The sequence below is a fragment of the Cinclus cinclus genome, chromosome 3 (assembly GCF_963662255.1).
Source record: "Cinclus cinclus chromosome 3, bCinCin1.1, whole genome shotgun sequence".
Classification (NCBI taxonomy): Eukaryota; Metazoa; Chordata; class Aves; order Passeriformes; family Cinclidae; genus Cinclus; species Cinclus cinclus.
Genome location: NC_085048.1, coordinates 95,145,298 through 95,289,006, shown reverse-complemented (window position 1 = coordinate 95,289,006; position 143,709 = coordinate 95,145,298). Strand labels below are relative to the sequence as shown.

General features: G+C 39.8%; 2 protein-coding genes across 7 annotated transcripts; one reads left to right on the top strand and one right to left on the bottom strand.

Annotated features, from left to right (window-relative positions):
- The first annotated feature begins 12,037 nt into the window (after positions 1-12,037).
- Positions 12,038-32,733, top strand: LBR (lamin B receptor). 2 transcript variants are annotated; one of them, XM_062490472.1, is made up of 14 exons: positions 12,038-14,622; positions 18,866-19,046; positions 20,542-20,742; positions 22,046-22,132; positions 23,081-23,258; positions 23,833-24,026; positions 24,760-24,814; positions 26,051-26,245; positions 26,827-26,930; positions 27,364-27,489; positions 27,587-27,755; positions 28,963-29,043; positions 29,152-29,274; positions 30,267-32,733. In XM_062490472.1, exons 1-14 carry the CDS (start codon positions 14,417-14,419, stop codon positions 30,425-30,427), a joined length of 2,061 nt encoding a protein of 686 aa, XP_062346456.1. In that variant the 5' UTR covers positions 12,038-14,416; the 3' UTR covers positions 30,428-32,733. The 2 variants fall into 2 exon arrangements, with proteins under 2 accessions (XP_062346456.1, XP_062346455.1); XM_062490471.1 differs by lacking the exon at positions 12,038-14,622 and having other exon boundaries at positions 20,542-20,736.
- Positions 32,734-84,755: 52,022 nt separating this feature from the next.
- On the bottom strand, positions 84,756-138,601 carry CNIH3 (cornichon family AMPA receptor auxiliary protein 3). Of its 5 annotated transcripts, XM_062490469.1 has the most exons (8): positions 138,568-138,601; positions 136,415-136,540; positions 131,781-131,856; positions 108,184-108,252; positions 105,300-105,347; positions 89,733-89,845; positions 87,137-87,280; positions 84,756-85,542 (listed from the first exon to the last, which is right to left on the bottom strand). In XM_062490469.1, exons 3-8 carry the CDS (start codon positions 131,799-131,801, stop codon positions 85,515-85,517), a joined length of 423 nt encoding a protein of 140 aa, XP_062346453.1. In that variant the 5' UTR covers positions 131,802-131,856; positions 136,415-136,540; positions 138,568-138,601; the 3' UTR covers positions 84,756-85,514. The 5 variants fall into 5 exon arrangements, with proteins under 5 accessions (XP_062346453.1, XP_062346449.1, XP_062346450.1 ...); XM_062490465.1 differs by lacking the exon at positions 138,568-138,601 and having other exon boundaries at positions 136,415-136,750; XM_062490466.1 differs by lacking the exons at positions 131,781-131,856; positions 136,415-136,540; positions 138,568-138,601 and adding an exon at positions 128,810-129,693.
- Between the last annotated feature and the right edge of the window lie 5,108 nt (positions 138,602-143,709).

Genomic DNA, 143,709 nt, shown 5'->3' with positions numbered 1-143,709 from the left:
TGGTTGTTGGAATTACAGGAATTTAAATACGTGACAGTGAAGTTCATGCCATTTATTTTGGGGAAGGGGAGGAAAGCAAGCAGTAAATGACCATACTACAGGTGTATCTGCACCCAGAAAATCACAGGAACTAGCCTCGGTTCCTTTTTTTTGAAAGCAGGTTCCTCTACAATTGATGCTGCTCTGTTGCATGTTTGTCTAGAAGGATCCCACTGTAAATGGCATACAATAAAACCTGGCAGGCTTTGGGGCTTAGCATAAAATGCTGCATCTCGCCCTCATATCAAAATATGCACAAGTTGCTACCAAGTGCAGGTGATGGGGCCACAGGTGTAATGTTAAAGGCATGTTACTGCTTTTTCATGTGTAGCTTCCAGGATGTTAAAACCTTTAATTTTCTGAACACTGTCAGTGCTTCAAAAATCTCTTATAAAATATATATTTCAATAATCAAAATTTAAATCATCATTCTGTCCCCAGAGTCGAAGGTTTAATCAGAATGATAACTGCATTTCTGCCTAGCAACACAAAAACCTACTAGAGATAAATTTACTCCTGAATATTTTCAGAGCTTTATATAAATCCACGTTTAAAACTATTTATAGTGCAGCTGAGGTTTGAAGTGATCTAGCTCAATTCGATACATGAAACAGTGGGGTGTGTATGTGTCTGCTGGTAGTCTGAGTTTGAGCTAGCCCTGAATGTATGGATTATAGCTGAGATTGGATTTGAATTAAAAGAAATGCCAGTTTGATTCCCTCCTATCTGAGCTGATCTTTCTGTTCCTTGAAGCACATTTCAATAACCCTCTTGTTATCTTCCTCTGAGCTCCCTTATGCTATTATTGTTCTTATCTATACGTTCCCTTGATTATGGCGTTGCCCTCTGAGCCCATCACCACTGCTTCACAATGCCTGCAATTACTGCTCCGTGGGCTGCCAGACCCACTAATGATGCAGTGTTGGCTCCTGGTTCTGCGAGAGGCCAGGGCTGCGTGTTCGCCCTGCGGAACGCGCTGGGGGCCGGAGCACGGCTGGGAAGAGCAATGTAGGTCACAGCGGTATCGGGATAATTTTGTGGGGGCAGAGATAGTGGTGGGGGGGGTTGCATCGTGTTCACAACAATTGATTCCCTCGGAGTCTCCTGGGCTTTCAAAAGGAGCAGATTCTTGTGTGTTTATGCCGTACTTTTCGATTTGTGTGGCACCCGCAGCTTCTGCTGAGACCTGCTCCCTCGAGGTCCTTGAGGTTGGTGTTTTCATGGACTCTCTCCATATAAAAATTCATCTGCTTGTTCAAAGCATGCTGTTCTGAGCTGGATGCTGTTTCTTGGTGAAAGAGTGTACCCAATTAGTTCCAGTTCCATTTGCCAACCAAACCGGCTTTCCCCGCTTTCGGCACTATGTGGAAGCTGAGGGTGGATCCAGTAAGCACAAGACCAATCCTTTCTGTGCTGCTCAGCATCTTCACATGAGCATTAGACTATGTAAAAACATTTTACAACCTATGCAAAATGCTGAAATCACAGATAAATACTGGTACCTTTTATCACCACAGACTTTAATTACTCTTGTAAAGTGCTAGAGAAATATTTCTGCATTTCAGGTCATTAAAACCATGTTGCAGAAGTACAATACAGTAAATAACACACCAGTGCTTTGGCACTTCAAATGCAGGCTTTGCTCTTGGAGGCCTCTAAGCAGCATCAAGTACAGGTGGGGAAGGAACAGACCATGGAAGAAACATCAGGGCAAGTTTTTATACTCATAGTTATTTCCCACAAACAAGGGTGGGAAGGGAGAAGGAGCAGGGATGAGAAGTGTCTCAGCCTAGATTTTTTTTTCTTTTTTTTTGCACAGCATGTTAAAGACCAACACCTTGTAAATCAGACTCGGTTTTACTCAGCTGAGCAGGGCATAAGCCCAAGAGCAGCATCTAAAGTAGGCCAGGACTAGGTCAAAGCTGTGCGCTGGGGAAGACAGCACAAGCCCTGGCTCCCAAACACACCACACACACACACACACACACACACACACACACACACACACACACACTCTCTTTCACAGGCTTCTGGCTTTGGAATCGAGCCCAGGGGTGCACCGGGAGACCACTGTAGGGAGTACCCCGGGCCATGCATTGGGGACAACCAGGTCAAATTAATTTGTGAGAAAGTGCTGCCATTCTCAGCTGATGAGCCCTCGGTGATCTGCCAGTGACTGAGGAAAACACAGAGGAAAATTAAGAAACCCATGCTTTTTGTTCAGTCCTACCTTTACGAAGTAGTGTCTTCCACTGAAAATAGGAAAAAATATTTGAATCTCGTGAGATACCTTGTGTCTAGCAAGTACTTTCTCCCCTTCCCAGAAGAAGGCAGGGCTGGAGCCCTACAGCAGTTTTCCTTATAAATAATTAGCAGATAATTGCGATGTGTTTAGCACACACCTAGTGTGTCAAACCCTGCACTGATTGCTTGGCTTTTCCTGGTCTAATTACAGTCTGTCAAGCCAGAAACAAGGCAGGGTATGGTAAATGGTCTTTTGTGCTCTGAGAATGTTATCCTCTCTGGTTTTGTGTGTGAGGTTGATGTGGACATGGGCTTTGCTGAGAAAAGTAATTTACCTTGAACTCTCTCAGTACTGTGTGGTCCTCCATCAGAGAGGGCTGCTAATGATGCAAACCCTGCCCACAGCACTGATCTTTACGGGCTGGCTTCGTGCACACACATGTGAACTGCTGATTCAGATGGATTTTTAATGAGGGGAGTGGATCCAAGAACGAAGGGAACTCACTTGCACAGCCTTGGCCAACCTGCTGCTTTGTGAGACCTGGGGGCTGTTGCCGAGTACTGGTGTTGGGTACAAAAGCACTCGGAGAACATCTCTGATCCCCAGGTGGGCATTTGAAAAGAGCAAACCGTGTGGCCATGTTCATACTGAGACCTATCCTTCAGTTAATAATATATTAATAGCACTGGCACAGGGCAACATTTTTCAATTCATACCAGTGCTGTATCCTCAGCTTGTCAGATGTGCACAACCAACAAATCCTATTTTTCAGGTAGAATATGGAAAAATAGCTTTACCTCTGTCTGTCTGCCTCAAGTTGCACTTGAAGTGGCTTTCAGATGGCTTCCTCAAAGAAGAGATAAAAGAAATACATAAAATGAGAGAGAAGTAGATGCAGGTTCAGAAATCATGAGGTCACTCAATTCTGGTTCTGCAGTCACTGAATTGTGTGTTTTTATCCAGTGATAAATATGCCCTGCAAGCTATAGTGATGGAAGCTCTTTGAAGGGAGACTTGCAACAGCCACCGAAGCTGGTGCTTTCTTTTTTTATTTTTTTTATTTTTTTTTGTCCTTGTCCCAACAATTCCTGGGGTTGTCCAGATACCAGGACAAGTAAACTGTGGTGTAAGAGTTGCTATTCTTTCTTCTGTCTTCATGAAAGCTTCTCCAAGGGGCCTCAGAAAGTACAGGAAAGGAAGAGCTGGGTGCAGGGAGCAGCTGAAAGGTGCAACTTTGGATGAAGGAGAGGGAAGAAACCAGGATAACTTGTGTGTGCCTTCTCCTTCCACGTTGTGAGCATTGTATGGGCTGTTCATCCCTAAAACAAGTTTCCAGCCTGCAGCAGCCAGTGTCACCAAGGCAGGCCCTTGGTGTAGGCACATAAAGTGTGCCAAAGGTGAGGCAGCTGTTGGGATCTGCTCAGTGACAATCACACAAAAACTATAGCAGTTGGAATATGTATTCCAAAGGAATATGTAATTATAGTAACACCAGTGAGGCATGGGATAGCCCACAGCCTCGATGTCCTGTTGGATATAGATAATGTTCCCGTGTTTCTTACCAGGATAGTACTCCAGCTTCTACCAATTTAGGTGGAGGTCTTATTCTCATTAGCAAAACCAGATTCTTCCTAATTGATCTGTGTATTTGTTAATTTTACCCCTGCTATTTTAAAATAATTTTATTCTGTATCCTGTATACAAGAGAGCAAATACAGCCTAGATTAGCCTGCCTAGACTAGACTGCAAGAGTCCCACAGCTGTGAATAGAGTAGCTGTGTTTTTTGCAAAAGATATCTAATTCATTGCAGAATTTCTCCTCTCTGCTTGTCCAATTTCCCCCCATCTGTATAGTCCTGTAGGAAACCTCCCCCTGAGACCACGAGGTGCAGCCCAGAGTAGCTCACCATGATCTTGGTGTCTGTGGTTTCTTTGAGAACGTCTCTAAAAGCTATTTCTACTGCGAGGAAACAGCTTGTATTCAATATAAATATATGTATATGTATATGTATATGTATATGTATATGTATATGTATATGTATATGTAATCTCTAACTTGGGGACGGTCCCAAATCTAAGCCCCTCAATACTTCAGGATGGAAACTGGTCTATATGGTTGTGGTGTCACTGCAGTAATGCTGCTCTGGTGAGGGCACAGTGCTGCTTCTTTCCTCTCTGTGCCCTTGCTGTGCCATGCAGCCCAGCACTCACAGCCTGAGCATGAAATTTAGGGAGCAGGAATGCCTGAGGGTTTGTTTTGCTCCTCACATGAAGCTACACATATCCACAGCTCAACATCACAGCTCAGCTCTGCTCCTGTGGCACTAGCATAGATGTTCAGCAAGTTTGGCTGCTTTGTAAGGGGATAATGAGAGGTGGGAAAAAATATGCAAACAAGTAATGAAAGAAACCAAATAGATTAAAACCAGAAGCTTGAAGTACTTTTTTCACCCCCTTTCTCTTTTTCTTTATTTTTTAATTTCTTCTTTTTTCTTTCTTCTTTTTTTTTTCTTTCTTTTTTTTACCCCTTTTCTTTTCATATTTTGCTTCACATTTGCACTGTGCCATGTTCTCAAACAGGGTTATTTGCAGGAATTTATGAGAAATTGCTGTGACAGGCAGCATGGCTGAAGACTGCATCTCAGAATTGCCCTCCCTGGAGCAGCTGCTCAGGATGCCAGGGATACAATACTTTTCCTGTCTGAGAAACAAAACAGTAAGGCTCAAACACATGGCCTCTGGAAAAACTTACAGGCAAACTTCTTACATATTAAATGTGCTGAATTATAAACTAGATTTCAATAGAGTTGAGCAGATTTCAAGTAAAAATTTCAGGAATTTCAGAGAAGGCTCATAGCTGTCTTTACCATACAAATTATGTAATATAAAATTTAGTAAGTGTTTATATTGCATACACACATATATAACACATAGGGGGTTTATATTATAAATCGTGTCATTCTGCATAACTGTAGTTATGAATTCTATAGCAGTAATATATTGTGGATTATTTGCAATACATAACCTATATAATGAGATAAATTTACAGTTACAGATTTCTTATGTATTTATAAACATTTTCTTGCATGTTTATAAGCCTGTAAGCTCTGATTTGTTTTAACTATTCAGTTATGGACAGTTTCTCTCCAGTGTATGACTTCATCCCTCCTAGGCCTCTTGAGAGCTGTGACAGTTTGTCTGTTTGCCTGAACCTGAAAAGCTATGGCAAAGCCAAAACAGCTCTACCACGCTAATAAAAATAAGGCAGAATAAAGAGGATGAGTAGGCATAAGTCATTAAAGACTAGCAGGGCTCTCATTTTGCAAAGGGAAGCTGGTGGAAATCTTTAGTGCTAACTTACGGGCACCTGGGGAGCATGGAGGGAAACAAAGCAGAAACTGGGCTCCCTTTGGTCTTAAAAGTGATGATTTCAACTCCTTATCCACACCCCTGCAGGGAAAGGAGAGTTTAGACAAGTACAATTAATGAGCAAAGCAAATAAATAAATACAAAGTAGACAAACAAGTAGTATTTCACTTTTTTCCAGTTTTCTGAGAGGCTGTATACAGGAGTAGACTGTTGTGGAGAGGGATTTGGTGCTTTGAAAAGAGGAAATTCCCCTCTCCCAGCAAAGGAAACGTGCTGCACCTCAGAAGGCTCAAGGAGCATTTGAATGCCGTGTGCATGAAGAGAAAAGCATTTAATTTTGAACTTGAAAGCAAAACTGGGTTTCAAGTGAACAGCAGAGCAGCAGCATCACTGATATAGTCTGTAGTTTGGGTGACCTGCTGTCTTGGTTTGAAAGACAGATATCTGCTAAAGAAGGCAGGAGCTTCCCTTGAAATGGCAGATGTAAACTTCTTCCCTTTGAATTATTATAATTTTGAAATTAAAGGGCTCTCAGGCAAAGATATGGGAATAGGAATAACAGTTATTTATTAGTATGTGTAAATATAAAACAAACAAACAAATGAACTACAACTTAATAGGAAAATTAAAATAAAATGCAGTAGTACAAAAAAAGACTTCTGACAGAGTCAGAATACAACCTGACACCCCGTCAGTCAGTCAGGGTGTTGGTAGCAGTCCCATTAAATGGTGGCTGCAGCCCTCCTGGAGTGACAGATGTGGCTCTGTTGGAGCAGTGGTCCTGCAGAAGGGTGCAGTTTTCCTCCAAAGGTCCGGTGATGATGTAGAAGGGTCTGGTTTTCCTTTGGAAATTCACTGGAAAAAGGCTGACTGTGGGGTTCCAAATTTCAGTTTTTATCTAGGTAGGAAAGGCTTGGCTCCTCCCCCTGGCTGGAGCATCTCCCAATGGAATGATGTGATTTTATCAGTCATGCAGTGGGACTCAATGGCCCATTAACAGAAGATATCTTCCTGGAGGAAGGATGGGTTGTGGAAAGGATAAAGAGCACTGCTCCACCTGGTTTAACAGATGGTGAGAGAATACATGCTTTTGGTTACATCCTGCTTGGCAAGCCAAGACAACTGCACGGTTCCTTCACTGAAATGTAAATATATAGGCAAGAAAGGATATACAGAAAGGCCTTTCTCTGAGGTTTTCCTTTGAAGGAATGGGAGAAGCCTCCCCAGATCTTGTGCATTTATGAAATAGACCTTTTTGAAGTGAGGGCTTCAGGGGAAAGGGGGAACTCCAGGAGATGCTGGATCTATAGCTGCCTACAAATTGGCTTTAGTGGTCTGAATTGTTATGGTGTTTCTGAAAATCATATTTTCAAGCCAAGTGATGCTGATTTATGCACAGAAAAAAGAGAAAAAACAACCAAAGAACTCTCCTTCAAACTTGTAAATGCTGTAAAAAACCCCAGCTTTGAAGCAAGGCTTGAGGATGCAGTGATATCTCCGGATTTCTGTTTAGCCTTGCCTGCTGCAGCCTGCAAAAGCAGCCCTGGCTTTCTTGGCCATCAGGAGCTGCTCTGCAATTCCACCTGGATTTTATATTTTTCTCCCTCCTTCAGGTGAAAGCTCAAGCAGTGTCTCAGTGCCGAAGTGGCAGGTGAAGATGGGGTAACTGCTGCACCTCCACAGAGCCTGAACTCAGCCAGTCCAGGAAATGGCTTTGCAGCTACCACAGCCTCTCTAAAGGCTGGTGGAATGCCAGCAGAGGTTGTAACTGGGGAACAGGTGTTCTGAGAAATGTCATTATATATAGTAGAGAGGAAGAGAACAGAGAAGTAACCAAGCAAGCCGGGCATCTTTTCAACTGCAGTGTGGTTTTCAGCCCTGCTTGCCCAATCTCCTTTGCACCATGAGGCCCTCCTGCCATGTGCATTCACCAGAGTAAGACAAGTAACACCAGCGCTATACAGGAATAACCTCTGAGCCACGCAACAGTGGATTTTTACTTCATGAAACGAGTGAGGAAAAGGGTAAATAACTCCAGTTCAGCACAGTGTTATATGTACAATTAAGATCTGTGGGTGTTCCAGCAGGTGGACTTGGGCACTACCGTGGGCCTGGCTGCTGTAGCCAGAGGGATCCATCCACACCAGGTCAGCCAGAGCCATTTTGAAAGGAAAGTACAATTTAAAAGTAAAGGGAGTGAGTCATGTTGCCTGTTGGCATAAATGCAAAGTACTTAGGAGCAGGAAGTGTCTTTGTTTTTGTGCAGGGGTGTGTGCTCAGGTGAGGTTATCACTGAGGTGCATTTCTGGCCAGCAAAATAACAGCTTGCTCCAGCAGCATGACCATCCTAACTTGCAGGGGCAAACAATTTCATGCAGCTCAGTATAAGGTATATAAGACTGCTTTTTGTTTTTAACACAGTATTTAACAACACTGACTCTTAAACCAGCATCCTGCCACCTACTGCTCATTAAAATGCCAGATGTGACGTGTGCACAGTAGTCTCATTTTGGCCTCAAAAACCTCATCAATGCTCTCTGGGACTGGAGGACTGGTCAGATATTTTTCTGTTTGGGAAAAATATCCTGCGAGCCATCCGAATTGCCCTACTGGGACTCTCAGTCAGTGTAATGATGTCTGCAGCACCATCAGCTTTCTTGGAGAACAAAGTGAAGTTTCCTCTTGTGTGCTGAACAAACAAACATTGTGTGGGAATTGGTCCTAACAGAAATCCTTTCATTTTTTTAAATATCCAGGTCACTTTTTTTTTCTTTTTTTCTTTTTTTCAGAACCCTGACCCTTAGGAATGCCTGTGACTGGTTTGTGAAACTCAAAAACTATGGAGGTATCCATGGTGGGAATATGGATTGCTTGGGAAACAACCATTGAAGTAACATCAGGGATGGTTCTGCAGTTAAAATTAAGCATAGAAGTGTCTGAAAACTGGCAGTCTGCCTAGTGCCAGAATTCATTATGAATTTGGTGTTTAGCATAGTTTAGGTTAGGAATCATCCTAACTATTCTTTCTCCTTTAATTAAATGATAAGTCTGCCATTAGGCTCTGTTTGCCATACTTCATGTTTTGGGCTGAGCTTGTCCTGCCTGGTAAATGGGAACAGTGGAGAGAAACGGGAAAGAGAGACAAAGAGGAGATTCTGAAGTATCTGTCTTCGCTGCTTATCTGTCTCCAGGCACTAGTTCACTGAAAGTTTTCACGTCTTAGTTTTCACTTTCAGTTTTCACTGAAAGTGTCTTTCAGCAATTCTGGACCCAAATTTGTTGTTGTGCTATAAATGGTCCACATACAAAGCCACGACCAGAGTACACAGACTGTAAAATGTAGGGAATGAAGGTAAGAGAGATTTGTGTAGATGAGGGAGGTGTAGGCTTGTACATGCAAATTCTGCCCTGAAGCATCTTGATTCATTTACTGAAATTGCTTCTAACAAAACTAAATCTACGTGGATGTTTTTTGAAACAAGGATTTTAAATGTTAAGCGATGAACAATGCCTAGGATCACACATATTGAAGCCCTTCTCTAACACTTATTACTAATACTTCTGGAAATGCTGAACAAGATGCATGTATGCTAGTTTGATTTCTAAAAGGTAAACACCACGTCTTGAATCAGTTTAAACACTCCATCTTCATAAATCACAGTGGATATATGAACTATATGAATATATATCTTAATATGTTATTAGAAATATAGATGTTTAAGTTCAAAGAGTTAATTAGTATTTAAATTACTGTGTTTTAAAAAATTATAAACAGGACTAGTTGAGCAGGTTTAATCAGAGAAAACAATTTTACTGAGAGTAGATATGCAGTGATACCAGCTCCTAAAGCCAAAATATGTGAGCTCATAGTTTTCTAGATGCATTGAACTGATTACTTCATTTATCACTTCTGGTTTAGGCCTGCATGTTTGGGGTAATTAGATTTTTTTTTTTTCTAGAATAAGATGAGAGGTGGGAGGATGGCAGTAGCACCAAATACAAGAGACAGAATATGAATACCATGTTGAAAAAAATCCTATCTTTGGTGTCTGTACCCTGGTAAGAATTAGCACCCATTCTATATATCCCAGTGTTACGAATATTTGTTACAAATATGTGTCCAAATTTACCCTAGTTATTTTCTTTAAATATTCCCCTGTACTGTAGTGAATTTTTAACACAGTTTAGAAAAGTGGAGGTGTGTGCAATATCGTGCCTTGATGCAGGGCCTCATTTGCCACTGGCCCAGTCAGCAGCCTCAATTCTGATCCCTGCCTGGCTGTGTCCCACAGCCTGTTCACTCCAGGCCAGCAGCCTCTTCAGCCTGTTTTACAAATAAATAAATTTAAAATGTTTGTTTTATCTTACTTCAGGGAATTGTGCACAGTGCCAGCCATGGGCATAAAAATCATGCATCGCTTACAAAAACAAGGCTGGCAAGTTTATGTTTTTTTCATTCTTTGTCTATATACATGTATATTAATATTTATTAAATACACATACACGTACACTTGCACATGTATATACATGTATACTTGTTTGTGTTGACACTTCAAAGCCTCTGGGCTCTGTTTTGCATTTGCCATGTGTTTAATTTGTTTCTTTTTCCTCAGGTACCAGAGTGCCTTCATGTTTAGGGATGTAACATCGTTCATGTGCCAGAAGTGGGAACTGAGGCCAAGTTTCTCCCCTCATGCAGGGCAGGTTGTCACACAGGAACCAGGAAAAAGTAGGTTCTCTGCCTCCCATCCTGTGGAGACCCCTGCAGAAGTCACTCTGCTCTGTAGCCTCTTTCTGAAGACTAAGAATACAGGTTTAAAAGCCAGAAGACTTCTGGGAAACTGCTTGTGAGTCAGTGAGTACCCAGGGAATTAATGTGGCTTTTCTTTGTATCCAGAATCACCCATTTAAACTTTAAAGTTTTCTCTCTTTCTCTGGAATGAACACCACTTTCTGTTTAAACATTTACAACTCTTTCAAGGACATAATTTTGCTACATAGAAATGGGTCTTTCTTACCAATACTTGGGAATCCTGTAGTCTGTGTTTTCCATAAGCCTTCAGAAACTCGACTGTCCCAAGGGCCTTCTGCTGGAATAATTTAACAGCCATGCTATGCTGCAAAAATGGCAAGGTAAGCAGCCCAGCAGAAGATACAGTAGCCAAGCTCTTATCTCAAGACACATTTCTTGGAGAATTGCATCAACTTCCCTCAGTCAATAATGAGTCTTATTTATAAATTCATGTACAATACAGAAAGGAAACTCGTTGCACTGTTGTGGAGATCAAAGTTTCAATGTGCTTTTTTTCTCCTTCTCCTGTTTAAAAACTGGAGTCAGTTTACATGTATCTGTGTCCGTCTTCTTATTGCTGAGCCCAGCAGGTTTGATAGCTTTGAGTATTTTTTTAAAGCTGTTTCTAAAGATAAACATTTTGCAAAACCTCCCAGAATGCAAGCGTTCAACTTAATTTGCCCAGAGCAGCAGTGTTTGTTAGCAGGCTGCTCCTTTACAGGCGGGCTGAAGTTCCAATTCACAACATCATAAATTAATATATAATGAGAAACTTTTTCCATGGTCAGGGGTGGAATCCCTGCCTTATTGAGGTCTGTGCAAAAAAACAAAACTAACAAACAAAACCCTTTATTGATTTAGTTAAGTAACATTCAGAGGTTAATCTTAAATCTTCTGCTCCTTTAATAAGAAGCATTCTATCACTGAAAAAATAGGAAGGAAATTACATACAACAATGGAATAATCCCTAAAATGCCCGAGCACACTCACACCACCTTTAAGAAGTGGATCATCAGCTTTTCAACGTTTGAGAAGCAGAGAGGATACGGGTTTTGTCCACATGCAGAATTCACTCTGCCTTCCCTTCCAGTTATGTTCTGTGATGCGACACAGTGCATGTGTTCCTCATCACCAGCTTGGCTGCAGCAGGTAAGTGCTTGGCTTCATGTCAGGAACACAGCTGCCAGCCAGGAATTTTCCTCCACTCTTGCAAAAAGTAGATATATTTTCACTGGACAGGCTGGGATGATCAGATTTGATACTAGAGAGAAGGAGAAAGAGAAATATATATCTGTATACACACAAATGTGCATATATGGCATATACACATAGAACATACACACACACACACACGAATATATATGAATACATGGGTTGTTTAACAGATTATAAACCCCACCACATTACTATGAGTCTTATGGGTGTTTTCTTCCACTGAAGCAAAGGCCTAATCAGGAGAGGAAACAGAAGATTATTACCCCACCCACCCCAGTAGCCTCTGCTAAAGCCATTTATCAGAATGTTTCTCAACCTTCTCATGTTGACAACTTTAGGTTTTTGCAACTTTTTAGGGGTTACGGGTTATTATGGTGGTGCTGGGGTGCTGGCCGTACAAGGGTATATTGAAGATCTCTTCCAACCTTGATTCTGGGATTCTCATAAAAATGAAAGCCTAGAGAATTATTTTCATAGTTTTACATTGTGGGATTGAGATGCTTTATTAGATCTTGGCAAATTTCAGACTTGCAGCAGATCATTTTGGTGATGGTGATGCTGACTGGATTTCACATTTACCCCGTTTTATAGTTGTCCCATAAATATTTCTGAAATAATCTCTCAAATGTATACCAATTATCACAGAATTGCAATAAACAGTTCTTAGTGGGCCAAGAGGTTTCTAGTCCAAGTTCAGTAAACAATCCCAAACTCAAACCCTTTCTCTGAAGGCAAGTTCATTCTCTAAATGAGACTTCAATGGAAACCCTTCATATTTAGGCATATTAATTGTAGGCTTCTGCTGCCAACAAAATGAAGCAGGCTCATTCCAAGCAATACCTGCTGTAATTTAGATTGAATTGCTGAAAAGTTTTTAACATTATAGCTGTAAACTTTGCAATAGCAAATAAAGCAGAAATCTTAGCTGGGACCGAAATATTCATTATCTGAAGCCAGAAATCAAGCTTCAGTTGCACTCTTTTATGTAGTAAATTGTCCCTCAGATAAAGCTGATTGCCTTAACACAGCTAAAAACCATATTTATTCTGACTGTATTTGTTAAAATCTGTGCTTACATGCGGCTCTGGTTTGACTGAGTAACTTTTAACCTCCTTTAGACATCTTTTACTGCATCATGTAGTGAAAAATACAATGAATGCTTTACAAACTAAACTGGACCTCTGTGGTACAAAAATAGGGGAGATACAAAATGCAATTTTAAAAAAATTGCTTGCAAAAATCAAAAATATCAAGGATAAGTAGAATGAATGGTAAAATATACATATATTTGCAATTCACCCAGGAAGTCCCATTTTCTGCAATCGCTCAGAGGAAAAAAGCTTGCCATACTCTTAATCCAAAAATTATAGCTAGAAACTTATGCCCCAATACAAACAAACAAACCACCAAACCAACAGCAGCAAAAAACCCAACCCCTCAAATGTAACAATTAAGTCTCAGACAGGTTAAGCTCATGACTACTATGGGGCCTGTTCATGTCAGTTCACTTTGGCTGTGATTTTTTGGTCTTTTTTAATTTTATTTTATGGTGATGTTGTAATTGTTTCAGGGTTCTTTTTTATCTGAGGTTTTTGCTGTGTCTGCATGGTACTGGCAGTTTTCTGTACGTGGTCTTTTCTTTAGATAACTTCCCTTCATTTAGGAAGCTTTATTAGGACAGAGCATCACTTGTTAGCCAAATTTAGAAAATTTGGGAGGTCCCTAAACACGTCTGTACTTCACTCCTACTTAAAGCACTTTTAAGATCCCAACACTGGAAACAACTTGTTTGAACACTAAACCTCAACGTTAAGGTCAATTTGTTAACTTTTTCACCACACGTTTTGTTTCTGCCGCTTCAAGTATTGCTTAGACTTCCTGATTTCAAAATCTGGCCAGGAACTCAAAATGGCCTTTCAGGAAAAGTCATCCCAAAAGCACAGGGGTAACCACGCCACACGCTGCCGTTTTTTAGTCCCTTTTTTATTTTCCTTTTTGGAGAGAGGGGATGTGGTTTCACTGCACTTCTGTTACCGTATTTTTACCACATTTTGGCTTTGTCGAGTGCCTGAGGTGCAGGGCTGGAGGGAGCACAGCCTGTTCTGGCAGTGTAGGAGCACTTGTCGTCTCACTGCTTCGAAAGCCGTCTCTGCTTTTTTTTTTTTTTTTCCTTTCCCGTTTTTATTTTTCTTTTGGAGACAGCCGGGTGTTTTCAGTGCATTTTCACCGCATTTTGAGCACATTTTGGCTTTGTTTAGCGCTGGAGGTAGCACAGCCTGTGGTTCGGTCCGTGTAGGCGCGCTCGCTGCCCCGCCACCTCCGCTTTTTCGCACCTTTTAATCTTTCTTTCCGAGCGAGTGGGGGATATTGTTTACTGCATTTTTACCGCACTTTGTCATTGTTGAGTGCTGGAGGCGCAGGGCTGGAAGAAACACGGGTTGTTCGGACAGCGTAGGACTACCCGTGGTCTCGCCGCCCGCGGCGCCGCGAGTGATCCGTAAACAAAACCCTCGGTTTTGTTTACACGGGCGGCGGGGCCTGGGTTGCGCGGGTGGTCTGAGCCTGCCCCCATCGCCACGACAGCGACCTTCCCGCCCCGCTCTCCCTTCATTCCCCTCCCCTCTCGCCATCACCCCACGGCCAGGGGCGGTGAGGGGGGGGGGCCGAGCTCGCCCCTTCCTCCCCTCACGGCGGGGCGGGGCCGGGCGCGCGCCTCGGGGCGGGGAGGGCGGGCCGCGCCACGGCCCGTGCAGCCAATGGCGCGCGGCCACCCCGCGATTCAAACGGCGCGTCCCGGCCAATGGGCGCGCTTGGCGGGCGGGCGAGGGGGCGGGGCCGTGCGCGCGGCCGTAACCGTCGCTCGGCGGGGCGGTTGTTCCCCTCAGCGGAGAGCGGCGCGCGCTCGGGCCCCGCTCCCGCCGCTCCGCGGAACCGCCTCCGGCCCGGCGCGGGCGGGCTCCAGGTAACGGGAATGGCGGCGCGCGCGCGGGCACGGATACTCCCACCTCCCACCCCCTCCCCTCCCCCCAGCTTTTCCTCGGCGGCTTTCCCGGCGGGAAGCGGTCCGGCCGATCGCCGCGGCCGCGCTCGGGCCTCGCCTCCGGTGGGCGGACCGTGCGGCGCGGGCCCCTCGCTCGGGGCCCCGGAGGTGGCGGGGCCGAGCGCCCCCGCTTTGTTCGGCTCCGCCGCGACGGGCTCCGAGCGGGAACAGGCCGCCGAGGGGCGGTGCGGCCCCTCCCTTCCCCCGCGGCGGAGGCCCCGCGCCAGGCCCCGGCCGCGGGCGGAGCCTGGCGCGGGGCTGGGCCTCCACCGGCACGTGGGGCCCTTCCTGTCAACACCGCCCCGCCGCTCTCGGGCCCTGCCTGGGGAGTGCAGGTTCCTGCCGCGTCCCCTCCGCTCACGGGGTTTCCGGTAGAAAGCCTCTTTGAAGGGAAGGTCCTCGATTCCCGGCCCGGGGGTTGATGGGTTGTTATTTTTGTCTCGAGGCTTATTTTGTTTTTAGTGGTGAAGTTAAGTTGGCTTGGACAGGGATAAGTGCCTCCACCGTTCTGAAGGTGAAGAACTAGAAATGTGGAGAGAGTAATGGTGTTGCTGAAAAGGTCCCGCACAGCTGTCGTTGGTGAATTCAGTAGTAACTTCCCGTGTATTGTTCGCCTTGGCTGTCAGCTGTCAGTTTATTTTCCTTCATTTTTTTCTTGCATTCAACTGGCTCTCTCCTCTAAAATCCAGAACGTTATCTAACAGTGGTGAGATATCAGAATTAGTAAATGGAATCACTGAGTGTGTGTGAGCTTTGCTCTTACAAGAGGGAAGACTTGTTTAGTGTTTATTTATTCTTAAAACTGTGTTTCCAGCTTCTGCTCGTGGGGTGTGATCTCCCTGTGGCTACAAGGTTACAGTCATCACTTTCTCCACACTGAAATATCTTCCCACATATCTAGGGAGAGAGTAATTAAGAAGACCAGAAATGCATGCATGGGGCAATATACTTCTCAGCCAAGTTTCTTTTTAATTATTTCATTCTTGTTTGAGTCAGCAGAAACTTTTATTCTTTATCAACTTCTAAGTTCCAGGGAGATATGCATTAATTGGCTTGGCTTGGTATAGGATACCAAGTCCTTTTGATCCTTTCTTTCTCTTAGACTCTAGATTCCAAAAGGAAAATAGTAATGGTTCAGAAAACACAAATTTCATCTCCTGTGTCAGTGACTAAACTTGCAGTCAGGTGTTTGTACAGTGCAGGGTTCATAGTATGAGAAAATTTTCTTTGGATTCCTGTTTTGAAGCCCTGGGAATTCAAAAGTTTGTGCAGCACTACTGGGAATATTAGCTTGATGCTAGCTGATACCCTGAAAATTATCAGGGTTGTGTAGAGCTTGAGAAAGCAGTAAATTAAAAATGTAATCTTTAAACCGATTTTTTTTTTTAAAGACTTCCCCTCTTTTCTCTTCTTGATGCCAGTAATTGTGTTTGTTATCTGAGCAGATGAAGGCCCTCTTTAAAAGGTGCAGCTTTTTGAAGTGGGATATAAGGAATGAGGATTGCAAACCTGCCTTACAGGGGGCAATTATTTTAGATAGGGTAAGAAGCTGCATTTATTTCTTTCAATGTTTAATGTTTGAGTTTATTCTTAAGCTGTAATATTTAAGGAAAATAATTGAAAAATACTTAAGTTTTCCTATTGATAAGATTGTTCATTACTTTTGAGTCAGAAGATATTTCCACTCGCTTATTTATTATTTTGGAGTCTTATGTTGGTGGTGTCTATCTCAGGCTGAATGATATGACCTTGATTTAGCTGCAGATATTTCAACCACATTTTTCAGTTTTTTTAAACTCACTTCAGCTCCCTTTGAGTACAAGGTTGGAGGAAGGAAAGTTCTTTCTGCCTTTTACAAGAATGAAATCATCAAGTTACATTTTCTTTGGGCTTTGTGTTTGCATCCAGCGTTGCTGGGTTTTGAAATCTGGCAGAGAATGTATTATCCCTATGAAATTGTATCTAAATTCTGAAGTGGTTGCTGTGAGTTGGAAAACCGGTGTACATGTCCTTAGTAACAACTTAATGAAAAAATGTTACCCTTTTTGAAAAGATTCTGTTTTTTACAACTTTGTCTGAGGATCTGCCAGTTTCATCCTGGTCAGGCTTCAGGTTTGCAGCTGGGGCTTGAGGTGCTGCAGGTCAGGAGCAGAAACAGTTGGCTGGGGTGTAGGAAGTGCAGCAAGCAGAGGGGAAATGGAGTCATGGATCAGGGTATGACATCTGGTGACAGCTCTTGAGAGCACTCCTGGGAGCTCTGGTGTTCAGACTATTTTTGGAAGAGCAGGAAGAAGCTGTGGCTGCAAGAGGCTGGGAAAGAGCAGTAGTAGACATAGATCTCCTAAAGAACTGCCTTTGGCGTGAGAAAACTGGGCGGGGGGGGAGGGTGGGGGGGTAGGGAATTGAGATGAGATTGAAGCAAAGGTGGCAAAGAGGAACCGGAACTGGTTTGGTGAACAAGGGCAGGAAAGGCATAAAATCCATAACGACTCTGGCAGGGGTGAGGAGAGAATGGAGAATTTGAAATGAAAATATGCAAGTCATAAGATACAGGGCTATGAATTTGGAGTGTTTAAGCTGATTGGGATAAATGAATGTTGGAGGAGTGGGAATTCAAGAAGAATAAGACACAAATTGGGACAAGAAACACTAGCTAGAAGGCAGAAGAGCCGGAATAGCACATGCCTAACAAGCACAGACTAGAACTCATAATTTTTCTGATTAGCTTGTGTCAGTGAAACCAAATTATAAAACCTTTTTTTCCCCCCTCTTAATATTATACAGCAAAGGAGGTGGCCAGATATTTCTGTTCTGAAGCAGTTTGGAGTACTAGTAATAAAATCCATATGAAGGAATTCTGCTGAGTTTTTTGTCTTTTTGACTTGGAGAGCTACACAGGTATAAAATTTAACAGCAGCAGCATCAGAAAATGACAGAATAAATGTTGATTGTAAAACCTCACTGAGCCCCATGCCCCAATATCTGAAGGTCTGTGATTGAATATTAACAGTATTTTTTTCCCCAAGAATCTTTTCACTGCAGGTTAGTTAATATGTAATTATTATCTAGTTAAAGACTTGTATTTACCTTAGTTTGTGTGGCCTCACTTGTTATAAAGTAAACAAGTTAAAGTGAAATGCTTTGACACTAAGGTTTTGTGCTTTGTGTGTTGCCCTGTCCCTGCCATCCCCTCTGAGCTCCAGTGTTGGTTGTGCACATGGTGCCAGTACAAATGTTAGTGTGTGTTTAACCCTAGACTTTTAAGGTAGTCTCACTTGATACATTGGAATTAAAAATATATTCTGCTTCGGCTCTCTGTTTTCAGAAGGCAGTGACATAACAGAAAGCACTTTACAAACAGTTCCACAGGACTTTATGCTTAAAAATAACTTTCTCTAAATTGTAGCTGTGGTTCTTCCCAGCACCTGGTGAGGTGAACAAAGGGTAGCAGTCACTTACACTGCATTTTGTTAATATCAGGTAAAAAACTGGTGATGCAGATGGGGATAGAATTTAATTTTTCAGATTGCTGTGTGATTCCTCTGATGCTGTGCTTTGTTTTCCCACGGACCACTGGAAAAGGCATTATGCCTTTGTGCTAAAGAAGTGGAAAAGGAAAATATTCAACCCAGACAGGAGCTTAAATCCTGAAGTTTCCCGACTTGTGAGTGTTTGGCATAATAAACTGAAGAAAGTGTGTAATGTGGCTGTAAGGGTTGAAGAGACTGAGGATGTTTAATGTTTAGAAATCATCACTTCTGTCATTTCTGTAGAATCAGAGGAAACGAGGGTTAGAGGACACTTCAGTACCATGTAATTTGCATTTCCCTCTAGATAAGATGAGCTTCATTATGTAATTTTGGTCAAAGATGTCCCTTGCCTGGTGGAGATCGTATATCATAGTTCAGTGCTAGTCTAATACATCTGAATATTTTTCCAGAACATGCAACTTCAACCTTCTTTCTCTCTGTTTTAAGACTATTTCTTCTGTCTACTGATGATTTGGAAAAGAGATCACTGCTATTTTCTTATCACACAGCTTTTTCCCTATTTAAATGGGGACTTGCTGTTAGTGTCCCCTTTTCAGTTACACGATACAGAGAGAGTAGGGGAAAATGAAGCCTAATATTGAGCAGTCATGTGGACTGACTGATTTATTTTCTAGGGATTCTCTTTGGAAAATGCCAAGCCGGAAGTTTGCTGATGGCGAGGTGGTGATGGGCCGTTGGCCAGGAAGTGTCCTGTACTATGAAGTACAAGTGACCAGTTATGATGATGTTGCTCATCTTTATACTGTCAAGTACAAAGATGGAACTGAACTTGCACTGAAAGAAAGTGATATAAGGGTGAGTAAGCATGTATTTAATTATCAGTACTTCTACTTATGACTGGGGGGTTATTTTGCAAGTTTTTGTTAACTTTGTCTTCAAGGAATTGGTGCTAATTAAGTTTCTTCCTATGTGGCATGTCAAGTAGAAGTTCAGAATGACCCCATCCTGAAAGTATCATGGTTGTTTTATTTATGTCAAAAAAATGTGTTTTTTGAGGAAAACCCAAGTCTGGTCCTTTGGGAACTCTGTAGCATGATTTCTCATGAAAGATTGGTTTGGGTGCTTTACAAAGGTAGCAGTCAGTGGGTTGATCTTAATTTTGTGGTTTTCCATCTCTAAGAAAATCAGGTAACAAATGGGAAGATGCAGTTAAATGTCACTGTATGTATAAACAGTGCATGCTTTTCAGGCACATACTTAAAACATTTGCAAATAGCTTTTGCTGGTTTAGGTCCTTAAAGGCTTCAATGAGCTATTTTGTTGTATTTTTGACAATTAAAAACCCTTGAGAAAGGTTCATACCATATGAGCACATTCCTTCCTCGTTGCATATCTTCATTATTTCATTTTTTGTTACTAAGACCTTTAAAACTTTATGGAAACTTCAGATGAGAATGAACAATGCAGGAGGAAAAAGCCCTATTTGAATGTTCACTGTAGTTAATTTCTGTGGCCTGTTCTGAAACCAGCATAGGTTCAAAGCTAGTTTGTGTGTCTTTATGTGGACTGTAGTGTCACTTCTTGTGACAGTGGCAGTGTCCATGCCCAGTAACTAGCCTTCTTTTTTGGGACCAAAACGTTTCTGCCTTGAGGTAGGCAACTGTTTTCACTGTTTCAAGACTTTCTGACTTGCTGCTTCTGCATGCAGGTCAGCAGGCTCAAGCTGGGAAAATGCTTTTCTTTGTCATGAAACATTTATGCATTATATAAGTTGCATTGTGGAAATTTTACATGGGGAAATCAGCTTTGTAGACTTCACAGAGAAATCAAACAGTGCTTTTGGCGTAAACTGTTTATGAAATTAGTTACCAGATATAATGAAATTATTAGGCTGACTTGGGGTTTATTAATGTTGGTTTGCTCTGTGTTGCCTCACACAGGTGGTGAACCTTGCTATGCCAAATGCATTAATAAAGCTGAGTAGTGGAAGTGAGAGCAGCCTCTGAGGGCTTAAGAGAGAGCTCTCAATTCCTTTCCCTATGCACAGGATTGAGAGGGTGGTGTGCTTAACAGCTTGGTGCTCACTTTGGTAGCTTACATCCATAGCCCCATTTCTGTAGCTTCAACAGGAATTGCCAGCAGCAGTTGGACTTGGAACAGGCTTGTTTGGGAATTGCCAGCAAAATGAGTATTCTGCAGTTGCTCTTTCTTAACAGCCTTTGTAGAGCATCAGTAGAGGAAATACAACTACAAAACTGTGTGCTAGCGTCCTCATCACAAAACCCCCCGTGTTTCTAAAATTGTGTTTTGAGATACACAAGATTCTGCTTTCTTTCCATCTTTGTTTTAGTCACAGTCATCATTCAAGCACAGGAAGAGCCAGTCTTCTTCAAGTTCTCCCTCCAGAAGAAGTAACACCAGATCCCGCTCTCGCTCTCGGTCTCCAGGTCGGCCAGCAAAGGGCAGGCGTCGTTCTGCTTCCCAAAGCAGGGAACACAAAGATGACAAAAAGAAAACCATTCAGGAGGCCAGCTTGGCTCTACCGGTATTAGTTTTGTTTGCTGGGTTTTTGTGTGTGGGTTTGCTGGATTTTTATTTTAAAGAAGCTTTTGCTATTTGTGAAAGATTGGTTTTATACAGACTGGGTTTGTCATTGTAAAAGCCAGCTGCAGTTTATGTTCCCTGGACAGCATAATTACCTGCAAAAGTGTATCTTTTTTTTCTTTAGAAATTGGATTTCTAGATTGCAGTGTTTGAAGAAATTCTTGAGAGGTGAACCAAGGTTACAAAGTTCCACTTGAATTTGGTAATACTGCAAACTTCTTGGTATCTAAACAAACACAATCTTTTTTTATATTTAGTATTGAAGTCATTGTTAGCCATGTGCTTCTGCTTGTGAAATGGGGCAAAGGGAAGTTAGGTTCCTTTTAGATGTTAATTGATATATAGCAGGTAGGTATTAGGATTTAAAATGAGTTCTGTTACCATATACAGTTTCTTACAATAGCAGTGGAAAATAGCCAGCATGGAATATTTAAACATGGCCTCACTGATGGATAATATTGCAAAATGGGTTTCATTATAAAAACTAACCTGTAGGGATTTCTAAGTCTACCAATATCTGATTTTTAGCTGAAATTTATTAGGTTTGTTCTTAGCATTTTTGTGAAGATTGACTTCTAAAAATAATTCTGGTGATCTTTAAGTGAAGAGGAGTAGAGGTGATGTTTCTCTGTGGAGAGACAAACAGCATTTCTTCTGCCTCTTGTGCCCTTGAGATGGCTTCTCACTTGTCTGAGACAGTCCCTTGAACTGAAAATACATTCTGCTGTTCTACTGAACAGGTTTTAGTTAGGTTTCAGCTAAACTAAACCAGATTAACATAAACCAGCTAGATAGGTTTAGTAAATTGCTGCTCCTGGGCACTTAGTTGTGGGGTTTGTTTTGCAGTGAGCTCCTTTGAGTTGTGTGATCCAGTGCCTGTGCATCACAAGCTGGTTTATAGTAGTTTTTTAGCCAGCAGCTACTGTTTGCTTTTTGTACTTTTAACCTTTTGGGATTAAAGGGATAAAAAAAATCTTGGGTGATTTTGTCCTGGCTTCTATCTGAGGAGTAGAATTGATCCATTGGCTCCTGTATGACTGGAAAGACTGGGTTCTCTTCAACAAAACTTTAGTTGAAATAAACATATGAGTCATGTCTTCCCAGAACTGCTTAAGATAGACTCATGAGAAGAATTTTTATGAGGGAATTTATGTCTTCAAAGGTATTTTATGGAAAACCAAACCTTCAGTTCTGCAGAACAGTGCCATATATAGGACACTGAAAGCTTAAATTATGTTTCTTCTTTTAAGCTGAAGCCGAGTGAGAATAACACCAAAAGGTACAATGGTGAACCTGAAAGTACAGAAAAAAATGACACATCCTGCATCATCTTGGAGGTAGGAACACAGAATTTGCTCTTAGCTTTTGGTTACATTTCTAGGTAGGCTCTCTCTGAAATTCCTAGAAAAAGAACAATATGATAATCAAGTGTTGCAGCAGACCTTTCGTTAGAGGTAGAAATGAGCCAAGACACAGACTCTCATTTAACAATGTGAAAAGGGTCCCAGTTTATTATTCTTCACAGCTTTACTATCCTGACTCTGCTACAGGAAGCTCCTACTGTAGGGTCCAACTGCAGCCTCTGACTGCTGGTTATTTCCTGCTGGACTGTGACTGCAAGTATTGGTTTGCAGACTCTGAATGCAGGTTTTACCGAACTCCATCAGGCCCAGACTGACCTCATAGGAGAGCTTTTACTACTGCAACTCTCTCCCTGGTTTCATTGTTCTTTGTGTCTCTCCGGATTGTTCCTTCTTCCTCAGGGCTCCTCTTCCTCCAAGATCCTCCTGGCCAGCCAACCCGCCCCTTTTATCACACTTGTCTTTATTAGTCACAGCTGTACCCCATTAAGGGCAAGGTTGGTCCTCTTCTTTGGCAATTAGTACAGTTGTGACTTTTCAGGGGTGAGGTCACCCTTAATCCTTTCTTCTACACTTATAACCAAGCAGAAATAGAAGGGAACATAAAACTTAGAGGTTAAGTAAGTTTCCTGCAGAGAAAGTGATTGTTTTTTCGTTAGTCCTGATTATTACCTAATGCCCAGGCATCTGGCAGAAGGGAAAGGGGTAGGATGGCAGTGTATGATCTGTATTGGAACTGCTGCTTTTCTGTAGTCGTGGCCTAATAGGTTACAGTGCCTGATTTCAGCAGTTTCTTTATATGAATGGATAATTGTGTATTGATGTTGTATAGTGAGTAATGTCCTCTGAAATATAAAATACTGGAGTAAAATAAAGTAAAATCACTAGAAAACCTTTTAGTAAGTTATTTTTATTCATTCACAGCAAAAGTTAAAACCGGACCTGGAAATCAAGCGTGTGCTTGAGCAGTACAGCTTGCGTTCAAGGAAAGATGACAAGAAAAAAGAAGAGATCTATTCAGAGAAAAAGACTTTTGTGGCTGTAAAACCAGTTGAGAAAGTACCAACAAAAACAAAGGAGCTAGAGTTTGGGGGAAGAATTGGTATGTGTGCAAATTGTCTTAATAGCTGAAAATTAGTACCATTTTGTGGGTGTTTACTTACTGACCATACTGTCATGTCAAGAACTGCTTTTTGGACCTTGGCTCCAGAATTCAGAGTAAAATGGTTGTGTTTCACTTGATTTGGTGGCAGTCAAAGAACCTTTTTTGCACTTGGTTCTTGTGTGAAATGTAGCCAAGATCTCGTGCCATCCCTTGCACAGTGAGATTTAAATATTTCTGGATTAAATTTAAGAATAACCAGCAAAGCTTTTACATTTTCAAGACTTGGCAGTTTGAATCTTGGCAGTAAAGTATTTTTTAGACAGTTTTTGGTTATTTTTGAAGGGATGCAATGAGTGTGATCCTGCAGTAGATGACCTTGCATGGGAGCAAGAGGAATGTCTCAGTGTCTTGCTGCATGGCTATGAGGCTGCTGCTGTCTTCTTCAGTAGAAGATAATGACAGCCTCTTCTTTGTTACTGAAGTTAATATTGAGGTTTTTTTCGTGGGGGGTTGAAACCTTTTTTTTATTTTCTGTGCTTACCTTCTAACATGCCATGATGTCTGTTTACAGGAACTTTCATGCTGATACTTTTCCTGCCTGCTACTGTACTGTACTTGCTGTTGATGTGCAAACAAGATGATCCAAGTCTACTGAACTTCCCTCCTCTGCCAGCACTTGAGAGTCTTTGGGAGTGGAGGGTGTTCGGTATCTTTCTTCTGTGGTTTTTCATTCAAGCTGTGTTTTACTTGCTACCAATTGGAAAGGTAGGCTGTTGGAAGCAACTGGGTCTTTTTGGGCAGCTGAACTGTGTGTTAGGCTGGAAGGTGGGGTATGTTCTAAATGCAGTGGGTTTGAAAGCAATTTAATGAGTTTTTCATAATGAACTGGAATAAAGCTGCTGCAGATTTCTTAAGGCTTAAAAACAGCACAGCTGGTAAAGAATTTTTGCATTTCAGAGCCTTTCTTTAGAGAAGGCAGAAGGCATTTTGTAGGCATTCAGATCGAAGTGTGGATCAACTTTGCTTGATAGAATTCTAGTAGCTTTTAAATTCACAAACTATTTCGATACTTGGTTTCTTATGGATATCCAGCATTTTGGAATGTAGTCTTCATTTACAGGAAGCTATAAACCATTCTAGCCATATGCATATCAGGCAAAGGCTCTCCTTCCCAGCTGTGACTTGAGGGTTACTGGAAGTTTCTCAAAGGATACTCTGCAGTAGATTAATCATGTTTTACAGCTGTACATGTCCACAGTGATTGGAGCAGTTCTGCTTCCTTAAAGCTCGTTAGGAAGTTTATATTTAAAAACATTTTTATTTGAAACTGTTAATATTTTTCATTTGCTATCCAGAACAATGCATGAACTTCAGGTTTGAGTGTGTCCAGCTGGTTGCTTTCACTGAATGTCTTTCTGACAGAGTTGAGCTTGGTTTTCTTCCCTTGAAGGGCCCACAGAAAATATTTTGTTGAACATTAATATTTTATTCTTCTTAGGTTGTAGAAGGCCTGCCCCTTTCCAATGGAAGGAAACTAGAGTACCGGATAAACGGTAAGCATGTTGCAGTTGGTTATTTTAAAACTGATTCCATTGTGTGATTTGCAGTGCTCAGCATCATAAAATACAAATGTTGAAAGGTACAGTTTGACCAGAGAGCATATCTGTTGTAAATCTTGGATAAAACAGGATGAGCCTTTTCTTGGAAAAAGGTGGTAAGTAATCATCAGGAAATAAGTGTTCCAAGAGCAAGACATTACAATGTACAGGGATGGTAATGGAATCCAAATACTACATTAAAAAGCTGAATTTTGTCATAGTCTGGCAAGATTCACCATTTAAAAGTTGGAATAGGGCTGTAAGTATTAGAAACAAAGGGAATTACCTCCTGCAAAAGTGAGTCTCTATTGGGGCTGTCTCATACCTGTCTTGGTTTTGGACTTTTGTCATGCCATAGTGCTGCAATTCTTTCTGCATACTGACAAAAGGAGGAAATAAGCTACATGATTTGGATTATTAAAAAAAACAAACAACAACAACAAAAGAAAAAAAAAACCCAAAACATTGTCTTGGTGCTTCAAAGGCAAATTTTGAAAGCAAATTTAAAAGCCTTTTTGAGGAAAGGTAAGGACAGGAGGTGCTGGGCACAAAGTGGAGTACAGAAGGTTCCATCTGAACTAGAGCAGATGAACTCTGGAGGTTCCTTCTAACCTCAACCCCTATGACCCTATGAAGGGATCCATAGGAAGTCCTTAGCTGAGAGCAGCAGAGAACTGCCTGCTCCTATTTGGACATCAATCCATTCTGCATAATTTTATACTCTCAAAGTATGCAAAACTTTGTGTGTTCAAATTTTGACTTGGTAAGTCGTTTTAATGCTTCAATTACAGCTGTCTGTACCAAGGTACATATGAAGAAAATTCAAAGATGAGAATATGGCAGTCTCAGCTGTCCCACAGATAAGATTTTGTGACCTGCTCTCAGTAGTGTCAGTGTCCATTTTTCCACTAAAATCTGAAATTGGATCCTTAAGGCATAAGAAATGGAGAAGTATTCGTAATGTTCCTGCCTCTTGTCCTCTTGATGAGCACAGTTTCAGGGCTTTGAGTCTCTTAGTTTATATTGCTGTGCCCCAGAAGTTTGAGCCATAGGATGTCCAAGATATTATTGGAATATGGACAAATATTGGAAGAAGTAAAAGTACAAGAAGGTTGGATTAGGTAGGTCCTACTAGAATGATAATTTTTTTTTTTAATTTGGACTAATATGTCTGTCTTCTACATCCTCTAGGGTTTTATGCTTTTATTTTGACTGCTGCAGCTATTGGAGTTTTATTATACTTTCAGTTTGAGCTTCATTATTTGTACGATCACTTCATGCAGTTTGCAGTGTCAGCTGCAGCTTTTTCTTTGGCATTGAGCATTTATCTGTACGTTCGATCGCTGAAAGCACCTGAGGAAGAACTAGCACCAGGTGGAAATTCTGGTGAGTTAGAACATTCTGGATAATTTCTTTTAAATTGTTAGTTTCATTTTTACAAATTAAAGGCTAGATTTAGGCTGGTTATTATAAGACTGCGTCTTTTACTTTGCTCTCTGGAGTGCTTTCCCCCCCCCTCCCCCCCCCCCCCCGATATCGTGAAGTATTTTCCTTCTTGTCTACCTTTTTTGATGGATGGGTAATTGTCACAGCTAAAGGGAATTGTTTTTCCCAGACAAAAGCAGTTAAGTAGGAGAAAATGTAAAATTAATTAATGCTGTATGATCATGTTCGTAGACACAGTGATGTGAGATTCAAGATAAGGCTGAAAATAAAGAAGGAACAAGTGTCAGGGAGAACTTCTAAAGTGGTTAGTCCTCCTAATAAATAAAATAGTAGGGCATCTTAAAATACAAACTATGTATATTATGTGTTTTGTGCATACTGTTCAATTTTTTTTTTTTTTGCCAGTCTGAGGGCTTTTAATGAGAGAACATTAGTGGAAAATGGGATTTTATTTATGGGGAGGAGTGTAGTGGCAGATAAAAGGAAGAGTATTGCTAACAGAGGTTGTGTCTTACCTGCAGGATACTTTATTTATGATTTTTTTACTGGACATGAATTAAACCCTCGTATTGGCAGTTTTGACCTTAAATACTTCTGTGAGTTGCGTCCAGGATTAATTGGCTGGGTGAGTCAGTAATCTGAGTTATTGTATTTGCTTAAATATTACACAAGGGATTTTTAAATACTACAGAGGGATTTTTACACACACATACACACACATATAATTGATATTAAGGAGATCTATGTATTTGTAAATACTACATTATATACTTAAAAATGACTACTGAGAAACAGTTTGTCATTGCTTGTCTTTTAATGACAAATTTTGTTCTAGCTTCTCTGTTTTGTGGCAAATGAAAACCCTTTTTAAAGTATTCATGTGTTGAGGTTATACAGTTTCAGAAATGTGGTTAGTTACAAACTGACTTGTGAAATAGTTTGGTTTTTTAAACTAAAACATTGGTTAAAAATACCTGTGTTAAAATGTTGCGTAGTATAATAGAAGAGATCACTTTCTTTTGCAAGTAAATTCTAAAATAAAAATTTTTCTAACTTAGGTTGTTATAAACTTGGCAATGCTCTTGGCTGAGATGAAGATCCACAATCTCAGTGTGCCATCCCTGTCCATGGTTCTTGTGAACAGCTTCCAGTTTCTCTATGTGGTGGATGCTCTTTGGAATGAGGTAAATGCCAATCCTCTTCAACTGTTTCTATTCCTAATTACAATGTTAAGAGAAGGAGGCATTGGAGATGCTAAAATTCCTTCCTCCTTATTTCTAGGAAGCTGTTTTGACTACAATGGACATTACCCATGATGGGTTTGGATTCATGCTGGCATTTGGAGATTTGGTGTGGGTTCCCTTTGTCTACAGCCTGCAGGCCTTCTACTTAGTGGGTCATCCCACCACAATTACTTGGCCTGTTGCTGCTGCAATTACTGTCCTGAACTGTAAGTTACAGTAAATGTTTTTCTTGCTGTTGGTTACAACATAGTTCTGATTTTGTTTCCTCAAGATGGGAGGTGAAGCTTTTGCTCAGATGCAGCAGTGATTGTCTGGCTACTGTGCAGTGCAAAGAATATAATAAATCCTCATTTTAACAAATGAAGGATAGGTGAGACTTTGAACACCTAATTGTTCTGTTGAGAAGCAGCAGTAGGTGGGTACAGTCTGGAGCTGAAGAAATCTCTTAACATATTTTGAATTTAATAGATGCCTTTTTAAGTCAATCTGAGTGACTGATAAAAAAAAAGTCAGTACCTTGTTGGCTACACTCTGCTGAACCCAGGGAAAAAGTAACTATTTGCATCTCCTTCCCTGATGACCATAGTTACAAACACATGTCAGTAGAAAACATCTGTTTTCATCAAAGCTAAGTGCTTTGAGAAAAGATCTCACATCTTTAGACAGCCTTAAAATTGCACCAATAGAGCCTTGCAGTCCCTGTTATCTGAATAGGAAACCCAGAAAAACCCACTCGTATTTTGTAGACATGACAAAGAATTGGAAATAACGAGAGGACATCCAATTTAATAGGTGCAATACTGAAAAACAAAATAATTTTTTTCATCTTCATCTAGCATTTTTTCTTGGGTTTCTATTTATTTTTTAATAATATTTATTCAAAGTATGTTGTGATCATATTTTTTCAATGCAGCTTTGGAAAAAGTAAGTTTAAGCTGCTGCGCAAAAATTATGGGGGGGTATTAATTTCAAATCCAGATACTTCATTGCTTTGTTCTTTATTCACATGGTCTTGTAAGAATGGGTGGTCAGTTTATGGAATAGGTGCTGTAACAAAGTGCTAGGCTGCTAAATAGAGCTGTAATCATACAAAGTGCAGTACGTCACCTTATGTGAATTTCAAACTCAGTGCTACATTAAAAAACCTCAGATACAGATGTAAGAGTAGACGTGAACATAAATGTTCTTCAGAATCTCTTCACAATTAGTCAGTAAAGAGAAGGAGCACATGTAATTCAGGTTTGCATTGGAATTTCTGTCTTGTTAGAGCTCTGAGAACTAGAAAATATCAGTTGATTCTCTGGGGGTAAGACTTTGATGGATAAGTGTGGCAAAGGGCATGCGAGTGCTTTTGCTGAAGCTGAGAAAACTGGAAAATACTGAAAATGCAAAATCCATCATGTTTATTTTCAGGTATTGGGTATTACATATTCCGTAGTGCAAACTCTCAGAAAAACAATTTCCGTCGGAATCCGGCAGATCCCAAGTTGGCCAGTGAGTACATTTTTTTTATTCCATTGGCTGTGATTTTATTCAATGGCTCTTTGTAGTATTCAAATACTTATTTCAATCACTGGATTGACCACAATACTCTGTTTGCAGATCTGAAATTTATACCCACTGCAACTGGAAAAGGGCTTCTGGTCACGGGCTGGTGGGGTTTTGTTCGTCACCCTAATTACCTCGGTGACATCATAATGGCTCTGGCATGGTCCCTACCCTGTGGTAAGTTTCAGAGACTAAAGTGGATTTTAGCAAAAATGCTTTTATGTTTTGCATCTGACTGGGTTTGAAAGCCAAGTAATTATTTGAGACAGTAAACTCTGTTGAGCAGCAGATTTCTGTGTCCCAAGTCTAATGCAACACATTTTCTCTTCCATTTTACCCTTTCTAACTTGCTGCAGATTTGACACATGCTTAAGTTTTTACTCATCTTTCTGACACTTTATCATTCAATAACCGTGGGGCTTTCTTTGCTAATTAGCTGTTCTTGAAATTTTTTAGGCTAGTGAGTGTGTTTTCAGCTGAAGTTCCCCACGTGGGAATTTGCTTGGAGAGAAGGGTTACCAAATACAGGGATGACTTGAAGTGAAATACATTTTGAAGAAAGGTCATGAAACACAGTGAAATTATCTTGCAAAACATTTGTTAATAATACACAGTGTTCCTCGTACTGGGGACCCCAGAGCTGGACAGAACACTCAGGTGGGGTCTCAGGAGAGCAGAGTAGTGGGTTAGAATCAGAACCTGCTGCCAATGCTCCTCCTGATGCACCCCAGAATACAGTTGGCTTTTTGGGCTGCAGCCTCACATTTCTGGATCATTTCCAGTTCTTTTCATCCACAAGTCTTGTGCTCTAAGCAAAGCTGGACTCAGGTCTGCAGCCAAAGTAAATAAAACCTGGTGTGGGGCAGTTCAGTGGTGCAGAGATTGACCGGAAATCTGGTTTTGATAACTGAAGAACTTTAAATATATGCCAGCTTTGCATGCATTGAGAGTGAAATTGGTAGACTTTGTGACTCTAAATTTTAAAAATTATTTTCTGTGGGTTTGTGGGTCTTTTTCTGTCTCCATGTGAACATGTCTCACAATTTTTGCACTGTCCTGTTGCATATTTGATGCATCAGCCTTGAACAAGTGTGTGTCCCCAGCTTTGAGCATGTCAATAGCTATTATCTCTGGATTTTTGTCCTGTATTTAACTTTCTCCCTTTGCAGGTTTTAATCACATTTTACCCTATTTCTACGTGATCTATTTCATCTGCTTGCTTGTTCACCGAGAGGCTCGTGATGAACACCACTGTAAGCAAAAGTATGGCTTGGCCTGGGAGAGGTATTGCCAGCGCGTCCCGTACCGCATATTCCCTTACATCTACTAGAGCACTCCTGGGGTTGATGGGCAAATTATTGCTACACTTAGTTTCCCTGCAGAGAAGAAGATACCTCTTACCTTTGCACTTGGTCATTTGTTATTTAGGCTTTTAAAGAAAACAGAACAAACAAAACCCGATCAAACGCTGGAGTGCATCAAAGGTGTTACTTAAAAGTAAACTTCAAGATGTGAGTTATGTGAACTGACTGTCTGTGACTTCAATTTTTAAAGAATTGTGAATTTTCATAACTCTTTGAGCCCTAATTTTTCAAGCTAAATTTTATCTAGAATTCTGAGTTTACATTTTTTTATTGCATTTAATTAAGCACTGTGATGTAAAGTATATTATTTTCTTAATACAATAAATGCTGAAATTCCATCCAGTTAATTTTTTGGTGTTACTTGTACCATCTAACTTCAGATGTCCAATTTAGTTGCCTGAATTGGAGGAGCAGCAGGGTCTTTTTGGTCAGTGGAGCTGGAAGGAGAGGATTTGATCCACGTGAGGGGCCTGCAAGCTCCAGGGCCAGACCTGGCACAGCTCAGCTGGATGGTTGTTCCCCTCCTGGCTTTTCATTGAATGGCATTTTTTGGTCAGAGAGGCTCAGCTGGCCCCTCCTGCCCTGCACCTGCAGGAGGACAAAGAGATGAAATTGGGAGAAGGGGCACAGCTGTTTCCTTCTCCCACCCCACATTGTTGAGGCAGTTCCAGCACAGCCCAGGGCATCTCTGAGCTGCTGCCTGGCAGCAGCCCTGGCTCTAGGGATGGAAGCCACACTGGTGGCTCACACTCCTGGAGGGAGATGAAGCACTTCAAACAACTGCTGTGGCTGTGGAAGGGAATTGTTTACCCTCAGCTTGCCTCTGTCATTGAACACGGGGTAAAAAGTGTGCAGTGTCTGCCTGTGAGGCACAAAAGGAGAAAATGACCACAGTTGGCTTCTTCTGATCTTTGTAAATTAAGTCTTAATGTACCATAGTGTTTACCAAGTGTGTATAATAAAGCCTCCACATTTTTGCTGTACAGTGTTTGGGTTTGAAAAACGCAACAGCTTTTTTTTTAGAAACAGGAGAAATCAGTTACTAAACCAATTTCCAGTAATTTTTAAAAAGTTAATTGAATAAAGATTTTTGTAAATTAATGTAGTTAATTCATTAAACAATTGAAGTATTCATTTAAATATTTGTATTGACAGATATGCTATGAAAATATAGGAAATGCTCCTCAATCCAAAGTTGTTTTTTTGGTTTCTTTTTGTTTTTAATTTGGCATTGCTACCTCATATGTAGGTGTTGCCTTTTGTACTGTTGCAGATAGAGAAATAGCTATTTTTTTGCTATTGCTATTTAAAACAACATTTTTTTACATGAGCCTGTGGTTAAACTCAACCACTTTCTAATATATTTTTGTATATATTTGACTTTTAACTAATGTCTGTGTTCTGGTCACTAGCTGTGTTCTTCGTCTAACTGGCTGTAAATGAGATGCCCTTGTGGTATTTACTTCATAAGTAGAATAATTTTACTGAAATACTCTTGCTTAATTAATTAGCTTTTATTCTGGTGTCACAAGTAAGAGCCTTTCACACACTTTGTACATGAGGTTTATAGCACAAGTTGCCCTGAAAAGCTTATTAGAATATTAAATATAGTGCAGATACTTCTGCACTTGCTTGCAGGAGTGTTCCTAATAAATTGGAATGTTATTTATCAATTTTTTCAGTTATTTTAAAATGCTGATGTAATTGAAATCTAGCATGTGATTTTTTTAAAATAAAATAACCTATTTTGTACACGGGCATTTTTTAAAGATAATTGTACAATTGAAGTGTATATAATGTGGCTTGATTGTTGGTGTTGTAAGGAAATTGTTTTAAGACAAGTACTTTGATTGCTGGCAGAAAATAGCAGTGCCTCTAACAAGACTCGAGAGAATTCACTCCTGTGAAGCAGCAGATTAAACTGGGATATTGCTGTTTTCAATCCTTGTTATGTGAATTTCTGGGAAATGGAGAAATCATTAAATGGCCCTGGTGTGCAGCTGGTGTTTTAAAGTCTGCTGAAGGAAAGGGCACTTTAATTCCTCAGCCTGTAAAGCAGGAGCTGCTCCTGCTGCTCTTCCCAGTTTTATCTGTTGCCACCCGAGATTGTTCAAATGTCATTCAGAGCCCTTGTCTTTCAGAATCTGATCCTGACCAATGACAACTTCAGTTCATTTACATTCTGAATTTTATGCGAATTTGATTTTGAAGTTAACTGTTTTTAATACAAAGCAAACCCATGAGCTAAAATAAAGGTTTTGTTTAAGACTGAGTAGTGCATTTTTTTTTTTCTAAATCATGGGGGTGCCTGATAAAAATTGCACTGATTTTCCTTATTTAGTACAGGTGAGAGTTTGAAGTTCCTGTTGTACCTGTGTTTGTGGGCTGAGTGTTACGGGCTCACGTGTGGTGCTTCTCTCAGTCTGCCTGGGTGTTTTTTCTTCTTCCCTTCTGCTACTCCAAAAAAAACCCCTTAATTTCAGCTGTAAAAGTAGAATTGACACTCACTTTGTCTATAGGACACTTTATTTTCCCCCATAGCTCCTATTAGAAGTCAAAACCAAATCCAATTAGATTGTATCCTCAGGTTATCCAAAGTGTTACTGCACAGGAAATAAATGCGAGTTTGACCTATGAGACTGTAGTGGAAATATGATACAGAAACAGGAATTGTAGTTTTGCTTACAGAAGGATATTTACCCACAGGTAATAAATATGTTTGTTTAAATTATGTTTACCAGAGCTGATGAAAACCTTAGCAGAAGCACAGTTCTTCCCTCTTGGGGAGTGGAAGCTGTTTGGGGGAGGGGGTGGAAGACCTTTCCTCGTGTGTGGATGGAGAACATATTGCACTGTCTGTACAGATCTGTTTGCTGCTGGGGAAGTTCCCTTCAATTCGAAGGAAATACCTTGATAGAGCTTTTACCCTTTTAATACTTAAAAAAAAGAAATCTTAACCAATGAACATTTTAACAAGTATTTTTCAAACATCTTCTCTACTTTTGTATACATGTGTCAGCAATAACAGTGTTACCACATGTGACAGTTTGTCTCCCAGCGTGAGAGTGGGGAAACCTTTTGAAGGGAAAACTGGAAGTTGGACAACCTGAACTGGTGCTCTTTTTTTGGTTGGTTGGTTCTTTTTTTGGTGAGAGAGAGTGTGTGTGTGTGTGTGTGTGTGTGTGTGTGTGTGTGTGTGTGTGTGTGTGCGGCGCATTCCCATCATGTCAACATCCCATCCATCTTCCTCCTCTGAACACGGTTCGGTGCTGCAGCCAAATGTTCCCAGTAATTTTCCTTCCGTACCTCGAGGCAGTTTTTTCCCCTGCCCTCTGAGTAGTGATAGGGAATGCCAGGGCCAGGGATTACAGCAAAACCGTTTCCTGTCTGGCCAAGTGCTGCATCTCAAACTGCAGACGCTGGGTGGAGCAGGTTATTTACTTGTTGCTGCACAGAGCCGTGAGCTCTGTGTTCCCAAGGAACAGGACCCGCCTTGCTGGGGGAAGAACACATTTTTCCACGGCAGCCATCGGTTTCCCTGCCCTCTGCATAAAGAATTGGAAGAGGGCAGCAGTTCCCTGTGTCCTTGTGCTCTTCAGTTCCCTCGTGACCCTTGGCTGAAGAAGGGAAAGATGCTCGTGCATAAATTGGAGACAGCGCCCTCCTGAGGGACCTGTGAAATGAAAATGGAAGTGATTTGGACTGTGCACACCACTCAAGCTTTTCTGCACTTACTCTTAAGGCTCCCAGGAGCTTCTGTGCTTCTTATGCTGCCTTTATTCCCTTTTGGAGCTGGGTGTCATTAGGCTTAGTCAGCCTGACTTAGGCCTTTCTTGCTTCTGTGTTTCAAACTGCAGAAACTTTAATATTAATGAACTGGCCAGACAGAGGATCCACCTAAAGCTTAAAATTAAATGAAGTGAATTCCTGTGCAAAGAGTTGTAATAAGTGGTAGATCCTGAGGGATAGAAGCAGAAATTAATGTCCAGAGGAAGGTAAAAATGTTGAACTCAAAGCCACGTTCAAATCCAAACCATTTGCTTTTGGTAACGCAGCTCCAAAAAACCCCCTCCTCTTGTAACTATTAATGGAAATCCTTTCTACTGGCAAAGCAGATGATGCTCATGCAAAGCTGCTCAAATGATGATGTAAAAAAACCAAAGCAGAACCATTTAATGCACTTTTCTATGTGTAATTTTATAATTTTGTCAGGACTAAAAGCTAACTGATCCTGCAGACAAAAGGTGAACACTGGAATCATACAGCAATTTCTGCATATATTTATATCTGCCTATCACAGCCTGCAGGGAATGGAACCTTGCCAGGCTGAGAATTCTCAATTCCCACCAAAATAAACCTTTGAGAAGTTTCCTGTGAGGAGCTGAGAGCTCATGGAAGTGCACAGTACAAAATTAAAGGCTTGTTAGCCACCACTTGTGGAAGTCCATGGTACAAATTTAGGGGCTCCTTAGCAACACCTCGTGGGTCTCAATAGTGGGCTGGCTGCTGGAGTTGAATGACTACACAGTAAAGAACATGAATTCCTGACCCATGGCCTGGTGGTTTTGCTCAGCTGGTGAGAATTCATAACAAAAAAAATCACAGCCCGACTGACTGGTTGTGACACATCCCCCTCCCCTCACCCCCTTCCTAAATTAAACTAAAACAAAATGAAACCAAAATACTGTTGTACAGTTCCCACAGGATATTCCTGAAATTTTCAAGGATTCTGTGGTGGGTTTGCTTGTTTTAATTTAAGTTTGGTAAAAAACTTTAATGTCTCCTAAGCTTTGGACAAAATGTCGGTCTTACACTTCTGAACCTCAGGTAAAAACATTGTTATAATGAGGTAACATTGTTATAATCACATAAAACCATTGTTATAAAGGTATGTTCCCACACTGACCTAAAGAAATAGAGATATTTTTCTTAAACATCAACACAAAAATTATAGGTTTTATTTTTATTTTAATAGCAAACCCACACATTTCCAATCTCACTCCTTATCTCCCTGCTTAGCCTTGTGCTCAGTTTGTTTGGTGAAGTTGGTATTTTACAGAGCCCGGGAAAACAAAAATTGCTCAACATCCTCTTAATTTTTGTCAGCAATCCAAGGTGTAGTTTACTGCAAACCTCATTAACTTTGGAAGAAAGGGCCTGGTTATATCATTTGAGCCACATTAGCTGTACCTAATGAAGCCCTACACGTTTTGGCTGCACGTTTGTTCTTCTCCAATTGATATTTCATGGTCCAGACAATTTACAGCAATTTTTGCCTATAATGAGCCATTATCTGAGCTGTAAAAATCTGCTAACCAAGCATCCTCTCTGAAATGGTCAACTGTAATGCAGAGTTCTCATTTATCTACATGGCTCCTACAGCTTATATATGTGTGAAGTATATATTCTGTTGCATTGTTAGTATTTTTGATAATATATCTGTATTCAGACATGTAATTAGAGAAAAAAAAAAGTAATACATGTACCTGGTGTTGATTTATGCCATTAAAAAAAAGGAACCAGATGAAACAAAAATAAGTATTTCCTCATGACATTATGAATACTCATTAATATTGAAATGATAATTATGCTATAGATAACATGAGTTACTGAATTACAGCAGTGTGGAATTTTCTATACTGTGTTTAAGACTGCATCAGGTCTCTCTATGATACATTTCTATTTTGAGAAACTACAGAATATTCAGTGAAGGACTGATTCATAAGCTCCTCCATGAATATACTTGCCTGAAATTTCTTCCACCAAATTACTCGTGTGTTGTGCCTGTGTGTGCTATTATAGAAATACACAATTTTCACAGCTTCTTCTAAGTGAAATAAGTGAGAAAATAAGAAAACACCATTTAAAAAAAGTCCCACCAACAAAACCAGCTTCTAAGTAGTAAGAGATTAAAATAGCATCAGGCAGAAAACCTGTGAAATAGATGCTGAAATCTTATATCTGCCTGGTTCTCCCAGCCTGCCTCTTCTCATAAAGGTTTTTGTGCTTCACACCTGATTAATGTACTTGGCTTATTCTCAGCTGCTGTGCCAGGGAGTGTCCTGCAGCCTTCCTCCTGCATCAGGGAAGTATCAGCACAGGTCAGGAATGTGATTTATGGTCATGAAAAATGAATTTAATTTGATGTCTCTTCAGTCTGACAGGATACATGTTCGTCACTGGATTTGGATAACTGTAGTAGTTACAGACCTCATCATGCTGGGACAATTCACATTAATAGCAAAATCAAAGTCTACAAGATTTTGTAATCCAAAATAATAAAAGGATGACCAAAATATTCATATTTTACAGAAAATTGACATAAGGATGAGAACAATTGTTGTCAGTAGCTGGATGAGGAAGAGGCATTGTACATATAGACACCTACATTCAAATATCTTTTCTGTGGAAAAAGAGCAGCAACAGTTCCTCCTGAAAGATTTTTAATTCCTAAACAGAACTATTAGGTGTGCATGGAATTTAAGAAATTAAATTAAGCTGGAATTGTCCAGGAAAAGCCAACAGCAAATTCATTCCTGACTAAGATAAAATTCAGAGTCCACCATAAGGAAAAATTGAGAATGCATTCTGAGAATACTCTTATCCCAAACGAGCAGATTAGCTACAGGAGAATGAATTTTTGTTGCTGCTTTGAAAGAGGCAGCATCAAGAAAGGACGCTGGCAACTGAAGTAAGAATGAAGATCTTACCCATGCTGGCCAGAAGAAGTGAATTTGAACTTCCTGAGAAGAGATCCTAAACCAATTTGCCTTGGCTGAGGACACCCCCAGGGGATCTCACTGTGGTCAGCTCAGAAATGTCTCTTTCCATCTTCAGGAAGTTTCTGAGCAATGTGGCTGGAGATGAACCTTAGCACAGCTAATGGATAATTGCCCCAATTTTAAACTGCCCAAAGAGAACTCAAGAAGTTAAAGGACCTCCCTGAGCATCCCAAAACCCCCCTGTGTGGTCATTTAACTGCACTTCTAAAACTACACTTCTGGGCTTCTTTCCAGGAGTTCTATGATACTTTAAATCACAAAAGGGAGTGGTTTAACACCGAGGACAAGCCAGCATCCTGACAGGACCAAAGCACTGGGTAAAACTAGTTCTGACTCCTGTGAATTCAGGTTTCGCTTGTTAGAGCTCAGTGGGAGCACACTGCAAATTAACAAATAAGTGGAATTTCAAATGGCTTCTTTCCAGTTTCCACCTGCAGCCACACTCCACTAAAAAAAAGTATCATTCCCATTTTTGCCTATGCTCTTCTGAATGAGCCTTGACTTGTGCACAGGGCTCCTTTTAGTGATCTTGTAACGTGTTTGCACAAGCCACTTATACCAGGGATAAATTGTCTTTAATGAAATATGTGAATCTTAGCACTTCCCAGCATCTGACACTAAAAGATATGGAATGCTTTTAAAGGATTTTGTCCTGTTGCTATAAAAAGATAAAGCAAGGCTGGTACTCAATATATGACAGCAGTGGATTCACAAAGGTTTGGAAGAAATCACAGGCAAATTAATTTTGTGGCTCACTTGAAATACAGACAAATGCAAGGTGCTTGGAAGAGTCCTGAGAGTTATTTCAGCCTGGAGAAAAAAAAAAACAAACAAAAAAAAAAACAGTGTAAAGACAATCAGTATCAGGGATTTGATTTTTTTCCTTCTCTAGGAAATATAATTGCTCTCAAAAAGACTGATGAAGATCGGTCATGAGGTGCAAAGTTCAAGCCAGCTAATGATGTTATGTAACAACTTCACTTGTCAAAACATCCATTAGGCAGCTTTATGGTGACTTCTGTGCCACATGCAAAGTTAAAATAGAGCTGATAAATCACCACTCTTACTTTCTTTATTATTTTATTATATCGGCAACGTTCCACCACCATCATTGACCTAACTGGCAAAAAATTCTACATGCCAAAGATTGTTTTCTTGACTCTGTGAGGATTCTTTTATGGTTTCCCAAATGACAAGAACTTTTATCACTGCTTTTAACAGAAAACATTTTCAATGTATTCCTTATCAAAACTACAGCTAGGCAAGAAAAAAGAGATTTTTAAATAATAGCTTGCACTGCCATTTGCATTGTCACCTACATTAATTTACCTTAGCAGACCATAAAATAATATTTCTTATTATTTCCTGCTGATACGCTGTTGAGGGTTAGTTCTCTCCCTTTTTTCCCTCTGTGGAATTTTCCCCACTGTCATGCTAAGATACCTGTTGACTGGGCCCTGGTGACAAGGGGGAGGGGACGGGAGGGAAGAGGGAAGCCCCGCGAGATTCAAACAGCCAGAAGAGGAAGCGGAAGGCTGGGTCTCGGCCCATTTCCCCTGCGGAGTTCGGATGAGAAGGACGATCACCGCCTGTGTCCCATCCCTGCCATCCCAGCGTCGGAAAACCACCATCGGACCCTGCCCGGCTGTCTTCTCGCTGTGAACTACCACCATCCAACACTCTGCTGAGCACCAGGACCCACACCGTGAGCGGAGGGCTCTCTCTCCATCTCTCTCTCTCCCCCTGGGACAGCGCTGCCACCACCCCCAGCCCTCCTGCAGCTCTGCGGGACCCGCCCGCCCCCAGCACCGGGAACTGCAGCTCAGGGAAAAGGTGCCTGCAGCCAAAAAACACTGGGACTGAGTTACTGTTCTGTTTGTGGGTAATTTCATAGCTGTTGTTGTTCTTGTTTGTCGTGTTAGATATACTAGTAAAGAACTGTTATTCCTACCCCCATATCTTTGCCTGAGAGCTCTCTTAATTCCAAAATTATAATAATCGGAAGAATCACGTTTTTTTTCAGTCCAAAGGGAAGCTTCTGCTTTCCTTGGCAAACACCTGTCTTTCAAACCAGGACATACGCTGTTCTCTGATAAAATACAAGATATTGTAGAATCAGCTGGCTGCAGAGTGACATTTTAGTGATTCTGAGTCTCCTTTTAAACAATTGTGGTTTTCTCTATGTAGTAAGAATTAGTCCATGTCAACCTGTCATATTTATTCATTGCTTGTATTTATTTAAGCTCTGCCAAAAATGAGAGAAACAGAACTCACAAATCCCAAAAAGCCATTGTTTCTGCTATTTTTTTCTCTAGTGGTGAACAGAAGCAGAAGATCTGGCAGAATCTTTCAGAGGCCTTTGGAATTCAAGGTCAGAACATTGTTGGTTTGTCTGATGTTAGGTCAAAGAAAGAACCTTGGTGCCTTTGCCCTCTCTCATGTCTCAGAGAGCAGGAGGAGAAGGACCTGAGTTGAGTTCCCAGCTAACCCTGGATTTCTCCAACACACGTGTCCAGGAGGCTCTGGGGGCTCACATGAACAAACATGGAAAGCTGCTTATGATGAGGCATCAGCAGAACAAAGATGATTTCTGCTTTATCCTTTCAACTAACTTTGACCATGGTGCCATTGCAGTGACCCTTTGACACAGATCATTTTTGGATTTAACACCCAAAGAAGTGAACTAATTTGTAACCCCATAATTTTACATACAAGTCTAGATGCAAATGTGAAAGCAAAAATTTGAGAATCTTGTTTAGAATCCAAGCGTTTTACACAGCTTCTAGCACCAGTATTTTTTATTTGGACATATTGGACTGCATAAGCTGTTAAGCACAACTTGGGGAAAAGTTCTTAGTATTTAATAATCTACTGCTTTGTGAAGGATGTTCATCAAGCATAAAAAAAAATCCATCAAAGTAGAAGCCATGGCTGATCTAACCCAATTCTCTACCTATTCTCAATCATGCTATTAATTTGAATATGACTGTGTCTAATCCTTTTTATGATGGATGTGGTTTGTGGAAGATGATCTGACACTGGATTTGAAAATAGAGAATTACTTACTGGATTTTTTTCTTAAATGTACAAAATCATACTCAGATAGAAGGCTTTAAGAACCAGTCGTGCATATTAATTGAAGGCTTTGGTCTTGGAAAAATTGAATAGCATAGCAGAAACACAATAATACTGATGACTGACATGTAGCATGTTTCGTATATAAAAATATGAAGGGGTAATTCTTCAAATATATCATGCACAAGATTATTAAAACTAAAAGCGATTCTTGGGTTTTTTTGGCCAGAGTTTCTTACAGAGTGTTTATGGAAAACAGAAAATCATCTTCACACTCATCTCTGATCCCAAAACTCCTCTAGTTGCCAAAGTAAATGCAAATAGATATGAAACTTTCCTGATAATGAGTACAAGTCATCAGGACACTTTTTGAGATTCACCCCCCCTTCACCCCAAATTAATAAAACAGGAAAAAATAAGTCAGTAATCTTCAACTATTTCTCTGCAATTGCAACTTTTCAGTACATTTCATGTGGTTTTATAAAAATACACAGTAATTGGCTGGTAATTTTTGAATATTGGAAGCCAAATGGAGTATGAAACATTAAATCACTGATAAGAGCAACAGGGTAAATAATTTTGCAGTTGTGCTACTGAAACTCAAAATGCATAGGTTATGATATTAATTAGCCTTCAGGTCAAACAGGATCAGTTTCCTGGGTGCAGAATCCAATTTTGAAACTTCTGTAAAGTTGTCATTCATCAGAAAATACAAGCAGAGATCCAGGAGCTCCAGAGATGTCCTTGAGAATCCATGTGTGACTCAGGGTCTTACAGAAAATAGTTCAGCTGCATCTGGGCTTCACCTGGGTTATCTCCCAGCACACTTTGCAATCTTTAAGTAACAAGGCTACCTAGAAGATGAATCTGGAATGAAAACTAGATTGACTCAGCTGAAATTACTAGAGGACACTTAAATGTTTGCTGCTTGCTTAGTCTGTCCAATACCATCAGAGACTTCACAATCTCCTTCCAAGACATAAAAATGTCTGCAATTTTTTTTTTGTAGTTATATAAAAGTTTTGTCACTTTCCAAACTTCTTTGAAGCAAACTGTTAAGTCTGTGTAACAATTCTTTGGAGATTTTAACAGGCTTTTAACACTAAAGAGCTTCCATCCTTCACTGTTTGGTGCTGTTAGTGAAAAAGACTGAATATTTTTCATTGTATCTTCGAATGTATTTACAATCTGTGTAAAAATATACATAAAAAAGACCATGATCAAATACAGGTAAACAGTTAGACACCAGCTACTCAAAGTTACTGCATTAATATTTACTCTGTAGTTTCAGCCAGTAAATGGAAGAAAAAAATGGAACAAGGCTAATCATGCTTCCCCTTTGCTACACATTTAATTGTTCCTCAGGGCATATTGATTATTTTTTATAGAGGGTAAACAGTAAAATTGCTGCATCATTACACAGTAAAGAAAAAGCAGGACAAGAGCTGCAACATTGAAATATGTCCTAGAGTGACCATGCTGTCCAGTGATATTTCTGGGATGACAGTTTTGTCTTTTTTCTTCATGAATTTGGTGATGTTTTGCTCAACCCAGCAATGTAATCACAGAAAGCTGCAAGTGTAAAATTGTGGTGGAAAAAGACATTATTAGATTATAAAACCCCCCTGCATGTATTTGCCAGAGCAAAATGGGAAAGCACAAAAACCTGAAAATCCCATTAAGTCACAAAATTTACTTGACATGAACATTTTGGTGATTCTCAGTTTCAGTGTTTTGTCTGCCCTTTACCTTTAAAATAATAACCTATGGTTAAAATGCATTTACATTTACCACAAACATATGTGATAGACACACAGAGCTCACAAGCAGCAGCATCTGTCTATAATTTAACAGTCTTATTGGTATTGCAAGTAAATGATAAATCATTCTTTGTTAATAAAGATGACTGCTCTACCAATCATTTTTGCTAGCTTGAAGAATGCATAGAAAAGCAGAGTTTTGCAGAGCAAAGAATGCCTTTAGTGTGCTTCTTTTACAGAAAACCATTTTTTCCTAATGCTGTTTTTAATTGAATGTCATGCCCTAGGAGAGATGAGACACATCATAAAATGAAGATGTCGTATTTGTCTCTGTCAAAATAAAAAACCCTGCATTTTAACAGTTTCAGAATTTTAATTTAAAAATGCACTTGTCAGAAAAAGCTTTTTAAAACCAAATGAAATCCTTCTGCTGGGTTTCCTGCTTGACAAGAGACTTCAAGCTTTAAATTTAGTACACAAACAGACTTTTTTGGCTTTGCTTCATTATTGTCTATAAAAGTTTGCTGTTGGACCCAGACAGAGCCCATTAACATATTTGCTGAAATAATATTTGTTTCTTTCTAACTTCGTTAGTTGTACTAGAAGTAAGTTTTATAACACACTTTATAATAAATTTTCTCAGTTTGGGACACAGTATCTGAATAAAGCTGAAAAAATGAAAGAGAAAAAGGGAGATATTGAACCACTAAATCACGTCTGTCCTGGACTTGGAAATGAGTAATTTTAATACCATAATCACTGACAGGAAGGACATAACCATTCTCAAAAACTGTAGTATGTGGAAGGGGCCTTAGAAGATTGTATGATCTGTTCTTCAGGTTGAAGCACACTGACCTATAATTAAAGAAATATCTTATTTTCTCAAAAATACTCTCTCTAAGTAGGCATGCAGTGTAATTGTATATTGAAGAACTCCAGCTATTGGTAACAACATTCTCTACTCCAAGTATTACTCCTCATAATACTACTTGTCATATTTCATATACTCATTCTACATTTAGGTGATACCAAATGCCATAAAGGCACAATAAAGCAGAGGGAGGTCTTGGAACTCTTTATGCAAAAACAAACCTTGACACCCTTTTGCCCAACACAGCCTTGACCCTGGCTGACATATTGATTGTTCAAGGGGAGCTGAAATCCAGATGGTTTCTCTGGATATAATTAGGAAGGAATGAAGCCCCAAGACACAAGAGACTGTAATCAGCATTTATCACAGCCTGAAAGGAGGCTGAGCAGGAAGCTAGAAGAGCTGTCTCTGGAGCTCAATGATATAACCTTAAAATGTCATGACATTAAATTCAGATCTGGCAAAAAGCTTTTGATAACGTGAGAGCCTGAGCTTAAGAAATCAAAGGAATAAACCCAGTGTGTTTGGTTGCCTGAATCATTCTCGTGTGACTGTGACCTTTCCCTCCCTGCAATTATTAATCACAGTGAGGGGAAAGCACAAGAAACAGGAAAATATCAGTAATTTCCACGTAGATCCAGTATCTGCCATCCTGTTATTTGGCACAGAGCTCAGTAGGTAACCTGTCAAATTTGGGGCACAATTTATGAGACAGACAGCTTTATGCTTCCCAGAAGTGCTAAAATCAACCTCTTCTGGAGGAGGGATGCTATTTCCAAAGCCAGAGCATACCAGCAGGCAGCCTCCTGCCAGATGGTTGTGAGCATGAAAGGAGGGACCAAGGCATGGATGCCTTGGCATCAGGAGCTCTGTTGTCCTTTTTGCTGCTGGGTAGTCCAGATTTGGAGCAAACATTCTGCCAAGGGTGCTCTCAGGTGCTGCCAGAGCTGCTCCACACTGCAGAAATTTGAGAAAACTCGTTTTCCTGCCATTCTCAATCACCACTAAGCCACTTGCAGTCACAATGAACATAACCCCAGAACCTGAAAACAGAAAGGTTTTGTTCTGTCCCACTTAAACCTGTTGTTATTGAGCACCCTATCTACAGTTCAGAATATGCAAATATTATTTAGAAGAACCAGTTCAAAGTCTAACTTTTCTGAATGACCAATTTCAGCATTTCTGCCAGAAGTATTTCCCATCATCTTGTGGGCTACAGCTGTCAAATGGCAAAAAAATTCCCCCAAGTGTTGGAGGTAGAAAATGTTATATCATATAGTTAGGACTGCTAGTTCTGACCTGCCCACAGAACCTATAGGAAAAAAAACAACCAAACCAAAATGTAACAAAGTAAATTCTATTAATCTTTGCATTTGAGTTGCTAATTATAGTTAGACAATGTTTCCTCTTCATATACATCTTGAGTGAGCTGATTTCTGTCAAGTCATCAGACATGCAAAACTGCACAGCCAAAGAATCATTCTGCAAATGGGCAGGATGCAAAGAATGGTTTCTCTGCATCCTTTAGTAATAGTTTGAATATCCTTTCTTCCATACACGTCACCTCAACAATTTGATTTTCAAAAAATAAACATGAGAATTAGTAATTCTGAGCCACATCTGAGTGTTTGAGTTCCAGTGATGAGCATCATAACTAAAGATCATCATCAGGAAAAGTCATGGCAGATGTGCACACTGCTCATGGTCACACATATCAAGGATTTCTTTCTACTATGCAAGCTACTAGCTCAGAATTCTGCACCCTTTCTAGTGGCTTCCTTGAACACAGTAGTAAGCTGGAAAGCACTGCCTAGTGCTGAAGTTTCCAAGGGAAAAGACAAGAGGAGCATCTTATTCTCATTCCAGTCCTTTACAGCAGACTGGATGGCTGGAGCAAGCAAAGGATTTAAATTCCTGACCTCACCTGAAGCTGGGAAATTCCCCAGTGGTTGAAGTAGTGCAACCTTTTCTTTGAATTTTGTTTCTACAAGTTTTGAAAAGGTGATCTGCTGGGAAAGAATAGGATTATCAGGATCATGAGTACAGATCCTGGAATTCTGGGGTCCCAAAAGATACAGCCAACTTTGGGGAGGCTGATAATTAAATTATTAGGGACCATAATGAAAATCAGCTCTCAGATCTGTCCAAGTAACACTGAGATCCAGCAAGAAAACAAAATAAAACCTTACAGGCAGTCTTAGCACTCCTCATAGAAAGTAGAAATATTTCTACATCCATTTTGTGTAAGAAAGAAGCTGTCAAGGTACTTGCACTGCCTTCATCAATGCCTAAAAGCAAAAAACATGACAAATACCTGCAGCTTTCTGAAGATGAAATATTGATTCCACTCTAATGAATAACAGAAATTCAATAGATCTTTGGTGGCACAACAGGCTAATTTATGCGATAAACTTTTTATTTGGAAGAGCAACCTCCAAAATCATCTAATGTGATAGTTGAAAATAGATTTGAATTGATCAGTCTGTGGAATTTCCACAGCTAATCCAGTTAGCAAGTCAACATTAAGTTATGCAGGACTCAAACACTGAACAGCTCACTTGGGAAATTGTTCTCATTCCATTACAGGACTATGTCAAGCAGAATCTCTACATTGGAGAAACTTGTGATTTATACATTTATATATTTATACACACAAACACAAAAACCTTTTTGATTCAATTTTGGCAAGTGCTTGCAGGTTCTCCCCACAAGGTCACTTCCAGGATGTCACACACTGCTCATTCCTCTTCCATTCACTCTTGTGCAGCTCCTTTCCTAATCACAGCCATCACAGGGAGTGAAGTTGATGGATATTTATATGGCAATGCATGCATGGGCAACCAAACAAAAAAGAAACTATAATGCATTTCTAGCACTGTTTTTAATGTAAAATTTAAATAAATATGTTACTTTATTTACTTTGAAAACTCTGTTTCATAATTCTGCATAAACCTGGGATTTGTTTTTGTTTCTGCAAAGCCGCCTTATTAAAAGTATAAGCAGCAAATATCCCAAAATTTTATGTGCAAAGCAAACTCAGCATCTGATTTTTTTACAAAAATCTCTGTAAAAGTAGCAAAGATTTTTCTTAAAATCACTCAATTTGCAGTCTTCCCTCCACCTGTAAGGCCAAAGCAATGTGACACCAACAGAAGTCTGGAAACAGATTGCCAGTACTAACTAAGGAGGTATTGAAAGAACATTCAACATGAGCTTTTCCTTCTGTTTTATTGAAATCAGTGTCTTGAAACAAATCTGAAATTAATCAGGTAAGAGTATCTACAACTCCTTTCCAGTTCTGTTTTGGGGAAAAAACTAAAACCCAACCAAGAGAAAAAAAAAATTAAAAAAAAAGATCAAATGCTTTGCATCTTACTAACTCAAATCTTGGATTTGACAATCCCATATCTGTAGCCAAAAGACAGGTAGATTTAGCAAAAAAAAAACCACCAAATCTTTCTAATTATAGACAGACATGGATTAGGTTTAAAATGCAAAACAATGATTTCAACACACACACACACACACATACACACACAGGTCTCAAATAACATATAAATGCCTTAAGCCTGCAGACCTACACAGTAGTCTGGAGTCTCCTCTATGCCTACATTGTCAGGAAAAAAAATCCTTATGCACATTTTTCTGAAAAAAACCCCAGCAATCCCAACCCCCCAAAAAAACCATGAACTTTTCTCCTCTTTTAAGGAAAATATATTCAAAAAAGGCATCACAGAAAAAATATTAGTTTTTAATCATGGTTTTTCTGATCTCATGCCTCTAATGCACAGCATTGCCTTTGTTAATAAGTCTTAATATACCTTAATGGCAGAAATTTAAGTTCAAAAATATTGGTGCTGGCAGTAAGCTGTGTCTATGTAAACTAATAAAGCAAAGATAGGCCAAATTTTGATGTTAACGTGCATTGGATTCTACTGAGAAGATACTAAAATCTGAAATTTATATCTGTGAATAGTTATTTGCTAAGCCCAGTATGTGCTTTCAAAGAAGCACTGCTAAGAATGTAATGAGTTATTGATTTGATATGGACACAGGCTCCAAAATTGGATTGCAAAACTCCATTAGCTTCCCTGCCTGGGCTGGCCAACAACAGACAGCAGTAATTGCTCTCCTTGCAGTCCTGTATGTGCCAATTTCTAAGATTAAAGAAAATGTATGCAGTTAATTATACAGTGACATTTCAAAACCCACCCACGACTGCAAAGCAACATGTTATGTTTTACTCAGATTTCATTAAAAAGTCTTTATAAAGAGGCAAAAATTTGAAAGCATAGGTCAAATTTGAAAAGGTGTAGTGTTTTTCTTGAAGAACTCATTCTCTCTACAATGTAGTAAGCTATCATTAGAAAGTTACAGTATACCCTTGAATAATTTTTTTTCTTTTGCAAATTTGAAGTTTGCCACAAGGAGAAGAATAACATCTAATTTCACAGAATATGCTGAGTTGGAAGGGACTCACAGTGATCATCCAGTCCAACTCCTGGCCCTGCACAGGACACCCCAAGAATCACACCATGTGCCTGAAAGCATTGTCCATACAACTCTCATCCCTAGAGTTTCCTGCCCAGTATCAGCCAGGGCAGAAATAAAGTTTCTACAGTGTTTAAATCTTTATGTATATTTGCTATGAAATGAGCAAAAAAAATGCTATGTAAAACCCAAACATGGAGGGGCTGCTGAAAATAAGCAAGCAAGCAGAAATCCCAGGCAAAGACAGGGTGTGATATTCTGAAAGGTAATTTATGGAACACTGTAGGAATTTGTGATGATAATGAAAGTGGGAAATGGAATGCAGTGCTTTTATCACTTGCAATTCCTCACTCTTCCTGAGATTTCTCCTTGAAGTGTCATACAACAGGGATCCATAGGCCATCCTCTCTTGTGGAAAGCACAGGAATACAAATAGGACACATACAATGTCGTTTTAGTCTTCACACATTCAGAACCACAAATAAATCAGGTATTTGGTGATTACATGAGGTGGAGAAGAGCAGGAAATGCATATGTACCAGCTTAAAAAATGAATTTACTGGCCATAATTGCCTTGAGTGATGTGCCTTGGCATGGTGGATGATTCCAAAAGGAAGCCTTTAGACAGATGTGCTAGGCAGCTTCTCCTGGAATCCTTCACAGAAATAATGGTGTAAGCACTCTAGGGAGTTCTGTATCTGTGCCAGGTTGCTCGGAAATGATGCAGTATTAAAAAAGGTTTTTAGTCACATGTGCTGAAAAACCTAGATCTATGAAATGATAGGTCAGGACTCAGTGACTGAAAGGATCTGGAATGACTCTGTCTTATTTCTCATGTATTAAAGAGAAAAGAAAGTGTAGCACCAGTGTGCCCATCGCAGACAATAAGAAGTGTTGACAGATTAGACACTTTGCATGTTCACATTCTGAATTTGACACAGGCCATCATACAAACCTCTTCGAGACAGAACCTTTCACAGCACACAGTTCAGAATGCCAGGCACACATTAAAAATGTCTAATGACATCACTGTCAAGAAGCAGCATTTCACTTCAAAGTACCACTGAATTTAAAATACAAAATATGATCACATAACATATTCTCATTTATCTCCATCAGTGTTCGTATCTTACCAGATATAAATCTACTCAGCTGAAAGAGATGTGAAATAATTTCTTCAACTTTAGTATTCACAGACAAAAAGAAGACTGCCAAAACACAGAAGGCAGCCTTCTGATAGTTAAAGATTTTGGCTTTGATCATGTGGATGTGCTCTTCAGTAACCATTCCTACAACTTACAGGAGAGCATTTATATACTTACCTGCAATGTTCTTGAAATCTTCTGAAGTCATCTCCTTTTGTAGTGTTGATTTTGATGCCCGCAATTATTCACCATGCTGAGATAATAATATAAACTCTGTGCTGAAGGATTTTGCTTGTGCCATTCAACTACGAAGAGACAGGAGTTGCCACCTGCACATTTAACATTGCAAGTAGAAAAGGCTGTAAGTTTGATTCTGTACTTTAAAAATGTCTAACTGTTAACTGCAACCAATTGTCTGCTAAGGATTTTTAGGACTTTTTTGGGGTAAGGACCACGTTAATATATTCTACGTGCAATTGCAGTGTCCTTGAAGGGTGCATGGTCAATTGTAAGATGAGCTACAGTAAACAACTCAGTTTCCAGTAAATACTTAAACACACTCTGAACTACTTCACCTCTGAGAAGCAGAGTTTTCAGAGAGGCAAAATGCTATAAAGAACACAGGAATGTGTTTTCTTACATTTTTCCCACTTGTTATTCTGTGCAATCATTTAAAACTATTTCAAAATCTGCCTGAGAATTTTTGGTTTATGATACCAACATTTTCAGTACTGCTTCCCTCTTGGGGTCTCCCTTGATGTTCTATTATTATAATGTAAACTTTTCAGGACTGATATTGCTTCACTTTCTTGCAGCAGCACACAGACTTCTGGGACTTAAATAGAAACTTTCTGAAATTAACTTCTGCGGCTCAAGCACCATCACCACTTGAGATGCATTTCCCAAACTTGTGACACATGCAATGTCTTGGTAGAATAAGACTGTCCCTACAAGTAGCTCCCAGTCTGGTCATGGGTCCAGACACTGTTTTCACCCTTTTCCATTACAGCCTCCATAGCAAAAAACTGTGACATGGGCTCCTGTAGAGCTCCTCAAACCAGAGGGAGAAGGTTCACACAACAAAAACTCCAGCCTGGCCTCTTTGGAAATTTTGTCAAGGAATTGCAGTTACTCTGCAGTAAATATATTTTCTCTTACATAACCTCCTATTCTCTTTTTGAGCATCTTCTCCATATAAAAAGAACGTTTTAGTCTGGAGCAACACTGAAGGTACTGGCTGTGCTATGAATGTTGCTGAACCTTCAGCAAACCATATGAAAATCAGGTTTTCTTCCTTTCCTGATCAGTTCCTTCACCATGGAATAAGGGTGGTTGACATGGGTTGCACATAGGTCTGTGGCTGCAGCTGTATCACAAGATCACTGTGATTACACAAGGGATTCAAAATAATTCAGATATTTCACTGTAGGTGGAATGAGTTTAAAATAAACAAAACAAAACTAAACAAAACAAAACAAACAACAACAACAACAACAACAACAACAAAAAGAAACCAAAAAACAAACCAGTCTAGAAAGTCATAGTAAGCAGGGGAAGCACATACCTAATTCCCACATCTTAATAAACCACCCCTAGGAACAACTCACCACTTTGAAATTCAAAATAACCGAGAGTGTTACACTTGAGACAGAGGATGTTCTAAACAAGAACAAAGAATGACGATGGAAGTGGAGGAGGCAGAGCAGGTTAATGACTGTTCCTGAAATGTTGTGTTATAAATGTTACACCCAGAAAACAAGTGACACAGGAAAATCCATGCCATTCATCAACCTCAATGGCCAAATTAACTGCACTGAAGTTGTTACAAGAATGTTGACATAATGGAGCAGTAAACAGAGAAGGAGAAAACTTGTAAAACCTTGTATTTCTCTCCTGTTCTGATTCTTGTTAGAGGGGTAAAAGAATTGCCTCTAGCAAGGCTGCAGGTGGTGTTATTTTATTTTAGACTAAGTAGAAATATTCAGAGGTCTTAAATTCTATTTAAAAGTACCTAACATTCCTAAAAGTAATAAAGCTCTATTTAGAAGTGCACATTCTCTCCTATGAATTTCAAAATGGAGGAACTTCAGCTATTTAATTTTTGCCAGGTTTTCAGAAAAATGCTGTCAGAAAGATCTGAACAACAGAAATGACAGAAGATCTTATTTTTCACATGCAGGGCTTCCTCCAGTACTATTTTTGCCAGAAGTTACCTTCCTCTGTAATAAAAAATCTTAACTTCACCTTCAATATAATTTCAATATTATGGAAAATTTTAAAGTGAAAACTTAGGAGAATCCAAATTGATAAAATCCTATCTTGCTTGGAATGAAAATAATTTGATATTTCTATTTGTACTGATTTTTTTTTTTTATTAGCTGGTGTTTTTTTCTCCCTAAAGAACTCACTTAACTCTTTCAGTTTTCATTTTTGCTTGTAGGACTTTGTTCCATTTGTCAAGCTCTTTCTGAAATCTGGAAGCAGCTGTCTTCTATTTCTGAAAAAGGGGTCTTGTCATAGTAATGTGAGTTTTTCTGGTTAAGTTCCCATTAACAGAGGACCTGGTAACCTAGGCCAGAAGTGAGAATAGTAACCACTGGTTAAAGATTTTTTCATCAGATGTTCTGACAGTAGCCTTGCAAGTAGGCAGATTGCTATGAAACACTATTTAATAGAAATACAGTTTTCTTGTGTTTATTCATCTGAATTATGTTCCTTGTAGAGTAATCCCTCTTGGTTTACGAGGGAGGAAAAAACATGGTCAGCAAAACAGAGCTTAGCACCAATTCCAAAAAAGAGAACAAATGCTGATGCTCACAAGCAAGTCCTGAGATGGAGCAGAATGTGGCTGATTGTGCCACTACAGGGGCACAGTGACCAATTAGGGGCTGGAAAAGACCAATTATGAACTGGAGCAGTCGCTATAAATAACAGCGCTCTGGCAGTCACCAGTGGAATTATCAAGGCTGGAACCACTGTCCCCACATTTTCTAAGAAGAACAGTCAGAGGCAAGAGAGCTCTGAGACACCAAAGGATGTCCTGGTGGCTTTTATCATCAGCTGCTAACGGGTCCTTGGTGAGCTGCCCTTCACATCAGTCAGGCCAGAGAAGATTTACAGACCTTGAACATAAAAGGCAGCAAGGGAGATGGCTGGAACACCAGTGCTGCTTTGCTTTTGACATCCCTGATTTGCTTTGTTGTCTAAAGGTTTTAATTAAAAAAAAAAAAAAGTGAAGGATGGTTTCTTAGTGCTTATGAAAATCCTTAGGCAGTTAAATATAGAAATTTTTCCTAGAGGCATGGTCTTGTGTTCTACCCTAGCAAGTCCAGTCAGCTGCTAAGTGTTTGGTCTTTCCTGGAATATTTGTTTTCTGTTTAATTTACGTAAGATTCCTTTAAACTCTACTCTTTGAAAATAATTTATGTAAATCTCAGACAGTTTTGTCTGTATTAATATAACCACTTGTTCAATGGCATAAATAACTGGAACGATGAGTAATCCAAAAGCTGAGAATTTAGGACAACTGAAACAATACCAGAAATTCCTGTGTTTTACAGATAATTCCTTTAAAATAACAACATTAAAATGTGTCACACTAAGTAGCAGGAGGGACTAAGAAGATGAGGAGCAGCACTGGGTTTTGTGCCTTTGACAGTGGCACTGGGGTATCCAGAGGGAGATTTTCCCCTCAGGAGATGCTCTGGTCACAAAATGCTCATCTCAGGCTCTATGGGGGAATGCATAAAAATAGAAGTGGGGTAAGACCACAACCTCTTTTTATTTTTATAACAAAGCCATTACATGGTCTCCAAATCAAAACACTCTTTTTGGGGTTGTGATTTGTGTGTGCACCTTGGTGTAGGAGAGAGAAGACAGAAAACAGCCAACATCCAATTCAAATGTATTTGCCTTTCATTACCTGTGTTTGAAGTGTTCTTGTTAATGACTTTAAAATGAGGATTAGCACAACCAAATGTTATTTATTGCATAAATTAACTTCAAAGAGCCTACCTCAACACGACATTTAAGAAAATAAAGAATTTGAACAAGTCCAATGAAAAAAAAAACTTTAAAATTGCTTTCCTTAACATTGCTTTCCTTAGAGATAGTTTATAGAAGGGTTAATATCCAAGGTCATATGATTTCTGGGCATTAAAACATTTCAAAAGACAAGTCTGGTTTTGACTGAACCTACTAAAAATATTCAGCAGTCAGATCATTTAAAGTGCCCCAACTAAATTTTGATGAACTTGTCACTTACAAAAAAATCTGTTATTAGGGAAAACACTTTGTACCTGCTAAGCATTAATGCATGAATTAATAAAACTGGCTCTGACTAATGCCAAGCAAAGACAAAAAATTATTTTTTTTTAGAAGCTGATGCATCATCTATTACTTTTAATGATACTTTCCATAAATGTCAGGTTTTCAGACTTTATACAATTAAAAACTCTGTTTACTCAAATACTTTTCCTATTTTGGTAACTTTAAAATCAGGCAGACAGAGTCTGACAGTTTATGCCTTTTCCTCTTGTCTGTTCAAGTGGAAGAAAACACCCAGCAGCCTTTCCCAGTCCCCTACCCCTAGATACAAGTGGAAGATCTAACCCATATTCTTTCAGCACAGCCCAAACCCACAGAAAGGAATCTCTTCCTAACACACCAACTAATCAAAAACCCACCGGAATGGTCTCAACTACAGGACACATTTCCACTAAAGGGGAAAGCAATCTCTTGTGAAAAGTTAGCAATGCCTTTTTCATCATCAAACCTACACAATGCAAATGTTATTTACATGCTAACAAAGGATGGTCCTAAGGAGAATGAATAGCTCAAGCGTGATGGGATTTTGTTAACTCATCTCAAGATATAAATTTCATCCCATCTTCTCGTTCCACCCATATTCGTCCTGGATTTAGTGCAAACACTCTCATTTTTACAGTGGAACACTGTGTTAATTATTATTTTCATCTTATTTACAGCAAAAATCCATAGTCACAAAGCAGAATTTACGTGTTTGGCACTGGACAAACATCAAAATAAAGCTCAGGTTTCCCCAGATTAAAATTCTAGGCTCCTACACAGCGAGATGACAGGTCCCTAAAAGTTTATTGTGTAAGTTCCATGCTGTTATCAACAGGTATCACTCTGGCATTTGTATGATGGTCTTTGTTGGTTTATAAAGGAAAATAAGACAAAAATTGGTAAAGTGTACAGCAGAAGATCAAACACTCTTTCATTATTTTCCCAGGAAAAAGCTACATTCAAAGTGATTTAGTCTTGTTCATTTTGCTTCCCCTAACTTCAGTTTTCCAGACTGGAAAGTATATTTTCATCCCAGGAGTAGCATAAACAATTATTTATGCTTGTGGGTGTTGCAGACTGTCACCCCTGCTGTCCAAAGAGTTCAACAGCAGCACTTGGGCTATTGGGAGAAAAATGCAGCTCTATGTGGCCAGTTCCTGCTTTTTAAACCTGCACCCAACCATTCCCTCCACAGGACAGATGTATGAAAAATGCATCTTAGCAGAGACATAGCCACAAATACCCCTGTGCTGGCCACATCAGTGGACAAGGGAAAGACTGTGAATTCATCTCTTTGGACTTCTTTAAGGCCTTCGACTCGGTCCCCCACAACATCCTTTTCTTTAAATTGCAGGGAGATGGCTTTGATGGGTGGACAAGATATTTCTTGGACAGTCACATCCAGAGGGCAGTGGTTTGACTGAGGTGGGTATGAGTTAATCATCAGCATAAAGTGTGTAATTAAAGAATGAGAGTCATAATTCTGTTTAAAAGTTTAAAATTGGCTTATCTGCCTTCTAAACATTCCCATCACAGCAATCATTAATTCTCTAATTGACACATATACACACATATTCAGTGACAACAAATGTTCTCAGAACTTTGTGGAGCAATGTGGTGAAACAAGTTCATGACTTCTTCCATTAATTTTTGTAATGTGGAGCGTGGAACTGGTAAGCATAAAGTACAGTTTCAAATATGTGTGAAATTCAAACCAGATTGAACCAGAAAGAAGCATCTCCCTCTAAAAAGTAATGAAAACACATTGAAATGAATGTGTAGGAGAATAATGGTGTATATTTATCTAAGCAAGAGGTCAAACTTCAGCTAACAAGTTGTTACTAATGTTTCCAAAACAGCAGAAGAACGTGATAAATTCACCACTAAATATTTCTTTCTGTTTATCACTACATAATTTTCTAGAATTCATTCTATATAATTTGAGCTGTAATAGCTATTTCATGCAGCCTTTGTAGCAAGAAAGAGAAAAAATTGAAGAATTAACTTGCCTCCTAAAATTTGCTGCATGGGAAGATAGTAGGAAGATAGAACAAGAAATAGCTTTACTTTTCCTAAGGTTAAAGAAATGAGAAGAAACAAAAAATTTCAAAAGAAAAAAAGAAGATTTTTAGTTCCTTTAGTAATTTACACATAAGAACAGAAAACTTTTATGCTATCTTTACGTTCTGTAATTCTCTAAATTCTTGAATACCTGTGCAGGAGTCAACAGAGTATTAAGATGGCGTTTTATCATATAGAGGTATTGAAAAATTATTACTGTAATTGGTTTATTTCAATTAATTTTTCATTTCCTTACAAGAAATTGGAAAATAAATTAAAATTGAGTAACTTATAATGCAGCTGTCTTTCACACAGCCATTTTGGCACCAGTGTTAATTCAATTTCTCCTAAATTATGGCCTACAGAAAACTAGTGAAAGAATTAAGAAAAAAATAGTAGTCACTTTCAAAAAGAATTTGTCAAGCATTTCCAAACCTTCATTACTGAGGACTAAAAGTATGAATACTGATGGCCTCAGTGGTGGCATAAAAAAATCACTGTTTTATTTTGTCTACCAAAGCAGTTTTTGTTTAATTTTGAACAAGCTTACAGCTGCTACACCCAGAGGGTGGTCACCTTAACACTTTCTGGCAGCAAACTCCAAAATACCTTTTCTTGAACCTCTGCCCGATCTTGCAAGGTAGGCAAACAGCATCTGAGAACAAAAACAATGGGGTAAACAAATCGAGTTCATTTATCCAAAGGGAATGTTCACCCCTGTGTGAAAGGAGATTAAAATGACAAATTAAAATATCATAATTTTCAAATTTGGGACTGGAGACTGACTGGCAAGAATACAGTAAAGCAGCAATGGGTAGATGTACTTTTGAAAAAAATCTTTCTTATATTTCACGGCAGAATAAGAGAAGACCAGATACTAAGCACTAATTAATTATTTTGTTTGGCCAAAAGAAATAGTAGATATTTCATTGCAGACACTTTGGAACACACACTTTTGTACTTAAATTAAGGCTGTACCTAAAATTCCTGTACTACAGGAAGCATTCTCAAGGCAAAGGAACACTACTGTAGCCTTTCTCCCCCCCCGTTCAGATCCTGAACTTTTATTCTTTTCTACCCATTTAGTTTTATAAAAGCTTAGTATCTCCACTGGTGGAAAATAAGCTTTCCCCTTTCTAAGAATAATAATTGCAGCGATTTCTAAGATATACCTGTGATTTTCTGACTCTCAAATCAAGTATTTTTTATATACAACAAGAAGTTTAACATCCAGCAACAATACAGTTGTGTAAATGATGGAATTATCACTTAATCCATGCAAGTTTAGTGTCATACTAATTCCAAAATGTATTGATGCTAAAGACTAAAAGGACTTCAAAGTTGACTTGTCTTCAAAGACATTTAAGATCTGATGAAACATCATGGAATGTGGTGCTCATATTCTTGACAGGCATTACTTTTAGTGCTTCTTTTAGGATAATCACAACTCTGAGCTTCTGGTGAGATGTTTTAGCTCTCTAATCTGACTGAAAATTGACCTGGCAAGGAGATAAATACATACATAAAGTATTTTAATTAATTTTCAGCTAAATTAGTGTGATGGTCTAACATGCTTGACATGAAATCACCAGTATGACAGAGAGGGTGTCTTACAGCCTGTTGTGTTCAGGGTATAGAAATTTGTCAGACCTTAAACCCCCCTGTGCTCCAGCTGGTTTTCAGAGATCAGTGAGCTGTGATTTCTGATCACAGCCAGTTCAACACTACAACCCAGCTCAGTAAGGACCTGCACAATCCAGATTCACAAACAGTACAGACTATTGAAGGAACAGAAAAGCATGCTCAGAATTGCTGGTGGTAAATGCACTGACTACAGAGATTGCCACAGAAAGTATAGTAACAGAGATCTACTAACAATATAAATATAAAAATGAGTATTTCCACCTCTGCTTCAAATGCAGTTGGAAGGGCAAAGTTCACCTAAAAGTGTAAGTGTCCCTTCAGGACAGGAAGAAGGACACAGTCTGTCAGCTGATCCTGAGCCAAGGTGTTTTCCCACTTTGTCCTTTTGGCTCCAGATTCCCTCTTTTATACTATAGGTTTTGACTCTTGCCAGTGGGGTGGAACAATCACATCTGACAGCTGGAGTTTTGGGGACTTTGCTCACACAAGTGTTACATGCCCTTTATTTTCACTTGCATTCTTAGGGGTGTGAATCTTAGTATGGAAATGGAGCTTAAGGAGGATCTTAGTTACTTTCTGTCAGAGTTGATACTTGACACAGAAGGTAGAATGAACACTTTGGTCCTCTTCCATATGCTGAGGTGGCAGTAAAGGCTGTTTGAGTTTCACCAGAGAGCCTTGATGCTCATCCTTCTCTCCTTACCAGATCAGATTTACAACAAGGTTTGTTACACACAGTGAAGGGGCTGGTACAGATGTGCAGGTGCTTTTCTGTGCCTCCTATTCCAGACATCCTGCAGTCCTCAGCCTTTGCTCAAGCCCTGCCACGATAAGGAAGGGGGTCAGCTCAAGTTTCCCTCAACCACTCTCCTCAATTCTTCACCAACTGAAAGTAGACTGTAGAATTCTGACCATTTACCACACCAGGAAAGGCTGAAGGTCCTTATGCAGCCACTGTCCCCTGCAGCCATCCGTCCATCCATCCATCCATCCATCCATCATCCATCCATCCATCCATCCATCCATCCATCCATCCATCCATCCTCCTTGCACACTGCTTTTGGGCAGTTTCTTCAGAGCCCCCTAACTCACAGCAGTGGAAGTGATTAACTTCCACTCAGAGCAGTGGAAATGTGTCAGCTCACTTAAAAAGCTTTTGAAACAGCTCCAACAGCAGCCAGACTGCTCAGGCTTTTGTGCCTGCCAGTGGGATGCAGGGGATGCCCACAGTCTGATGGAGGAGAGAGGAAGGATGAGCACTCTCACAGCTGTAGGTAACTGCTTTGCTCAGTGGTGCATGAGTTACAGAACGTGGGCTGAGAGCTATGAATTAGAGAACTTGTCACTTAGAGAGAGGACAAACTAAGTGGTGAATTCACGTGCAAAGAGAGTATATTTATTGTGTTCTTCTTTCCCAGCGAGCTGATGTGGGAAGTTTAATTTACAGAGTATCTTCTGCCGCATATTTGAGAACTCCAAACAGATCATGACATATGGATCTTTAATCTTTTCTGGTGGAAGAGGAGACTTCATTTTGCTGTGTAACAGAGGATCTGATGGAGGACAACCTCTATGTCACATCCATGAAGCATTTAAATAAATGCCACCTGAGCAGTGTCACTGTCATTAATGTGAAAGCACTCCAGCATGCTGTACCAGGCTGTACTCCTGACAGGAAAAGAACCACCTGGAAAAAAGCAAAGACAGAGAACATGGCACAGGTTTGGCATGTGAAGATCCAGCAAGATTTGAAGATATAGAGGAGCATCCCAGGTAGCAAAGCCAAGGGGTGATTGGGCTGGGAGACCCTCAGAGGCTGCAGGAAAACACTGTTGTCCATCATTTTTGTCCTGAAAATCAGTGTATTTGTTATTGCCAGCACCTCTGCAGCAACCACTCACAAAGGCTTCTTCAAAAAATCCCTTCACTGGAGAAGAGAGGCACTGGAGCATGAGTTTTGCAATGCTTTGGCCCCAGGAAGTCAGGCCTACACTTACACAGCCTTTGCTGTTCAGGGTCATACTTTGGTACTTCATCACCACTACTGGTTTTGCTGTAAACATACCTTGGATTTTAGAAATGTCATCATTTTGTAACAGTGAGGAAAACGTTGCTCCACCAGTTCCTGTAGTAGCTGGTTCACAACTCACATAAATCCATAGATATTTATCTGTGTTATTCTTGGGATTATCAACACAGTGGGACGTTCATGAATTACAGATATTCTTTCACATGAGCACAATACAACAAATTCAGTGAAAATCTGTAGGATTCAGGTGGATCTAACAGCTTTGCTGCTAAGTGTGTTCTAGTGGCTTTTTTTTCTTTTTGGTTGCATACACTGAATGCATTATCTAAAATTTTTAAGACTTTTATTTAAATATATTTGAACTTACATGTCATACCGGAAAACTGCCATTCCTCTTGACATTCCCCAGTCAGTCCAGAGTGCCCCAAGATTAGATTTGCAATGTTCTAGGGTCAAAATTCTTTTAGAGACATTACTTCGTGCCCCATAACACAATACATTACTTTGGCAAACTGTGCATGTGTTCATTGGGAGTTTGTTGGTTTAACTTGATTAGGAGTATGTGATTTGTATTCATTTGCAGAAATGTGATTTACCTCAGCATAAATTTCCCACACAGAGGGAAATTACCCTGCATAAATCTACAGAACATTGTGTCAATACAGCCACATGTAACAAAAAGAGGCAAAACATTGGAAGACCATTTCAAAGCCACATGGAATGCTCCTGATTACAGGTTTTAAACAGATTCATTTAACTATTCAAGCAAAAAACTTTATCAAAACTGCTTCTCAAATTGATTGCATTCGGATTCATATTAGCACTTACCATAGGATTTTTTATTCTTGGATTAAAGTGGTGCATTTTTAGTTGAATCTGTCCTAGGATGATAGGATAATACTGAAATACGTACATGTTTCATAAACCTAAAACATCTATAAGTATAAAAATCTGCATGTCTAATTTAAAACATAGATCTTAATGGCTGGAAAATACTGCTTTTTTCCACCCTAGCATTTAAATTTTCTATATTCTTGTAAGTGCTTAATGTTAATTACTAATAGCTTCTATACAAGCTTTGTGTGTATATTTTCTCTGGGTGAGTGGGAAAATAGATGAGTTTCCTGCAAGGACTTAATTATTTGTTATGTTGCTTGAGATTCCATTTTCTTAGTATGGCACTTGCAACTGATTCACCAAGCCAGATTTATTCATATTAATGTGTTTGAAGAAATAAATATAAGAATGAGTGTAAGAATTTCAGATCAACAAATAAAGGCTTAGTCACCATTTGCATCTCCAGGGAAAGCCATGCATGGTCAAACCAAGTATGGGTGACTTAGTCCTGAGCTAAGTTTTATTTTCTTTTTCAGATTTCTGACAGTCTGGCAGTTCTGATAATATAGCCTTACATTTCTTAAAGTATATTTTGTTCTTTTAATGAGGAAAAAAATATGATGATCAATAAGAAACAAGTTGAAGGCTATAAACTGTATGCACCATGGACTCAAGAAAACTTACTAACAGATTTACTTGAAGATAGCAAAGTACCAAATAGTTTCACCGTGAAAAAAATCCACTTTGGCCCATCACCACTTAGGTGAGGGGTAGTAGCATCTGATTATTTCAACTAAGTTTTTGCTTTATTAATGGCACCTTGAACTTCCTGTGCCTTGAAGTGTCTTCCCACAAGGGAGAGACATGCTACAGAGATTTTTGAAAGAAGTTAATGAACGCATTTACTGTTGGCTTGGCTCAGCATTGCCATGGAACAGTTTTCACCAAAAGTTAACATTCACCTCTCAACTGCAAGGTTACAATGCTGCATTGATCACCCTCCAGTCATGAACCCAGAAGATAACAAGAATTTGGTGTCTTTGATGTCACATCCTGCTTCATTACAGCGCCAAACGTACATGTTTCTATTATGCTTATTTTTTAAGTTTTTGATGTGCACGAACCAAGGTATTTACAGTGCAGGTAGAGACTAACAAATAATGCATTTTTCAAGCAGACATGCATTTTATCAGTTTCTCCATATTTTTTGCTGGCAATTGAAAAATAAAGTGCTTTGATTGACCATCAGTTGGACCTATAGTGATTCCTTGTAGCATTTGGTCAGTTAAGTCCTTAATAAATTTTTATGATTATTTTTTTAGACTTTGACTAGTCAGTTTTGATCCTTGTGCCTAAACAATAGGCAGTTTTTAATAATGTTTCTAGTCAAGAAAAATGAATGGTGTCTTCAGTCTTCTTCAGTTTTCCTTCCTATTTTAGCTCTCCCATCTTTCTATGCTCTAAATGTTAATGAAATGAGTGAGTCAGGGTCATCCCCACTGTATTTCCCAACAATGTTACAGCTCAGGCTTTAGCAGAATGAGCTTGGGGTGTAGCTGGAAGAAGACTGTTCAGATATGTAATAGTTGATCCTTAGCAGAGATGTGAGATATTAATAATTAAAGGTACTAATTACTTCTGCATGGCTACTGCCACTAGAGCTGCTTCTGTATCAAGAAAATGTTTTATATATATATATATAAAATTATTAGTGGTTTTGCCCCCTCTTATCATGATTGAAGTATTTTTGGATCTGGCTGGTGTGGGAAAAGAATTCATTACTTCTCATTTAGAGTTTGACACCCCCACAGATAAGCTAACTCTGCCCTGATCAGTTCTGGGGCACAGCTGGTTGTTGGATTGGTTTGAACCATTTGTTGTGTACTAAACAGAGTGAAGAACGTGCAGGTGATGTCTGAAACAGTGTTGACTGTGGGAATATAACTCCTGTTCAAATGGCAAGAAGTGATGAGGAAAGCGCAGCACATTGGTCTCTCAGGATGTAAATGGATCAAGAAGGAGAGGTTTGAAGGGTCAGAATTGCTGTCAGCTCTCTCAACAGCCAATCCTCACAGCACTTCCCTGCAGAAACTGCTTCAGACTGTTAGAAACTTAGTTTATGAAGTAATACTACAACAGGAAGGGAATATGCCACTTCTCAAAACAGGATGTCCTCATGGGTGTAAAAAAAAAAGTAATGTTACCAACCCTTCAGAAACAGGCTAAACTTTCACATCAATGCTAGATCAGGATTCAGCAAAACTAAACTTCCACACTAATGCTACATCAGGATTTAGCAAACCTCTTCAGCACAGGGTGAAATTTAAGGTATGGGTGTGCTTACATATCTTACACTTCATCTTTAATCCAGTGAGCACAGGGACCTGCTGCCACTGTGGGTACATACAGATCTAAAGAAGACTCTGGGGGTTTGGAAGATACCCCAGCCACTGGGAGAAGACAAGTCCTTTCTCCTTCCATTTGCTAATTTCTAGTGCCCTAATTGTGGGTCCTAGAGAAATAGGATAAGGAAACTGAGCTCAAGGGATCTGCTAAGTTTGCAGCCTTATAAAATTATATTCAACTGTTGTTTCCTTAACTCCCACAGGAACGAGGAAACCTGTCTCATTGACTTAGTACACTGAATTTAAATCCCAGACAAATCCTGCTGTAGCCAATGATTAAGCCTTTTGCAATTTGAATGTGACGCAAGACAAGATCTCCACATCTATTTTCTCTACATTACACTTTATTTTTACATAATATACAATAGCAACTAACACTTCAAATGGCATTTATTCTTTTATATACTTTGTTAACATCACTGAAAAAGTAATGTGCAACACAATTTCAGTGGTCCACTCTGAATTTAAGTTTGTCTTAGTTTGAAAGACAGGTATTTGTTAAGGAAGGCTGGAGCTTCTCTTGAAATGGAGAATGTAAACCCCCTCCCTCCAAATTATTATAACTTTGAAATTAAGGAGCTCTCATGCACAGATGTGGGAATAGGAACAAAAATTCTTTGCTAGGAAAACAAAAATAAAAATGCAGTAATACAAAAAAAGAAAAACCAAAACACTGACAGAGTCAGAATACAAGCTGACACCCCGTCAGTCAGTCAGGGTGTTGGTAGCAGTCCCATTAAATGGTGGCTGCAGCCCTCCTGGAGTGACAGATGTGGCTCTGTTGGAGCAGTGCTCCTGTAGAAGGGTGCAGTTTTCCTCCAAAGGTCCAGTGATGATACAGAAGGGCCTGGTTTTCCTTTGGAGATCCAGTGGAAAAAGGCTGCCTTGGTGTTCCAAATCTCAATTTTTATCTAAGTAGGAAAGGCTTGGCTCCTCCCCCTGGCTGGAGCATCTCCCAAAGGGATGATGTGATTTTATCAGTCATGCAGTGGGACTCAATGGCCCATTAACAGAAGATATCTTCCTGGAGGAAGGATGGGTTGTGGAAAGGATAAAGAGCACTGCTCCACCTGGTTTAACAGACGGTGATAGAATACATGCTTTTGGTTACATCCTGCTTGACAAACCAAGACAAAGTTTTTGCCTTCAATAGCTCCTAATATTTAGAATGGAATGCAAATGAACTTTTTTTTCTTTTTTCCCCTATAGAGGAGCTATTGGGGCATCAGTCAATTTTTTAGTGGGAAGTGGGAATATTTAATTTTGTGAGACGTGGGCTGGAAGCTGGTGACATGTGAAATGAAGATGACGGAGCTGGAAATCCTGTCAGACCACTTTCTCCTATTGCACATCTGTCTCTTGTCCACCATGAAGGCCAAATCAGAGGAAGGAGAGAGAAGCTGTTCCTTGACACTTTTAACTAGATGTCAGCAGAGAGCAGCATTTGCAAGTGGTGGATACAGAACAGGCTGGGTTTTGCACTGAGGTAGCACATACTGAGCCAGGTCCTACCCCTACTTTTGCAGATGCTGATTTGCAGCAATCTATTTTGAGCTATTTAAAATATATATATATATATATTTGCATTTCATAATGAAGTACATAACACTTGACAGTTTTACCAGGTTATCCATTATCATGGCTGAGTGGGCTTAGATGATGCTGTTATTTTGAAGCATGTTAAGGAAATGGAAAAGGGGAACTTAAACTGGGAAACGAAGGAAATCTGATATCTCAGTGATGCTTGCAAGTCAGGATTTAAAACTTCTGTTCTTTCTTGGTTTTCAATGCTTTTTTCCCTCCATATTCATATTTTGGTGGTTAAATATACAGTGGTCTTGCTGAACTGGATTTTTTAGATGACTATTTTTGTCTGGATTTAGGATTTTAAAAAATCCTCAAAATACCTTTTCAGACTCCTTTATACTTTCCATAGGTAGTGTATATAAAATATAAGGATTAAAATACTCAGAAATTCTTGTTTCATGTTGTTGACCTCCTTACAAAAATGTGGTTTTTTAATCTAAATTGTGCTTATTGCAGTAAATGCACTCGCCTTTATAGTTTCCCACTATTAATTTTTTCAAAGCAGATAAATGCTTAATTTGCCACTTAGTGCACAATTAACTGTTTTTAATTTTTCAACTACTTTTAATTTGCAGTGCTGCAGAAGCAAATACCCACACCCCCCCTGATTTCTAATGAGGCACGCTGATCTCAAGGATGCAGCTCACACTGGGTGCATAGTGGGGGAGACATTGCTGCAGATTTAATTCAATAATTACTTTTTTACTGTTAGGATGAAGGATATCATAAATTAAAGAAAGTGATGCTGCAGTTCAGGACAGATCTGTGGGCCTGGGCAGCTGTGGCTGTTGGAAATGTAGCACCTCTGAGAGGTTAGAGGCAATGCAGGAGCTGTCCAAACTCAAAATATTGCAGTAGAGTATAGGAGCCTTTAGAAACTCTATTCAAGTGTTAATGTAAAAGTAGTTTTTGCATAACTTCATTTGTCAGCGAGGCTTAGTGGAAATTGGGATGTTTTGTAAGACTGAAAAGTTCCTGTTAGCCTTGCATGAAGATAGACAAAGTTTGGTTGGATGACCTTGGTATACATAGGAAAATCCTAGAATTACAGTATTTTTATGTAGGGTATTTTATTTTTTTTTAGGCTGGCTTCTGCCTGGAGAAGTGTTATATGTGTACATTCTGATTGCATATTTAATGCCTGCACAGTTGTGGGAGTGAAAGGCTTCCTCCTAGGAATCTTGTAAGGAAAATTTCAAAGGCTGCCTTTTATTGTGAGGCCTTTTCCTGCGGGAAGTATTTGATACTCAATAACAAAACATGGGAATTTTGAAGAAATTTTTGAAGTTTCTACTTAATGAATTTTGAACTAATTGATCCCTTGCATCTAAACTTATATGAAAGCTGTAGATGTGAACTCCTCAGCTTGTGAAAAATTAGGTTTAGTGTAATGGAAGTTCAATTTCTATCTGTTCTGAGCCATGAGAATGGTCTGCAATCCATACACCGTAAAGTATTTCACCAGTGAGGACCTGCATTCTGGCTTAAATCACAATACTTGCTGCTAATAGTCTTGTTTAATTAATAGGTGACTTGAGAGGAAGCTGAGAGGAGGAATCCAAGCATGGAAATTGAAGATGGAAGCATTTCTGGGGAGTAATTAGGGAGTATTTAAGCACAGTTTAGAAAGCTGACAGTCTTCATTAGTTTCAGTACAACTCAGTTTGTATTTGTGTATTTTGCTCTCTTGCTTCTTTTCAGAAAGCAAAGCTCTATTTATCACAGAACTGTACCATCCACTTTTACAGTCTCATTTTCCACTCCTTTTTTAGATTTTTCTGACAAGTTTCTGTGAGAACTCTTAACTGTGAGACTGTGAAGAAAGGGTTTATGGAACAGTTAGCTCCTACTCCCAAAACCAACCTACATCTTTGAAGATAAAGTCTTCATTCATAGACTCAAATACAAGATGATTGTTAAATACCACAGTCCTTCTTTCCAGGTTTTCAGCTGTATTGTATTTTGGAATAACTTTTCATGCTGAATTACATGTTCTCACACAGAAAATATAATTCATAATGAATGAGGAAGATTCTACTGTTCTACTGGCTAAGTAAGATGACAGCAGAGCAGTTGTGCAGTGTCTGAGGTCAATAATAGATTAGTTAAAAAAATAAGGAAAAAAAAGTAGTCTAGTCTTGACCCAGGGAGGCCAAACATGCAAACATCAAGCTTTATTCTTGTGCAAAAAGTTGTGATTTATTCAACTGTGTTAACATTTGGCCAATTTATACTTCCTCCAAGAATTCCAGATTTGAGTTTCTCAATGTGGCAGTCTCATCATGGAGATGAGGACTTGCTTGTCTGTTCTGGGCCATGTTGTTTCCTGCATCTATGAACTGCTGTGGGACAAATTTGTCCCAGAGATGTGCAGGGAAGTTGCTGTGGTCTCTGCCAGATAATCAGTGGACTTATTAATATCTAGATAATAATAGTACACTGTTATCTAGGCACTGCTCTGTTATCAGCTCCTCTCTCTCTTTCTCCAATCTTCCTGAAAAGTGGCTGCTGTTCCTGTTCTTTCTGATTAGACCCTGAATAAAAGCATGGAACATTCATGGACAGCTTTGAGGCTGAAGGTCTCTGAAAGAGCCATACTGAAAATGCTGAGGTAGCTGTGACATCAGGCTCAGACTGCTGGCATGTCAGGAAAACTGCTTTTGTTTTGGTCAAAGACCTGAAATCACCCTTCAAAAGAACAGGCTGATAAATGTGTATGTAACAGGAGAAGGAAATTATGGCAAATAAATACCAGGAGAAGAAAGAAGATAAGGAATAGAGTGATTTTTTTGCTAATTTTTATATTGTAATTTTTTATATTGTAATTTTTTATATTGTATTTTTTATATAACTGGGGCTCCCCCTGTCCTTACTTTTTGCAAAGGAATTCTGGCCTGGAAGAGAAATTTCATGAATTATGTGTTGATCTTTCCTGCTCCTGTAGGAAGTTCATTTATACCCTCTGTCTGCTGCTAGAGCAAAAAGAGTGTGGCAGAGATACAGAGACTTGTGAACAAAACTCTAAACCTGCTGCATCAGAATTCACAAGACAGCAGATCAGACTGTACCCTGATCAAAATATTTGCCCTTATGGAAGTTTGGCAGTACTCTTCTGCATTCTTTTTCATTTTAACTAAATGCCATTATCGTTATTTATTATGGCTTTAGTCAAATTTCAGTACGTCAGTGTGAAATTCATAGAAATTAATTTCTTTCTCAGTTTGCAGGTACCAGCATCACAGAAAATGCCCTCAGAACTGGGCAACCTTGTCAATCTTGTGGTCTTCTGGCAGATCATTTCCTGCTGGGAATTGGAAGGCTGCCTAAACATTATACAGAAATTAGCAAGAATTAGAACATAATATGGTAACTTACTTAAAAAAAAAAAAAAAGAAAACGGGGTGGGGGGTAAGCCATGCAGACTGTGATTTTCAAATAAGCATCACTTAGCGATGTTAAAAATTTATATTACAATTTTCCATTTTATGAGAGCAGAGCTTTTACCCTAAAAGGCAGAAAATCCCAATTATTTTAAAATAAAAGAATTTAATAAAAACTGAAATTTACTGATCTGCAGGGCTAATCTAGAACACACAAAGGGCAGCCCTAGGGTATGCTTCAAACAGTATAAATAAACGAAGATAGATGAGTTTTATTTTCTTTAAAAGCATGGATTTCACATACTTTTCTAGACAAGTTACTAATACTGGACTCCATTAGAATGTTCTGTGTTGGAATTTTTGAAAAAGCCAGAAGAAGCACATACTGGCAACAAATCTTCAGTTGGGTCCCTGGTCCAGCTCTTGGGATTTCTTGTTTCAGAAAATGAATGTGTTCCATGTAACACGCTGAAATTCTTCACGGGAAAGTGTTTTGCCAGCATATTGGGAAAATGTGGTTGATCCACAGCTGACTATAGCTTTCTTTATTACTGAAACATGTTTAAAACAGCAAATAAAAGCAGACAGCTTTCATTCCACAGAACTTCAAGAGGTTCTGAAAGAGCAAAACTAGGAAAAATAATCAGGGGAAGAGGAAAATTTAATAAGCTGTTATCCCAGGATTTTATTTTGAGAAGACAATATTGTAATCCTTCCGGGGATGGTTATAGAGCTATTTGCCTCTATCTCTCAGCAACTCGAGGGAAATCAATAGCTGTCAGAAAATGCCCTTTGCCATCTGTCATCACAGGTTATTCATAAACCTGATGCAATGCTGAAGAAGAGTCTGGGCAATCAGATGACTAAATGCCTGGTGCCTTGAATAGAAATATGAAAGAATAATTAAAACTGTCAGCCATTAATGCATAAATACAAACATGCTCATAGAAATTCTTTTTCTCATTTTCATTTCCAGATCGCTGAAAAAATATTGAGCTGACAAAGATATATACCACTGATTGATTATTCATGTCCATCAATGTACTCATTTCTCTGGGCTGGAAGACTTGAGCTGAAGGCAATATCATGAATAATTTTTATATTCATAGAGCAAACTGTGTATTTGTAATCCAGTAAAAGGTTGCTGCTGTTGGCATAGATCATCCATAGGAAAAGGGAAGGACCCAAGGCTATCTTGCTTTTATTATCCACACATTTGCCTCAGCTCTGGTCCCTCTCCCCCACAGTCCTCAGTGGAGCTGATGGACAGGAAAGTTCACCTTAAGAGTAACTAGGAGATAGTAGCAACTTCCCTCATGCAGGGTGATGATAAATAAACACCCACATAGGTTCCCTCTCTGGACAGTCAGGAGGAAAGTCCATCAGTGGAAAATACAAACATGCACGTACATGGTCCCAGCAGCTGGCCCTTGGATCCTCCCAGTCCCCTTTTCCCCCCACACAGAGAAGCAGACCTACAAACTGGTGTCAGCCAGCCCCAGACCCCAGGGTCTCACTAGGAGCTGGCTTGGACCTCCTGGTCCCTACAGCAGCCACCTTGTGATGCTGATCTCAGACTCACAGCCACCACAATGCCTGGCTACCAAGCCCCTTGTCTTGCTCGCCACTGGTCCTGCTTGATAGTTGCTGGTGATCACACCTGGCACAGGCACCCAGGCTGTAGCTATGGATCCCTGTCCATCGTGTCCATCATGTCCATCGTGTCCATCGTGTCCATCGTGGACACAAACACAGCTGTTTGTGTCCTGTCACCTGTTGTGACCCACGGTCCCCACCTCAGCTGCTGGCACTGAAATACACACACACAAACACAGAACAGAGTGCCCTCCCTCAGGACAACAGTCAGAAATGGAGTTTAGTGTCTGCAACGTGTCACATACTCCCAGGCAATAACCCCTGAGATATTTGGGCTCCCCAAATCTGCCATGGTGCTTCTGTGCTTCGTTGTGCCATAGAGATGAGCCTTGGATCGCATAACCGAAGACAACCTGGTTTAAAAACCCCAACAATTAATTATGATTAATGTATTGAGTAGACCCTTATTAGATAGTAAATTATTTATAGCTGCTTCCTCTAGAAGATGCATGTAAAGGTCACTGTCTGAGATACAGTTATTTTATGTAGAAATCTGACAGGTTCTCACTAATATTACAGGTATATTCTTAAAGGATTTCACCATTTGAAACCATATAGAGGATAAGGAAAGGGGGGATTTAATATCAGGAAATAATCCTTGAAATAGCATGACAGACCAGTTCTGCATAAAATCACCCACTGAGAGAGTGATCAGAGACTCACTTTTCTCCCAGGAACACTGAGTGGCTATTTAATTTCTTTTGCCTCTTTTCCAGTCTTGATAATTACTATGGGCATTTCTAATATAAATTGCATCCTAAATTGTTGAATGCAATGTCAAAATGTTGCTAATTAAGGAGGTTCAGACTCACAAAACATTAATTAATCATTAAGTATCTGGGCAGTGTGTGTGTGTATGCTCATGCTCACAATAAAGCAGCTAGAAAATCTTCCCTTGGTAGCTGTGCATTTTAGACAATTCATTATAACTATCACAAGTTCCTGAGTGCAAGAGTTATTTTTTTCCTGGCAAGTTTCCCTGGAAAAAAAAAAAAAGAAAAAAGAAAAAGAAAAAAAAGAAATACACCCAAGTGTTCTGCAGCATCTCATTCACGTTGCCAAGAGCCAGGAGGAGAGCAGCTTTGTTAGGTGGGAGTGCTTTGTTCCTCACCCACTGCATGGCTTCACACACACACACACACACACACACACACACATGTGATGTCAAACACAGCAGGACGTGCTGCGCCTGCCCTCTTCCCCTCCTTCAGCAGAATAACAACTCTCATCTCCCTGCAGTCCTGGGAATATGGGAATTCTTTGCTCTCACTGCATCACAGCACCCTGCAAGCACGAATTGCTCCAATAAAGAGCTGTCTTGTCAGTAACGTACACCAGAAAAAGCAAAATATACAAGAAAAATGGCGAACTATAATGCTGGGGGAAAATAGATTGGGTATGAAAAACTGCCTCTAGGCTAAGTCAAGCAGAAAAGTATGAGGGTTTTTTGGGCATTAGAAATATAAAAGTAAATTTTCTAGGCTTGACCTGGACACGTTTAACAAAGCCACAGTGCTAATTGGAGAAGAGTACAGGAGATGTGGCCAAGCTGAAAGTGAAGTTAGAGATAAAATTGAAGTTGTGCCTAATTTTGTCATTTAGTGTTGTTATTCATTGAAAATTATAGGTTTCTCATCCAAAATCTCACCCTTATTTTATTGTGGTTTTGCTCGCGAAGAGCTCATATATTACTGCAATTATGCAATTAGTCTTCATTATAAGATGATTAAAGGGGTTCAATAGCATGTCTTTCTTTAAAAAACCAAGAAAGTTGAGTGCAAGCTACAACAAATAATTTGTTTTATGAAGACTAGTTGAATGGAGACTACATTAATTAAAACAATGCAGGGTCCTGTACTCACATCTCATATATAAATTGGTTTTAGCCAACGGAAATTGATATCTCACTGCAGTTAAATTACTATTATTAATTATTATTATTACTGTTATTATTATTAATAATAATAATATATCCCAGTGCCAATTAAAATATGAACCTGAACATGTGGTGCAGTAGGAGGGGTGTGACAGCCTCTGTGTTGCCATGTCTTAAGGATTTCTAGAACAAAGGTTATTTTTACTTGAAGGACCCTTTATAGTTAGGAGAGAATGTATCATACGAAATCAGTAAAATATGCCAGACCACTGTGAAACCACTTCATTTCTCACGGACCATCACAAATTCTTATCAGCCCTTTTCCAATCAAAAAGCTTTTGATAACAAACAGATAACAAATTAAGGTTAAGGAATTGCAGACCTGGACTTAGGAACAGGACGAGGGGGAATGTTTTTAAACTGGAAGAAGGTGGATTTAGGTGAGATATTAGGATGAAATTCTTTGCTGTGAGGGTGGTGAGGCACTGGAACAGGTTTCCGAGAGAAGCTGTGGATGTCCCATTCCTGGAAGTGTTCAAGGCCAGGCTGGATGGGGCTTTGAGTGAACTGGTCTGGGAAGAAATGGGATCCCCCCATGGGAGGGGGATTGGAACTGGATGATCTTAAAGGTCCATTCCAATACAAACCATTCTATGATTAATATTAGAAACAGTTTTTACCACGAACGACCATTATATAAAAATAATTTCAATCAGTTGATGTGTCAGGATATATTTTGCTGGTAAAAGAAAAAAAAGGGAGTTTTATGAAGCCATGTAGACATCATCAGTTGATAGTTTGCATTTCATGTTAGATGTCAAAACTGCAAGAAAAATAAAACAATTCTAAGTCAGTCTGGGCAAAAGAACAATAATATACAAAAGGTAAATTCATTATTTTAAAGAGAAATGTTGGCTCAACATTGCCTCTAGGGACATAATTTTGGATTTTTATGAAAGGGATATCTGGGATGTTAAGGCTTCTCCTCAAGAAGGCAAGAAGCCCAAACTCCTCAAACAAGTGGCCATTTTCACTGCTGAGTCTCTTCTATTCTCTATGTAAAATTCAGGCCATGTTGAAGTTAATGAACACGAAAACAAAGGGAGGAAAAAGGAAATACAAAAAAAACCCCAGAGGCCCAAGTCCAAGCAGTGGCAGAGCTGAGCCTAATTCAGTTCTCTGAACTGTTCTTCTGCCCCAAATTTCCATCTAGAGATCTTTCTCAAGCAGGGAAAGAATTTGTGAGGTGCTTGTATGTGCATGAATTCTGTACAGCCTCTGAGCTGTTAAATCTGAAATCAGAAATACAATCCCCTAGGGCTGGAAATCCTGATAATTTTGGTACTGTTGCAGGTATTCAGATGCTCTGCACCAGTGGCTGTATGATTGCCTCCATAAATAGCTAATCAGACTCATTACACTTAATAAAAACAAGTCAAAGTTTAAGTCACCGTGGAATACTCAGCCTTTGACTCCAGTGCATGAATGAGTTTAAAAGGAGCAGGCTGTTACAATAAAAATAACAGGTTTATCTACTAGATGGTTTTTTCCAGTGAAGAGAGCATGATGGAGCAGTTTGGACCTAGAAGTTTGGATGGATTAAAAGAACAATTTTGGGTCTAATCTTCAATGTCACATATTGTGGAATTTATAAGCAAATTTAATTAAATAACAGATACGGAATGATCAGACTTCAGTCATGACAGCAACAAGCTCAGGCAGTGCTTATAATTAATATTTATTCTGTGCCATGCACAGGTCTGATTAGAAATTGAAATGAGCAAGCTCCAATTCAGGATTATACATGTAACGATCATTTCACTCCTGTACTCTGAATAATTGCAATTTTCCCAGTCTCCACACTTGGAATTGTGCTTTCCTGGAACTCAGATGAGCAATGAGAAACATGTAATGGACAGTCAGGACAGATTTATTAATAATTTCAAATTCCCCTTGCTATCTGTCCGTCCTTCTCCATTGTCAAGTGGATTTTTACCTCTCTTCTATCAATTAATTGTGCCTGATTACCTGCCTGCTTCTCTCACCACCTTTATTCTTTCCTCCTGATCCCAGAGTACAGACTCTGAATAAATGCCTTTATCACCAGGTCCTTGTAGTTCAGTGAGATAATATAAAGACCCACCAAATATTTATGAGCTCTACTCAGCTATGGTGGTAATACATAAGTGCGACAGCAGCTCTTGGAAGCAGCAACTGCTGACCCTTGCCAGGCAATTCCAAATTCCACTTATGCAGTTTTACATGCCAAGAAACAAGCCACAGTCTGGTGCACACGTTGGTTAGTGAACAGATTTTGCCATTCTCACAAGTGCTCCATCTAACAATTAACTCCCTGTATACATCACTGTACAGCTGCATTAAGGTACCCACTTAATATAGATCACAAACTTAAATTCCATTTCATCAGTGGTGTTTCCCAAATAGCAAAAAAAATCCCGACAAACTCTGATGTTTTGTTAAACACGTTTCCTCTTATTTGATTTACATTTTAATAAAGCTGTCAGTGTTAGTGCAGCACTTAAAAGGTTTCCTGATCCCTCCTCCTCCTGGAGGCCTCAGTCAGGAATATGAAGCACAGCATCTGCATTAGTATTCACTGCATGCATGGCAACACTGACCTTGTGCCTCAAGTGGTTTTAATATTTTAGAGACACGAGCATTAAACTCCGTGGGAACACAGAATGGAATAGTGGCAGGGCAAGAAGCGATGAATTAAAAGAGGTTAAAAAAAAAACCCAAAAACCAAACATGTCCTATGTGATCAGACATCTAAATGAAAGTAATTTTACTGTCAAAACAATCAGTTAACTACGTAACAAGTAATTAGGCAGATAGTGTCATTATTCTTTAAGTGTCTCTGAGAATGTTTGATGTGCTTAGTGGATAGCTGATAGTGACAGGGTGACAGTGATAGCTCAGGGGATAGCTGATGGCTTTGCTTAGTTCCTGCACTACCTGCTGTTTAATGCACAGTGTGCCAAATGTCAGCACTTCAAGGGATGAGGCACCTGGATCATCACAGTCCTCAAGCAGGCAGCAAATACCTAATCAGTAAGGTGTAACTTTTAAAGAAGTTGGAGGGACATATTTTGAAATCCAGGGTCTTTCCTTCACCCCTCTGATTTCTTGAATCTCCACCCTGAAACAGAGATAAGACTCAACGTGTGGTGTGGCAGGGACCAGCACTGCTCCTGCGTGTCACATCTCTGGTACAACACCAACACGAGCTGGAAGGCCCCGAGATTCTATGAAGTCATGTACAGAGCATGGTGTGTTCTGGTGTTTTAGGCAATTTTTGATGTTTTAGTGGGTTTTAGCATGTTTTATCAGGTTTATCAGAGCATCTATAGCTTTTTTGTGTTTGGGGGTTCTTTTGCGCACATGTGGTTTTTTACATTTCTTCCCATTTTTCAGTGGTTTTTGCAGTACAGCTTCTTCCTTTTGCCTTTTCCAAGCTTCTAAGAAGCAACAAAAACAGCAGGGAAGTTAAACTGTCCTCTGGCTGCATCAGGCAAATCATCAATTAATTCCTATGTGAAAATGAGACAGTGTATTTTCCCCAAGATACTACCAAAACAGCAGAAAGCGTTGTCAAGAACAGCATATCTTTTAAATTTATAAACAGAAATTAACACTTCTTTCTTATTTTTCACCTCTCGTCTCTAGCAAGTGTTAATAAACCTTTCCCTCTTCAAATGACTGGAAGGAACTTGGAAACAAGAAAACCAAAAATTAGGACCTAGGCAGAATATCCTCAAATTACAAATAACACAGTGAAGAGTTTGATCTCCTTGTGAAACCAAAATTGTTTTCTCTGAGAACAGAGATATAAAATTGAGTTGTTTGGGATACATCACAGCTTGGGCTCAGACAGTAAATTTAATGTAGAAAATTAAGAGTAATTCTACACTTACAGCTGTGTCAGAGAACAAGATAAGTTAAAGTTTATAGATATTGCCATCAAAATTTTTGCTGCTATGGAGATAGGGACTTGCATTTCCTACAATAAATGAAATCCAAACCAAATCAGCTTTAACTAAATTATGTTCTTTACTCCAGGATTTTAAAGAGCTCTGGAGATTCATGCTTCAGCACATCACTGGTGAGACTCACCCAGTCCCACCCTGCAAGCTGTGGTTCAAAATTCAGAGAACAGAACTAGAACATCTCTCCTTGAACTTGTCAAGAGTTAAGCCAAACTTTCTGACAGCATAATAAATAGCCAGTATGTCATGGGTTTTTTGTTTTTAACTGCAACTTTTTTTTTAGCCAGAAATAAAATCTAATTGCTATACCACTGTGCGAGCCCAACTTGTCTAATGAATTAAATACCCCAAATGAAAATTAATAGATTTTTGATCCACTATAAACATCGTTTCTGTAAGTCAAAACTCAACCTGCTGTGCTGCTGAGACCAAAAAATGCACTTTGGTAATTGAGATGAGTGATCACTTGTCAGGCACCAATATTGGTTACATGAGTTTTCATTCTCAGATTCTCCAGGCAATTGATTTCACCAACCTGGATTACAGGAATACATGAGCACTATTTTAAAGAGGGTCTTTGTCTGCCCCTTCACTTGATGAACATGAATAAAATCAGGTTACTCTGAGGACAGCCACGTACTATAACCCTGGGAGCCATCCTACAGTCAGACCTGGAAAACTTCTACACCCTGTGTCACAACCCACGTGTCTGTGGACTGCTCAGAGCATCAACAAAACACATTGGTTTTCTTGCAAGCAGGATCTGAACAGATGAACTTGCTGGGCTATTATGCAAATAAGGACTTACAATTTCTTAAAAACAATGCCATCATTTTCACAGTGTCATTTTTAAGATTTCTGCTGCCAAGGCAGTTTTCATAAGAAGACATGTAATTTGTTAACCATTCAAAATCCTTTGAAGGGTACACAGCACTTGTGAGCTGTGATAATGTGCTTTCCTCTCTGGTATTATCCATCTGGAAATTTCCTTATGCATTACAAAACAGGATGTCTGAACATTCAACCAAATCCGGAGAGAGGGGAAAATCAGTGCTCTTAAAAATGAAGTGATGCCTCATTGACAATAAATCATTAGGTTAATCAGAAATAAACTGAGCATGCCTTGTCAAGTGTTTGAAATATTAAAATATGCTGCCTCTCTTCATTAGAAAAGGACTTATTGTATTAGTGAAATGTGTCAGACCTGGTGCATTCAAATTCTTTGACAAGCTATAGATAAACCTCACAATGCAGTGTCGAGAGACAGTATTTTAATCTCCATGGCAGAGATGAAATTACAGCAGTGTAGAAATTTTAGGCCAGTTGGCCATGATCACACACTGAGCCTGTGTCAGAGTACAGTAGTTCATCTGCTTCTCACGTTTGCAGCAATGGCACAAAAAATCTATCCCAAAAAAGGTCTGGTGGGCCTGTTCAGATGACCACCTACCCATAACATTGATCATTAAAACAAAGCAGCCTCCTCAGACTGAAGGAACAGAACTGGCTGTTTGAGAAGAACAGATGTTTTGGTTTTTGTCATATTTCAAGGCTAATTTTCTTCATCCACTTCTGTGATCCCTCTTTACCTCTTACAAATCTGCACCTCTTGGCTTGAGAAATTGGGATGAACAATACTTCCATGTGGGGGTGTACTTTTCTGCTTCTGCAGAATCACAGGCCAGGGCAGAAGTTGCAAGGTATTTCAGTTTTAAAAGTAGCTGTTTTGGGTTCCATATCCAAGCAAGGAATTGGTCCAACTGGACATGTCAATCCAATCTGCCCAACTGGATATCTGCCCAGCTGGCAATCAGAGTTGAAGAGCTCAGGGAACACTCCTGCATGACAGCTGCAATTTAAACATGAAAAAGAGAGAACCACGCACAGTTGCATGTGAAGCAGAACAATGAATAACACAGAGAATACATAAAATGTTGTTGATACCACCCCAGCTAAAAATATATGCAGCTGTGGCATCACAGAAAGGAAGATGAGGCATAGAAAAATAGGTGTATAAGCACACAGAATTCTGGTATTACTCACTAAGAAAAGATGTTGTTGTTCATCACAGAATTTGATAATGAATACTGTAAAGGTGATACATCAGGATCTGTTGTCTTGCCAATCTCATAGCCAGATTACAAAGACAGACGCTGTGAGAGTTTTCTGAACATTCTGGAGAAACTGCAGACTCAAAGTCAGGCTTAAAAGAGAGCAAAACACTTCCAGTATCATTTGGTCACTTCTTCCACCCACTGTTGATGAGGAAGGTTCCCCGATGTATTCACCTCTGCCCATACAGCCTTGTTAAGTCATCAGTGACTGAAACTGAAATATTCTTATTTGTGTAGAATGGATAAATACCTGTGTGCCCTGAGAGGATTTAAGGAGTCTGTAGGCTTCCCACCAACCAGCAGAAACCCACTGAACAACCTGTATATTTTTGCTGCACCTCTCCAGTGTTACTCTATCCCTTTGAAACCCTGGAGAAACACAGCCAGAACTGGCAGAGTAGCCCATCATTTAGCACAGTAAGAGAGCTGATCCCAGCCTGGGCCAGCAGCTGCCCCTTGGGAACCACTCCAGCAGTCAGAATCAGCAAGGCAGGATGGAGTCCTACCAAGAGCACATTGCCCTCAGCCATTGGCAAGGACGTGGCAAAGCAGCTCTGCTCCATTTGGGCTTTGCAGAGCGCCAGGAATTTTTTGGACGTCAGCAGCTCTGTCTTTCTGGAAGGCTTGAAACACGGCAGCCATGCAGGTGTGCCTTACTTCACGAGAGAAACTACATCCAGAGTTTCTGCAAGTCAAAAAGTTCCAGGGCAAACTTCTTTTAAAAGGACAAGTTATTTTTGTAGCCAACAATACTAGTGACTGCAAAGGTTGTGTTAACAGTAAACAAATTTCCAGGTCTTTGAGTGCTCAGTAGTTCTGACTCTTGCCTCTAGCACAGCAAGGCACAAAAACAGGATGACAAAACAAGAAATGACAAAAGTAATGTCCTCATTTGAGAACACACTGTTTATCTCTGATAAAATCTGTACCCTTATCTGCTGGAGATAGATGTGTGTTTCATGGGTGTCAAAACATGCTGCAGAGAGAAAACAGAGCCCTACAACCAAATGAAAAGAAGCATCATCAATTCATAATTGCTTCCAGTGCTCCAAGATAAGAGATTGTCTCAAGATACTGTCAATAGGTTTACTATATATATATATATATATATATATATATATATATATATATATATATATATTTATTTATTTATTTAAAAGGATCTCTGTGGTCTGGCAGCTTTTATTGGGATTTCTCTAGAAAATATACTTGTAATATATGGTACATTGGTTTTCATTTACACCAGAAACACAGGGACAAGACTTTCTAATCTGGTGATGCATCAGTGCTGGGCTGAGTGCTCACAGGTTAAAAAAAAGTAGATACAGTCATAGCAAACTACTTCTGAACTTCTCTGAAGCTTATAAAACTGCTATTACAATCTAAAGGAAGCATGACAAGGTTCATCAAAGATTCATTGCTTGTTGTTGTAGACTTCAAATGATGAATGAGAGAGGGTACATTAAAATTCTGCTGCTGCCACTACCACTTCAGGAAGCTTTTGGAGGATAAATACTACTTCTACTTAAAGGCAACAGGTTTTGAAAGAATGAATCGCATTTTCCAATACAGCTTAACAATCTTATTTAATAATTAACATAAAGGGGTAGTGGCTGCTCTCATAAGGCAAACACATGCTAGAAAATACAAGAGATTCCTCCACAGATACTCAAAGCCAAAGCACTGCATGCTGCTGGGATTATGGCAATGCTCTGGGTGACAGGCAGGACTGATAAGCTTTTGTTTTCTCCTGCAGACCTTGCTAACTGCATCTTGGCTTTCAAGGCCAAGAGAAGGAGCACATTCAGGGAATATCTTTGACATCCTTTGAAAAAAGGCTCTCAAATGACCTGAGGTGGCATGGCTTACAATGACCCCACAGCAGCAACTCTGAACCTGCCAGCAGCACTTGTCAAAAATGTATTCTAAATTAACATGCCAGAAATACGGCTTCCTTTTCTTGTTTGGTATAACCCCATAAGTAATGTTATTGTTTGAACCTACTTTATGTGGCAGATAAGACACAAAGATAACAGAAGAGCACTTCCTTTGTTCATTATATTAACAGACAAGAATTTATTTAGCTTTTAGATGGCCTGTGTGGGTATGTGCATATCAAGGAGCACGTAATTAAATACTGAAGTATTAAAAGCCTATAAACAGACAATAAAGGGGATATAAAACCCACTTTATATTTCTTTAGAGTTCATCTCATGCAATGTCTTAGGCAATATAAATATGTATCAATATGTATTAAAAAAAAAGTCTGCTTCAGGGCTGAACTCGAGGATCTAGAACCAAAATGTTAGGGGGCAAAATTCAAGGGCGATATAATCTGTAGTGGATGAAACAAGGGTTAAAGCAGGCCAAATGCCCCCCAGCAATCTGCATGACTCCACACCATGAAAGTTTTCACCAGTGCCTGTAAATGGGACATGCTCCCCTCTGTGAGCACAGCTCTGCTGTTCTGCAGCTGGGTTATGCCTATAAAAATGTATCATCCCTCTCCAGACTGAGGCAACTTCCATGCTGTTGATCTAGGCTAATAACAAATTTGTGATAATGCACATTTAAACATCAAACTCCTGTATGAATGCAGCTTTATTCACTTTCCAGGATGAAAAGGATGTCTATCAAAATAGCTAATTTCCATTTGCACCTAGATACAACCAAACTAGGATAATTTTATTCTCAAATAAATGTCCACAAGTAGATGAAGGATTTGGACTAGAACCAGTGCCACTGTTTTAGTCTGAGCTTGCATTGGGTTTGGTTCAAATGCAGCACTGAAAGATGAGTGAAATAGAATCCACTGAGTGATAATGGAAGAGGATAAATGGGTAAAGCCAAAACGAATTAGAAGGGTGCAAAATAGTGAAATGGGGAGCAGTTTTGATCACTATTCTTTAAATTTTAGTGCTTTCTGGTAGCATCAAATTACAGCACATATGTCTTCAGAGGCTGAAGCACACTTCAGTTTGTCAGTAGGCCCTGAGGCACAGCAATAGCCCAGGTCAGGTACCCACCTTGGTGGCAAAGGAGAAAATGCATTTTGACCAATCCCACTAATTTCCCATGAGAAAAAGTATGCATTATTTAGGATTATAATACCATCTAGATATGTAATTCCCAATTTCAGCTGTGTAGTGCCAGGCACTACTCAGAGAGAAAAATGCCTCCATCTCACAAGAGCTCACAGAAAGCAGAGAGAAATCCTGCTTTGCTTGTTCTACAAGACTTGTACTATGTATTACTTTTACTATTAAGTGCTTGGTACTTTATATTACTATAAAACTAATATAACAATATAAGTAATAAAAGTAATAGCTCACAGGTGAGAGGTATTCCATAAGACTGGATGAATTCTGTGTTATTTAAGATGTTTCCATAAATCTTGGGGTGGTCTGTAAAAGCTGTTCTTCCCAGTCAGTGTTTCCCACTGTTGATCAGTGGCTGCAAATCTGTTTAAAAAGACTGAAACTGGAAAAACAGTGGGACAGGCAGATTTCTTAAGGTCTGTTAGAAGACTGGTGACATTAGGGATAATTAATGGGAAAAAAAGGAGCAACATCTCTTTGAGATTGAGACTAAACAGGATATTTTGGCTTTTAATGCTTTATTCCATTGCTATAAGACATAACTCAAATATGGGGTCTCATAATTTGAAAAAAAAAAAACACTTTACATTCCTCAGTGTTTTACTGAGAGCTTGACTATGCAGAAAGTAATTGAGTTGGGCCACAGAAGAGTATTTTCTCTTACATGAGAAGTTGGCCAGCAAGTAGAGGTAGTAAAATAACTACTTCAAGTGTGCAGGTACTAAAAAGTACTTCTAGACCTGTGGTTTATTAAATTGCATTGTCTGCAGCAAAGAACTTCATTCTTTGGTTAAGGTGTACCACCAAAACACGTCAAAATTTTGTTACAGCACATTCACATGTTTTCTGGGAGAAAAGAGAGGGAATATGGTATTTCATGGGAAAATTCTCCCTCATTCCCACCTACAACTGTGTTTCTGAGCAGAACAAAAATAAATCAGAACAATGTGTTCATGAGCAATGGATAATCAAAAAACCCACCAGAGCAGGAATCCAGACTGAGATCACCAACGTAAAGTTCAGTGCAGCATGGATGGCAGCCCAGTATTTGTTGCTTCCCGAAGAATAAAAAACCCAGTTCTTGGTTTATTTTGACCTTTTCATCTCCTGTTCTATTTGTACCAATCCAAGCTTTATCTAACATCCAAAACATTTTTGATGAACTAAACTTGCCGCTTTTGTTTGGGTTTTTTTTTTTCTATTTTTAATTTTCCACCAACCTCTTGGTAGAAATTGTGCATCATTACATGGGGCTCACATGAAACAAAAGGTATGATTTCCATCAACTTCCATGTAGCCAGATTTTTACCAAGTTGGTATAACTTTCTGTGGTAGTTTGATACGAGCATTGAAATGCTACCCTTATCTCTTAAAAATGCAGGTTCCCTTCCCATTAACATAATTGAGTTAAATGGATGTGGTATCAAGATCTAAAGGATGAAATCCCTACCAACAGAAGCCTAGAGGCTTTCCAGTGTGAACCTGTTCCACATGCAGGGGGAATGGGCATTCAGTAGAAACATTTTGTTTGTTTCCTATTGGAAACAACAAATAACATCCAGCAAATTCAAGGATTTTGGATCATGCGCTGTGATTTTTATTTTTTTTTTTTTGTCAAAAATGTATGTGTGGAGATGGAATGGAGAAAGGAAAAGCAATAGATTGCTAATATCCTTGTTAATAATGTAGGATTACTCATGACCCCAACAGCAGTGCCAGATCATAACAACCTCAGAGCAGTTTCTGTAAGGTGTAGGTTGAAGAACTTTTTCTTTCTCTTTCAGGGGCTTAATGCAAAAGGAATAGTATGGCTCAAGGAAGCAGATGGAAAAACACTTCTGACAGCTTAAGTACAGTTAATTATTTGTAGGCGAAGCATTCTGCTATCAGCAATGATTTGCTGTACTTGAAACTGAAACAGTCAGAGCAGCAACAATTTTATTCAGCATCACTGCAATTACCTGACTATAAATAGGAGACCCTGCCTTTCATCCCTTCCAGGAACAAGCAGCTAAAGGTCAGCACACTGTGTAGATGCCTCTTTGGTAAGCAGCTCATGCTCTTCTCATCCTCTCCCATTTTTTTCCACCTCTTACCTTTTTCCTTTAAGTAGATTCAACAGTTACAGAAAAAAAAATAAAAATAATGAAAAAAGCACGTGTATAGGAAGAGTTCGCAAGGTAAGCATCAACTCTTTCACTTCACAGAAGGGGCAGTTGAGGAAAATGAATATTTATTTAAGAATGTGCTCATTTCACACCTGCTTCTGAAGGAGCAAAGGGTGATGATGTGTTTTCTTATGCCTTCTGGGATTTATCTGTACCATCAGATGTGTGAGAGAAGAGAACTCTGCTCTTAAATGACATTCACCCTTCCAGGAAAAGAGACAGGTAGAGAGAAGGAAATTGCAGAGGAAATCTCCTGTCTCCACTAACCAACAAGGAGGAACTGGAGACAAAAAGAATAGCATAGATTATTTCTACCTCAAAAGTGTAACATGAGGAGGACACTTCCTTGTGGCCAAAGATCACAGTATTCTTTTCTGTTCTTTGGCAACAACTACACAGTTTACTTCCCTTGCTTTGGTTAATGCAGAATCTCCTGAGCTGGAAGGGACCCACAAGGATCATCGAGTCCAACTCCTGGCCCTGCAGTCTAAATTCAATGAAAGGGAAAGTATCCTAATTGTAATCAGTTTTTCCATCAGCTTTAAGATTTATTTCGAAGAGAAACAAAATGCTATTCAGAGCTATAGCAGGTATCATTGGACAGAACTGAGACTGTTAGCTTTCATTGTCCATTCACAGCAAAGGACTAATTAGAGCAAGATACTCTACAGAATACTCTGAACAGCTGTGATTATCCATTCCTAAGAAAGATTAATTTGACTGGAAAGACAACAGAGAAATGCTCTAAAGAAGATATGGAGAATAGGGTTTTTTATGGGAGGACATGAGACAGCTCACTTTTAACAGAATGGAGGGCGAACTCCTTTCTCTATATATTGAAACCTTAAGTGGTGTAAGAGAAAGTGTACTTGGGCTAATGTTGGCTTAAAAGCAAGCTGAATAAATTATCTAAGAATAAATTTACTCTGGAAATGCAAAAAAAAAAAAAAATTTCTAGTACCAGAGCAGTGAAACCCTGGAAACACTTGCTCAAAGCATCAGTAGGATCAAATGAAGTATTCTGCTTTCCAGTGGAGTCTGGGAAGTGTATTGATAAAGTTGCCTAAAATAGAGAACTTCTTTCAAATGACCAAGCATATCCACTCCAGTCCTTGAAGTCCCCTGAGGCTGCATTCAGAAGACCCACATGCACAATTGCTTTTTGTGCAAAGTCAAGAATTACAGGCCAGTGCCAGTTACAAAAAACCCACAGAGCTTCTACTCAGCCCTGCAGGCAAACAATTGACCTGCTATCAGTCCAGCTCACCCCTTAACCTTAGCATTTGAAAACTGTGTGTTTTCAGGCAAGAAGTGATCATACTTTCACCCATCCAACCTCACAAAATTCCAAGCCTTTCAATGAAACAGACTTTAAAGCATGTATTTTGAATATAGGGAACCTGAATTAATTTCTTTTCATCTCCTATGAAATCGTGGAAGATGCATGGAAAGATTCAGTCACCTGCACAGAGATGTAAGTTTTATGAGGTAGCAAGACATCTAGAAGTCATTCACTGTGATTTGTTCCTGTGAATCTAGCTCCTACACTGTTGTAGGACTAGATGCTTTAGTTAGGATGGAGAGAAGAAATTCAGTTACAATCATCAGCTTTTCATGGGTTGTGCATTAATTATTCCACTGTAGCAGAGCTTTATCAGTTAGGTCTGTAATGATCCAGTGAAGTTTCTTAGCTCAGGCTCGCTCCAAGAGAACACATCTGCATTGCCTGCAGGGTCACTGTGACTTCAAGAGCACTTCAGCCACCTCTGTAGTGTGTGCAATCAAAACCTATGAACGGTCAGAGTCCAAATCAGCTTCCCCACATCTGATTTGGCAGCCTTGGATGCTTCTAGAACTGGGTATACCACACTGTATGAAGATTAAATGTATCAATAAAAACTACCGAAAATTAATGAATGAAACTATTGTAAATTAAAGAATGCCAACCCTTAGGACAACTTCATATAAATGTTGTTAGAATGATCCAGTATTAGGCTTGCACAGGCCAGCTAGCTCCATTCCAAGCAATGCCCAGGCAGGATTTGGGAGCTCAGGCATGGTCCAGGAGCAGTGTTAACATGCAGCCACCATACTTGGCGGTTAACAGGATTTAATTTTGTTAACGTAGCCAGACCAAAGCACAGTGAGTCCTGGCACTGCAGGCACACAGTAACTCCAGCTCCATATGGAACACATAAGGGATGGGATGACCCAGCAGCCATTGTGAGACTGCATCTCTCCTGTTGAAGTGCTGTGCCCAGCCTAACAACACCTCAGAGCCTGGTCTGGGGTCAGTCTGTGGCTCTCACTCGTGCTAACAGGACCAGCTGTGAACAAGGCAGGGGACAGATGGGTCTCTCCACACTGTTCTCTGCCAGTCTCTGGTAGAAACCCACCTTATTAGCTCATTCCCAATGCAAGAGCCAAGCAGTGCCTGTGAAAGCTCTGGTGTTAGTCTCGAGTTGATAGCCTTGCTACTACCCACAGCACCAGTGACTTTGGGGGAATGAGTCTGGGTTCACCTGGATCAGCACTGAAATATATTTATTTCAGAAGCAGCAGTTCTGGACACTTGATTCTTTTGCCCTGTCAAACAGATTAACCTGAAATGTAAACAGATTGTGAGTATTTATGTAGATGTGTATTTGTATATACATATACATGTATAAAGATATGCAGCCCATATAAATGAATTTGAATGAGAATTCTATGTCAAAATTTTAAAATCTTTAAGTTGTAAAAAACTGAACATCTTTCAAGAGGAACCTCATACAAGACAAAGACATTTTGTGTATTTGTTCCAGCTTAAATTTTACAGCAGAAGTAAAACTGCAAAGCAGAATTACAGACCACAATTATCTGGTCCAGTATTCGCTATCCAGCACGTGATTAATATAATAGCTACGCTAAAATCCTCTTTTAAATATATGCAAGCTTTTTCCTGGTTTGGGTTTTTTTTTTCAGTCAGAGGAAAACTATTCTGGTAAGTGCTTGGCCTGATTAGGTTAAACCAAATGTATTTCTACATCTCACTGTATGGCGATATTTGGTGCATCACAAATGAAGTACAGAAATATACTGGATGTTCACCTGCAGGAAGAGTATATAGTTAGAATACAGAGCACTGAAACTGAAAATTCTTTTGTTATTGTTGTTTTGGTTGGATTAAAAAAACACCCCAACAAACCAAAACCACTGAAGCAGTTTCATGAGATTTGACATCCCTGTTTGACTAGTGTCATGAGAATAGCCCTGCAGGACAGTCACACATCTTATCTGAAGTCCTCATCAGTGCTCATTTGCAGAATGTGTTGTACAGCTCTTCTTTCAGTGTAAGATCATCTTGTCCTGTGTTTCCTCAGTCCAGAATAGTCCTTAAGAAAAAAAATGTTGCTTCCTGGAAGACAGCAGGGACTATAGGGATTACAGTTTTAATGAATCCACTAAACCAAGCAGCGTTATCCCTTGAGAGGTGAATAGTTGTATAATTTGGCCCATGTTTTTGCAATTATTTTTGTTTGCTTGGGTTTTGAAAATCATTTGCTGCAATACATTGAGAAACAGGAGACAAACGCAATTAACTCAGTCATTCTCCCATGGTATTCTTCTTCTCTTTGCTGGATCTCTCTTTCATGTACCGTATTTACTGCTTGGGTTCAAAGTTTTCCTCTTTACTTTTTTTAATCATGCATCCCTTGGTTCACTCGTCCTTGCACCTCCAGCCTTTGTTGTTTTCAGTCTTTAGCGATGATCTTTCAGTTAAGAGCTCACCAGAGTGTAGATCATGCTGAATGTAAAAGAAAGACATAATATGAAAGTATCCCTTTGAAGCATGCAGAGCACTTTGATTTTTATAACCCTTTGCTGCCTGTATGGCCTGTGCTTTCCTTTGCATTCTTTCCATCTCTCTAAAGCATCTTAATTATGGTGTATTCAAGATGGGTATCAAAAGGCTCTCAAGAAATAACAAATTCATTACTGACATCCTACTGCACCACAAGCTGTGTTTGAGATTTTTAAAGCTCAGTCTGATGTCTGGATTTGAACAGAAAAAAAACAAAACCATTTTACTTTAGTGTGTTTGATCTTTAAAACTTCAACCAGCAACTCTCGGCAGGGCAGGCAAGGTTTTTTCCATGAAATTGCATTGTTTTAATTCCTTTACAAAAAACTCTGCGCACTAGAAGAAACATAAAATGTAGCCACCAGCTGGACTGAATGCATACATATTAAATGCAACTCTGAAAAGTGGAGAAAACAGAGTATATTGCCACAGCTCCATTTTGCTGCAATTCTAATTCTGCCAATACCCAGGAAAGCATTGAAAAAGCATCTGTAATTTATACTATTTTATCTAGCACCAGGCAGTGGATTTTGGATAGTGGCCATGTTTCAGAATGAAGAGCTCAGAGGAAGCTGCACAGCAGTAAAGTCTCAGGAGAAATGCTACACCACACTACAGACCTGACTTTGATCCCAGCACAAAAATGTGCGGTTAAAAAATGCTTTTCTCCACAAACCTCAATAGCATTTAAAAGGAATATTGAGAAACAACAACATGGCAGCAGTGACTCCTCAAGATGTGGGGAACAGCGGAACAGGTAAGATACTAGTAATCAGAGGAGAAAAACACACTTTTCTTCCACCAGCACACAAAACTGCCTTGCAGAGGGATGACTACATGTAAGACTGGCTTGAAGAGGCAACTCTATGCAAATACATCATGGAGGAAAAAGTAGAAGAAAGACAGCTAAAGCATCACTTCCATTTAAAGGATGTTAAAGTTTGTTGTTCATTGTTTTTTATGGTGTGATTACAGGGGGGACTAAAAGCATTAGGATCCTGGCAAGGCCTTACCTTAAATGATCCTGACATATTTTTGCACTGGACATTTGTGCCTGGCTTTCCCCTGCTATGAAAGGGAGCCTGTAGGAATGACTACAGGCATGGTGCATCCCATGTTCCCACCCCACACCTACCCACCCATTTATTTACCATCTTGGTTATTACTACACCAGAGGTGTAGTATTTTTTCCTTATGATTCTCTTGAATCGTAAGGAATTACAGTTTTTTATTTGATGTAATGTCATTAGCCTAACTGCTATTTCACCCATCCTAAGAGACCAATACAGAGAAGCAAAAGTTATTTCCTTTGGTTGGTGCTGGGGCCTGGCTCAGGCCTTAGGTAAACACTAAATATTCTGTACTGAAGTGCCAGCAGTCAGTGGGAGTGCTCCCCTGAATCAACATCAACAACAGAAGAAGCAACATTTTATGAGACTAAGGAAATTGTCCAACTGGTTCCAATCATTCCTAAATGCAATTTGACAAGTGAAATGAAAAGCAGCTACTATTCTCTTAGTGAAATGGCCAGACTTACCAGTAGAGATAGTAGAAGAAGGAAAGGAGGTAGAAGGCCAGCTTACACCAGGCCTCTTTTTGGCAGTAACTCAAGGTATCTGCATTCATGACTGCAGGTGGATCATATGCCAGCTCTGAGCTATCTGCTGGGCAACGAAAATACCTGAAAGAGCAGGAGAAGACACCTGGAATGACATAATCTGTATTAAGTATGTGCAGATACACACCTGACTACCACCTTCCATGATATAGGAGGAATTCCCCTTTCTTTCTCAAGCCTCTTTTTCCAGACATTGTAAAAATCAGGATGCTAGTCTAAGCACTTCTTCCTTACAGAACCAAGCAATTAATGAATGTGGATTTTCTGTTTTCTATTAATTATTCACCTCAAAACATCTCCCCTTCCTACAGAGTCATTTGTGGCTTATCCACTAATAACTTGCATGTTCTGAGTGACAATATATGGTGGTTTGTGATCACAGACTGGAGGAAGGATTACTGGGCTTTTACTGCACCTACTCAACTGATTTCAGACATGATGAAAGGTGACAGTCCCGACCAACTGGTAGCTAAGTTCCTCCAACTCTGAAAAGGAAAAATGCCAATATGTAGTAAGGTAAGAAGTGGCTGACTAATTTTTTCTACAAGTGACACTGCTCAAGAATTTATCATCCCAATAATTTTCTTCAGAAAATAATTTTCATCTTACATAGGAGAAATTTCTAATTATTCTCAGCAAATGACTGAATGTTTAAGAAAATCATGACAAAAGAACTTCTTTGGCAAAGGAGCTCTTGTCTCAGTTAGTTTGCAGTAAAAAGCAAAAGAAAAAAAAAAGAAATCCTCAACGAAGTTAATAAACACTCTAAGATCACCACAAATCAGAGGAAATATTATTTCTGCTGCTTTGACAAAGTAAGCAGAAGATTGCTCATTGCTTACAGATGGATAGACAGATCTATAGGAAGATATAAAAACACCAAGCAAGTGACCAGCAGCAAACTTTGAAAGGAGATATTCTCAAAATTACTCTGCCTTTCTCCCTTCCAGCGTTAGTCACAGCCACTTACAATCTCTAATAAGATCTCAAGTTTTTACGGAGAACCACAGGTGAAATCTTGCTTAGTTATCTTGGATGCAGACATTACACAGTGTCTTCCCATGGTTCTGTGCAGAACTTTACACAATGAACTCAAAACTGCATGTGGTTAAAACACAGGAGTAATTATGGAGTACTTATAGCTAAGCATATGAAGAACCATAGAAAAAAATTAATCAAAAGTTGTCTCCAAAGGTTGATATCATTACTTAGAATCTGACCATTTTCCTCTTGGATATATTTGTTTTTAGAAATTTTGAAATGGGTCTCATTGTCACACTAAGGGTTATTAACCCTTAGCAAAAGAGCGGCATAAAGCATTATCATTTTTATTGCAGCAGAACAGTAGGGAGAAAAGCACTTGTAGCTTCATTTCATTTAGCTTCCTGAAAACTATACTGGCATTCTAATTTCTGAATAATACACTTTATCATACGACTCTATGTTACTACCAAGCTTTTGCAGAAAAAATGTGTAAGAAAGCTACTGCTTTTTAGTTCCTGGTTGAGATGATGATTTTGACTTCTTTACAGAATTATTCTTCTGCTACCATATGTACCTTTGTAACACAAAGAGACCCTGACAGACAAAAATCATCTGTGCTTTTACAAACATTGTGAAAATGCAAAACTAGGGAAGTCTCCAGACTGACAGCCACTGATGTCTCTTGGTTATTTTCAGAAGCAACAGAAGGCTGATCCTCCACTAGAATGCAGAGGAAGATGCAGCAGCAGCAGCTGCACTGCCTGCCTGGGAAACAACAGCAGATCTTACGTGATCAATTCTGGAAGCCCCTCAATGAATATAAACACAGTTCAGTGATCCAGAGTGGGAACACATCCACTTCTTCATATGGGCAGTGTGCAGAAACAGTTCTTCACCTACTCCAATCCCTATTCCATGAGTCTCTGAAAGAGAATTCCCTCACAGAACAGAAACTCCCTACTGTAGTACTGTAAAGAAACAAGTTCCTTTACACTGCAAAAAAAAAAAAAAAAAAAAAAAAAAAAAAAAAAGCCAGCAAAATGCTGCCAAAGAAGTTGAGACACAAAAACCCGTCAACCTTCCCAGTCTCTATTTCACAACAACACTGGAAACATTTACTTGTTAGAACTGAATGAAGAGGTCCAAGCTCTTTCAGATATGAACTGTCTTACAATTCCCCATCTGAAATATTTAGACCCCCACCAAGTTCCACATTCAGATTCCAGCCTAATTCACTTCCATGTTTTCACTTATTTGCAGTGAGTGCATCCTGACACCCTTCAGAACGTTCATCCAAGGAACTGAAAGCCACAGTTGTATTATCACATGTTTTCCTTAGCCATCCTAAATAATGAAAAAAAAATCATTTTTCTCTGGAAATGTAAGTTTCAACTACTTATAGGCAAGAGCCTGGAGGCATCTACTCTCATCTACACTCCTGTCACTGTCCTTCATTCTTCACACAGTCTGCATGAGTGCTGATCTGGCAAGCAAGGCTAACAAGCAGTCAGCATATAAAAGAAGGGCTTACCTCCATAAGTGGTAAAAAAGCAAAGGAACATTTAACCCCAGTGTGAGCCACTCCTGAGCACATAAAAACATTATGCAGAAAAGACTGTGGATGGAGTACTCCGGCAGCACCAGCTAAAAGGAAAGGAACAGAAATAACAGAAGTCAGTAAAAGAAACACCTCTTTGATTTTAGTCACCTAGGTAGTTTTTCAGAGAACAAATCAATTCTGTAAGTCATGCAAGTCTCCTGTGTGTCTGTCCCTAGACACACCTCAGCTGGCAGAGCAAGAAGCACAAGACCCAGGGCCAGGTTTGTTAAGGCTCTACCCAAGTTTGTACTCCAAGGGCTTGTTGAGAGACATGGGACAAATCACAAACTGTCTTATCTGGTGTTCCAGATTTATGTCTACAAAACACACATTATATTAATGCCTCCCTCACAAAAACATTTTGAGAGTAAATGAATGCCAGTAGAAGAGCTTTCAAAGAGTGAAGTTTTATTACTGGAGCATTCAGAAAGGAAACAAAGCTATTCCTGAAGATTTGCTTCTGTACTGGAGGAGTGGCTTTGGAAAAACAAAGCACTGTTTCTACCATTTTGGTATGTTATATGCACCATAAAGAGATCAAGTCCATTACCAAGTCAGTCTTGCAAGCACAAACCCACTAAGACAGGAAACTGACTTCCTAAGAAAATCCATGGCTCCCTACACTACTTGTTTCAGAACCATGACGATTCTTTCTATTAAAAGAGAAAATGAGTGGGCAGCTGGCAGAAGCAGAAATGTATGTGCTGTTGATTCAGAGCAGTTATTTCAAAAGGCACTTTGCTTTCTTCACTGCTTTCCCATTTCTTAGCTGTCTTTCTTCTCTTGTTTTCTTCCCATGTCTTTTCTCAGAAATCCCTGCTTTGTTTCTTCAAGTCATAGAAAAGACTAATTTCCAGCAGTACATATTTCTCAAAGCTAGACAAACTCATACACAACTAATATGCATCCACTGCTTCATCTTGGAGATACATCAACCAAAACTGAATCACAAAAGGCATTTGGGGGCTTTTTTTTGTTAATGACAATTCATTATCATCTATCCGATAATTAAAGTGAGCCCTATTTTTTTAAAACAAGGTAAAATTTACTATACAGCTTCTCGAAATACCTACTCCCATACAGCTATGCTGCAAGGAATTCCATCATCTTGGTTCTAGGAGTCTTTCCACCTCACATGGAACATACTGTTTTAATTCATTTCACTTCAGTACATGAAAAAGTTAACAGATTTGGGGATCTCTGTGACAGTGCGTTCAACTTAAACATTCTCAAGGGTTTATCTTATGTGGATGACAAACCATAATACAATTATATAGTTCAGATTCCAGATGGTACTTATTTATCACTGCTGGATTTTTTTTTTTCAGTTTTAGAATGTGATTTACAATATTACTATAACCTTTTCTCAGAAAATGATTCATCTTCATAACAAATTGTAGACAAGAAAGGTCTTCATAATGTATGTCTGCCCACTAAACGTCACAACACTTAAAAGCATATTACATTCATTTTCACATATTTGATTTCTGATTCCAACACAATACACAAACTTAGTGAGACTGCAGCCCTGGTGCCTGATCAGTGGGCTGGCTGGTAATAACAGGGAAGGAAACCCACAGTGAATATTTATGCAGAGCTTGAAAAACAACACAAAAATGTGCAGTGAAACTAGAAAGGAAACAAAGAAAGCAGAGGACTCTCAGAAGCAGGTTCACTTTCCAGTCACAATTTCTGGTGTAAATTAAATCTATCTCCACTTTTGGTAGAACAGTAAATGGGTAATTTATGTCTCTTCACCCTTTTTGTGGAGTGGCATTTTCCTGTAGACATAAATAAAGAAAGGAGCATTGCCAATCACTGTTTCTGGATGGAATTCATGCAAAGAAGCAAACAAAGCCCAGCCTGCAAAGCCAGTTACATTCAGCTGATGCACTTCATTGACCAAATCTAAAAGGAGGTGAGAGACTTTGAAGCATAAAGTATAGAAAGGCACTTACTAACAGCAAGGCTTATGAGGTCAAGGAAATAGCTAAAATAAAACACTGCCTCAGTTCTTGGCTGTAAGAATCATCCTGCAATTTGACACTGTATCCTCTGAAAACAATGGAAACTTGAAATCAACTTCAGCAGACATGGGATTCAGCTCCTGGAGAGAAGAAAACTGGCTGAGAAACAAACAGCACTCAATCCTTATTGTTCCTGCTGAGGTACTCAACTGAGGAGCAACTTCAGTGATACAGATAACTGCAATAGGAATTAAAACAACGTCTTTAATTCATTCCTGTGAGAGTATAGGAAGCTGTCAGATGGTAAACATGTTAGGATATAAATAGTACACTGCTATTTTGAACCAGGAACATCCTGATTCAAATAACGACCTCTGCTTTTCTGACACAGCTCAAGATAAAGCTTGTGATGATTATGAAACATGGAGAAGGAGAAACTGGCATAGCAGCACAATTCTTAAGGGACGCAACTTGGTGACTTTGAGTCCCAAACTCAAATGGCACTACAAATTTACCACCAGAAATTCGGCAGGCTCGTATGGAAAACCACAGGAAAGCCTGAAAAGGAAGTCAGCTTCTAGACAAAAAAACCTGATGCTAAATCAAAAATGCCTTTTGCTGCAACATAAGCAAGGGAAAAAGAAACCACTGTAACTTTCTTAGTTTTGCTCTGATATAACTGTGTAGTTAATTAAATGTCCACATCAGTAAACCCTTATTCACAATTCATCATTTACTTTTAAAATGTAAAACTTTAGGTGGGTGTCATACTCATTACTGTCTCACCACAAGAATTCATTCTGATACAAAGTAGTACACATGCACTGCACACGTAGATTGATCCTTCTCTAATTCCAAAGAAAATAAGCCAGTCTTTGCTATGGATAGACATCTAGGTCTGGCTGAACTAAAGAGCAGGAAAACAAGCACTGAATTTAAGCACCTATCTGCAGTTTCTTTCCATTTATAAGAATATGAAGACCTCTTCAGAGAAGCTCAGTTGTAAATAATGTTGTTTCCTATTTCCTAAATTTGTTCTGTTGTTCTTATACAAAAGACAAATCTGTCTTTTTCTGTCTGTATCTTTCCTCCTTATTCTGTTTATTACATATGGATTCCTCCTTCTCAAATATAATTTTGATTTTACAGGACACTGTATCATTTCTACATGGAATGACTCTTACAGTTTCTCTCAGCAGGGAACAGGGCCCATAAAATACCTCACAGAAAACAGAACTGGGAAAATATTATAGCAGGAATAATTATATCCCTTCATCAGTGCTATTAAATCTCACAGTTAGAAAATCAATTGCAACAAGTGAATCAGTTTTTCTACTCTTAAGCCACTGGAATGTCAAGATGCTTCTTTCCAGTGCTTTGCTTAGACCAGTGCTTCTGGGTGCTACACAATAATAATAATTCTCGGAGAATTGCTGTTCCTTCCCCCAAAACACTCAAGAGTCTACATCAGTCTCCATCTGTGCATGTCAACCTCCACAGTGCAACTGCAGATTTTACACTGTACCCAGAAACTGCCAGCCATTACACACTCTACGCTACCAGAGCTTCTGAGAGTCTTCATTACACTGCTAGAGGCTGAAACAACTACCCTTCTTAATGTCTGCCTTCTCCTCCTGCAGATGGGCAGGAAAATCCTGGAGGGAAGTGGGGGTTGAATCTCCTTCATGTAACGTGAAGAACTCTGGTGATTACCCCAGAGGAAACAAGTTATTCACCTTAAAAACACACAAAGCCCTTTCCATCCACCTGAAAGCAACAAAAGAACTGGAAGCATCACGCATGTGTGGAATCACTCCCAGGTTCCAGATTAGGTCTGATCTAAGTGCACGCTGCTTTATTGCAGTGGTTATTGCTACTGCATCTGCTTTCGCTAGAGGATGACTGCAGCTTGTCACTACAGTGCTCATTTGCTGCTTTTTCCACCACATCCCTCAAAAAAGCTGACAGAAACGGTCCTCCTCAGTAGCAGGGAATGAGGGGGTTGAGGTGTACCCAAGGTTTTCAGGACACAGGAGTTATTTCAAAAACACTTTAAAGTCCATCCCTACAGAGCCTGCCAGAACTACCCTGGGTTACTGGGGAGTGTCAGCTGAGTTAAAGACATTGTGAGATCAAAGGGAGATTATTTAATTACTCCAAAATTCCCTCAACTGAACAGCACAGACCAGAAAGATCAGAAGTGTGGTACAAGAAAGTGAAAAAAAGGAAAGCAAAACCACACAATAAACAGTAGTAGCATGTGCCTTAGCCCAGACTGTGTGTGTATGCGGAATCTACATACTCTGAAACAAATAATCTGTTTTCTCCTGCTGGTGCACAAACCAAAGAAGGGTCAACTGTGTGTAATTTAAGTACACAGACTACATATCTTAATAATTCCAACAGTTGTTAACTTACTGATCAAACACATGAAACACTAAATTTACTCTTGAAATCCAGTAAGTCTTTTCACTTTTCTAGTGTATCTTTCTAATCTACTTTAAATTATTTTGGTCACTTGACTTCCAAAACCTCTTCTGAAAGGCTGCCCTAGAGCCCAATACAATGCTGTCACAATAAATATACTAAGGTTTTCTGTCCAAATATTCAGGTCAAATTTATTTCAATTCTCCTGTTAAAATCCACACTTGCTTGTGTCTCTACAGACTGCTACTTGCTAATTCAGAAGCATCAAATTGTTATAACACAAACATGTAACAAAACAATTTTAAGTAATTCAAAACCATGTTATGCAAACTTCAAGGTATATAGCAGTTTGGTAGGTAGTTTTGTGCAGTTCAAAAGAAACTGCCTGGGAAATGGATTCCAGATCATCAAAAGGACAACGTGCAGTTGAACCTACTAAGTTCATACATACAGCTTTACATTTTACCTGGGGGAGAGCAGCAGTACACACATGCAAGACTTAATGCCACAAACCAAATGCAGGACACAATTTTTAAAAACAAGGGATATAACATCTGTGTTTTCACCCCTTCACCCACTGCTCGGGATCTACAATGAAATCAGCAAAAAGCTTTGTGAAGGTAATTTAATTATTCTAAAGAGCCACTGGAATTTCTTTAAATACTTCTTTTAAGTGAATGTGAATGTAAATCACTCCACAGCACAAATACAAGATAATTAAATGAATAACAAAAAGAGCCTAATTACTATTCTCACTCCATATCCATCTGTGACACAGTAGCAGATCTAATATAAAATATAGGATTTCTGGACGCTCTTTCCATCTCAGCTACTAAACACATTTATATTTAGGCCTATCATTTCACTTCTCATTGTCTCTTTCTCTCTTCTGCAACATGGGGATAATTACATTCCATTCTATATATTCCACTGGAGCTAGTTTATGACTAGAATATTTAAGCTTTTTCTTAAGATCAGTAATAACTTCAACAGGAGTGACAGACGAGAATCAGGTCTTTACAGGACACTCATCAGGAGTATCTATAAATACTTTGGTATTGCAGAGCCCATGGGAGGTCATAGGAGTCAACAGGTAAAAAGGTTATGAAACAGGCTTTAAAAAAAGACTGAAAGGTCTGCAGGGCACCGGCACAATTCAAGAATTGCCCCATCCTTGGAAGGCACTTCATTAGGGCAGATGTGCTGTGATCTTACAAGTGTATCTCCTCTGCAAACTGTTCTTTTCCACTCAGCAGGGTTCAGGAGACATCTTTATGACCTTCCTTTTCCTAACGCTAATTCTGAACCAGTAACAGAAGCTGGGTTAGCAACCCTGGAGTGCCAACTCCTCTAATTTCCACAGCACTGGCAGAAAACAGGGTAATAAACCCCTTCTTGCCCTGCTTCATTTTGGTATTTCAGGCACAACCAGCCAGGGCACCCCACAGCTGAGCTGTTCCAAGAGCTCCTGCTGCCTCTGTCTGCTCACCCCAAACTGGGGAGAAGGGCAATTAGCGCAGCAGCTGTTCATTAGGAGCTACAAAACCAGCCCCCAGTTCACAGGCAGGGCTATGAATGCAGAAACCTTAGGGATGATCAAAATGCAGTTCAGCCATCTGCACGGCTCAGGAAGGGCCCTCAGGCCTTCTCCTGGGGGCCTGCCCAAGACTGACATTTCCATAAATGCTGCAAATCAAGTGTTCACTACTGGGCTGTTTCCGTATCTTTATACACTGGCAGTCTGAGGAATCAGATTTGGTGCAGTGCAGATGTGGCAAAGACATTTCCTTCCCTGGCACTACAACAGCTTTATAGAAAACATCAGCAATGAGATGCAAGGTAGGACATTTAACTCACAGCAGAAAAAAATTGCATCCATAAACAGACACGGTGTAAAATCATTGTGCTCTACATTAAGGAATTATATTGCTTTTTGTAATTGCATGGTAGCTTTATAGGGTGTGATCCCAACTTAAACGCACGCTGAACATTCTGTCAAACATAACAGTGACCTTTGGTTTAACTTCCTTAGTTTTATTAAAATGCAAGTACTTACTTTATTGCATACTGAATTAGGCAAATATAGGCCATTAGCAAGTAAAATTCTGTCAATATTTCAACACAGCTCTGAGGATGCATGAATCGCATCATCCCAAGAGGCTGGGAAGTACACTGCTCTCAGGAACACAGTACAGGCAACATTACTCATCTACATTTTTCCTGATGCATCTTCAGCGTATTCTGCTGTTACTTGTGTGATTCTCCCACTGCAAGGACTTATGTTTACAAATCCTCCAGGACAGGACTGGGAGAAGCTGAATTACAGAGCAAGAGGTCATCAGTTACAGAGTGACACTTTGTTTGGCACTTTGATTATTGACTAAACACTCAGAGACGAGATGAGCAGCAAAATACAGTCAGTTAATCTGAAATAGTTTTATACATAAATATTTTCTTGAGTAATAACACTATGAATATCTCCCTTCAAAGGATATTCCAGTTTTCATCAGGCATCACTCTAGCAAATCCTAGTTCCCCCCTTCAGAGAAGAGGGATAAGGACCAAACTGTGGCTGAGTCACAAGCCTGAACTCTTCACTTTTGCAATAGTTTTCATAACTTCTCCCCTTATGAGCTCCCCCTGCTATGAGCACCTGGCAGACACAGCAGGATCTATCTTCTCATTATCCCATGGTAAGCACACAGACATCCTTAGGCAATTATTGCTAAAAATAACAATTGTTATGTTCTAACTTTTCAAAAGTTTCAGGAACCTGTAAAATTGACTAAAAATAGCGGTGGCACAATTCACTTAATCAGTGAGTGTCAGTAGTGAATGAATTGCCTGCCAGACATACTACACTTCCTCTCAGTTCTTTAGTCCTATTTCAAGTACTTTCTTTCCAGATATGATACTGTACCCAAAGAAAGGACAAAAGGGATTATATTCATTATTTTTACTGCAATAGTAATACATTTTAGTAAATATGAATCCAATCTCTTTAAAATAAAAGAGAAAGTGTGAAGAAGAGATGCACTACCTCTAGTCAAGCAGCATTTATGGGATAATCTGTGTACAAAGTATAAAGACTGCCAGCTTTTTGATCCCAGTTCTATTATTAGCTCTGCAAAACAGCTCCTGTCCCAAGTTCCACTCTTTCTGATGAAATTCAAACTATGTGGGTGCCCAAAAGACTAACTGAACAGGGAATGCCCAATTTTATCCCATTCCACACTTCATAGATAACAAATGTAACAAAGAAGTCGGCAGAAAATAATTAAGAGAGGGAAGGAGAGAAGCTTTTAGATGATCTGTACTGAATTTCCTGTCAGAGTGCAGAATTGAAAAAGGCAGCTGAGTAGCAAAGGTACTGAAGGCCCAGGTTTTGTCTGTACTGGAAATCTATTACAAGATTCAGGGAAAATCATTATGTCCTTCATCCTACTGGCGCAAATAAAACCTCTACCAAGTGTGAATCACTGTGAATATATTAACTCCCTCCTCATTTAGGCAAGCTGCAGAAAACAATTAAACCAACACAGAGCTAGTGAAAGTGTGTCATATTTCAGTGACAAATATTTTACTTCCCTTTCTTGTATCTCCACTTCTCCTGTCATCATTCTTCTTTCTTCCCCTTGTCCAACCTAAGGGTAGCCCCACTATTTACATGAGCAGGAGATTTAGAATTTATCTCCTGCCTCTTTTGACTAGAGATGCTGTGTGAAACTTGTCTAAAAAGAACTCCACCATAAGTAATGATTTTCATAAACTTAAAATTGTATACTAATATATTTTTAGCTGACTTCAAATTTTATCCCTGCAGTGTAAAAATACTCTTTCCTAACATAAAAAATATCTTGTCAGAGCCACACTGAAGACTAGTATAAAGTTGTCATTATCATGCAATAGAAGTTTAGCATTACCTTTCACTTAAGGGTGGAGTACTGAAATACAGACCAGTTTTGGGTTTCTCACACGTGCCCAAAGTCAAATGCATTTTTAAAAGTTTTGGGGTGCTTCAAACCAAGGGGCACTTCAATGAATTTAGTTTTATGAAGCTTGATGCAATCACAGTCCAAATCCTAACTGACAGAATACACACAGCATGGCAATCTTACATCCTCCAAAATTTGCAGGTATAATTAATGCCTCAGAAACAGCAATATCCTTTATTCCAGTGGCTACATGCAAACTCTGGAATTTCTTTTGAGGCAGTTTGGAAGCTAATTTTGCGTGTGTATGTATAGCAAAAGGGTGCAGCTTGTACTCAGTGTGATGCTGACAGTGATCTATCTCATCTTATTGCCTGTGTTTATCAGTATTTCTGTAGAGCAAACATTCCAAACCTCTAAGCATACAATACCAGATAATTTCACTCCCTGCAGTCATCAATGTGACCACAGTAGTTTGAGTCTGACTCCAAACTAGGCTTGATTTGAACAGCTGCTGTAGAGATTCAAGGTCCCGTGCAATTATTGACAGAACAAAACACCAGACCCCTCAAAAACAGCAAACCATTTTTTACCTTCAGTTAAAAATAAAAGATTCAGGTTCTGCCTGCTAACAAGACAACTAAGTAGTTCTCCAAAAACAAGATTTCTCTCATCAAAACAACTGTGCAACCTTTCCTTTCCTGATGTGTACATGTCTCATTAGTGTTAACAAATGTTCTTCATATTTATTACCAAGTGCTTTTTGCAACATTTGGAACAACAAGGCTTTATTTTTACCTGAGACCAAAAGGGCTGCTGTAACACATACACCAAAGCAAACATTATGGAGAAGGAGTAAAAGTCTTGCTGAAAGTCATCTCTGGCTGAAGCACAGCACAACCTTTAAAAGACCAAAGTATCCAACTAAGAGAACAGAATGCAAAATTCAAAAAGTGGCAAAATGTAAGACAACAGAACATCCACCTAAAGACAACAAAAGCAGAGCTGGTCCTCTATTATATTTTCTTCCAGAAAGACAAATGAAACAGCCTAAAGCTACCCTTTTCACTTGATAGTTTTAAAATGTGAAGTTTTCATGTGATAATATTAACTCGGAATATCACTGTAGTCCCAATAACAGATCATATGTTTAAACCTCTAAAAAAAGGATTAATGAACACCTGTTTCAGATTCACCTTGCTTATCATGCAAAGTTAATAGCAAGTTCAGATCTTGACAAAACTATCTAATGTGATCCAATCAAAAGGATTCAACTCTGTTCTGAAATTGCAGTGCAAAGATTGAGGGGGAAAAAAAAAGAAAGCATTTGAGATGATAAAAGTAATCTTTAAAACACATAGGATTTACTTAAATAGTTTTACACACTGCCTGGGTATAACCTTCTGTATTGTACTGAGTCACAGGGAGACACTGAATAGCAACCTTGGTATCTGCAGTATTTTTTCTACACACAGAATTTTATATTCACTCTTTAGAAGAAATCCACACTGCCTCTTGACTGGGGTTTATGCTCCCAGTCACTCTGTGGGAAAGGTCTCCTGACAGTTTTCCTACTGCCCAGAAGATTACTCAAAGCTCAGCAGTTTCATCACACTGATGAGGGGTGAAAAAGAGAGAGATTAGATACATCAAGAAACATGACATGTACTGAGAAGCCAGTAACAATGATGAACTCTTTGGTCTCTAATGAGAGTAGACAAGGTTCATGTGCTCCATCATTCCAACAATCACTATTAACAGGAAAAATGTCACATGCTGCCATTTTTTGTTCCCTTTTGTGATCTTTGTTTGAGCAGCAGTTTATCAGAACTCTGGAAACATCAGCCTCTTTCTCCTGCAAGGCAGAATACCACTGCCATTACTACAGCCCAAAAATGCCTTATGATTAGACTGAAAATTCTGTTTTCCTCTTAGATAACACAAGCACCTAAGCTTCAAAGACTAAATGCCCACCACCAGTTAAGAAGAAACCTGGGATATATTAACCCTGCAGACTTAACCCTCTACGTGTGGCTATGCAGCAACATTATCTTTTTCTGTTAAGTCCAACTTAATGAGGAATTAAAACATTTTTATTGAGGTTGTAAAAACTGTGTAGCACTACCAAGGTAAAACCATTGCTGCTATTCTCATCTTTCACAACAAAGTAATTGTCTTACTGCTGTAGCTTCCACCTGGGAGAATTCTCAGCCCCAGGGAGAAAGTATGATTCCTTCTTACAGTATGGATGGTTGTACACCACTTTCAAAATTCCTTGTGATTATGCATCACATTTGCTAAATTTGCTTATATAACCTCACATTAAGCATTTTAATGAGCCATGCTATAGGCTTACAGAAGTGCTCTGCTAATGACTATCAGCCTGCAGACTGAATAAAATAATGTCACACATCCATAAATCCCTAAATGCCCAATGAAGCAATCAACAGAGAGACCCAAAACCACACTCTTAAAATTCATCACATCTCTCAGTCTTGCCAGTCTTGACTATGGAGCAGAACAACAGAGAGAGTGATCCTCGCAATAACCAGCAAATTTATCAAGAAGTAAAGAATATGATCACTCAGTTGAAATGAGCTACTGGGACACCTGACACTCCTCAAAGGAGAATGGCCACTGTAGCTGCTGCAAGCACTGAATGGTAGGAGCCACTGGAAGGTGAAGGTCTGGGGCCTATCAAGGTCCAAGTAAAAAAATTATTTCATATGGCAATTACTCTAGTGCATGTTGGTCAGTCTCCTTCAGCCAAAATATGGGAAGAAAAAAAAGTCAGCTGGATAAGGGTAAACAAGGAAAGATAGGGCTTTTTAACAAGGTTGATTTCACATAATATTTAGATACAAATAAAGAAGAACCTCCATACTCAAACAATCATGTTCTGCTATTAAGGAAAAGCCTAAAAGCTAACTTGTTCCCTGTTAGCTGATCCAATGAGCTCACTCGTGTTTCACTGAATATATTGTGGGGTTAGAAACTTTGAGAGTTTCTATTCACTGCTGACAAACAGGCATGACACAGACACAGGATCAAGCCTTATCTTCATCGTCAGAATGCTCTGTCCACAGCTGAACCTGTTGTTAGCCCATAACCATTCAAGCTCCTGTTTGCTCATGTCTCTGGATTGCTGTTACTTGCACACATGTGAGTAATTTTAACTTTTTTTACAGAGTACATAAATGTTGAAATGTACCAAATAAAAACTGTATAGACACTCTGTGTCTGGCATTCTGTATTACATTCATTAGGTTTTGCATTTTATTTACACTATCTCAGTCTGAATGGAATGGCTTCTACAATCGCTCTTTGAGCTAATATTAGATTTGGTTATTTACCAAAACCTCTAAATACAGTAAAACATAACTGTCACAGGTATTAGGGCATATACAATGAAATGTAAATTTAAAATAGACACTTATTTTACTTCTGCAAAGTGGTAGAAAGCAGAATTGAACCTTGTAAACACCAGGACTACTGAATACAGAATAAATTTCCACCATTACTACAGCAGATCCAGCTCCCCTGGAAACCACAGTGACAGAGGTACAAGACCAGACCAAGCACTGGCACTGCCCAACCACCTAACTAAAACTTTAAAACTTGCTTCAAAAAGTATTAGGTGAAGAGGTTTTTAGGTTTGTTTTGTTTTGTTTTGAGCACTCCAGCTCCCGATTCACTATCTACTACACTACTACTAGTACTGGAGTGCTGAACTGGCTGAGTTTGGTTACTCAAATACAGCCCCTGCAGGGGTTTTCATCTGCATATTTGTTTGTATTTTTCAAGACAGTTCAAGTTCATCTGGAACATCTTTGAGATTAATGTCACCTTGCCTGCAGTTAGAATTCTTGCTGAATGTACTCTCTTCCCATCATCCCCTCGGGAGTTGTTTAAAAAAAAAAATCCAAAAAAACCCAAACAAAATCAAGAAAAAGGATTGAGCTCTGGTACAGTGTTTTCTTACATTTGCAGTTTTTCGGAATTTTAGGCATAACTTCACTGAAATGCTGCGCTACATTAGAAAAATAAGTAAAAGCCTACCTTTTATCTGCCTCAACTCCTTCCCAGTTAAGTTCCAGTTCTGATGTTCAGAAATCACTCTTACTTCAGCTTAATGAACTTTATAAACAAATATTTGCTGATAATTGGAGAAGGGTTACTTAAATTGTTGAGCAGTGTCTGCCATGAGAGAACTGAAATCTGAAATGTGTTCACTGAGCAAGAAGTTCAATCAACTCTCCTCCTTAGTTAGGATTTATTGAATTAATTCAAAAATTATGACGAATAATCTAATCAAAATTTAATTTAAATTTGCTCCAAGGTAAAGTAATAATATTACAGTGCTTGATTAATGAATTTGACTGTATTTTAATCTAGGAAATTCCTAATTGTCCTTAGTGTTAACTAGGTATTAAAAAATAAGGAATCAATCGTTTAGATAGATTTCTTGAAATACAACTGCAATTGCAATTAAATAATATTGCTGTCATCAGTAATGGAATATATTTTAACAACCTCACCAAAATATTTGACTGTAAAAATCATGGTGGACCTCAGAGGCACATCTTGCCTACGGCACCCCTCGGCAGGGCTGATAAGCCTGAGCTGCTCTATATACTTCTCTGCTCCCACCACCACTAGTTTGTGTCCCCTGGACAGCTCTGCAGTGAGCCATGGACTCACATCCTCAGGGAAACAAAGGAAATTTATAGCAAAAAAGCCTCCACAGCATTTGCTCACACTGGTGTGTCCTGTGTGAAGCACATGGCACTTGCATGGCAGCCAATGTCTGCACGATGGGATACGCAGCAGGACATGAACACAAATCTATCCTGGAAAGCCCCACAGCACTGGATGAAATTAAATGAGGCATCTGTAGCCTGAGAGGACCTCACATGATGCTGGGTTCAGAAAAGAAGCCTTCTTCTCATTTACTTCAGGGCAGGAGAGATCTGATTGTGGCTATAAAATGTTCATAACTTCTTTATGCCAAATTGATCATTCTCCAGTAATGAGAAAATTTGGGCTTATCTAATCCTACAGCTCCATAGAAACAAGGACCCATGTGTTCCTGCATGCCAGTGTCATATATATCAGCTTCCCACAAACCCTGCTTGTTTTAATGATATAGAAACATTTTCCCCCAAACCAAACCCCAGAAAATGCCTGGCTGCAGAACAGTTGCATCCTCCATTCTGTTTTGGAAATAAGTTAGATAAGTTATATAACATCTGGTGAAATATCACACACCCGGTCACAGCTTCTCAATAAACTTCTCCAAGTATTTTGGAGATAAATCCAAAACCACTTTAAACATCCTTAACAACATCTTAACATCCTTAAAAAGTCTTTGCTCACTGGGATCAGATTCATATGACATATTTAACAATTTAACAATTCCCAAGAACACCTTCTAAGACCAGCATATAATGAAATTGAACATATTTTTATAGCCTGCCTATAACCTCTTTAAAACAACAAATTTACATCAGCTCTTAAGCATTAAGTTCTAATGCCATAAGTAGCAAGATACCTCTGTTTTCAAAGCCCCATAAAAGAACTTCCTGACTTCAAAACAGGTATGCTGTTGCTTCAGAGAAATAGAAACATACTCTAAAGCCACACAATATTGAAGGACATATTTAGTACTTACTGGAAGAATCCTAACAGCTATTTTCCTGTATCAATATAGCTGGCACTCAGTTCTTCACTGTTTTTCCTCTATTTTCCTCCATACTGCATAAAACACAGCTATTTTTAGTGGCTGTCAGATTTGAAGGTTACAAATCTCTGTAGTTATTGCACCCTCCTCTTCTTGCATATAATCTCTCAATTAAAACAAATGTGTCCCCAAAGAACTTGGAAGAAGAGGCTGAATTAACAAACCATTTAAGTGAACCAGAAGCAAGCCAATCCCTTATGAATACAGAGTCTGCAATTAGCCAAACCGCTCCATTTTGCCATTCACAACAAGGCTGAGGAGCAATAAAAATTAAACATTGATGCAGGCAAGGCATTCCCATGGGGCTCACACATATTAAACCATTACCACTCAAGAGTTGCTTTATGTCCAAGAAACTGGGACACAGCTTGAGACTGGCTGGCTGCCTATTTGATAAACTGGAAAGCTACTGGTGGTCAGTACTTCCCCTTATTTTCATATCCCAAGTGGCATAAGCAGGTTCAGGAAGTACTTAAATGTGGCTCCTAGCAGTCACATGCTCACAGTGGTGCCACACAGATATGACTCAGGTTCTGACTGAGCAGAGGATGGCAGCCTATCGGTTCTGCACAGGGTCACAGTCATGCCTTTGGATCAGCCCAAAGTGATAATCCCCAGCACTGGCTTTCCCAAAACCTCTGAGGATGATGCCACCAGCTTCTTAAAACCCTATCTGAATTTAGGTCTTGGCTTGATTAGGGTGAATTCAGCAGTACACGCTACAGTGATGACCTTTTTAAGGAAAAATGCAGGAATTAGGTGGCTGTGTTGCCACCCTGCAGAACATAATGTATAGAAACTTGAACACAGAATAAAATAGTTTGGAACCATGATTATTTTCACTTCAATGAGACACAGTCAGGAAAAACAAAGATTGCTTATGAAAATCCTATTTGAAGGCACAAATAAGTAACCCACAATCTATCAGCTCCTTTGAATCTCTCAGAAGCTGAGGCACTCAGCATCTCACCTGTGTCAAGCTAAAATGCATACTGTTATCAACTTTTCTATTGAATCAACCTTGAACATTAGATATGTAACTAATAAAAATGTTCAGCATGTCAAGTAGTAAGTCACCACTCAAAAGAAAGGGTATTTTTAAAGCCTGTACTACAACAATAACAGCAGTTTTATAGGACTATAAAAGCCAGCTGCAACTGTAAAAAGATTCATCACCTTGGAAAAGCTTGTTCCAAAATAAATGGGCTGATGTTCTGAAGTTCACTTTTTATCCAGACACCCTCTATTATGTCAACCTTTTATAATTTGTCTTACTCTGTCCTTACAAGGTCATCCTGACTTTCACTTCTCAGTAGAATCCAGCTTTCCATCAATAGAGTACATGGTGATCACAGAGAAAATAAATGCACGTTGCCACTGGATGGCTTCAATTCTCATAAACTTCACAAATCCTTGGCTGGTTCACGCTCACCTTTCGCAGCAGGAAGCAAATCCTCTCAATATTCCTCAGCCGCTCCCTCTGTCAAGAGAAAGTGGGGGAAAGGCAGGAGATTAGCTAGTGTTACAAATGAAGAAAATATATTACAATTACAAGGCGTCAATGTTTTAATTAAAGGCTGAAGTGAAGCAGCCCATGTTATTAATCTGAATCAACTTACTGCTTGAAAACCCAAGGATTTTCCCATTTCTTATTTCCCAATAAGTTATTTTTCATTTGTTACTGGGCGCAACAATATCAGCTGGGGACTCTAGTCTATGTTAACCTTCAGCCAGAGGCTGCAACTCTTTTTTAAGTCAACATTTGTGGCTCTATCCAGTTGTGCCAATTTATACCACAGAGACTTGGTCTTACATTTTCAGGTACCCAGCCTGAAAATCAAGATGAACCTGAATGGGAAAACAACAATGAAGTTTGCATGGCAGCTCTTCCTCTATCACTGAGATGGTGCCTGAACATGTGATTTAGCACATTAGTGAAAAATATCTGAGATGGCCTAGAAATGCTGCTTTAAACAACAGATGCATTCATAAACCCTGGAAATCACTGCAATTAAGCATTGTGACTCAAAAAATGTTGTAAACTCAACTCAGAGAAAGAAGTCAAATCAAAGCCAGGCTTTCTTTTCAATGGCTCATAATGAGAAGCTCACCAGCAAAACCAAATTTCACTGCATAACCCCATGGCTGGAGTTACTGTGAAAGATTCTACTGTTAGTTACATTGCAGAAGGCAGAGTGGGTTTGCTGTCCTCAGAAGACTACCCGATATTTTCATTTAGATATGGCAAAAATATTCCAAACAATTAACTTTTTTAAACAGGTGATGTACTATAACGATGTGAGAAGCAAACCTCCCCTAAGATTTTTGCTTTTCAAATGTTTTAAAACTCAAGCTTGTGGCAAATTTAATTCTACTTTCCAAATAAATGTCTTTTTTGCTTTCCTGTCCCTAGGTTAAAGCCATTAGAAAAAAAAAAAAGTACCACCTTGGAAAGACATTAAGGCGGTGGCAGCCTGACAGACACTTGGAGAAAAACTCTTTTTGGAGTCTCTGAGCTAAAAGAGAGTCAGAAATTTCAGAGTCACAGTTGTGAACATGAGAATGGATGTGTGTGGATGTGCCTGAGAAGCTGCAGAAAGATCCCCTGCCTTTCAAAGTGGAGAGGGAAAGACAGATGCCAGCTGCAGCTGGCCTTGGACAAGCAGGAAATCTATGTCTGAACTGAGGGTAATAGAGAGCAAACCTGGAAATCTGAATTAATTTCACAGTACTGACATTGTTTTGCCTCTCATTTGTCTTTAATTCAGCCTCCTCTTGTCAAAAAGTCTCTACCCTCTGTCATGAAATCATTGTGGAGGACACATGGGTAAACTTCAGACACTTTTACAGCGCAATAGAGAAAACTACCCCACCAAAGAAATGGAATATGGGCACAAGCAACAGTGCAGAGGGAAAAAAGAAAATACACTTGACCAAAGATATAAGAAATCCCTTCTAAAAATCTTCCTTTTACGACAATATAAAAGGGATCAACACGTATACTGTGCAGAAAAAAAAGCAATCTGACAATATTGCTTGAATTATCACAGAAGGTTTCATGGAAGTCAAGTATGTGAACCAGACACAGAATACTCTGCTGTGCTTTACTTTATGAATGACTTTTTGATTCCTCGACTAATAAAACTTAAAAAAGGGACTTGTTAACTTTTTTTTTATGGAGACCAATTCCATCACCATTTTCAAATAAGATGAGATTATCTCCATAGAGCATCTCAAGTTTAAGGAAGTGAACAATTTGCTGGAATTTGGTACCTATAAATTCAGTGTGCAGTTCTCAGATAGGAAGTAAAAACAGATAAAGTGAATTGGAAATCAGATTACTTCCAGTAAATTTAAAACCAGATTACTTCCACTGATGTCCTCGACAGGATTTTTTCATATAATTTCTTTCTTTTCATCTCATTCTTTGCTTATGTGCTAGTGAACAGTAAAAAAAATATTTTTATTCTAGGATTTTAAAGTTTATGCTTAAAATCATCGGTGGTCTAAGCAGTACAAGTCCTCAGCTGAGTTATGAAACAAGGTTAAATGGCAAAGTACGAGCTACTGAATCTGGTTATCAATTGTAGGCAATTAAAAAACTTGATACTCTGCAGAGATCAAATTCAGCACCTGTCATAATCATTGTCATTGTGAGGGAGCCAAGTTCTGCTCTCAGTTCTGGTGGTACAAACTGGCACGTGTAGCTGTAGTCAGCTAAATCACCCTAGATTACAGCTTTAATTAGCAGAGACATTTGGATAGGCTTAAATCTAGTCTACCTTTCTGATTCATTAATTAAAACTGAGTTTACAGTCCCAGGTATTTAATGCTCTCCTAGACCAGGTGCAGCAGAAAATAATATTTACTCCTAAAGCATCGGGGAATCTGACATGGCACAGAGAGGAAAAGCCATGCACCTCTTAACAAATTCTTTCAAGTTTTTGGCTCATTGATACAGACAGTATGGGAGAAGGTGGTCATCCCACGCTTGAACACAGCAAAAGCAAAGTATTTCAAAAAGGAAAACTTGCGCCACAGAATGATAAAGTAAAAAAGAAAGCATTAGCATTGCATGACATCCTTCGGTTTTTGAATTTCCAAATTACTTTCCTGCCTCCTTCAGCAAAGAGGAAAGCCATTAACATAAAAACCACCATCTGGCTTCCTAAGACTGGCCCAATAGATCAGTTTTCCAAACCACAGCTGACTTCACAAGAGACTCCCTGCTCATTTCCACACTCCTTCTCCACTGGCAGCTGGGTGTCCCCCATTTCTGCCGCCGCCCCAGCCCCGCAGGCGCTGGCTGTACTCACTGCGTGCGCCGGGTTGCACTGGTCGATGGGGCTCTTGAAGTCTGTGCGAAGCTCATCGAAGGCAATTATCTGAAAAACAATTTTTTTCAAGTCCCATCATGAATGCTCCTTCAAATATTTATTTTCCTTAAGGGACTAATTAGATGCATTGCCTGCCTTCCTCACTCTACAGGGAAAATATGGAAAAATAGCTTCCCTGACAAAGTCATTTTAGAACTAAGTAGTTAAAACAAAACATGGGATACTCCTACGTATGACACCTAGAACTCATTAACCTGTCACTCTGCAAAATCATATCTATAGCCTTTTCAGTGTTGCCACTTTCCATATTTCTTCCCTCATATCAGCAAGATCTCTTTTCTAAGATTTCCACATGACTCAAAACTACTTCACAAACGAATACATCTCCAAATTTTATGGAAAAAGTCATTAGCTGCCTAAAACACAGACACACATCTAACGATTTAGTACATAAACAGTCCATTTTTATTAGTCATTAAACCTACCTCAATTACTAATTCTGAATTAGTATCAGCTTCACCATTAAGCTGCTATTCATTAATAAGCACATTCCTCAAGAGGTAAAGCACTCTAGAGCAAATATGCCCTTCTTAAATTCTGGCAGGTTTTAGAACTTTAAACCCCATTAATGAAGAGATGTCTCTTGCTCACGTCCTTCAGTTTCCTCCATTAACAGATAGATTGAGACACCCTGGTAATTTCTGGTGCTTTTAAATTAGAGCAGATAAATTGTTTATAAAAATAATAGTGTTTGATAGCACTTTCTCGGAAGATGTGTTGGATCAAGTGAAGAGGTAGCGTTTTCTTGGAAGGCTGCTCTCTTGGAAAGAAAACAGCTGTAATAATCCTCAGCATACTTCATTCAAAGATCTCAAAGTACATTCTTAACTTTGTGTTTGCATTCTAGTAATACCTTTTCTGCTGTTTTTGTCTTGCTTCACCCAAGGAAGGAAAGCTCACTGACAGGTACCACAATAAACAGATGTTAAAACAATGATTCCTTTTTAGACACTTTACAAACCAGTGTGTCTGTTCTCAATAAAAGATGATGGAAGTACAAGGCAGCAGTCTGGTAATCAGCAGATGAGTGCAACAGCCATTCCTTGATGTCTAACAGTGTGCCTGCAGCTTGGCTGTTTAGAAAAGAACAAACTGGGTGTCAGCACAGACTTGCTGCATAGCCAAAATACATCCATTTAACAGAGATGGAAGGCAGGAGCAGAAAACCTGAAAATGACCTGGTCCTGAATCATAATAATCCAGTGAGAGGCTCAAGAACAAAACCCAGAGCTACAGTCCATGAATTTCAGCACCACTCCTCACCCCGTTCTAATGTTGCATTCATGCCACCAAAATACATTTAAAAATCAAAAGTGTGGCATTTTACAGGAGCACTCCACAGAACTCAATTTATTCAACTATGACAAGCCAAAGTGGCAGAATAAACCACAAAGGGAGCTATAAAATGTGATTACAAGTGAAGCATTTCTCCCTATGGATGCAGTATCTCTCCAAGTTAGGAATTAGAATTGCAATGGTAAAAGAGCAACTAACAGAAGCTGTGAGGGGCTTGCAGTACATTTGTGAAGAATAAGGCTCATGACACCTCTGTATTTAATAATTCTTGGACAGGTCTTCATATCCTCCAGCTGAACTGCTAAGAGGGTTACACGTGAGACACACATAGAATTGAGTATCTCTTTGCAACTGGATATCAGCATCAGCACTAACAGAAATGGGGAAGGATGGAAAAGAGGTTAGCCTCAAATATACTGCACATTTATGTTTACTTGCATTTTTCTTTTTTCGTTTTCCTTTTTTTTTTTTTTTTAACTTCACGAACATTCCCAGCTCTGTACCTAAATCTCTACTCTTTATTTGCTGGCACATAATTTATATTATGCTTGCATTTTATGTAAGTGCATTAAAACACATCTGACAGGTGTTTAAGCACATGGTTTTCACAGAACCAGTAAGTGTAAATGCAACTGTCTCACAGACACACCACTTGAGATGCCTGCAAGTTATGACAATGTTAAGAGACATTCCTGCTACACCTGGAAGAGACTGAGTTCTGGTTTCAAGCACACATGACTGGAGGAAAGTTTCTTCAATAAAAGTTTCAGTGTCTCTCTGGAAGGAGGCTGACAAAAATAAATCATCCTCAGTTTATTTCAATAAGAGTCCCATAATAGTTCATATTTTGTTAAATCTTCAGAAATAAAAGTCTAGTGATGACATGAAAATACCTATTTTAATTTATGAAAAAGCACAGACCTATTTCCAATTCCTCAGTTACAGTGAAAAAATGTAAAGCATAGGCAGGCTCAGAATTAGAGGGATATAAAGAAACTCCCAAAGCATTTTGGTTTTCTTCTTCTTTGTTGTTGGGAGTAGGGTGTATTGAGGGTTTTTGTTGTTGTTTTTAAATCTTACAATGTTGTTTGTGCTAAATCTAAAGCCACAGCTGAGTAAAACTGTAGCTTCTTAAGATTAGCTGTTGCTCACAACACACTGAGTAATTGTGCAATAAATGATATTATTGAAAATACAGCTGGGCTGTGCTGCAGCAGGGTTTACATACTTAATTGGGAAACATTACCTCTTTCTATTATAACTCGCCTTCTGTAGCAGTTAATGCCCTGGGGTGTTGAGTGGCTGGAGCTGCCATTTTTCCATCCAGATCCCAAATAACCAAGTGCTTGTCTTCGTGAAGTATTTCACAGAGCTCCCAGGAGAGCTGCAGTGCTCTGACCACGTCCAGAGGAACAACCTCCTGCCTGTTCCCTTTTCAGCTGGATGCAGTTCAGCTGCCTGACCCCCACACGTCTGCTGAGCAGAGCTGCTGAGTGCCCTGGGACAGCACCTGGACATGCTCAAGGGCTGTTTCACATCAGAAACTGAGCTGAGCATCTCATCTCACCTTGTCTTGAGACAACATAATAGATCCCAGTCAGGGCACTTCCTAAAAAATGATACGTTTCACCTTTGTAAATGAATGCATTTTATAAAGCATTCCTTATCTTTTAGTTAACCACTCTAATTTGGTGGGGGGTGGCAATCAAGACTACAAATCATGCACGTGCACGGACATCAGCAACCCAGTCTTTCTGAAGGCCACACAACAAACACACCATTCCAAAGTAAAACGACCAGCCCCTGGTCACAAACCTGAACAGAATTTGGAAACATGTGCTAGGGACGGGACAAAAAGGAGAAATTTATTTCTATTAGTAAATATTGATGTCACAGTTTCATAGACAGAGAATAAGGACCATCTGACATTTATTTAGGAACTTGAAGGGAAAAAAAACCCAAAACACCAAGTTATCTGTTGACTTGCAAAGTCCTATGAGGAAAAGAAAAAGTGCATCATGCTTAGCAATATTTTTTGTAACTACTGCAGAAACAGGCCAGGGATGAAATGGACAATGGATATTGCACTACCTTCTGTCCTGGGCCATTTCCCCTGTGAATCCATACTGCAAATCACTGCAGGAAGTTTGTTCTGACTCTGCACTAGCCATGCTTTTTTCTGGTGAGAGAAGTGTACTTGTGTGTGTTTTCCACCTAATAAAACTGAAGTTCTATAAAAACACTGCTTGCAGTTTCTGGTGAGTCACACCATCTGCAAATCTCAAAACTCCCAGTACAGTACAAGTCAGCGAGAAGTTTGCCCCAATTTATACTCATAGTGTATCAATGAGATTGTGATGACAATACATCTTTCAACTGCAAGTATATTTATAAAATTTGTTTTAATTACCTTCAGTCTCTCTGCTTATCAGACAGACCATAACAGCTTTGAATAAAGAAGTAGTCATGTAAGATTGAACATGAATTTTGCTTTCTTTCTATGCTTATGTACCCATCAAAATGAAAATTTCACTTGATGCTAGAAATTAGCTATGATACCTCATTTTCAGGGAAGATACTATTTTTTTAATCACTGAGCTCTTACAGAAACATATTTTAATTGAGAATGTGGTGGTTTAAGGTGGCAGTGAAGTTGGTGTAGGTGTGAATGCAGTGACAGCAAAGAAGTTGGATATTATTGCCTACTGGCATCTCAGGAAAGTTAAGATAAAACAGAACTTGATGACAACCACACCAACCACAGAACAGAACAGTAACACCTAACATATGCTTCCTCGCCACCACCCTGTCAATGCACTGCCATCCCATATTGGAGGAACAATCTTTAATGGTTCATTTAGACAATTTGTCTCCCCCTCCACTCTCCCAGGCAGCCTTCACAGCACCCAGGGCTGCAGCTCACAGGCTGGGCTGTGACTGCAAGCAAGCACATGGACAGAAGGCAGGAGAAGGCTGTGCTCCTAAAGGCTACGTCTGCCCAGCAACTGAGACACAGACATATTAACTGTGTCTGGAAAATGTGCTTGAACCATGAGCTGATCCATTTTGATGCAAACTGGCTGAGGTACTTCGTCGGATTTTTTTGGGAAGAAGCAGCAACTGAAAAAATGTCAGTCAGGTAAGAGTCAATCAGGTAGGAATGAAAAAGGACCTGGAAGGGAAGATAAGTCACTGCCTTGACATGAGGGAGTGAGGGAGCCCATAAAGAGCTACAGAGAACAGGGACAACAACAAAGTGACAGATAGAATTTTTTTTTTATTGCTACCCAATTCTTATCATTATATGAAATGAACCTGAACAAGAAATTTACCTATGAGGTGTTCTTCATCCCTCTTTGTTTGCTGGTTGAATTGATCTGCTTAACGCTACCAAGCATGAAAGATAATTCAAAATTGTATGAACGGACGGGCAACCTGCCTCAAATTCCAGTGAACTTTATGCTTTTTATCATGTTATATTTCCTGTCTATATCCATTTGTTAAGCACCTCCTATTGAAAAAGGAAAGAAGTCTCAAGTCTTGGTTTTCATCACACCTCTGTAATGCAACACAGTAGCTTCCCAGACCAGTGGATCTGAAATGCTGGTGATAAGAACCTTAGCAGTAGAGCCAAATCAAGGGCAAAGAAAAAAGTGAGATGGAAAGTATTCCTTTCTTCTCCTTTCTCTCCCCAAAGTATTCCATTTTCTGAGTATTTCAGTTATTAATTCACCATATATTAATACAAGTAAACAACAATAATAACAATGCTTTGCAGTTAAAAATCTGCCTCCAAAACAATGAAGGTCTTAACAAGGAAAATATATATTCTATTTTTTATACAAGGGAAAAAATGAAGCTCAAAGAAATTAAATTATTTACAGAATCAGTGGCAGAAGAACCAAAGCCTCTGGATTGTTGCACCCTATAAAGTTTAGGGAAAACAGAGAATACTGTCAGTACACTAACAACACGGGAAGTGAAACCATGCACTTCTGTCTAGATTATTTTGCTGTTGTTCATCTCTAGAGCAGAACACTGCTTTAAGCAGAGCCTTTTTGGATTAAGGTTGCAAATGGTTTTAAGTCACTCAAGGGTAGAAAATTGTTCTATTTGTCAGATTTCACACTAACAATTGTATGGCATTTCCTTGCTCTACTTATCTTGAACTTCACATGCTGCCACCATCAAGCAACCCTCCACACAGAAATCCAAAATGTGGCTCCATCCAGGGCTGCACAAACAAACACCTGAGCACCCAGTCTATGTCTCTTTACTGAAATTCTTTTGTCTACACAAGGATGCTGCATTTAGGACAACATGATTTAAACTTTTTAGGCTCTAACTGGAAGCTTAAACTAACTTAATTTAGTGTAATTTCTCATGTATTTAAACCAGATGCTAAGGCTTTTCCAACAGAAAGTCCAATATGCAAATTTAAAAATGCATAATTTTGTAAACGTGACTTAAAATTATTTCCTACCTACCTATGGAATTATGGAAGTGTAATTGTACAACTCTAAGTAAATACTGATGAAAATCCATAGAGGAAGGCTCTTTTGCTGAGAGCACGTGTGCACAAACATGCAAGCCTGCACTGCTATATTTACACCTCTGCATTTATTCCCCTGCATAGATAAAAACTATACAAGTGAAAATGTAACAAGATTTAAAAACACACCAACCCTATGCAGATGGACAAAAGCAATATTACTGCCCCAGCTACATGAAATCAGATTTCCAAGCCTGCAGAGAGGTGCAGGGGAAACCTCTAAGAATTAAGAATAACTATTTGGCAGCTGCCAAAATAGCCCACACCTACTAGTATAAGCATGACAAACTCCATCCACACACTGAAAACCACAGAAATTTATCATCAGGAATACAGTCACACTGTACAGAGCTTTGAGTGCCTTGATTGGAAAGTTACTACCTCCATGGTACTGGTCATTATTGCAATACTGCAGATCACAGTTTGGAAAAGCAACCTGATTCCTGAATGCAAAGAATTCATGTTATTAATTTTGACAAAACCACTAAAAAACCATCTGCAAAATTCTGCAACTACAAAATTCTGTTGTGCACACGTTTCCAGAAGGACGATATGACAAGCATCTACTGACAGATTTCTTCAACTGCTATGAAATGGGCTTTTAAAAATAATTTCATCTAACTGCAAGGTGAAACAGGTTTTACTGGCTAACACAGGATTCTGGTCACAGATTTCATTTGCTCACCACAGATACTGAAATATCTTCCCTAGTCATCCAGAAACTGAGATGTCAACCCCCTCCTGCAGCAGAGAGACAAATGTCCCACTGATTCACCACAGACAGAGATGACCTGTGTTTTTATCACAACTTTATACCCACTCACTGTCTTCCAAGTCTACACCAGCTGAAATCCAACCAGACAAAAATCAGCTGTGCACATATAAAATGCATTTTGTTAAGAGAAGGAAGACAAGCAGCAAGCTGTGCAGGAGGGATGATGCTAATATAGCTGTACAGAGCCTGTTTCTAAATAGGTTAATAGTTTTGCTCCCTGCAGCTAGAACACATTCCCAAACAGACCACAAGCGGAGGAGGAATTTTTAAGGTAAGCCCAGACTGCCATCCTTCCTTCCCTCCCAAAGGATTTCTCCCAAAGGATTTAATAATTTTGTTGTCACAATTCTTCTTCTTTTTTTAAACCTTACTTTACTGCATTCACTACAGAGAACCAGTTCAGAAACCAGCAGTGTTCTGTGAATCAAACACACCCCACAACTCACCCCCCAGTGGAACGCAAACACTTGCTACCAACATGAAGAAAAAACCCCACATTTTCAATTAGCATCTCAACTGGTGAATACACCACATGGCTGTGAACAGAATGGAAACTTTATTCTACACCGAGATGCAATACTTCATTTTAATTACATTCAGTGTGGTAGAAACAATTCTACCTCAGTTGACTGAAGACTCTGTGGTCACTGGTGAAGCTATTGTCGGGGTCTGAACCAAAGGCAGCAGGTATGGTTGGCATTCCAAAGTGCTTGTATGTGGGCTCCTCTCTTTTTTCCATTAAAATCTTATAGAGGATTTGACAGTGTTTCCCACCAGCCTCAAAGGCACAAAATCTATGCATCCTTGTAGGCTGGGGGAAATACGGGTGGAATCTCTGCAGCAGTAAGGAACAGAGTATAAATCTCCCACACTCCTTGTACTTTTGACACAAGTACGCCGCCAATATTCTCTTCCTGCATATGGTCTCCTCCTCCTACATGCAATGGGTATTTAATGTGGATTCCTTATAAAACAAACAGGTTTTTTGATTTTGACAACAAGATCAAAACCTTTTAAACATTTCAATATCTAACTGCTTCTGATCTCAGCAGTTCAGCACCAAAACCCCAAGACCAGTTATTCACAGAGCACCAGTGACATCAAACTGACATGTCATTACTGGGAATGCTGTCACTTCTTAGGTATTAACTTGATTTGACGGTCAGTTCTTGAAAAGCAAACAATCTGTTACAGCAATGTGAGGATTACTAGTCACAGCCACACATTCAGCAAACTAAGAAAAGGCATCACATAATCACAGAATGGGTCAGATTGGAAGGGACCACAGGGTCCAGCCTCCTTGCTCAAGCAGGATCATCCCAGGGCACGTGGTACAGGATTGTGTCCACATGGTTCTGGAATATCTCCAGTGAGGGACACTCCATACGCCCTCTGAGCATTCTGTTCCAGTGCTCAGTCACTGCACAGGAAACGTTTTTCCTCATATTCAGGTGGAACTTCTGTGCATCAGTTTCTGCCCATTGCCTCTTGCCCTATTGCCTGGCACCACTGAGAACAGCCTGGATCCTTCCTCTGGGCACCCTCCCTTCAGATACTGACTGACATTGATGAGGTCCCCTCTCAGTCGTCCCTTCTTGAGGCTGAGCAGGCCCAGCTCCCTCAGCCTTTCCTCATAAGGGAGATGCTCCAATCTCTTGATCGAAGCACAGGTCATCATAACAAAGTCATACAGATTCTTGCACCAGCTTTTTCTTCTGTTCTGGATAGGATGTATACAAGGACCACATCTGCAAATAAACTGAACAAGCATGTGTATAAAGTTAGGTCAAGAATTCACCCCTAGTCTTGATCTCTTTGATGGGCCAAGAGGAAATTATGGAATTTTGGATCCAAGTTTTACAGCTGAGGTGTCAAACTTAGATCTGTGGTTCTGATTCAGAGAATATTGCAGATGAATAGGTTTGCAGATCCCCCAGCCAAACAGAGGAAGATGAAAACAGTATTATTTTCTATCCATGCCCAGGAGAGGCTGTGGAACTCTGCTTCCAGCACAAGAAACAGCACTGCTTTGCCCTTGCTTCTCTTTATACTAAATTCCATATCAACTAAGAAAACACAGTAAGAAATTAAACAACACTGATGTCTTTCTCACTGCCTCTATATCACAGATGCATTACTACAGACTTGTATATCTGCTACTTGCATAGGCCAAATTCTTCACTATCCAGTTTTTTCCACATCAAACTGGGGATAGGCTAGACATGAGCTGGTGAAACACAGAGGCTGTACAAGAGGCTGGCCAGGTACAGAAGGTAGGAGGAAAGGTGGTCTGGTTACAGTGGACCAATAGCTAGTTTATTCTGTCTGGAAGCAAGATAACTGCCTACCTATAGAATTGAGAGGGTTTATTTTTATGACCTTGTTTTTCCTCAGAATTACAAATAATTTCTAATTTATCTCACCTTAAATACAGTGTGTTCCCATGCAATGTTTCTACTTGTCTTTTTACTCTCACCAGAATTACAGTATATGCAAGGAGAAACACACAGATGCATTACAGTCACAAAGCTCCATCTTCATAAATTATTCTCAAAATGAACTGAAGCACTTTTTCTATTACTTAACAGCCCAAAGCTGATAATCCAAAGCTAGGAATAAACAGGCTGTTTCTGCAGAAGAAATTCAGGGAAAGGGTTGTAAACAGATGGGAGAATGTACCAAAATAGGCACAACCAGAAAAAAATATTTGCCCCAAAGAAGATGGCAAGAGAATGAGATCAAAAGAGAAGATTCCTTTCAGTATCAGTAGATAAAGGTCATGGGTGAAAGACTGGCCAGCTGGCTGGTGTTGTCTCTAAGCAAGCATCCAGTCTTATCACCACAACACAATTTGTTCTTTTCTTGAGCTTCCAAAGACTCCAACATATTGCTACAAGTTATTATTTTGATATTTTGAAGTTCTGTTATGCTGATACATGCTTGGGAGAAGCATTACCTTCCTTTCCCCACACACATTCCTTAGTTTTCCTCTCAGGTTTCTCATTGCTGCTGATCCTTTTTCCCCCTGTCCCGTGTTCTCCATTCGTACCAGAAGCAATTTATGCACATTCAACAAAATCCAGAAGTCACGTAAGGGAATCTGGGTTCTGTCACTAAAAAATCTGTTCAAGCATGTCACACATTACACCATACCCACACACAAGACTCATGACACAGGCTGTCCAAAAACATCCACCACCAGAATTAACAATGCCTTCTGGATTCAGGCAGCCTCTTCTGCTCAAATAATTGCCTCCCAAATGAGAATGAGAACACAGCAATCTTCCCTTTTGTTAGTCCCTTGCTCATAGATGGATTTTCTTCCTCTCATTTCCTCTTTCCTTCACTTCTTTCTCCCTGAAGTCCTCCCTCCCACAGTTCCATTTTCCCCCTTTCCACATAATTTTTATTCCCCATTACTCACTCAGCAGCAGGGTTCTACTAATGCTGTCTCAGAAGCCTGTGGCAGGCAGAAATTCTGCTGTATCTGTGCTTCCTGACTTTCAGTGGCACAGTAGGAGCCCAGCTGGACCAGCAAGAGGCAGGACAATGGAACAGGGGCTCTTCTAATGCAGGCAGCATCAGGCAGGGATGACCACATTAAAGACCTTCCCAAGTTTTCTTTCTTTGCCAAAAAGAGGCCAGGCAGAACTTGGAGGAAATAACTCCAAGGCTAAGACACACACACACACATATGTGAAACAGCCTCCAGCCACACAGCTGTGTTTGCAGGGCTAAGGCAAGGGAATAAAGCAGCACTGGAAATGTGGTTGCAGAAAAGAAGAAAGGGAAAGGGACACAGCAATGTGTAGAAGTGACCAAAAATTAAGATTAAAAGAACAGCAAGCCAAAAAGCATCCTCATCTGTTCAGCTATGTTCTCCTAAAACTCCTTAATGTAATTACAGGAACATGAATAAGGATAAGGATACATTTCAGCATAGCTCCAAACAGGCCTGTCACTTGGATGATCAGCAAATCAATTTTCTAAAGGATCTGCTAATAGTGTTTATATAATACTGAGGAAAGAACGACTCTGAAGTGCAAGCAATCAAACTGATTTCAGTGGAGCCTTCATTATGTTTGCTTATAAATGCCCATTCTGTGAAGGTATAAAGAAGTTTCTAGTTAGATGGTGATACATTGTGAACTATTTAGCCCAAACTCATAGCGTGATAAAATAATAATGCAACAGAAGATTGACTAAACAATTACACACTTGAAACTGTGACTCACACACAGCGTGAAGATGGTTGGCATTTAAATGCATTTTAAAAATCAAATGTCATTCTACTTAAAAAAAAGGTGCTTGTATCAACAATGCCTGGCACTTGCACACTATCTGGTATGAAATAATTGCAAGGGCTATAAGTTACTAATTATCACCATTTTACGGTAGGTTTCCTTAATTCTTTAAGCTTTGGTTTCTCCAGCAACGTGCTTAGCCTTCTGGATATATTAAAAAAACCCCTAACCTATATTTGACAGCTAGAATATGACACGACCTGCAAAAACATAGAAATACAAAAGGACCCAAAACCAACTCAGATTTTTCATGACCTGTTACATTGGTGAGGGAGTTGCAAGACGTGTACAATGGAATTATTTCAGTGTTGCCACTACTTCTTCATCTCCCTTATGTTCTGCTCCATGTGCTCACATTATCAAAACTGGAGCCACAAGTTCAGCACTCCTGCAGTATCTTGCTGAGAAAACCTACTTCCATTGTAAATGTTTTGTGATTTTAATGTAACTTTCCACAATGACATTCCTAAAATAAATCCTTGCTTTATAGCAATATCTTTTCAATGGGAAGCAGAGAAAAAGGTGAAGACTTTTGTCCTTCCTTCTTCACAAGGTGCACTGATGCCTCTCTGAATTTAAACCTACCCTCTGTTTAAAGCCATTCCCTCTTGTTCTTTCACTACATGTCCTAGTAAAAAGTCCCTCTCCAGCTCTCTTGTAGGCCCTGTTCCAGTACTGAAAGGTGCTATAAGGTCTACCTGGAGCAATTTCTTCTCCAGGCTGAACAATTCCAATTCTTTCAGCCTTCTCAGGGTGCTCCAAACCACTGAGCATCTTTGTGGAACTACACTGGACTCACTCCAACAGCCATGTTGTTCTCATGTTGCTGGCCCCAGAGCTGGATACAGCACTCCAGGTGTGGTCTCGTGAGAGCACAGCAGAGGGGGAGAAGCCCCTCCCTTGACCTGCTGGTCATGCCTCCTTTGGTGCAGCCCAGGGCAGGTTTGGCTTTTTGGGCTGTGAGCGCACACTGCCAGGTCATGCTGAGCTTCTCACCAACCAAGGCCCCCTGAGTCCTTTTCCTCGGGGCTGCTCTCCATCCGTTCTCCATCCTGGCTGTACTTGTGCTTGGCATTACCCTGACGCAGGTGCAGGATCTGGTCCTTGGCCCTGTTGAAAGTCACGAGGCTCACACAGGCCCACCTCTCCAGCTGCCAAGGTCCCTCTGGATGGCATCCCTTGCCTCCCACGTGTTGACCACCCCCCACAGCCTGGTGTCATTAAACCCACCTTGGTCCCACTTTCTATTTCAGCAGAGGTTTAACAGCACCGGTTCCAATTCCGACCCCCGAGGAACAATTTGTCACTGGTCTCTACAATCAAGCTGTTGACCACAACTCTGAGAGCGCAACTATCCAGCCAACTCCTTATCCACTGAGTTATCCATCTTTCTAACCCATGTCTCTCCAGTTCAGAGGCAAGGATGTCATTCAGGACAGTGTCAAATGCTTTGCACAGGTCTAGGCAAATGACACCTGTTGCTCCTCCCTCATCCACCAACACTGCAATCCTGTTGTAAAAGTCACCAAATTTCTCAGTGTGATTTGCCCTTAGTGAGGCCATGTTGGCTGTCACCAGGCATTTCATTCTTTTCCACGTGCCTTAGCATGGCATCTAGGAGGATTTGCTCCACAATCTTGCATTCGGTTCCCTGGGGTGGGTTCCACAGAATTCAGCACAAAACTTTTCTCAGGGGAATGCACCATGAGGATGACATGAAAGTCAGAAGCTGCACCACAGAAATTCCAGTCATGTGTAAGAAAACAATGTTCACAGTGCAATGAGTAAAGTACTGGAACAAGTTCTCAGTTTGGCAAAAAACACAGAGTGGATCAGGTTGGAAGGGACCACACTGGGTCATCTGTTCCAACCTCCTGCTCAAGCAGGGTCAAGCCAGAGCACATTGCACAGGATTCTGTCCACATGGTTCTGGAATATCCTCATTGAGGAGCATTCCACAACTTTGTACAGAGGAGCCCAGAATTGGACACAGCTCTCCAGATGTGCTTCACCAGGGCTGAGCAGAGGGGTAGGATCACCTCTCTTGACCTGCTAGGTCAAGTTTTCCTGATGCATCCCTGAATACCATTGGTCTTATTGGCGACAAGGACACACTGGCTCAAGGACACTTGTTGTCAAACCAGACCCCCAGGTCCTTCTCCACAGAGCTGCTTTCCAGCAGGTTGACCCCCAGCCTGTGCAGGTGCCTGGGGTTATTCCTGCTCAGGTGCAGGACCCTGCATTTACCCTTGCTGAACTTCAGGCAGTTCTTCTCTGCCTATTTCTCCATCCTGTCGAGGTCCTTCTGAAGGGCTGCACAGCACTGGGGGGTATTGGCCACTCCTTCCAGCTTGGTGTCATCAGTGAACTTGGTGAGGATGCATCTGCCCCTTCACCCAAATCATGGATGGAAAAGTTACAACACTGATTCCAGTACCAACCCTTAGGGGACACCGCTTGTGACGGGCCTCTCCTGTGCCATGGATTACAACCCTCTGAGATCTGCCATTCAGCCAGCTCCAAATCCACCTCACTGTCCACTCATGCAGTCCACACTTCCTGAGTTTGCCTACGAGGATGCTGTGAGAGACATCAGTGAGGAAAGCCTCGCTGAAGTCCAGCTGGAAAATATCCACTGCCCTCGCCTCATCCATCCAGGCAGTGTTTCCCCTCTCCACCCATGGAGACTTCATAATCTGAACAGGGCCTTGAGCAGCCTGGGCTATCTTTGAAATTAGGCCTGCCTCGAAGAGGAGATTTGACTAGATGATTTCCTAGATTCCTTCCAATAAAAATTATTCTATAAACCTTTTATTATTTCTTTTAACAGGAACGGGACATTTCTGAAGTTGTAATTGCTGTCGAGGAACACAGGAATCATTCTGTTAATAAAATTTATTCTTGTTCTCTGCACACCATCAGAGTCACAAAGTTGAATTTTTAACAGGGAAGTTCCAACTGTGAAACACAGGAAGGTGACCTAGTAAACTAAACCGTATCTGACATTCTTCTGCCTTTACCCCATCAGCTGACTCCACCCTGTGACTTTAAGTGACTCTTTTCAGAGTGGAAATAACAGTAATTCTTACCTGTTTCATGTGGGAGAGATACTTAGTTTCCACAGAATTTGGAAGTGTTTTCCAAACTACCATCACCAGAAGAGTAAGCCTTCCAGTATTCCCAGTTTACAACTTAAGTGAGACCTAGTTCCATTGCTTGGTAGAGTCACCTCCAGCTGTCAGCAGCTACACTGGTTATAAATGAGGGGCATGTCACAGGCACTGACAAAGAGGAATGGGTGAAAGAGATGTCTGTTATCTGTATGGGAAACATTGTCCGCTGAGCTTCTTCCTCCTTCTGAAAAATACTTTGCTAAAATGGTATTTATGTCGGGATGAGGGTAATCCACTAAGACAGAGGTCTGAGGGCTGAATTTAATGTTTTAAATGTGATTTAATGTAGTATGTGGTGGCTGAATAAACAAATACACGTAATGAGCTATAAACTCAATCTAAGAGTTTTACTCATGGTCTAATAAAATATGACAGCTATATTGCCTTGCTTATTAACAAGCATAGCAGTTATCTAAAAGCACTAGAAATACATTATTTACCAATTTGGATAAAAATCCCTTTAGTAAGTAGATTTTACAGCTAATCCTAAGACCAAAAACCCCTCGAATATGTGACAAACAAATAACATTTAAATAGCTCTCTGCACATATTGTGGGAGGCACGAGACTCCACAGAGTAATTTATTTTACACAGATAATGGAGTCACTGTGACTTGTGAGGCATCCAGAATTACAGCCATTGGCAAACACACACGATTTAAAATCTTTCTCCAAATAAATCTCGTCGTGACAGTTCAAGCATACATAGAGATCTTGGTTAACCTTTTGACTGTATTTAAGTTTGTGTTGGAGCCCATAGACTTCTATGATCATTTAAATTATTATTTAAGCATGGCAAGGTTACTAAACTGAGATATACCTCTTTCCCAACACAGCCTGTGCTGCCTGGCCTAATATCTGTCTGTCAGCATTAATGTGACAAACATCTGAAAGCAAAGTTGTAAAGGAACTGTCAAGCTGTGTTATAGCCAGGGAAGTCTGTGCTCTGTCTTTAAAAAGAGTGGAAATATCAAACTCATTCCTTAAACTGTCCTGACTATAAAACCTTCAGGGACAATGTGCTTAGCTGCTCAGGCAAGAAAAGACATTTTCAAGTAATATATAAAACATACAGCAACAGCATTTGTGCTCCCCTTCATGAAGCCTTAATCTGATTTTATTTTTAATCACATAATTATCCAACATTCTCAGAGAAATGCATTAATGATTCATTAAAGAACAGCACTGAACTTCAATATCTGAAAGAAATTCAGGCTTGACCACAAGTCTGTAAGGAAATTACTTTCCTTCTAAAATTCCTTTCTAAAACATTGTAAAGAGGTTAAATTGAGATGACTGGTAGCTTTCACTGGAGAGAAGCATAGGTTCAAGGATAGATCATAGATCTTTTTATAGGTTTCAGGTAAGGTAGAGCTCTCCTCCAAACCTAAGTCAGAGAAACTGTAAGACACAGATACACAGAGAACATTGATAGATCAGTGCACAGTTTGTGACCAAAGTGTTTTGCTCAACTGAATTTGCTATCAAGCCAAGCTTATGTGCTTTTTATGCATCTTCAAAATTGAGGCTGTACAATTTATCAAGAATTAGGCAAGGAATTTTATGAGGAAGCCTAAGTAAGTCAGAAACTAAATACTCAACAAATTCCACATCCACAACTCTTTGAGAGCTTTTGAATTTTTTACTTGAGCTATTGAAACTGGAGTGCTAATAAAACACAGTCCACATCACCAGGACAGTATAGTGACAAAAAACAGAAGTGGCAACATGTTATACATGTATAGCACCTTCTGTCAGAAAGCAAAGACATTTTAGGAATAGCTCTTAAATAAAGTGGCAGGCAGTACTTGCAGTTTAGTTCCATTATTCAAACTTGGCAAATGAGAAAACAAGACAGAGATAACTCAAGGTTGTCTGATAAACATAACACACAGAGCCATTAGCAGAAACAACACTGAATACAGATTCCAATAGCTTCATTCCATGGTGTTTGCAAAAAATAGGATGCTTTGAGTAAAATGACAGGTCAATCTTAGCCTGTATTACTCTGTTCAGTCACTGCCTACCACTGTTTTTAATTATACTTGTGAACTTGTAACTGTTAAGTGAAGCCAAAGTTATGTTAAGGTAGTTTATCAAGATTAATACTATCCTCACACTTCAAAAGAAAATTAAGATAGTGTGGGGAGCATAAACCAAAAAGCTCCATCTTCTGCTGCTTTATTCTTCTTATGTTTGGCTCAAGTAGCTGCCATCACCTTCAACACACACTACTCTCGTTATGCCAAAGAGCTGTTCCTGGATTCATCTGCATTCACAACTATATCAAAATACTCCAAAATGCATCCAGTGTGGTACAACTTATCAAGCTGCCACTGCCAATTTTTTCACTGGCATGCTACCTCTGATACTTTCTGGCAGTCCTTTGGTTATGAAGAAGTCACATGCAAAGGTATGCTTGTACGACTTGAAAAAGAGATGGCCCACCGTGGAAATTTTTTTCTCTTTAACAGTAATGTTCTTGGTATTTATGAATTGTTTTGCTGTGGTATTATAAGATGAGCCACTTTGAAAAGCTCTTTTCTTAAAGCTTTCCTTTAAACAACAAATCTCAAAGCAAGTATTTTCATCTTAAAATATCACCAGAAGGGAAGGACTCAGATTACTCAAAACCAATATTTTTTAAGATAATGCAGTGCTGCAGAACTCAACACAAGCATATCCCTTTTTAACTGAGAACAAATAAGGCACAACTCAGTCAACTTTAGTTAACTTCACTTGAGACACAACTTAATGGAGCTATACTAGAGATGAATGTGGTGTGTTGGAAGCTCAAACAGACTTCACACAGCTCAGCTCAGTGTTAACAGGAAGCTAAAATCTTAGTTCAAGATCATTTAGGAATGGAATAAAACTGATCAGAAAAAAGATGTATATAAAGAAGAATAAGCTGAGGACAGCAAAACAAAGTGTCTGTGATAGTTAGCAGGAAGACTAATGCTGTTCTTGAGCATACAGCAAGATCAGAGGAGGATATCACATTATGTAGTTAGCAGAAAAATTCTGCTGTTAGCTGTATCATGCACTTCTACGTGGTGTTTCTAATACTGTGACATTACAGCTAAAAGTAATGTGGTCACTGAACAACCTAAATGCTTTAAAAATTCTTCTACCACAGAGTGTCACATTGGTTTAACATGGAGATATTCAAGTCCTTTTCTTCCATTTAATATATATGAGTGAAATTACAGTGACAATACATTAAGATAATTCTTGTGCAGAGCTTGAACAAGTGTTTCTGATAATATCTAATTTGGTTTTGTTGGGAAGTTTTTTATGACAGACACCTCTGGCTACCTATACAAGAAGACCACTCAGAGGCCGAAAAGAAAATTATAATCCAGATATCTGGAGGACTGTGTGCATTTTGTTTACAATTCCTTTAAAATGCTCTGATTGGCTTCATTCTGTCTGTTTCCAAAGAATAAGGAGCACAGGAATGTACACACAGTCTTTAACTTCCTAGAGGAAAGGCACCAAATAAGTACAGCATCCAAAAATAAAAATCCTCATCTTACTCTCTTGGTTTGGTTGTACAGTTTTTTTGACCCTATTAGATCAATATGAATGAAAATTATAATTAATCTGACTTGCCAGCAGGAAGAAAATGAAGTTCTATTTGATCCGCTGTTAAATCATTCCAGATATATGCCCAAACCTCACTCAGCTTCAGGTTAGAACAATATCAAGTCCAACTACTACAGTTTTTTCTTACCCTTTCAATTAATTTACAAAATATAAATTCTCATTCTCAGAAATCTTCCAAAGTGATGGGATGTTCAGATTATTCACCAACTTATTCTTAGCAGCAGAATGCCTTAAAAAAAAAAAACCATGAAAATATAATTATTGAAACCCTCCTCTGCCATTATTAGACCTATGTACAATATATTTACTGTCCCTTATCAGTATATCATAGTGGAAGAAAAATCAGGTCACAGGAAAGGAGTAGGAGTTTTGTTTCTTGGGAAGATTTTCACAACTGAGATGTTTAAGGTAAAAGAAACTCCTATGACTCAATACATAACTTACAGAAGAAACCAGACGGAAACAGTTCTTATAGAAAAGATAATGAAATTCCTTTTGTTCTGTCTACGTGGATAGCATGTATGCCTAAAATTTTATTTTGTCAGGGTGTTAAATCTGTTACTCTGTGACTCTCCTTCGCAAACCATGTATTTTAATAGATTTTTCCTATTTACTAGGAAAGATAGTGCAAATTTTTCCTCTCTTACAGCAGAAGAGCATTTCCAGCCATTTTCCATTTCAATCCCCCAACAATTTTTTAACAGATGTAAGAAACATGCAGCATAAATATATGTGTATTCTGAAAAGGTTTTCTTTCCTAGTTGCCTTTACAGAGCTCTTGTACTGAGGGATTGCTCTTCATAAGTTTATAGACTGAAAGTTTAAAAAATGTTTCACTAAGAGTAAATTTGCAGTAACTGCACTCATTCATGGGAGAATAAATTGCTAGATTTGCTACAAGTCCTTTATGAATTCACATGACGACCACTCCAGACCCTAAAAAAGAGGACACAGTGACAGACTTCAAATATATAAAGCAACCATTAAAATGGCTGCAGTTTAATTTGTAGCTACAGATTCAAAGAAGAACACACTTCTAACTCTAAGCCCCTTGAGGAAGCTGTGGAATTCTCACATTTGGAGACCTAAAGGTTTGCAGAAGAGGAGGAGAGAAAACATGAGTAATAATCTAAATTTTACTACTCCTTTTTTCAGAGTAGTGCAGTAGCTGGCTGCTAGAGATTCTTTCCAGCTTTGCAGTACTTGACATCACAACAGCACTTGGCACTACCATCACACCTTTGTGGTCTCCTTAATAAAAAAAAAAAACAAACAACAAAATAAAACCAAAAAACTTGTAACAGTCTCACAAAGAGTACAAAATAATTAAATTTCAAAGCATTCCCACAACAGAATTATTTCTTTCATAGTGCTAATACAACTAAGCTAGCAGATTTACTTTCATTTCAATAAAAATAAAGTCTGCATCTCCCTTGCTTGTTAGTCAAAGGAGGGTTTTTCTTTCAATTGTACTCCATCAGGTAGCTGTAGAAGCATCCATGGGACTTACTCTATTATCCAATTTATCCTGTTCCATCCTGAATGCTTACAGCATGGAGTTACCGTGCAGCACACATAAAGCAGAATTAATTCTAAAATATGTAACAGTTCAAAAGAATTGCAAGTTATGCATTAGAAAGACCTCACATCTTTTGAGTTACACACTTATGCCTACCACAGACACTCAGGGAACAGTACGGAACGAGCACCGACCCTGTGGAGTTAAAAAAAAGAAGGCAGACTGCATCAGAAGGAGGGGAGAGTTTCCCACCTCAACCCCGACTTTTTAGGAAATATTAATGTAGTAATTAGCTAAGGGAAAACACAGTATCTGCTCCATCAGACACGGGGAGGTTTCCCCGTCACAGCGCTCTATTGGCAGGCAAGAGAAGCCGCTGTTTTTACCTGGAGAGCTCCCGCCCGGGCACGGCCGGAGCTGAGCCGCGGGCAGCGCCCAGCTCCGCCTGCAGCGCGGCGATGGGACAGAGCTCAGCCTGCGATCGCTCCCGGCGCGGGGACTGAGTGTCACAGACCGCAGGTGTCACAGACCCCGAGTGTCACAGACCGCGGGTGTCACAGACCCCGGGTGTCACAGACCGCAGGTGTCACAGACCGCAGGTGTCACAGACCGCAGGTGTCACAGACCCCGGGTGTCACAGACCCCGAGTGTCACAGACCCCGAGTGTCACAGACCGCAGGCTCCCACAGACCCCGGGTGTCACAGACCCCGGGTGTCACAGACCCCGAGTGTCACAGACCGCAGGTGTCACAGACCCCGAGTGTCACAGACCCCGAGTGTCACAGACCGCAGGCTCCCACAGACCCCGGGTGTCACAGACCCCGGGTGTCACAGACCCCGAGTGTCACAGACCGCAGGTGTCACAGACCGCAGGTGTCACAGACCCCGGGTGTCACAGACCGCAGGGTGTCACAGACCCCGGGTGTCACAGACCCCGAGTGTCACAGACCGCAGGTGTCACAGACCGCAGGTGTCACAGACCCCGGGTGTCACAGACCGCAGGTGTCACAGACCCCGGGTGTCACAGACCCCGAGTGTCACAGACCGCAGGTGTCACAGACCCCGGGTGTCACAGACCCCAAGCCGTCGCGGCTCCTTGCGCTTGCAGCAATGTGACAAACACCGTCCCCCACGCAGAGGTCTCACAAGCTCCGTCTGCCCTGGCTCCGCCGCGGGACGCTGCTCCCCAGCTGCCCGGGCGAGGGGCTGCTGGCTCCCGCCTCATCCCTGCCCCGCCGCCCCGCTCCCTCACGGCACGACCCTCCACACCCGGGCTGGAGCGGCCTCCAGCGCGGGGGCTGCGGGCTGGGGTACTCACATGCCAGATGGCGAAGAAGATGAGGGCGGCGCAGAGGACCAGCGACAGCATGTAGCAGAAAGCGGCGAAGGTGAAGGCCATGGCGGGGAGAGCTCTGCGCGCCCCGCTCCGCCGGGCGGGATGTGCCGGCGGGAGAGCGGCGGCCCCCGGAGCGGCAGCGCGGAGAGCGGAGCGGGCAGCGCCACACGTACCCGGGGCCGGGCCCGCCCCGAGCCCCGCAACGCCCCCGGCCCGGCCCGGCCCGGCCCGGCCCCTCCGCCGCGATCCCCTCCCCGCCGAGGCGCCGCGGTGGGCGGCCACCGGGGCGGGTCCCCTCGGCCGTGCGGGAGGGATGCGCTGGGGTCCGGGGCTCGGCGGTGCGGGGCTCCTGCCGCCTCTCGAGCGTCTGCAGCCAGAGAGAGCCGCGTGTTCCTGACTGAAATCCTGTCACGACATCGTGAGAGAAAGGAGCGTAGGCTGGGATCAGTTCAGGCCAAATCTTGAGAAGATAATTATGTGCCTAAACTTGCAAGCGCTTCGATGGGGTTTTTAAAAGTTTTTGTTTTATTTTTTTTTTTCCATTCAGGGTCAGTTAAATCGGGTGAAACATCCCCCAGGCTCAGTGGGTGCACCAGCGGTGGAGTGTCCATCCTCTGATAGAGAGGGGACAGAAGCCCAGCCCAAGAGCTCACGAAGCAAAGCGGAGTAGCTTAGCAAAGCAGCATCAATCTGCCTATTCCCATCAGAAGGCATTTACTGTTGGAGCAAATCAATAAAGCCTTTCTTAACAGCTACTGCTTTCAGGTATACACAATATCCAAATTGCTGAAGTACATATGTAAAATAACGAAGGAAGAGCAACCTCCCGCCTCTTATCTTTAACGGCATCTTTATCCACAGTGTCTCCAGATACAATTTAGCCATTTCTGCAGATCTGGTTTAGATTTACTGTAAAAAGTTCTTCCTCTTCTTTGGAGCACATCAGCTGGCACAATACAGCAGGTTTGCAAGCAAAACATTTTCATCAGAAAATACCAGACAACCATTAGAAGTCCCATTTAAAAATATCTTGAAAACCATGGATGCAAGTTATGTATTTGAAACATCCTTACAAAACTGAAAGAGAATTTCAGCTCACAGCATTTTTTCATTCCTTTTATGGATTAAACGGATTCAGTAACAACACTGTTCAGAAATTTGCCAGTGGTCACCTGTGAAAGTCAGAATTCCTGGCACAAGAGAACACAATTCCATCAAAGCCAAGTCCAGTGGAAGCTTTCTTCGTAAATGTTTCCAATATATTTTTGTTTAAAAGTACAGTATATTATTTGTAATATAATGCGCACTTTTATCCTGAGACAAGAATTGACTTGACTTTAATCAAGAGTCAAGGCCAGTAATTAATAAACCAATCAGGAATAAACAGATGGATCTAACCTTTCATAATTGAGCTGCTCCAGACTGTATGTGTAGTGTGATGTTTTAATTAAGAAGGACAGAACATGGCAAATAGAAATGAGATTCATGTAATACAGGAATGCAGTAAACCTATTTATTGTAATTCTCTGACCTTTTAAATTTTTTGTATCTGAAATCCTGAAGAGTGTATACTTGTGGAAATAAATGGTTTATTCATAACCACACATTTTGAAAAGAGCAGTAGGTGAGGTACAGGAGTCATCTTTGGAAATATTTATTTATTTTGCCATGGTAACTTTAATATCTGGATATATATTACCTATGCTAAGATTCAACACAGGAAACACCCGATGCTTCTAAGAAGATGAAAATAAAACATTTATTTCTGGGGCACTTATATGTATACACCTCCACAAATACATATGCACACCTATGAAAAATACAAATATACTACACCTATTATAAACTACCAGAACAGAAACAACCCTTAAATCTCAGTTTAGCACCATACTCCACTCCCCTATTTTCCACTCTCACCTTCATTAATATTCCAGATATTTATCTGGAGCTCTTCAAGGAGCACACAGGCAAAATACTTGTTTCTGATTTTGCAAGGAGACAGTTCCACAGCCAAAGACGTCCCAGATCACAGAGGCTTTCCTGATACTGACTTTGAAACATACATTGCCCCCAGCCATATTGCTAGCCATTAATCACTGCTAGTGGCTGCCAAATTACAGAAATTTCTGACATACAGCAATGACAAAAAAATCCATAAAGATGCATTTAGGATATTTTTGTCTTACTGAGTTCTTCTTACATAATACCATGAGAATACCTTAAGTATCCTCAGATGTTTAAGCCATGGAGGGTGATGGAAAGACATACCCCTCTGATTTGCACTCAGAGATTTGTCTGAGTAATCACTGAAAATCTTCCTTATCTCCATCTCGTTACAAACTCATTACAGCTCTCTGTGGTATGAGGACCTCACAGCAGGGAGCTGTTTCTTTGTCATTTATGAATGAGACTACTGCAAATCTGGAAGCACAAGGCAAAATAATGGATGTGCCTGACTATTTTCTCCCTGGTATAAGCCCCTGTGAACACAACAGGAACACCAGTCTGTCTATTAGCTCCTCATGCACTTCTGTGGTCTTCAAATAAACTGATGGACCTGATCTGAGATTACAGTCCAGCACCCAGCTGTGCTCCTTTGAAATAATGTACAGCAGCCAGGATGGAGTGTGAGGGAGCTGAGGGTGCAGCGTTATCTGCTCAGGGGTCCTGGAATGGGCAAACCAGGTAAACACAGAGCATAGGGTACATATTATATATATTATAAAATATATTTTTGCCTTTATGAAAAATTGCTGCTTTCAAAAACTGTCATTTTAACACTTCTTGAGACCCACGTGGATTTATATTACTAGAAATAAAAGGCTCAGAAGGTTCTGCAGCACTCTCAGAAAACGCAGTAATTCCTGCTCTCTGATGTTCAGCAGCTCATTTTAGCAGCCACAGTCTCAGATTTAGCACCTCATCTTTCACTCTTCTGTCTTTAAAATCTTACCAATGCTCCTGCTTCCTCCATGGTATTTCCAAGCCATTTCCAGAAGGGATTGCTGCTCTCTCTATGTGGCTCCCACCTGCAACCCAGGAATGTAACAGAAAAAAAAAAAAAAAACCAGTCAAAAGCTAAACTATGAGATGAATTGCAGATTAAGTAAAGTCAGGAAGAAATGGAAAGTAAATTCTGTTCAGACTGATTAAAAAGGGTTCATATTCTCTCCTCTCGTACTTAACCAGAGGCTCTTTCTTTTAAATATATTTGATGATGGGTTCACAAGGCATTTCAAGCTTGACAACAGTTCCTAGCACAATGAGCTGGCTTTGTCCCACAGTGTCCACAAACAGATTGTGACTATGCATTTGTAAACCCTGAGGAGAAAGGGGTTTTACAAAAGATTGTGAGGGCTCTTGATTTCCTTGAGCACATTAAATTTTAGAATGCTAGTTACCCCTCTTTGGATTTAGTGCTTGTGAACAGAAAAAATTTCTCCTCATTTTGCATCTTTGTTGAAAAATATGATCATCAGTACAGTCTGATACAAATTTTACAGAGAGTCATCACAAAAAAAATAGATGGTGGGGCTGCATTTGTACAAGTAATAGTGAGATGCTGATTTTCAAAGCTAACACTCTGCAAATATGACCATATCTCAAAACGCAAACAGGATCAGGAGCTTTTTTACTTCAGGAGGTTTTTTTTTTCTTTCTGAGGACCTCTATGAAGGGACCATAAAAATTCAGTCACTAGGTAAATAATAACAAGAGTACATCTAGTGAGCTCCAGACAGCCCTCAAAAACAAACAACATCCAGTTGTGAAAAGAGATTGTGAAAATAGATTTAATAGATTCGTGAGTTCAGGATGTCCTTAGATTAGCAGGTCTCAGAGCACTTGATTTTATGTGAAATGACCTTTTGTGCTAGATAATGAAAGAATTCGAAGGTACTTAAATTTCCAGTGGCTAATTTGCAGAATGGCATCAGAGATGAGAAGGGACTGCTAATGAGTCTTTCAACCCCCAAATAATTACCACAACTGGATAAACCTAAAGGAGAAGTCTTTATAAGACTTGTAGTCCCTGAAGTGGGAGGCTAAAATCACCATAAATCCACCCACAAGGCGATGCACCCTCAGCCAAAGCAGTTCATAGCTTTAAGGTTTATATATTATTGCTACATTCTTGTTGTTTAAGTGTAACATGTGAGTGTAACATGCATACTGAGTGCCTGTTAGAGTAAAAGCCATTATATTAATTATAGTAGGGAACTCTCATTCATAGATTATTTTTTTAATAATACATGTGACTCTCTCTTTTGTGGACCTTAAGTAACACTAAATTATTAACAATGCTCATATAAAAATTGCCATCATTGGGCTTTACTGCTAATACCCCACAGAGATTAATAGAAGCATTTCATACCCTTGTGCATTATTATTTCAGATTATCTGCAGATTCTAGATGAAATTACTCTATTATTTCATGGTCAGTTCATTTTCAAAAGGTTACCTTTGTAATAATAAAGGCAAGTGACATTTTGTTAATGAAGTCTCATTTTCACATACCAAGAATAAGATAGTTCACAAACATACTGACAATAATCTCATTTTACTGCCAGCTGTTCCCACCTTTTTTTGTAGGACCTAGATGAATAAATTTTATGTATATTATCATAAGATCACAGGAAAGTTTATGTCAGAAGGGACTTCAGGCTGTGTCTAGTCCGACCTCCTGTACAAAGCAGTGACAAATGCAAGGTCAGACTTACTGCTCAAGGCTTCATCTGGACAAGTCTTGAAAGCCTCCATGGGCAGAGACAGACCAGCCTCTCTGGGCAACCTGTTCCACTGCCTGTCTCAGGTCATCTTCAGCAGAATTGTCAGGTCCCAGCCTGTTTCATTGCCAGGGCTTATTCCCTGCTTAGTACACAACTTTACATTTGTCACTGGTGAAGTTTGTAAGGCTCCTGTTAGGCTATAAGTCTCCATAGTATTGAAATCCACTTTTAAAAGCATGGATTAATATGCAATACAGAAGCGTTCCAAAAGAGCAGAGCAAGACTGTTCAGAGAATGACACCGTAGTGCTTTACTTCTACTGTTCCCTTGCCAGCCCATATTAGAATTATACATATTAGAATCATACTCATGTCCATAATGGCCACTGGCAAAACTGAGGCTTCAGGTTTATAGCTCAGATCACTCTCCTGAACTCAGTGATCTCAGTACTGCTCTGTGCTGTGCTCTGATAACCAGCACCACAGAGGCAGGACACACGTGTTGATTCTTCATGTCACCGATGATCTGCTAGCAAATAGAAAAGTGTTTGTCATCAGGGAGTCTGTGACTTTTTCCATTACCTGCAGGGTTAGTGGAGCAACTTTGTGAGCATAGATATCATTCCACCTCTTAATTCTCAAGATAGGCTTCTGTCCTCTCTTGCTCCAGCCACCTCTGTCCCTCTACTGCACAGTTCTTTCCCATTAGTTCATTTTTCCCTTATCTTCTTGTTAGCTCATAGTCTCATCCTGGTCCATCTACTGCCTCTCACTTCCATACCTCCTCCAAATCCAGGTTTTATCTCCTGGGAGCTCATCAAGACTGCTTCCTCACCAGTGATGAAATATCTGATGAGATATTAATCCCCCCACAGAAAGACAGGATCTCTGCCCTTGGTTCCAGGACAGAGTAGAAAAAGCAAATGGAAAAAGCAATGGCAGGGGAGGTCCTGCTTTAAAGTGAAATGGATTGGGGAAAGGATTTGCTTAATTACAACACATCTCTAATAACTATGTGGGGAAGTTTCAGAAGGATTAGAATTAGACAAAACCATAATTATTCATGGCAACAATAGAAGTCATCTTCATAGTACAAAAGTTACCTCCCTCCAGATGTGAAATCCTTCCAATACATGGAAGGGAGAAACCTTCCATAAATTAGCAATGAGGTTTTCAGCATTGGCAAAGCAGCATCGGCGTGTTTTTCCCAAGAAGATTTTTCTGAACTGGTCGAGACCTTAAGTCTGAGGGGAAACTCAGTGTAGAAATGGGAGCCCATGAAGGGAAGAGAGAGTAAGATCTTAACATGGAACATCTGAAACAGTCTTAATTGCCTGTTTTGCTTCAAATCAATACATGGAAAGCATAAAGAAGTAATTCTTGCTAACATTGCTTAATCCTGCCAAGAATAAATTCAATTTGTGTCTGTGCTGGGGAGAAAGTGGATTACAACTTCATCAGTTTTGAATAACCAAATACCACCAAATAAATGAAAAATTAATAACAAATTTTCTGAATAAGCTTTCTCATAAGAAATCTTTCATTAGTCACTGAAGACCCTGCAGACCTCTAATAAGAAAATTTGCATAAGATATGCCTTCGTCCAAACTCTGAAATAACATTCTGGGCCAGATTCCTCTGATTTTGACAATGTTTAATTTTTGTCCCACCCTGTAGTACTCTGCTAATTTCCAAGACCTGCTGGTGCTCCCACCCACTGCAGGCTGTATCAGATCACACTCCATGGCTCCATCATTCTGAACAGGGATGCCAGAACAAAGTCAAATATGCTATGCCCTTCAAAAGTTCTCCTTCTCAGAGGACGATTAAATTATCTCCTATTAAACCAAATGTTCTTCCTCTTTGTCTTTCTGTACTGCGGCTGATACTGAATGCTCATCCCTGCTGTCCCAAAAACAACAATCTGTTGCAGAAAACCTAGACCTGGTGTCTTTGCTATAATTTAGGAAAAAAAATCAGTATTTCACCAAACTGACATATGTGTTCTCAGTGAATTAATGGCCTTAGTCATTTTTAACTTGCACGCATAAGTGAATAGCTAAAATATGGTCTGCATAACTAACAGTGTTGACTAATGAATACATAAACATTAAATCATGGCTTTATTTATTCAGAAAAGCTGGTTTTGATGCAGTTTTATGAGAGGTGGGCTCATCTGTGGTACAAAAGGAAGGAGAGGCCATGCAGGTACAGCAGCATGTGCTGCAGGAATGATCTGGTTGTGATCAGCTCAGGACCCCTACAGCCCTGTCTCCTTGTCCTCTAACTCATTAAATTAGTATCAGGTTTGAATGACCTCTATTTAAAGGGAATAAATAAATCAGTTGCCAAAATAACATGACTTGTATTATTAGCACATCAGCAATGCAACAGTCTATCAAGCACTGAATTTAAGCCCTCTCCAAACTGATCCCTTAAGCTTTTGTAACTTCAAAACATATTCCTCATGTTAAACCAGAGAAAATAGAAAACCCATAAATAGGGATATTTTTAACTGTAGGAGTAAAACTAATGATTATAGCAGTCTGTAACACTTAGAGTTTCTAGTCACTTCAGCTAAAATCCCTTATAAAAACTATTCTAGCATTTGACAACAAGTACTGAAGAATTCATATTGTAAATTGGAAAAATACCAGAAGAAAAGGTTGGAGGTGGCATTGGAGGAGTTGGGAACACGTTTAGCAAGAAATCTCATGAGAACGCTGTGCTGAAAGATCATTTTTATTCTATATATAAATCTTTAATATATTAGCAATCCTGGCTTTAACATCCTAATATATTTTTATTGCCAGCCTGAAGAAGAAAAAGCAAGACAAGGTGATTCTCTGCAATTTACCTACCTCTTACAAAGAAGAGAACGATTGAAATCCTCGTTGAAGGTTCCAGTGCATTCAATTTCTGTTCTGTGTTCTACTGGTACCAAGCAATAGGACAAGAGGCAGAAGCTGGAACACAGGAATGACCCCCTGCACATGAGGAAGAACTTCCTTACTGTGCAAGTGACAGAGTACTGGAACAGGTCACCCAAGCAGGTTGTGGATTCACCTTCTCTGGAAATATTCCAAAGCCATCTGGACACAATCCACCTGCTCTAGGTTGACCCTGCCTGAGCAGGGAGGTTGGACCACATGACTCACTGTGGTCCTTTCTGACCTGACCCACTATGTGACCCTTTTTATTTCTGGAACCTTGAAATGCCTAGATAAACTTGCCTAAACCACAAGATAAGTTTGGGTCTAGATCTTTAATATATTCAGTATGCCCTCTGAAATACTCAGTTTAATTCTAGGAATAGTAAGGAGAAGGAGTTTGTGAAATCATAAGTAAAAAACCTGCCCTTGTTTTATTCTGTGTCATTCAAAGCTGCCTTTTCCCCAATCCCATATGTTTTGTACCCACATTAAACACTTAGTACAAGTTTTCTTTTGTTAAACCAATTGTCACTTTTATGTGACAAAAGTGGCTGAGCAGTGACAGGTTCCAGCTCTAGTCATCTATGCTCTCCAAATGGAATGATCTGTGTTGTTTCAAAAAGCTTTCACTTGTCACTCAGAGCTCTGAAGAAGCTGTTCACTGGAAGATCAATGAAACACAGGTCTCAGAGATTACTAGAGAAATGGAAGAGCTAAATGTGATCTTAACTACTCATTACCTGGGAAGAGAACAATGACTCACATCAAATTCATAAAGTTGAACAGCCTTTTAGAAATTATCATGACTCACAAGTACTGCACACACACGCACTCATACAGGGTCTTCTCTGTCGAAGGCATTTAGTTCTTCTATACAGAAACTCAGCTTTCATCTCCTTGAACCAACAACAGCCTTATATCAATGTAATTACCTTGGCATCAGCCAGCTCTCTGATTCACAGAAGTAGAGCCCATAAGTGCGTTTCTTGCTGACTGGGCTACATAAACTGTTGACCTATAAACTTTTGTGAAACAACACATAACAGAATTTTTTTTTCTTTTTTCTTCCCAAAGAGATTTTGTAAGAGTTTGATTTGGATTGCAAGTAAAACAACTCTCAAAATCAAATTAACTCCAGGTAGGTTTTCTTTGAGGACATAGTACTCTTAAGGAAAAATATTTTTCAACAATTATTCCAGTGAGGAGTTATTTTGGCTTCTGAAGCATTCATTTTAGTGACAATAATTCCATGTCCATTGAAGGAATTAACACAAGCAAAGCTATTGAGTTAAGCAAAGCTAGCCAAGCTGGGGGACTCAAGCTTGAAATGGGAGCAAATACGACATTTTAGCAGTACTGGTGTTTCCAATCCATCAGTTACTGTTGTAATTTACATGCATGCTGTGTTCTGAGAGGTACTTTGAACTTTCAGGTAGCAGAAAATCAGAAAGCACTTCTGCTAATTTGAACTGCAAAAGGGTTTTCCACTCCGATGCTCTCAGCATGACCCACATGCACACAGAGATCATCCTGTAGAAAAAGTCAACACACTGGACAACCTTCTTAGTTTCTTCACATATTTGTTCTGGCCTGGATGGAGAAGCTAATTTGTGAGGGTCTAAATTTCCAAGTACTGCAGCTTAGCTGCCCTAGTTCCCACTAAGGCCACTTTGTCTTGCTGGGAGAAATTAATCTGGCTTTGAAAGTACTGTAAGCTATTTTTCCTTTAACACTGAAGTGTCCCCAGCAAGAACAGTGTGAATTAGTGAAATGGAAATTCACACCCAATGTGAGTTTCTATTAACTTCCTTCTGTTAAAATGCCCACAAATAGGGCAGGTGGCTGGAGCAGACTGACAGGATAATAGATTTTTCCAGAAAGGAAAAAAAATATATCAGAAAAGTAGCATAAGTCACTAGGAAAATGAAATAGGATGAGCTGTGTCCACAAATGGCGTTACTGAGCTCATTTCATCTTGAAGAGAAGGAAGCAGTGCATCTCAAGGAAGGAAGACAATTTACTGCAAATGACCTGAAGTAGCTGAGTAAAGAGTTTGATGTGCCTGCTATCTAACTACTCACCTGAGGAGCCAAGAGAGCTGAGCAGGGCAAGCATGGTCTCACTGCCGCGAGCCTGACACAGCGGCTGGCAGAAGCTGTCCTCTGATGGTTGTTTACCAGACTGACTGAAATGAGCAAACTCAATTCTTATCAGAAAAGTGTCTGCCTTGCAAAACTCAGAAGCATGAGATTCCCCTGCTAATCATCCTGGTGCAAACGAAGAGGAACAAAAACTTAATTATCCTTCTGCTCCAACAAATGGTACCTCCACACTAAAATCCAGAGACTGCACTGGGGACCATCTATGCCTTTGCCCATTCCAGAATTATCCTATGTGGATTATTTCATCCTGCAGGGCTGCCAGGCCTGAATTGAACCCAAACACATTAGACTTTCTTCACTTGTATTTATCAATATTCTTTGTTGTCAGCTGTAGGACTTTATTTTAAATCAATAAAAAAAATGCTCTTAACTACAAAACCATACAGAAATTGCATGAAATCTTCCATTGCTCCCCTCTACACAGCCAGGGTCTTCTTTAAAAAGACAACTTTGAGTTTAGAAATTCCAGTTGTAGGAACATTTATTTAACAGTGCTGCAAGGCAAAGATACATTTAGCTTATTTGAATTCCTAGGCAAGGTGTGCAACCAAACTGGACGGAGTCTCTAGATAAACCAAGAGCAATTCCCTGACTGTATTTCAGTCCAAAGCTGCACAGATCATATTTGTATAAACTCATTTTATGCACAGTCACTTTTGTTAACTTATTTAGTGTCTTCTGTCTCTGGACATCATACATTAATTCAAACCCTGCAAATCTGAAGCATCTGAATTTACTATCGTGTCATGTTGTGAAAGTGGATTGCCACACAACTTCATATCGGAATATTTCTCAAATTCACAAGTGCTAACAGCAGATATTCTCCCTTCTGTCCATACAACATCCTAAATGAGATTCTGCTTCAATATCCAAGTTTTATGGTATCTCTATATACTGTGAAAATGTGCTTCTCCACAAAAAGCAATATTTTACTACCTTTGGCAGCAATAAAAATGTTTCTTACATACTACAGAACATTGTGAGGCCACCTGACATATGCATGTAATGTCCCTCCAGGAAACCAAGCTTATTTAAGGAGACTGGCACATATTTCCAGCCTGCTTTATATTTCAGAAATTGCTGTAATCTCAGACTCACTACATATTTGACAAATCCTGAAAGACAGATGAGGTTCCAGAAGACTGGTAAAGATAAAAAAAACCATCTTAAGAAAAAAGGGATAGCCTTGGAATGGTCAACGTTTTGGCATGTTTAATTGTTTATTACATTATTTTTCACTTGATTTTAATTAAACAAGTATCCAGAAGAGAGAGATAAAAAAGTAGCAAGGACCAATGATTAATCAAAGTAAAATTGTATGAAACTAAACAAAATTATTTCTATAACAAAGTAATAGGTTTTGGGAAAAAAGAATGAGCAATTAAAGTCATATATGCTAGCTCTGCAATCTGTTTCACAGTGCTGCCTGATTGTTCCCACTCTTACTATTGTGTATTTAAGTATTCCTACCTAAATGAAGTAGCTCTCATTTTAATTTTTTGAGTTGTGTATACTTTTCACACTGATTTCTTGAACCCTCATGATGATTCTCAATTTACATCCTACCTTTCCATGGGCAATTAAGGGATCCTCTGCAGCTGATGGCTGGATGTTACTTAATAATCCTCTCTCCCATGTTATCCAAACTGTTAATGGCAGTTTTGCCTAGTGCTAGACCTGAGGTAAGATCCTACACAATTCCCACGTGCAGAATCCTTTCATTTTGATGATGAATCATGGTTAGCAAAACCAGCTGCATTTTCCCAACATGATGCAACAGTACTCAGAAAAATAGATGCATGTTTCATCACAAATAGAACAAACAGAATAATATCAATCCAGAATGAAAACAGAAAACATTGTACTGAGATGCACCAGCCAAAATGTAACACTGAAGATGGGAAGAAGTGACATTTTGGGACATTAACACTTTTGAAAGCTGCATGCACAAATTTGAGATAATTCGGGAGATACTAGACCTATTGGCCCTGGAGATAAAGCAGAAAGAACTGAGCTCATTCCATCAAAAGAAAACTCTGGAGACACACATGAAAACATAAATGTAAAGCGGTAATGAGTGTGGAAATATAATATTCTCTATCCACCACAGACAGGGTAAAATGTAATGGTCTGAAACTACAAAAAGTGATTAAAATTAGGAGTTAGAAAGACTACAAAGAAATTAAAGTGAGAATACATCACTAAACTTGCATGTTCCCAACATGACATTAATGGTAATGCAAAAATGCCAACAAAACCGTGCTCCCATAACCCACCTTTGAAACTGTCAAGCACATGGTAACCAAGGTCTAAGACTGCATGTTTAGCTAGATTTTTGTTATAAATTACAAACCAGAGATTCATTACCTTACCTAATACATTAAAGTTATAGAATAATAGAAAGGTTTAGGTTGGAAGAGCCTTTCAAAGATATCTAGCCCAATCTTCCTGACAGGGGCAGGGATATCTTCTGCTTCATCAGGTTGTTCAAAGGCCTATCCAGCCTGACCTTGGACACTTCCAGGGATGTTCCAGCTGACATGGTTTAAGAGCTATGGAGATAGAAAAAACACAGATGATTAAGAAACCATTCAAATTTATTATTTAGAGTCTTAGACAGTTTTTGACAGGTGACTGTAAATTATGGGTTAGAAATCTTATTTTAACCTGCTATTGTGAGAAGCCAAAAGTTCAGGGGTGTAAACTTCCTCTAAAGAAATCAATGGTAATGTAGAGTCTACCTACACAAGATATTTCTGCAATCCCCATCATGGCAGTATTAGTACTCTTCCTAATATTTAATGTACTTCTGTTGGGGGTTGTTTTTTTCCTTTCCTCTTTGCCTGTGGAATTTTTTCCCATTGACACACTTAGAAGCACTGATGGCTAGGTCCTTGAGACAGGGAGAGCTTCCTGAATTAAGTATTAGATAGAGTATCTTCCTGGGCATGAACTCTGGAGCCTACAGCACTAAGCAGGGAAGGAAATGGATGATAACTGGCAAGAAAAAAGTCTGCTACTGGCCCAAATGTATACTTTTGTAGAAATTCAACCCCAACTTCCACCACTGCAACTCTTGAGAAGCAAGGAGGTATCTTAGAAAATATCAGTTCTAGAATGAAATTACAGATCTTAGACTAAAAGCATGCATAATAACTGTTAAACTGAAAATATGCACAATAACTTAAATTTTATGAGCATGGACCTAGATGTTACAATTGGAACAGAATTATGCAGATTTGGTGCCCCCTGCTGTCTTTTACTACCAGAGTGACCCATTAAAAATATGAGTGATTAAACACACTGTACTGCACAAAACACCCCCAAAGGGCAAATTAAGGATGCTGCTCAAAAAGGCACGTTTAAACTAGAGTGTGAGTTCACAGATTGCTTTGGTGAAGCACCCAGGAGTTGAGAAGAGCAGAGCTCTATGTTGGGAATGATCACAAAGAGGAAAAACACTGAGCACCATGGCCAACAGGACCCACACAGAGAGCTGAGCTTCAGCTTTGGCACATCTCCATTGCTTCAAACCAGGACCACAGAAAAGACTCAGTTGCTCGTGGGGATAAAACCACAGGAAATCCCTGTGGTCTCTGTTTTCTTGCTCAACACCGACTCTGCTATATTCCAGCCTCTCACCCCCAAACACGAGAGTTTAAACAGACTCTAAATACTTTTGTATGATGGGAGTATGTCAAAGTCTCAGAAGATACGAGTACCAGTGGTGCCCCCAGGCACACACACTGGATGCATCTACACAAATTTGTGTTACCAACTGAAGTGGAAGACACACTCCAGGAGCACACCCAGTACAGCAGGATCCTGCATGGGACAAGCCCAGAGCTAACCTGAAATACAACCCCTCCAACACTCTCAGCACTGCTGCTGGTGTGGCAGCACAACCTGCTTCTCTCTCCACAGCAAACCTTCTTGGGCCACACTGCATGCTAAAGGGACTTCAAATGAGACCCACCTGCTGAGTGCCACTGCCTCAGAGGTGGTTGTCTCACCTCTCCATCCCCCTAGCTGTTTGTTGCTAGTCTACCCATTTCATAAGCCCCAGCAACCTTCTGGCTTCTTGCTTAACTTTCTGGCTTAAAAAAAGTAATCTCTCCCTCTTTTTCCCCCACCAGGGCTGTTTTTCAGATGGATCAGTTTATTGTATGGTCATGTGGGTGCCTGGTCTGATGTAAGAGGGGGAGGAATGTCCCTTTGGCAGCAGTACAGTCCCAGACCAAGCCAATCATGAAACTTCTGTCCTAAATCAAATAAGACTGCGAGGTGCCAATGGGTGCAATGGCTTGTCCAAACTAATGAAGCACATTTCCAGCACAGCTGGGTTGAAATCCTGCTATAATCAATGGCTGAGATATTACATCACTAACTTTTTAAAATTTCTCTGTTGGTCTCTTGCCCGTTCTTTGCATTCCTATAGGAATACAACACAATGTAAGTGATGATGAAGCAAAGCACAGCACTCCAACTGAGCTGCTGCAGAGCGACAGACAGGACTTTTCCAGGAAGTATATCTATTTAAGTAATTTCTTACTGAAAATCAACAGGCTATCAAGTGATGACTTTATTTGCTTAAGCTCAAAGACAATTCTTTAAAGGGGTCTTTATTCAGTAGTCACAAGTAATCAATCAGTCAGTTACTTCCTCCCTTGGCCATCTGTGCTTGAATATAAAAAAAATCCACCAACAAAACAAACCCAAACAAAAAACTCCACAGAAAAGAGACAGTCCTGTCTTGCCACAACAGAGGTGTTCAGTGACTTGAGACTGGTGTCTGTATTCCTGAAATCAGGGGTGCTCAAACAGCATTATGCTGTACTTCAAGCAAGTGTGCAGCAGAGGATGCTTCATCATTTCATGTTCTCCTCAGGTTGGAAGGCTTTTAGGACTGACATTGAATCTGTGAGTCACTGACTGCTCTGGAAAGGCTTACCAGTGAATAAGATGAAATTTCTGTCATTTGTAGTGTTTGAGCAGGTTTTTCAGCTTCAAGAGAAGAAAATTTATTCAGTTTCTCTGACACTTATTTATACACAAAAGTTT

What these genes read in the sequence shown, in the direction of transcription:
- LBR (XM_062490472.1), top strand. Translation starts at nt 14,417, where the DNA reads ATGGCGCGCGGCCACCCCGCGATTCAAACGGCGCGTCCCGGCCAATGG. An exon ending in AGAGTTTGGGGGAAGAATTG is followed by an intron (nt 23,259 to 23,832) that starts GTATGTGTGCAA and finishes GTCTGTTTACAG; the next exon opens with GAACTTTCATGCTGATACTT. An exon ending in AGCACCAGGTGGAAATTCTG is followed by an intron (nt 26,246 to 26,826) that starts GTGAGTTAGAAC and finishes TCTTACCTGCAG; the next exon opens with GATACTTTATTTATGATTTT.
- CNIH3 (XM_062490465.1), bottom strand. Translation starts at nt 136,548, where the DNA reads ATGTGCAGGGGGTCATTCCTGTGTTCCAGCTTCTGCCTCTTGTCCTAT. An exon ending in TGGAGGAAGCAGGAGCATTG is followed by an intron (nt 108,253 to 131,780) that starts GTAAGATTTTAA and finishes ATTGTTTTTCAG; the next exon opens with ATAATTGCCTTCGATGAGCT. An exon ending in AGTGCAACCCGGCGCACGCA is followed by an intron (nt 105,348 to 108,183) that starts GTGAGTACAGCC and finishes TTCTCTTGACAG; the next exon opens with AGGGAGCGGCTGAGGAATAT.